We start from the raw sequence: 144,179 nt of genomic DNA, 5'->3' as shown, positions 1-144,179 counted from the left end.
TATACACATACTTATCGAAATAACTGAACTGCGGGGACTCCAGCTGTCTGTGTACGAGGCTTCCAAATCCGTAACAATATATTGTTTTGGCCCTATCTCTCAATGGTGAAGAACCACTTTGAAAAGTTTAGTATCTGCTATCCGGATCTTCACCAAAATCTAATAAATTCGTCCTTATCACACACCCCACCTCTTCAACAAGTTTCGTCCGAATCCATGCACAACTTTTTGAGATATCCTGCGCACAGACAAACAAACAGGGAGAAAAGCGTAACCTCCGTCCACCTTCGGTGGTGAAGGTAATTATGGACAGTGTGATTTGTTTGGGAATGATGGGTAAAATCAAAAAGCTTTAAGTAAAAAAAAAAATGGGTAAAAGCATGCATCTGGTGCAATAATGAAGTTGCTGGGGACCAAGCAGTCTGCACTTCCACACTCAGGACAGATTGGAAGAGCTCGTTTGCAGCCCTTGCCTCATCCTCACTGGGTATTGAGCCCCCAGATTGAGGCAGAACCATAGGTATAATAAAATAACAATATGCATAAAGGGGAAACCGTATCCGTGGGACATTTGGTCCTCTGAAGTATATTCACACATTAACCTCTTCATTATATTTTGTCACAAAATTATTTTAGTATAAAAAATACCTTGTGGAATGCAATGCTAATCATTGGCATTGAACACAAACTTGTATGTCATCTCCTTTCGAGACGAGCCAAAAATATTTCCATGGCCTTCAGAGTTAATGTGCCTGCAGGTGTAAGAACAAAAAAAAGCCTCTGCAAATAAATTAATCATATTCATTTGGGGGGCCTGATGCGTCTAACACATTTAATTAGCATTGAAAAGAGAACTCACCATGAACATTGCATTTTCAGTTTCAGATAAGCAGCAGAGAGGTAAACAGATTAGATCTCATGCAGTTTCTGCAAAATATTGTCAAGTGTGCATGCTGTTTGTTTGCTTTGTTCCCATGGTATTTGTTCTCTGGTTCCTCGAATATTATTGGCATCAAATCACGAGAAAGAATTTCAGCTTTAGGACACCTTAAAATTCTACAAATCACGAACAAGATTCAACTAGCATAGAGAATGAGACAGCAACAGAGAGGAGCTGTCCAATAGCAAAGCTGCAAGAAATGTTTTTGTGACCATGGTGGTATTTCTGTACATCGGTGCTACATTGAGTAGCAGAGAGCATTGTGAACCTTTGCTACATATATGGAAGCAAAATGGCAATGTACAGCAACAAGGGCCAAAGCAAGGTGTGTGTGTGTGTGTGTGTGTGTGTGTGTGTGAGAATGCATGCATGTGCCGTGCTTAACCAGCTACACAGCCCAGATTGAGAAGCTTACCGAGAAGACTTGGCTCGACTACAGGAAATGCCACAAAATTCTGAAAGCTTCACAGAGCACAATTGGGATAACCTGAATGCTTGCATTATTGCAGCAGCAGAACATGCAATTGGCTGCGCAAGAAATAATCAACCAGATTGGTTCCTGAAACTGCTGATATAGTCACACCCTCAATTGAGGTTAAGAAAAATACACTTGATTGAATGTTGCAAACGAACAACACAGCATACCACAAGGGGTTTCACAAGTATTAAAGAAAAGTGAAGGTCAGTTCTCTCTGTCAGTCTGTTGTTGACACTGTCAGTTCTCTCAAACTTCTGTTGACTGTCAGTTGGTGAGACATCTGTTCACACTGTCAGTCAGTTGTTGTGTCGGCCCAGTCAGTTCTCTTGAACAGACCCACGACAAAGAGACAGCCGATAAATCTCTCAGAAGTGACACCGAGATTCCTAACATCCAAAATGATGTTCCCCAGCCTTCGTGATGCCAGGCCCAAAAGACAGAGACAATGATAGAGAGACATAGACAGAGAGAAAGACAGAGAAAAAAAGAGATAAAGAGAGGGAGGGAGAGAGACAGACAGAGAGAGAGAGACAGACAGACAGACAGACAAACAGAGAAGACAGACAGAGAGAGAGCAGAGACCACAGCGAGTGGGCCAGTCTATGGGCACCGATCGGTGCTCTGGCCATGGGCTCACTACCCTGACTGCTCTGAGCAGCAGGAAAGAGTGGGGAAGATTTGGCCGCCAACTTGCATTGGGGAAGGGGGGGTACAACCTCCACTAAGAGACATCCCAGATAGGAGGGATCCCCGATAGTTGTGCTGATTGAGTTGGTGCAGGAAGTATGGGAAGAACAGAAAGTCGTTGGTGAATGCAATAAGGCAAATGTCGAGATTGTTCCTATCCCAAAGAAGTGTGACCTTCAGAACTGGTGTAGCAAGCCTGGTGTTGGCTTAACGATAAAGGGTGGCTACCTTAAGATAATGGGGGCCTTCAGTTTGAGCCCCTGTAGGCTATTAAATAACTCCAGGTGGGTTGACTCAGCCTGTCATCCTTCCAAGGATGGCAAAAACAAAACAAAACCAGCTTACTGGAAATAGGGGGAACTGCATCAGTGGCACAACTGCACTTCCAACAATGATGCAACCAGCAGCCACAGGCTGCTGACAAAATAATAATACCGGTGTGGCATGAGCCTTTCAATGTCGTAAATAAATTCTTTGTCAGAAGCTTGGAAGAACAGCTGCAGACCATTGCAGAGAATATACCTGCCAGATTCCCATTGTGGATTCTGGGAAGGGCAACAGGTGCATCGACATGACTTTTGTTGACAGACATCGGGTGGTAAAAAAACAGAGAGCATGATGACTCCCTGTTCATGCCATTTGTGGATTTAACGAATGCCTATGAGTCAGTGCCCAGATATTCCCAGGTGCACGTGCTCAATAAGTGTGGTGTGGCACCAACTATGTTGCAATCTATCAACTAGAAAGAGCAATCAGAGATTGTAGAAGTTGTTTTTTGTGGTGTTTGTGTACTGGTGTTACATAATTAATAAGACATAATTACAAGTATCATTTAACTAGACATAATTAATTAATAAGACATAATTACAAGTATCATTTAACTAGACATAATTAATTAATAAGACATAATTACAACCCTGACCCATGACGTTTTTATTCATTTTTCAATTGAACAAACAGACCCAAACGCAATACCCTCTCTTTCGGCGAGGGTACTAACAACCAAGAAGGCAGTATACCGTGCTGTGGTATTCACAGTGTGTTTTATGGGGCTGAGACATGGACCGTCAAAGTATAACATGTGAGTTGCTGGAAATCTTTCCATAATCGCTGTATTAGGACCATCCCCTGAGATACTAAGTACCAACAGTGGAAGGAACACATCTCTTCTAACAAAGTAGCTGCTGCCCTTGACATGCAGAAGCGGCGTTGCAATTGCATGGGGCCCCAAGATAACAGGGGGGCCCCCACATGACCAATCATGGTTCACAATCTTTTGAGACTGGGCTCCCGAGGGTGTGAAAGCACCTGTCCTGAGAATGAAACAAAACTACCCCAGCAGTGCTGAAAAGCAGAAAATAGCTCAACAAAAAGCGAAAAGGTTTGAAAATCACCCGGAATTAACTTTTCATTGCACAACTGCAGAACCAGAAAATGGTTCAAGGTCTAGCACATGTGCTGAGGTGTGTTCAGTTACCAAACAGCTAGCTACTTCTTGCCAAGTGGCTTAAGCACTCAAGCAAGCACCAACAAAACGGTTCTAAGGAATTGCTGGCTTGGCAAGTGCTAGCAAGCTGATTGGTAATGGGACACATCCCATGGATCAACTTTTTGTGTTTATAGCTGGCGGTGAGATTAGGGGTTTACTGTTATTCTAATCTCATAAAAAATAATTTGAAATCTGTCTATGGGAGCTGTCACATTATTATCTTCTTTATTACCGCCATTATTGTCCTATGATTATTGTTAATATTATTATGCTATTATCATTCGTCTTGTTATTACTTTTGTCATTTGAAGTGACCTTGGAAAAATGCCATGATAAGGTGGAAGTATGCTCAAGTTGCTATATGTACAGTTTTCCAATGCAGAAAAGGCCATCAAACAGGAATTCCTCCAAAAACTTTTTGCAATCGAGTCGAAAGCAACATCTGTTAAACAAGTGTAAAAATAACATGGAGTCCTCTTACTCGTGATACAATTGAGGGTTCTGAAGCGTCACTCATCATACTCTCCTCCCACCACCAACCGGAGTTACACGGTACACATTAACAAAGATAATTTGCATCACCCCACCTTCAGCACTCCTGGAAAGGGGGGCAAATTAAGTCACTACAACCTTTGCCATATGACCCATATGTCACAGTCACTTTGGCAAGTTTAGTTGGTTGAGATTGCATAAATAATGACCGAATACATCGATGTCAGACAGACGCCAAGTTGCAAATTTTCTGTGATGACATATTGGCATTGACAGGGTTCACAGGGGCCCCACTGAGGCACTGTTTCGTTTTGCATGGGGCCCCCAAATGACTAATGCCACCTCTGTTGACATGGATGGGTCAATATAGCTCTGACACTCACAGGGGACCCACTGTCATATGTTGGCTTGGTCACCTTTGCTGCATGCGGGGAAAATTGGATGTCAAAACAGCTGTTGTTTGGAGAAATGGAGAGAAAGACACCCAGCCATGGCACAAAGAGGAGATGGCGATATGGCATTGCATCTAATTTACATGTTGTTGGGATCAAAAATTAATGGTAAGAGCTCTGACAGAAAAGAGTGGTGTGGCTTCAATCATGCACTGATCACCAAAATGAGTGCCCAGCTAACCTGGCCCAGTAGATTAATGAGTGCCCAGTAGATATGGCAACTACCCCTGCCCCTGTGGCAGGTATTTCCCCCGCAATGAAGACCTCGCAAGGCACAGTCATTTCTGCACCATTGCCCACACAGTTAACCTAGCCATCCCTGTCATTTTTATCCAGGGCATTCACCCAAGGAAAGAGCTAGCATTGCTTTGCAATGGGTGGCCTCAAGGTTCAAGAAGTGTGTTTGTGTGTCATTGGTTGTTATCTCCATATGTGGGTTTCAAAAGGTGAAACGGAGTCCTCCCACGGCTCTAACTATCGGCCTCCGTTTTGTTCAGGGGTCACACTTCATAGACCAAGTTGTTAAGTTTTCTTGTTCTCAAAGTTTAGTTCCAAAGGCTTTCAAGACTGTCACCGAGCGCTGGATAGCTTAAAACTGTAGTTCGTTTGTCGTAATATTCCCAAGGATTGTTTTTAAGATCTTCGTAAGATTCTTCTTTGTCTTCCTGTTGCTTCAGTTGTCGTTCGTATAATTTCAATGCTCTTCAGCTTCCAGGATATTTTCACTTCATTTTTGAGATCTTGCTATTTGGTTATTTTCTTGATTTCTACATTGTTTAGGTCACAATCACTGGATACTGAAACCTCAATTAGCAATGCCATCATATCTTTTTTGTACTTAAATACTATATCCAGTTACAATGCTTTGTTTTTTATGTTCACGCTCAATGGAATCATCAGGTCGTACGTGACCATTACTTCCTTCTTTTCACTTCTCGCTTTTGGTTCATGTTTCCATGAGACATTTTCTAGAACTACGATATTGAATTTTTTTCAGATGTGCCAGTGGATTACTCGACATACTTTGTTGTGCCTTTGCGTGTACAGTGTTCTGACTTGAGTTTATTTTACATCCTATTAGGAGGTAACTCGCGCTTTCTATTTCTAACTTGCAAAACCTGCACTTGTCCGATTGACTCAGTCCTACCATCTTCTTAAAGCCATTGGTATAATGTCCTTGGTTTTAGGCATTTATTATGATTTGTTCTCCATCCCCGCTGAGCGGACCTCTTCTAAGCCATTCCAATGAGCCTTCTTTGTCTATTCCAAATCTGTCCAATACTATTTATACCTCCCTGCTCTTTTATCGTTCTCCCAGTTGTTGGTGTATATCTGTTGATATTGTTGTGGGCCAGAGTTCGGTGGCGATAAACGACCACGAGGTGGAGCAGTGGAGTCATCTCCCACCGGACAGCCGGAATTTAGGTCGTGACTCTCGGACAACTCCGAAACGTCACGGGTCACTTAGAGGACCGTGGTCGCCAATATTTTGACGGCGTGAGGTAGAGTCCACTTGTCTAATTCCAATTTACCTAAGTAACCACGCTATCTAACTACCGGGGAAACCACACCCTCGGCCGACTTTGTCCGAACCGAGTCGCTATCACCGACTCGGATCTGGGGTAACCGAGCAGAAGTTACCAAAGCCGTGCAGGACCCAATGACAACTTACCGACCCAAACGGCCTTACTATTTCTCAATACGCACCTTGCTACGGCAACAAAAGAAAACATGAACAATGAACTGGAACATCTAACACGGGAGTTTATTTATAACAATAATCGGGGAGGGGAACACACAAAGAGCAGAGTTATCCGAATAAAAAATGTAATGTATAATGAAAACAGGGCACTTAGACAGTTTCTACTTTCAGGACGGCGCCACACACACACACACACACACACACACACACACACACACACACACACACACACACACACACACACACACACACACCAAAAAGAACTGGACCACGTCGGGTCTTTATTCAGTAGAGCAGGGCCGGGCTACCTTCCCGCCTCGTGCGGTCACACAGACTCCAAACCACCACGGTGGGACTCGAACCCACGACCCGAAGTCCACGTTCCTGACTGCTCGGCCGCCACTACCACGAGAAGCCACCGCAAAGGGCTGCAGACGACGACTGAGACCAAGCCACCACGACCGCAGACGAAGCCAATCGCCACCAAGACTGCAGACGAAGCCAATCGCCACCAACACTGCAGACGAAGCCAATCGCGACCAAGACTGCAGACCCTCTAACAACGACCAATCCTCCTTCTCTTGAGGTGGAAGCGATCTCTTTTTCCTCTCACTCACCACCTGATTGGACGGTCATCTCGAGGGGTGTGTCGAGGCGTCTCGGAGGCCCACCTCCCATTGGCTGGGGTGCGCGTGCGATGTTCGCCCTTCGCTCATTAGCTGGAGGAAACGTCCAATGCCCTTCCTTGGAGCGGAGCCTCGATCTGAGGCGATGGAGGCTCCGCCCACGCCTTCAGCCAAAACACGTGGGCAATGGCGACCGGGTTGAGTGAGGGATGGTGCCGTTGTTTCTGTTGTTGATGATCTCATAAACCTAACTATAAAATAACGCAGCGCACACACGAAATTCCCATTGGACAGAAGGACGGGACCCGAATTATAAACACATACTTATCGAAATAACTGAACTGCGGGGGCTGCTGTCTGTATGTGTGCAAATTGCTTCCAGATTCGTAACAATATTTCACTTGATATTTTTTTTGCCACTTTTTCAGTCTTTGGGGCTGTATTTGGTGCTGTGTTCTGTTTCAAATGTGACATCTTCTGTTCACACCTGTCTTTAGAAAAATTTTGCAAGGTGGGTTTGGGATACCTCGTCTGGCTTGCTTTCTTCATGTTTGCAAGCAAATTGTATTCGTTAGTCCGTTGAGCTTTTCACGCACTTGGTTTAGCTCCACCAGGCCGATGATTCCTTCTCGTCTCAGTACGTACATTTTCAGGATGGAATGATTTATGTATAACGTTTTGTGGATAGTAAGGAGTTTCCTTGTTTTGTTATCCAGTTTGTTGATTTCTAATTGTGGCCAGTTTATTATTCTGCAGTTTTTTTTTTTTTTGGAATACTGGTTTATAGCTTTGATTTTGTTTCTCGGTGTGAGCTATGTTTTCGGGATCAGCCTTGTTATGTCCTACTTGGTATTCTTTGATAATTGTTTTGCACATTTGTGTGTGACATAATTGGTTGTCCTCTTCTACTCCGAGGTATTTGTATGATGGCTCATTGTCTACATCCTATATTGGTGTGTTTGTGTCGATTTTTATGTTGTCCGTTTTTGTTGGTTTACCTGTTGATTTATGTTTGTTTACCTTTGGGTGTGTGTGTGTGTGTGTGTGTGTGTGTGTGTGTGTGTGTGTGTGTGTGTGTGTGTGTGTGTGTGTGTGTGTGTGTTTTATAAATACAGCATGGAACTTATCAATAGACAGTGGGTCAGAATACTTTAAAACAGGGAACTGCAGATTAAAACAAGTGTTATTGAAAGTCACAAAACATCAAATAAAATGTACACAATTATTGATGAAACATCCAAATAAATGCATTTTAACACATTTTCAGTGGTTACTAGGAGGCACAGTAGTGCATGTGGAAGCCCATTAAAATATAAGTTACGAGAAAAAGATTGAATGGTGAGGTTGTGTTGTATTTATTTATTTTGCATGTTTGAGGCTCATGAATAGAAAGAAAGGTGATGCAGGCTATAAAATGACAGCGGGACAACTGTTGGACACAATAAGCAAGAGAAGGAATGAAGAGGAAAAGAGAAGGGGACTGCAACATGCAAGCAAGAGGATTCGGTGAGGAAGTTACTTTAATATTAACGGTTGTAATAAAGATTGTGGGCAAGGATGGGGGATGACACGAGAAGACAATGCACTGCCAGTTTGAAGCCCTAGAGGGAAGAATGGGAAGAATGGTGCCACCTATGGAAGGTGGCACCATAGACGGCAGAAGCGAATATCACACAGTTGAGTTGTGCAGTCAGCCTAGATTTTGGAAGTTGAATCGGGAGGGGGTTACTGGTGAAGATGTGCATTCTGGAGTTGATGGGGATATTGTGGAGAGAGAGAGAGAGAGAGAGAGAGAGAGAGAGAGAGAGAGAGAGAGAGAGAGAGAGAGAGAGAGAGAGAGAGAGAGAGAGAGAGAGAGAGAGAGAGAGAGAGAGAGAGAGAAAAAAAACAAAAAAAAAACAGGCCACCAAACTTCTTGCGATATGAGATAAACGGAGCTTTTGCTTTGGCCTCATCGTGGGAGATTCCAATAATGTTGAGAGCTTTAGATTCTGCACAATTCAGGAGAGACAATGTGATGCTGCAACACCAGCCTGTAAGAGATGGCAGAACTCCACTGAGCTGTGAACAAAGGCCTATGTGACTGAATACATCTGAATCTACAAGGAAAGAATAGCAACAATGGATATGGCAAGACTATGACTGGCTTTGGAAGCCAGATTTGTTATATGGGCAGGTCAGGAGAGGTCATGGGTGATTGTGAAGCCTAGACATTCAAAAGGCTGTACTTCTTCCAGTGGATGACCATGGAAATAGGTAGGTGGATTTGGTTGACGATCCTTTCATTGTGACATGGTGAGGCCGTGAGATTTTCGAGGATTGAGGGACTTGTTTGATTCATCAGACCAGCATCTAGTCAAGTCCAGATCAGCACAGAGTGAAGCATTTGCCATCTGCCTGTGAATGGGATTGGGTACTTGACGGCACAATATCGAATCATCTGCAAAAAGGCAAATATGGTTTTCAGAGCATTGGAGAGGTTTAGGAAGATTACTAACAAAACTTTGCCCAAGACAATGCTTCAGATAACTCCAGCCTCACTGCAAGAGCAAAGGAGAGCGTTCCACTGATAGCAGCATGTTAACTGCACAAGTGGATGAAAATAGAGCAATAATGGATGGAGTGTCTGCTCTGAGTCTGGGAGGTTGGAGGTTTAAACACGCCCCTGCTGAGTAGTCATACGACATACATCAAAATGGTACATGCTGCTTCCTTACTTGATGCTCAGCATTAAAGGGTAGAGCATAGAGAAGCCCTATCAGTGGGCATTCAATTATGAAATTCCTCCATAAATGCTCCGCTAAGTGCAGAGAGAAAAGTATGTCATAAATTTTGGTGATCCCCATATGATCTTGGATTAACAACTCCAACATATTCCCCACAACTGACATTAAACTAATATACCGTGGGCCGAGCATCCAAAATGTGTCTAGTTTTTGACTTCCGTGACCCACCTCGTGTATCTACCTGAAATTTTGCATAGATTTAGATTTTTTAAAATCACTTAGAAAGAATTCACAACTCGTCCGTGCAAAAAGTTGCACATTAATTAGTTATGCTAATTCGCAAAACCTATAGCACCATCTTGTGTCCATTCTGAGATGGCTGTGTATGACTATGGGAATTCTGAGGTCTGTGTATTCATATAATAGGGAGACTACTCACATTGTGTTTTAATCATTTCATTTTAAAAGTACAAGCAAAACTAGTAGTCTTTCTTTGAAATGTATTCTTTCATGTTTAACACGTTCATGTGCATCAATGTAAAACACTGTGGTATCACACAATGATGACTCGGTCACTGTGTCATGGAGCATCTACTCCTCATCTGATTATTCGTCATCAGAATCTAACTCTTTCGTGGTAATAGAGTTTCTGCAATCGACACACTTGCAAAGCTCCGTACATGACACACCATGCCGTTGACAAGAACATGTTCCTTTGCCTGTACCAGATGGCTTCTCACAGCTCGTTTTCCTGCATGAACAATATGTTAGTTCAAGCAAGCTGCTCGGAGCTGGAGGCAGATAACCCCAGTCGATGTCTAATTCATCATCTACAACTTTCCATCCATGTCCATTTGGACTGGGAATGGGTGGAAATTGTTCCAGACATCTAGTGTGTACTGATAGCATGATTTGCTCTCATGGTAATTTGCCTGGTAATTTGCTCTCATGACATGCTTCTTGAGAGAGTCTGCATTGGGTGGAAGACGTGCCTCTGATTTGGTTAACATAAGGAACAGATTGTATCTGGCTTCATTGACTTTCTTACAGTCCTGTCCATACATTTTGAAAACAAATTTCTCTGCACCTTTCACCAATTAATCACTGACTGTGAATGAACTCCCCAACTCTTGAAAGACAGCATGGAAAGCAGTGTCACTTGCAAACCACTTGAAGGCTTTGGGTTTAGATTTTCCATGAAAAGAGCTGACCGAATCACAACCTGTGAAACAGTGTAGTGATAGCAAGGCGTTGCTAACATCTGGTCCCAGATGTGAGCTTATCTTTGATAGACTCAGGGTCCTTCTATTGTTACCTCTTCCAGTGTGGAACAATACCTCTGCTCCAATATGCTCAGCCATGGTGATTCCAATCACAAAGACGTCTGTGTCAGGACTTTTGATTAAGACCGGGTATGGGGCCCTATCTGTTGAACTTTATGGCTGATGTCCATCAGCATACTGGCAATGAAGGAAAAGATGAGTATCTGCTTCTTCGTGGTTACACTCAAGTTCTGGCACAGAGCGAAGAATCATTTGCTCATTCTCGTCTGTAAACTCATGGCACTCCCCACCATGAGCAACCAACACCCTGACTTTCTTCAAACATTCAGCTGGTTTCTTCCTCCAAGTCTGGAAAAAAAACCTCATCAGCTCTGCTTTGTTCTCACCACATGCCAGAAACTTCTTCCATTGGTGAAGTACCTGCTGATCTGCGCTGTAGATTTTTGTTAGCAAGCTGCCACCCACTGAACGCCTTCCCCTCTCAGCGTTCTTGATGCCGTCTTTCCTGAAAGTATCAACGACAAAGTGGACTTCTTTTGTAAAGGAGTAGATACTTCTTTCCATATCTTGAAAAAATAACATTCAAGGAATGATATACACTCATCACTATATTTTATTAAGTAGTTAGGATGGGAAATGAGCAAGAGTGTATATTGCTAGGAAGAGGATAAATATAAGTGATTGCAGAATTTAGAGCAGAACATCCAGTCGGATTTATGACAGTTAGATTCTATTGTATAGTAATCACTGGGTATCGATTTTGACCATTCTGTCAAAAATTAGTTAATGGAAGAAAGGAGATCCTACCTTCCAGATCCGTCACATTAATCATGATCATCAGCAGGCACAGCATCAGCGGCTACAGCAGCTGCAATCCTCACACCGAGCCTGTGCTGGCTGTGGTGTACTTGTAGTGCCTTGACAGTGACCTTACTTCGGGGCTTCCTTCCACATCAATCCACTTTGCAGCACATTCCTGAAATTTCTTAACGATTTTCTCACTCGATGGAATTACTTTGCTGTGGGTGTTGATGACATGCATAAAACAGAACCCTGAAGAACTGCCTTCAGAATCTTCGGCAGCACGAGCATCAGACAACATGTATGCCACCATGACAGCTTGTGAGTTTACAGCTTGCCTGCAACGAAGCGCGTGATTGGTTGATCGACTTAAATGAAGCGCGTGATTGATTGATGGGCGTGGTGCTGTACGTTATGAGTGCTGCGATTGGATGATGTTTATAAAAAAAATTGTCTTAATTTCGGGTTAGGGTTAGCTGTTAGGGTTAGGGTTAGGGTTATGGTTAGGGTTAGCTGTTAGGGTTAGGGTTAGGGTTGTGAAAAAAATGTGCAAGTTTGGTGCTTGACGGATTTCAGATATGATTTCTATATTATTTTCACACAACATATTATAAATACAGGTAAATACACGAGGTGGGTCACAAAACTAAACAAAACAAGAGCACAGCCCACGGTCGAAAACTGCTCTTTATGGCCTTTATGTATTTAAAGAATGCTGTAAAAAAAAATGTTTAGCATTTGTGGCCATATCTTTCTCATATTCTATTTTAGTTTGCCTAATTATTTTCTCTGGTACTCCTCTATTGATCACTATCTGACTTCAGTCCTGCTGTGTTATACCTTGTAAATACTTTCTGTTTATCCTTTGTATCACTGCTTATCCTTTGAGTATGTTTTCCGCCATCGTAGTTTTACCCAAATTACTTTGACGAACTTCTTGCATAACTTGCTCAGGATAGACAATATTGTTGTGGTTACCAGATTCGCAAACCACCATTCAGGTCCCTTAGGTGAGGTATCTCGGTAAGTACATGTGTAGTTAGGCCCAAACCCGTTGTCTAGTGGGAATACATGTCATTTATGCGAGCTGCGACTCTTCAGGATAGCCGTTTTTCTTTTACTATCTTTATTTTGGACCAACCGCCATGATCACAACCACATCAACCACCGACCACAACCACCGCTTCACCACAACCGCCACGACCTTCACGCACACCTCACAACCGTAGCATCGCCACCGTTCTTGCCCCACTCATGGGCACCGATGCTGGACTCGTGTAGGGCGCACGTTGAACAGCGTGTACAAAATCACGGATTTTCTGCTTCAAAAACGGATCGAAAACGACACACGCCCACTTTTTGCCGTCCAATCGGTGAGCGAGGGGCGATTTGGCCCTGCCCCCAGGGCGATCGATATATGCAAATTTGTGGATCAAAAAGCCTTCACGCCCACTTTTTGTCGGGCCAATGGGGAGCGAGGTGAAAGGTCAAAGGGAGGGGGTCAAAGGCGAAGACGCGGGGGATAAAAGGACGGTGTTCGTCAGTCAAAGAAGTAGTAAAGGTCGGAACGAGTCGTAAAAGTCGGAGCGAAAGAGTCAGCAGAACGGAGGCGAAGGAGTCGGAACGAGGCGAAGGAGTCGGAACAGAGAGTCAAGACTTCGCGGGCGGTGGAGCTGCTCGTCGTGTGCGTTGGAGTCGGAACGGAGGGGACGAGCTGTGGAGAGGCGGCGAGTCGGACGAAGGGTGCTCGCGTCGTGCAAGGAGCTGCGCGCCCGAGGGAGGCCGGCAGCGCGACCTGGCCGAGGTGGAGACGCTCGTCGCGCACATAATAAAGATCCTCTATACCCCGAGCATCAGCAACCCCCTCCTGTTTCCCCCCCGCGCTGAGATAGTGCGACCAAGGGGGCCCCGTTCCCACCCCCTGCCAGGCACTGTCCACGAGGCCCGCGGGTTGCGGGGCCATCGCCGCTCCGCGTCTCATCACCAGACGGGTAGGCCCGACCAGGTCTCGGCCCCAGGCCTACCTCATTCTTGAGGGTATTTCTTTTCCTTGGTTTTGGGTATGTGTTGTCGGCGCCGTCTGTGAAGTAGAATTGTATAAGTGTTGCCGTGTGCTCGGTAGTCGGTATTAGCTCTGCACTGTGTTTTCACTTTTATGTTTGCTTTTTGTGTAAATGGAATTGTGTTTTCTTTTTTGTGTGCATTTGGTGGAATTGTATTTGTGTGCTTTCCGTTCGTCGCGAATAAATGTGCTTTATTGTTGAACTGTTTCCCGCTTCGCTTCGTCTTTTTTCCTCCATTGAATCCCCATCTTGCTTCACGTAAAGGGTTGGTAGTGGGCTGAATACGCCCGATAATTAATCGAACCGTCGAGGTCGACGATAACACCGCTCGGTTATTCTGATAGTACGGAACGGGTCGCTTAAGTGGCCCGTGTCCGAAGTCGACCTGCGGCGAGGTGCGATCGCCCGGTCTACCCTCCGCGTGGGTACTTAGGTAGTTCGAATTTGGCGAGCAACCCTATCCCACGCGGGGGCTGATTGGCTCGATCGCGGTGAGACCGAAAGGTCCACCCGTGACTGGTTCCCGGCGTTAGTCCGAGAGGGTCACGACTGGATTGTCCGTCCGGTGGGCGACGTGCCGCGATTCGAGTTACGTGGCCGTTCGCACGCCGGCGGGCGCGAAAACCGCAACAATATCATTGCACAAAATTTCAGCATCCAGCTATTATTTTAATTATATACTGTTATTCATGGGGGATACGTTCCTGGAAAATGCTGCGAATGTGGAATCCACAAATGGTGTGGCATTGTTTCAATGGGAGAAAGGGGGATATGTTCCCGTCGGTTTGTGATTCACAAGGGAAAATCAAAAATCCTGTGAAAAAAAAACACGAATACATGAAAAATCACGAATATGCCTGCGAAAAAAAACAAAACACGAAACCGCGAATATGCCCGCAAAGAAATGAGAATATGTGAAGCACAGGGCTGCGAATGTAGAAGCATGTCTCATTTTATCAACGGCAAATACGGGGGTCCGCGAATAGTGAATCCGCAAATCACGGATCCGACAACATTCTGAAATAAAAACTTCACATCAACATTGAATCACTTTCTATTATTGCAGAACTTCTTAACTGGGATATTTTGTGTTCAGTTGTCTTACAACTTGATCTTTACTTCATCACAGTTACTTTCTTCCTCGCTGTTAGGGCTGCTGGTTGCATCATTTTCTGGGGACGTAGGTGTGTTGCTGAAGCAGTGCCCTCCATTATCAGTACACAGAACACTGGTACTCATTTCACCAACCTCAGAAGGATGACAGGCTGAGTCAACCCCACCTGGTGCTAATTAAATGTTGAAAATGGGGCTTGAACTCAACACCCTAAGATCTTAATTTAGCCACCTTAACCACACTTTCCTCCTCATTGTCATTGTTTTACCCTGAAAATCTTCCTACGTAACATCGATTATTATCATGGTTTACATGCTGTCTGACTTTCTATCTTTAATTACGAAAGTGAATCATCAATGGCATGCAGGACACATGTCAAATGCCCTTATCGTATATCAGGCATTTTGTATTATTCGTTGATGTTCTAAAAACCCATCGATGCTGCATCGTTGAGCATCACATGACACATTTAAATTGTGCAGGAAGAAGTGAGGTGACTCAGCATCAGTGGGCCCCCATCTCGCTCTTTGTCATCACAGGGGAATTGCTGGCTGATCGCCATGAAGCAGGTACTGTCTGCACTCAGCTCAATGCCAAGGTCTTTGCACGAGTGATTGCTCAAACTACTCACATTGCACATTCGGAGATGCCTTTTCTTAATAAGCAGTTCATCGGGATATTTTAAGATTGTGGAAGGATTTAGTGTGAACGTAAGCGAACAGACAACAACTTTTTTTCTTTTTTTTAAATACAGAAATTGGGTGGGGATGGTTGGCAGCGAGGGAGGCAATGTCAAAAAGGCTCTGCATGAAAAATGCATGGAACTAGCTCATGATAAAACTAAATCCTAATGTGAAAGTCGTTGTGAAAGCCTGGTTTGAAGACATTGGGACTGCAAGGAAGGGCAGTGTGATTGTAAGCTTGGATTAACTGCATTATCGATGTCTATTTATTGCACAACAGACTCGGTAGCATCGTGGTTGGAGCATCCACTGCGAGTCCAGGAAGTCAATGGTTCAAACACTGTCCGAGTCACACCAAAAGACTTTAAAAATGGTTTGGGCTGCTTCCTTGCTTGACACTCAGCATTTAAAAGGATAGAGCATGGACAAACAATTCTGGGAAGGCGATGGCTGGCATCCCATCCAGTATAACCCTGGCCAAGAAACTGCTTCGGTAGCACCAACGTGTTCGGCACATCACATCAAAATTTATTACACAAACGCGGAGGGAGTGGTCGGAGGAGTGAGGGAGTGGAGGGGGGACGAATAAAGGATGATACAATGACAAAAGAGAGTATGGGAGTGTGGAAGGAGTGAGGATAGAAGAAAAATAAGTTTGGAGAAATATGGGCAGAAGAGGAGAAAGAGAAGAGGTGTGTACAGAGCACAGAAGGGGAAGAGTTTGTGGTGGAGGGGTCAATAATTCTGCCATATTTACCAACATAATAAATGGCCCCATAAATATTTTTGTGATCATAGATTAGCTTTGAAAACTGGGATAATTTTATGAGCTGGGGCGGGGGACGAGATAGTGCGAGAACTTCCATCCTCCCCCTACAAGAGTGAGGCTCATGGAAGTGAGGCTAACCCTAACTGTAACCCTAACCCTAATATTATCAACTTAAACCTACTATGTGCATTGACAAGCACCAGATATGACCTTCACATTGGTATTAAGAAGCACGCAAACGGGATATGGCATCTCCATCTGGGAAGTCTGCCTGAATGTTGGGAATGATGGCATCGTCTTTCCAATTACAGACATCCATGAAATAAATCACTAAGCCTGCTATGTTCACACGAGGCAATCCCGCACGGTTCAGTGTCCATTCACTGACGGATTATCGGGGAGGTCAGACAGAACACTTTGTCCATGGGCTGCTCCACAGGCCTTGCAAGGGCCCACATTGTCGGGAGTTCTTGCAGTTCAATCAGCGAGATATCAACTTTTTGGGAGAGTTGATCAGGAAGTTCTCCAAATCTTTCATTGTGCAGAATCGCACCCCTCTCCCACACCTGCTTTTCCAAGTATTTCCGGCTTCTTTTAGGTCACAATCCTTGTCTGGCATGCACGAGATATGTTCCCTGCCCCGATGACCGTTGTGGCGAGGGGTTTCTGCGCATGCACGCCAAACATTTTGGGATTTCGTCATTTCGAAAGTTGAGTATTAGAGATTGACGTTTCTGCCTAACCAAAGTATACACATGGGAAAATGTGGCGTCCCTCTTCACACTATCCTCCCATCTCTACCACAGTCTTCCCCTCTTTATTCAGCCATGCTCTTGCAACGCATCCGCCCTCTTCAGAAGTCTATCTTCCTCTATCTGCATCATGAGAAGCCATGGCCATTTCAGCCGGCTCTTTACCGATCATCCGGTCAAGATCATCTGCATACCGATTTCCTCCCTTTGTTCATCCATCATGCTTATATCCACCCTCTTCACTTCCACAATCCTCCTGTACTGACGGAGTTGTCCTCGCAGATCTGCAGCCTCTGTTGTTGCTTCTCCGTCAGTGCCACAGTCTCCAGACTACATAGGTATGCTGGCATTACACATGACCTCAGGCTCAGGACTTTCCCTTCCAACTTCCTCAATATCTCCATGTCCGCAATCCAGGGGTGGCGTTAGTCATTTGGGGGACCCGTGAAAAACACAATAATGGCCAAGTGGGAAGTCCTGTCAACCTGTCACCACATTAATATGTGCATTTTGACGTCCGTCTGTCTGACGTCGATGTATTCGGTCGTTACTTATACAATCTCAACCATTAAACTTGCCAAGAGGGCTACGGGTCATAAGGCAAAGGTTGTATGAATTTCATTTGTTGTCCTTCACCAGGAATCCCGGGGGTGGGGGACGCAAATTATCATAGTAAATGTGTACCGTGTAGCTCCGCTGTCGGTGGTGGTGGTGGGAGATGGTAATTGTATCATGACTCACGAGTAAGAGGACTTCATGTTCTTTTCGCACTTGCTTAGCCTCGATTCATTGCAAAAAAAATCGGGAGGAATTTCCGTTTTATTGCCTTTTCCTCATTGGAAAGGTGTATATACAACAGCTTGAATGCCGTTCCACCTTATCGTGCCATTTTATTCCATGGATATCACAGAATTATGATAATAGCATATTAATAATAATATTAACATTACAGTATTGCAAAAAAACTCGGGAGGAATTCCCGTTTTACTGCCTTTTCCTCATTGGAAAGGTGTATATACAACAGCTTGTGTGCTGTTCCACCTTATCGTGCCATTTTTCCCATGGATATCACAGAATTATGATAATAGCATATTAATAATAATATTAACATTACAGTATTGCAAAAAAACTCGGGAGGAATTCCCGTTTTACTGCCTTTTCCTCATTGGAAAGGTGTATACATAACAGCTTGAGTGCTGTTCCACCTTATCGTGCCATTTTTCCCATGGATATCACAGAATTATGATAATAGCATATTCATAATAATATTAGCATTACAGTATTGCAAAAAAACTTCGAAGGAATTCCCGTTTTACTGCCTTTTCCTCATTGGAAAGGTGTATATATACAACAGCTTAAGTGCCGTTGCACCTTATCGTGCCATTTTTTTCCATGCATATCACAGAATTATGATAATAGCATATTAATAATAATATTACCATTAGAGTATTGCAAAATAATAATATTAAAAATAATCACAATAGTAAAACTGTTGTGTCGTGTAGAAGATGCTTAGCAGGCAGACACGAGCGGGGGAACAGTCGAGCCGGGCTGTGTTGCACAAGCGCGAGCGCGGGCGTACTTTGCCCGCGGCTCCCCTTTATTACGTATGCAGCACACGCACAAGCCGGGCGACGACAGCATTACTACAACGCCTCAGGCGGCGCGCACTCCTTATATCCCTTGCAGACACGATGACCACTCCGACCACTCCCACACCACCATGCCCTTCCCCGTAGGCCCGCAGACTACACCACACTCCTCCCCCTAAAACTATGATTATTAAATGATCACCATCATAATAAGCACAACCGCACGAAGCACTACGGTATAACAGTAGACAAGGTATAAAAAAAAGAAAACAGCGAAGTATAAAAGCACACCACATCATATAATGTGTCGATGCGAGCGAGTGGAGCAGCAAAGGCCAGGTTCCAAAGACGGAGGTGCACAAAGCACCCACCAAACTCTGACCGCGTTACCGATATGAAGCAGCAAGACGAGAAGCACAGCAGCACTACGCAGCAAAAACGTCCCCAGGTGGCCCACGCTTACACGGCCTTTGCCGAGGTCGCGGCGACCTCCCGAGCAATCCTCCCCCCAGCACCATCAAACGCCTCCGGCCCACAAGGCGGCCCATCTCCCCCAGCCAGACCTGAAGCAGATAACATTCTGAGGTCGGAAGCTCGCTGTCTGGCAGCCGTGGCGCCAGCGCCAGCCCCGAATGACCTTGGATGGGGGCGCTGAACAGCGCCGCTGGCTGGACGCACTCCATGCTCCAAAACAACCCACGCCCCACAATCAGTTGAGACGCCAACGCCCGTCTAAACGGCCTTGAGCGAACACAGAGAGCTGCGCCCGCAACCAGAGGTGGGGGTAACGCCGACCAGCGCACCAGTCCTGGCTCCGAGTCGATCTCCGAGACCCACACGGCAGTTAGACGGTAGCAATTCCATTTAAACCACACTTTAAGTACAGGCTCGTCATAAACCAATAGGAACACCACTGGAATCATTGCAAGCTCATTTTTCCGTACAGCGCGTTTTTTTGATAAAATCCCAGCACCTGATAAAACAACTACCCGTGGCTCGGGGCAATGGAAGGCCAACCAAACCTTTTTATTCGCCACCACCGCTCCCAAAGCCACCACATCACATTGACCATACCGCAAAACCCATCGATTGATCTCCGCCAAACCCACTCTCACACAGGAACTGCTGGCATTTATTTCAACAACGTTAAACTGCATCACTAGAGCAAGGAAAAACAAATATGCAATGAACAGCAACCCATAACCCTCATCACGAGTCCGATTCTTGATTGTTGACTCGATGTTGCGAACCGTGACTCCCGTGCACGCGACGGGCTCGCTGCAACTCGCCGCCGAAGCTGCCCGAACAACACAGGCGCGCATTGCCTCATGAACGCTGCCGAAGCGCGGGAACTCATCGCGAGAGCTGATACGGCTCCTGCCGCTCCCGAACCGCACATTACCATTGCAGGCAGCAACGAACGGCCGCCCCCGTTGCATCGATGCGGCTCCCGCCGCCAGAACCTCGCCCTCGGGTCTCGAAGGAAGCAACGAAGGAAGCACCGGCGCACCTGGAGGTACGAGCTGGAGATCCAGCTCGAGGCGCGTCAACCCGTCCCGACCCAAAAGGACGGGCCCCCTCCCCTCGCACCACAACCACCGTGAGTAGGGCGCTTCGCCCCCGGTAGAGCACCGAGACGTCGGGCGCCGCAAGCGGCACAACCGCTTCGCCGGTGTACGTGCGTGATGCGAGGGCAGCACGAGTGGACTCCATCCGACACCCGATCAGCGCCCCGATCACTTCGACATTCACTGGCATCGGTCCTGTCACCGTAGGACCAACTGAAACCAGGTTCAACATGGGCATCATCAGTGCCCCGGTCACCTCAACTTCTCCTGCCACTGATCTTGTCATCTCCGGATCACCTGCTGCGCACCGACCATCGAGACCCCGGACATTCTTCAGAGCTTGTGCGATGTCCAACGCCGCGTTCGAGCCGAACCGCGTGTCCTCGTTCTTTAGCCGTGGCTTTGCAGAAATCATTCCCCCGATTTGTCGCGCCTCAATAAAACGAACACTGAGCGCGGCCGTTGCCCACTCGACGTGGCCGAAGTCGATTCCGACGAAGGCGGGCACGCGTTCGTGCGCTGTGCTTTGACCTTCTGCCATGCTCGTGCTGGCGAGACCCTTGGCTCCGTAGCCTGGAACCGCACGGGTTATTCGCTGCCGATCCGAGCGCCACCACCCCGCACACGCCGATCCGAAGATCCTCGTCAGCCAACTGTTGTGTCGTGTAGAAGATGCTTAGCATGCAGACACGAGCGGGGGAACAGTCGAGCCGGGCTGTGTTGCACAAGCGCGAGCGCGGGCGTACTTTGCCCGTGGCTCCCCTTTATTACGTATGCAGCACACGCACAAGCCGGGCGACTACAGCATTACTACAACGCCTCAGGCGGCGCGCACTCCTTATATCCCTTGCAGACACGATGACCACTCCGACCACTCCCACACCACCATGCCCTTCCCCGTAGGCCCGCAGACTACACCACAGACAATAATTGGTAGTCATAAAAAGAAGAAAAACGTGCCCCCCCCCCCGGCATCCGTGAGCCCTGCATTGAGATGGATTTCAGTTGTGGCACCATGACCTTCCATTGAGATGGATCTCAATCGTGGCACCATGACCTTCCATTGAGATGGATCTCAGTTGTGGCACCATGAGCTCTGCTTTGAGATGGATGTCAGTCGTGGTACCATGACCCTGTATTGAGATGGATCTCAGTCGTGGCACCATGACCCTGCATTGACATGGATCTTGGCCATGGCACTATGAGCAATGCATTGAGATAGATCTCGGTCTTGGCACCATAACCCTGCTTTGAGATGGATTTCAGTCACCGCACCATGACTGACTGCTCCCGTAGATAAATTTCAAATTATTTTCATGTGATTAGAATAACGGTAACCTCCTTATCTCACTGCGAGCCATAAACACAAACTAACGCAAAAAGCTGATCCATGGGGGTATTCAATTAGCTTGCTCTCACTTTGCAAGCCAGCCATTCCCTTATCAACCGTTTCCTCGGACTGCCTGCATGAGTGCTTAAACCATTTGGCGAGCGCTCTGTATCAGTTGATTGGTAAAGGAACACACCTCAGCACATATACCTGGCCTTGAACCCTTTTCTGGTTCTGCCGTTTGTGTGATGAAAAATGTTAATTTACGGTGATTTTCACCCTTTCCCCCTCTTGTTCTGGTAATTTTCACCCTTTCCCCCTCTTGTTCCGGTGATTTTCACCCTTTCCCCCTCTCGTTCTGGTGGTTTTCACCCTTTCCCCCTCTTGTTCCGGTGATTTTCACCCTTTCCCCCTCTTGTTCCAGTGATTTTTCACCCTTTCCCTCTCTTGTTCCGGTGATTTTCACTTTTGAGTTTTCCTATTTTTAACACCGCTGGGGTAGTTTAGTTTCATCCTCAGGAGAAGGTGCTCTGTCTCTGTCCATATCCAAACACCCTCCTCACCAAGAAACTTGGTGGGGGAGACGGTTTAGTCACCAACAACCCAAACATGGAACAGGTTAGCACAGGTTTACATGATACCTGCAGCAAGTCACAGATGTAACTTGACCTGACCTGACAATAGTGTGATGCTGTAGCTTTAAGATTTCCCTTCACTGGAAGTGGAACACCATCCAAATCCTCGATCTTTTCTACCCCCGTTAATCCATCCCAAACCCACCTCCTTCAAATTCCCTGCTTTCATTATTGAAAGTCCCTGGAATGTCCATCTTGTATTCCCCGTGTTCCCCGCCCCATCCCTCTCCCTTCCACAGATCTCCTAATGTCTCTGTTCCCCGCTGTTTTGCACTTCCTTCTCCCGCCCCTCTTGTCTCATGCCCCCCTTGCTGTGCGTTGTTTGTTAGCTCTCATCCGAGCCTCAACAATGTATACAAAAAAAAAGATCTGAGAGCTATTCCAAAACCTGAGAACAAAGCCAAACTTCAACATTTCATCAGCTTCAGGACATATTTGTCACACTTCATCAAGGGTTTCAGTGTGAAATCTGCTTCTCTCAGAGACCTTCTGAATTCCTATGGAAGCCGCACCATCAAAGTGTATTTTATCATCTAGAGAAGGAAGTGTCGGAAATCTCCTCTTCATTACTATCAGCTGGAGGAGCCTGTCTACCTGCAATGTGATGCCAGTCTTCAGGGCCTTGGGCAGCATTGTTTCAGGTACGTAGAAATCGGTTAAGGCTAATGGCATATGCAAGCAAAACCCCAACTGATACTGAACAATGCTGCACTTGCATTGAACATGAGCTGTTGGCTATCATGTTCAGCATCAAGCATTGCCCTACCTACCTATATGGTCGCAGTTTTATTGTGCTCACAGATCAAAAACCATTTTTCATGATCATTGATAAGCCATTGATCGTTGCCCCACTGAGATCACAACGAATGCTCGTCAGACTTCAATGGTACAACTTTACAATGGAGTGCGGCCATGGGACAGACAATGAGCTTGCCAGTAGCTTATCCCATCAGACTTCAGTGGTACAATACGACTACAATTGATTTGGACTTAAATGTTGATTTGTCCACTTCTCCTCTGAGAAGTTTTCTCAGCTACAACACGAAACTCCTCATGATTCAGACCTGAGTCAACTTCGAGACCTCATCAGTGGATGGCCAGACCATGCGAAGGACCACTCAGAAGCTTTTAAGATGTACTGGAGTTTTCCTGATGAGTTGTCAATGTAAAATGGTGTAACTCTTAAAGGTGAGAGAGTCCTTATCCCTAAGAGCATGAGACACGACATACTGCAGCAACTCTAATCAGGCCATTTTGGGTACGAGAAAACCAAACTGCTGGCTAAGGACACTGCATACTGGCAAAGTACAACATTAATAAGGACATTGCTTGGATTGTCCTACCTGCCAGCGACACCGGAAATTTCAGGTGCCCGAACCACTCTGCACCATGACATTCCACTTAGACCACGGAGAAAAGTTGAGTGTGACCTGTTCTGTTTTGATGCAGCTCAATGGCTTGTCATCACAGATTATTATTCAAATTTTCCCATTGTTCGCAAATTTTCAGATTCTGCCCCCAGCCGCAGGATTATCACGACCCTGGGACAGATCTTCTCTGAGTTCGGAATTCCTGATACGTTGATAAGCGATAACGGTCCTCATTTTGCCAGTATGGAATTTTGTTCTTTCACTGGGAAATGGAATTTTGACCACATCATGTCATTCCTATTGTTTGGAGCTGGTCACCGTCTTCTCCACATGTGAAGGGCCACGCTCATATTTGCTTGTATCACCAAATGGTCAAACGCTCTATTGCAACTAAATTCACATTCAGGAGTTTCCAGCATTTGTTGCGGTGTCCCATCAACCTGTGAGCCAAAAAGAGAATTTTGAACCCATCGTGAACAGGAATGGCGAATCATCTGTGAACCATCTGTCCAGTGTTGAACCTGTGAACCATGACGATGACATCACTCACACTACCAGAGCAAAGATAGTCTGTCAATCTCCCCAGCAGTCTGACACTTGTAATCACATGTTGCCTCCTTCGCAGAGTCTGACTACGGTCCATACCTGCATATACCAAGTCTAGCTGAGCTGTGAAGATGCCATCTCGCCTTCATCTAAAAACATGTTGGTTGTCCGATGTTAATGGTTTCAGTTTGCTATCTGGTGTTGTAATGGTATTACATTCGTTTGCTGTTTTGACTTTTTCATTGGACCGGAAGTGCGAGCATGTGGTTTGGCAAAGAGGAAGAGTGCCGGTGTGCGGTGTATTCTGGGGCTTTGATTTGCTTGATGCACGATGATTCTGCTGCAGCAATAGAGGGATTTCATTAGCCATGATGCAGTGCGTGGGTGCCATATTTGTTGGCAAGCTAAACAAGCGAGAAAAGGTAAGCAAGACTTTGCAAGGCCAAATAATTTGCGTAACCTTCCATTGCAGTGTCAGAAGAACGAGATAAATTTGCTAGATTGTAGAGCTACTGATGCTATTGAGAAGAGAATACAACTCTTTGACCATTGCCTCTCTTTTATAGAAAATTGAGTCATCGACTTGTACTTACCAATAAAGGTTTATGACTTTGTCCAGTCTGAGTGGTTTCAAGTTCCAAAAACACTGCACAAAACGAGTTGGCCAATGGACTTGACGGCCAGACCGTGTCTTCCTCGCCACCGGCATTTGAGGAACAACTGCCGGTGCTGGTGCTGGTTGCAAGTAAGGGATTGTAGGTGATGCATGTGCAGTAGTCAGGTAAAGTTCAACATAAGCAGCCTTCAACCCATCAATGCTGACAGCATTATGATTCGCATTGTAGTTAATAATTAAAAACTTTTCACCATGGTGGATGACTTCAAACGGTGCGTCATACAGGGGTTGAAGTGGCTTCTTCATCACGTCATGTCGCACAAAAACATGAATCCAACTCTGAATGTCTAAATTGGTCTGAATTTGCCTGTGCTGTAGCCTGCTATGTGTCAGCCTGGTGTGTTGGCGCAGTGGTAAGGGCAGCGGCTTGGGATCCAAAAGGTCCTGAGTTCAAGCCCCGTTGGGCCACTGAATTAATACACCAGGGGGTTGACTCAGCCTGTCATCCTTTCGAGGTCGGCGAAATGAGTACCAGTATACTGGGTCGGTGTATACCCCGGTTAAAATAGGTGTACCATATCCCTGTGTCGTAAGAGGCGACCAGGGTTGCGTCAGGAAGGGCATCCGGCGTAAAACATGTGCCAAATCACTATGCGGATCATATGGATGATCCGCTGTGGCGACCCCTTACGGGAGCAGCCGAAAGAAGAAGAAGAAGAAGAAGTAGCCTGCTATGTGTCAGCTTCAAGTTTCTCATGTGCATCTGTCATCTATGTACATAGTTTCTAGGATCCAAGTCGTGAGTAAACTGACTCGGTGCCCAAAACTGTCCTGGCAACTTGAGAGTTGTGAAAAAAACTAACTCAGCAGCACAGCCACCTAGGTCAGACTTAACCACAGTTCGGATACCTAGCAAGACAATAAGAAGACTCTCTGTCCGTCTTGTATTTGCATGGGCCTTCAGAGATGCTTTCAACTGTCTGGAATCATTCCACGAGCCCATTATGTGATGGGTGATGAGCTGTGGTTCGGGTTTTCCAACTGCCAAATATATCAGACAGAGCTTAGAAAAGTGCTGATCCAAACAGATGACCTCAGTCTGTGGTTATTGTTGAGGGTGTACCAAACACAGCAACCCAATGTGGGATCAATGCTTGTGCTACTGTCTCTGCTGTCTGGCCAGGGATGGGTATTCCAACCAGCCAATGAGTAAAACGATCAATGCATCTGAGCAGGTATGTATTGCTGTCTGGTGGAGGTAGAGGTCCAACTAGATCAATGTGAACATGGTCGATTCTGGCGTCTGGTGTAGAAAACGTGCCAAGAGGGGACCTGATATGTCAATGTATTTTGGATCTCTGACATGCTATGCAGGATCTGGATCAGTCTCTGATGTCACAATTTACTTCCTGCCAGACAAAACACCAGGTTGAGTCACTAATTGTTGAGTGGCTCTGATACCAGGGTGAGCCAAATTGTGTAAAGCAGCAAAAACTGCACATAGAGACTCGCTCGGGACTTAAGGGCGAGAATCACTTGTGAAAATGTCACAGACAATCCTACCATCAGAAGTGGGGAGTCATACCTCTTTGAACTGGAGTGACGTTGAATTGGTTCACAGCCTTTGTAGCTCATCATCCTTTTGGGCTTCAGCTTTGGTAGTGAAATCAATGATGTTAGATGCATCCAGAGCATTTACACCAACTCGAGTGAGTGCATCTGCTGCAGAGTTATTTTTGCCACTGATGCGGCTCAAGTCTGTCGTGAACTGGGAGATGAAATGAAGATGTATTTCTCTTGGAGAGTGATGATTGGGTCCTGCCATGAGAGCATAGGTCAATGGCTTGTGGTCCATATAGATAGAGAATGTTTTCCCTTCTAGCATATGCTGAAAGTATTTGACCCCAAGTCGGCTGCTTGAAGCTCTCTCCCAAACGTGCTATATCTGGTCTCTGCAGGTTGAAAACGCTTTGAGAGAAAAAAAGAGTGTTTGCCAGACGTCATCTACGTTTTGCTGCAAAACTCCTCCGACTCACATGTCTGAAGCATAGTGGTGCTTCAGTCTTGGAATGAACAAGAAGTGTGGCCTCAGCCAACCTCACCTTCATACCTATTCGAAGGCAGATGGTTCTTTTTCATTGAGGGTGAAAGGCTGATATTTCTTACTCCTGTTGCATAGTATGTCCGTCAATGGCTGAGATATGTCTGAGCAGTTAGGCATGAAACGCATGTAAAAATTCACAAGGCCCAGAAACTCCCTCAACTTGTGCAGTGATGTGGATGCAGAAAAGGATTGTATGGTCTTGACTTTCTTCTCCAGTAGGCAGATACTGTGTTTGTCTATGACAAGGCCGAGAAAGGTGAGTGATGGCACCCCAAACTGGCACTTGCTGGGATTGATGACATAGCAAGGTGCTCAAAAAGTAATTGGAGGTATGCCTCATGTTTTTCCTCTGTTGGGCTTGCTACAAGGAGATCGTCAAGGTAAGCGTAGACTAAAGGGAGACCACCTATGAAATCATCGATTAACCTCTGAAACGTCTGCGCAGCATTGCGCAAACTGAAAAGCATGTGAACAAACTTGTAGAGCTCAAAAGGTGTTGTGATAGCTATTTTTGTGTATGTCGGTCAGCTTTACTGGTATCTGTTGATATGTTCTGACAAGTTCTGTCTCGGAGATAACGTGTGTACATATTAGAGGGAGGATGAAAAGTCCTGCAAATGGGGAATTGGATAGCAATCAGGAATGGTGCATTCATTAAGTGAACAGTAGTCACCACATGGCTGCCAGTAATATAATGAATCCATTGGTACCACATGCAAGAGCAAAGACCAGTTGCTGTCAGATTGTCGTACGATACTGATTTCAAGCATGTGCTTAAACTCTGACTTAGCGATTTTCAGATGATCTGGGGCAAGTCACCGTGGTTGTGCTGCAACAGGAGTTTTCGAGTTACGATGTGGTAAGTGCATGGCTCGTGCTTGATCTCACAATCCCTGTATACTGGACGAGCAATCTCTGGGTATTCACAAAGGAGGGTGTCATAACGGGAAGGAGATGTAGCTTTCACGAACATGGAGCTGATGGACGGTGTATAATTGATGATTCCTCGCACAGTAAGGGCTGGTCGTGGTGTCAATGAGCTCATGATGTTTGACAGAGCAAGCCAAACTGGTGAAGAAAATCAGCCTTGATGATGGGTGGAGGCAACTCAGCAACAATGAATACCCATTAAAATACTTGTCGCAGTCCAAGATCCAGTGTTAAAGATTCGCTTCAAGTATTTTTTTTTAGATGAGATCCTGTTCTAGGCGGTGTGGTTGTCGTTGTGAAGGTTGTGGTGTCCGAGGTGCAGCGGAACATGGAGGGCGAGAGCGTAGCAGTAACTTCGCTTTATTCCATGTCCGAATGTACATCACTGCCACCCCTAGCGGGCGAGTCATGACATACGAAAACCCAATCACATGATACAGCACACTCCTCCCCACGTAAAATGACAATTCTAATGATGAAATGACAATTATAACATGACCAAACGAAACCAATCAACAATCAAAATCCTCCAAGTACCACGGCCATCTCCTGATCCGCATCGGTTGGGCAGCGACGCCAGACGGCCCAGGCTCAGATGCCTCCCGGCTCGGTCAAGGTGACACCCTCGCCGGACTCGCCCCATCCGCAACAACAACCGCCCCCGGCCGACAAGCTTGCTCGTCGTCCTCGGGCAGGACTGAATCAGGTGAAGACCCCGCGGGTGTCGGTACGTGCGGCCCTGGTGATACAACGTCTGGCCACGGCGACATTACAGGTGGGGGTCCCACATCGCTCGGCACGGGGGGGGGGGGGTGACGCTGAACAGCGATCATGCATTTGGTCCACGTGCCGCTTCCATACCTCCCCACCATCAGTCCGCACCATGCAATTCGCCGGCCCCAGTACCACAGAGACCACAGCCGGCACCCATTTGGACCCGTGGAAATAATTGCGCACCATTACCCGCTGTCCCACATCAAAACCGTGCAGCAGCGTCGGGCGTGACACCGCCCCACTCACCGATCCTCCAGGTCGCAGCAAATCCAGTCTGGACCGCAATGCCCGTCCATAGAGACGAATGGCAGGAGAATCGCCAGTGACAGGATGAATAGCGTTCCTGTATTGGAGCAAAAAAACATCGACCACCGTCTGTACAAGTGCAACACCCCCCCTGCGCATAGCCTGTTTCAACATCTTAACAAATGATTCCGCATGCCCATTCGTTGCAGGATGATACAGTGCGGACCTTAGATGTCGAATACCATTTTGACGCATAAACTCATCAAATACACCTGCGATGAACTGCGGACCGTTATCAGAGACCAGAACCTCGGGTAATCCTTTATTAGCAAAGATCGTCCGCAGTTTTTCTACTGTCATGTTCGCTGATGTATGCTGCATCGTTACAACCTCCGGCCATTTCGAGAATGCATCGATCACAATCAAAAACATTTTGCCATTAACCGGCCCTGCAAAATCTCCATGGACCCTCTGCCAGGCCCTGCCTGGGGTAGACCATAGTCCTGAAGCTCGACGCGGGTTATCAGCATCTGCTTGACACGTGATGCAACGCTTAACCAACTGTTCAATCTCTTTGTCCAACCCCGGCCACCACAACAGGCTACGAGCAAGACTCTTGGTCTTCACGACGCCAAGGTGACTGACATGCAGTTCTTCCAAACACTGCTGCCTGAACTTCGGTGGAATCACCGCCCTCATTCCCCATATAACGCACCGTTGGACCAACGACAGCTCCGATGCGCGCGACGCGAAAGGCTGAAATGCCGGCGTTGAAGGTAGATCGCTCCAATTTCCCGTAGAAATCGCCTGGAAGACACGGGCGAGCACTGGATCATGAGCCGATTCCACCGCGACCTGTTTGGTCGTGATCGGTCCGCTTTGGACCTGGCCCAGCGTGAACACATCAACCCGGTCGGCCAACTCAGACGCAGCTGGACCCTCCGCGCAAGGCAAGCGCGAGAGCCCGTCGCAGTTTGGATGCTTTTCGGTGCTCCGGAACTGAATATCGTAATTGTACGCAGCAAGAAACAGACACCACCGCTGTATTCGCGCGGCCGCTACCACCGGCACCCCGCGTTCGGGTCTCAGGATGAATTGAAGTGGTTTGTGATCCGTCTGCAAAGTGAAATGCCACCCCAGCAGGTATTGATGAAACCTCCGCACACCCCAGACGAGGCTGAGAGCCTCGCGCTCGATCTGAGCATATCCCCGCTCTGCTGCGGACAGGGTCCGGGATGCAAAACAAACAGGCCGCTCGGAACCATCGTCCATCCTGTGGGAGAGCACTGCCCCGATGCCATATGCAGAGCTGTCACATGCCAATAAGAGCGGACGCGCAGGCTCGTAGTGCACGAGGACCGTATCCTCTGTGAGCAGCCGCTTGACGCGGTCGAACACCGCCTGGTGTGCAGGCCCCCAGGCCCAGCGCTCGTCCTTCCTGAGCAACTGCGTTAATGGCGCAAGCTGTGAGCTGAGCCCGCGCACGAACCTCTGGTAATACTGGGCCATACCAATGAACGAGCGCAGCTGCGTCTTGTCGTGAGGCGGTGGCATGTGCTGAATCGTCTCCACCTTCTGAGGGCCTTTCAACAGCCCCTCTGGCGTGATGACGTGCCCGAGGCATTCCAAGCGCTGCTTGAAGAACGCGCACTTGTCTCTGTTCAAGCGCAGGCCGCACACTTCTAGCTTCATCAACACTTGGGCAATGTTCGCAGGGTGCTCGTCCGCCGTTTTCCCCGCAATGAGCATATCGTCCAGTCGGTTTGAGTGGGCAGGCCAATGCAAACCTGATCCATGGCTTTCTGCCACAAGGCCGGGGCTGAAGCAATTCCAAAACAGAGTCGGGTATATCGATAGAGCCCTTGACACGTGTTGATTGTCAAAAGGTCGCTACTCCCGGGATCCATCGACAGGTGAAAATATGCATCACACAGATCAAGCTTCGTGAAGTATTGACTCCCCGCCAATCGCGCATATATTTCATCGATTGACGGCAGTGGATATTGCTCCACGCTGAGCCCCGGGTTAACCGTGGACTTGAAGTCCCCGCACAATCGGACATCTCCATTCCGTTTCAGCACCGTGACGACCGGGGTGGCCCAATCTGAGTACGACACCCGTTCGATCACTCCACAGGCCTCCAGCCTATCCAGTTCACCCTTGACCTTGTCCCGCAGGGCATACGGCACCGGTCGTGGTTTACAAAAACGAGGAACCACCCCCTCCTTCAGGAAGAGCTTTGCCTCCATGCCCTTGAGTTTCCCAAGGTCGTCGCAAAACAAACCTTGATGTCTTTGCAGAATCTTCTTGAACCGATCCTCCCATCGGCTCGGCACGGGTTGCACAATGTGAACGGCGGCCCAGTCTAGCCTGATGCGGGTCAGCCAGTCTCGGCCGAGGAGAGACGGACCCCTCCCTCGCACGACGTACAACGGAAGCGCAGCGACCTGGCCTTGGTACCGCACAGACACGTCTGCCATCCCGACTGGCGTTATCTTCTCGCGGGTGTACGTGAACAGCGTGAGGTCGGACCTGATAAGCTTCAGGTCGTTGAGTCTACGTGCGGTCTGTTCGCCGATGATCGACACCGCTGCACCCGTATCAACCTGAAACATGATCCGCGTGTTGTTCACTTCGACTTCCACCGTCATCGGGCGCGCCGCCACAGGGCCAATTGAAAACAGGCCCATCAACGGCTGCCGGCTTCGCCCCGGGTCGCCTCGCACATCGCCGCCCTTGACCTTAACGGTGGCCAACGCCCCTCGGCACACACGCTTCAGATGACCCACCTTGTGACAACGTAAACACACGGTGCTTTTAAACGGGCACACACGGCGCAGGTGTCGACCTCCGCATCCAAACACGTCCGTGGGGTCACCTCGCCGCTCGTGCGGCCGCGCGGCGACGTCAGGCTCCGACCCGCACCGAAGGTCGTGCATGCGCCCCGGGGCGCTCGCGACACCGCGTGGGCCCCCAGGCCATCTGGCATGCTGTGGCCGGCGAGGGACCGAACATCTCCGAGAGTCTGCTCGACAGCTGTAGCAGTGTCGACTGCCGAGGTAAATGTAATGGCTTCACCCTTCAGCCGTAGAACCGCCGAAACCATTTTCGCATCTTGCAACCCAGAAATAAAACGATCTCTGAGCCGAACCCAGACGTTCCTCTGCCGTGAACTTGCAGGCCACGGAAGAATGCTTCATCCGCACCACAAAATCAGCGACGCGCTCCCCCGTACCTTTCGCGAGGCGATCAAACTGGTGTCGAGCCAGCTGTAATTACTTCTCCGGCGCCATGTGTGCTTTCATCTCCTGCACAATGTCCCGAAACGACAGCCCGTCATCACTGGGCTTGTCTGGCACCACCAAATCACTCAGCAGTCGATTATGCTCCGCCGACAGCGAGGCGAGCAAGATCGACTTCTGTTTGCTCTCGTCAACCACATCATTCGCGTGGAAATAACACCCCAATTGTTCCGAAAACAATTCGAAGTCGTCTCCGACGAAAATGGGCACCTGTCCGTGCGCCGTGACTCGTCGATCAACCATCCTCGTCAGCCAACTGTGGTGTCCGAGGTGCAGCAGAACATGGAGGGCGAGAGCGTAGCAGTAACTTCGCTTTATTCCACGTCCGAATGTACATCACTGCCACCCCTAGCGGGCGAGTCATGATATCCGAAAACCCAATCACGTGATACAGCACAAAGGTAATGTTGAGGTAATATGGAATAGGCAAAGCCAAGAAGAGCACGTAGTATTCTTCTTCCATTCACTTCTGACTTTACCTATAACTTGTTCACAACTGTTTACGCAATTTCCGGTTACTTCGGCCTGGATTCGGGATCAGCGATCAAATAACGTAAATCACGATTAAAAATAATTTTTTGATGATGCGGGAGATATCTTTATTAAAATCAGTGGAGGAAATATACACCATGTCTGATATTTGGGTATTTCATGTCTCCGACGATGCCTTTATCTCCCGGCATGCATCATTCCCCATGACAAAAACCGGAAACAAAAAAAACCAGAAACAAAACAAAAACGGAAGCAAAAGGGTCATAGCCAACGACACGGATTCACAATTGGCAGGGTATTGTGTTGTTTTTGTTGTTTCCTATTTACTCATGTGCACACGTTAAGTAATATTCACAAGATAGAAATAAAACCCCATCGTGTTTATACACCGCACAGTGTTTAAAAACAACCGGAAGCAAAAGGTCATAGCTGACGACACGGATTCCAAATAGCCAAGGGTATTGTGTTGTTGTTGATGTTATTTCCTATTCTTTCACGTGCACACGTTAAGTATGAAACTCGCTGCATTCGCTCATATTTTTTTTTTAGATGACATCCTGTTCTAGGCGGTGTAGTTGTCGTTGTGAAGGTAATGTTGAGGTAATATTTATTTTTTTCGATGAGATCCTGTTCTAGGCGGTGTAGTTGTTGTGAAGGTAATGCTGAGGTAATATTTATTTTTTTTCGATGAGATCCTGTTCTAGGCGGTGTAGTTGTCGTTGTGAAGGTAATGTTGAGGATTTTTTTTTTCAGATGAGATCCTGTTCTTGGCGGTGTGGTTGTTGTGAAGGTAATGTTGAGGTAATTTTAATTTTTTTAGATGAGATCCTGTTCTGGGCGGTGTAGTTGTTGTTGTGAAGGTAATGTTGAGGAATTTTTTTTTTTCAGCTTAGATCCTGTTCTAGGCGGTGTAGTTGTTATTGTGAAGGTAATGTTGAGGTTATATTAATTTTTTTAGATGAGATCCTGTTCTAGGCGGTGTAGTTGTCGTTGTGAAGGTAATGTTGAGGTAATATTTATTTTTTTCGATGAGATCCTGTTCTAGGTGGTGTAGTTGTTGTGAAGGTAATGCTGAGGTAATATTTATTTTTTTCGATGAGATCCTGTTCTAGGTGGTGTAGTTGTTGTGAAGGTAATGCTGAGGTAATATTTATTTTTTTCGATGAGATCCTGTTCTAGGCGGTGTAGTTGTCGTTGTGAAGGTAATGTTGAGGATTTTTTTTTTCAGATGAGATCCTGTTCTAGGTGGTGTAGTTCTTGTTGTGAAGGTAATGCTGAGGTAATATTTATTGTTTTAGATGAGATCCTGTTCTTGGCAGTGTAGTTGTCGTTGTGAAGGTAATGTTGAGGATTTTCTTTTTCAGATGAGATCCTGTTCTCGGCGGTGTAGTTGTTATGAAGTTAATGTTGAGGTCACATTAATTTTTTTAGATGAGATCCTGTTCTAGGCGGTGTAGTTGTTGTTGTGAAGGTAATGTTGAGGTAATATTTATTTTTTAGGTAAAGTCAGAAGCGAATGTAAGAAGAATTCTTCATTCGCTTCTCGGCTATGCCTATTCCATATTATAGTATCTCTATATTTAATATATTCATTTCGTTTGCATTGGGGTGAGAAGCAGGGAGAGGAGGGAAGTTGTTGGAGGCGACATGGATGTGAAAAATAGAGCTTGGACGTAATTAAAATTGTGCCATATTTGCGTCGGTAATAAATATATGAGGAAAAATTGCAAACCTTTTTTTATTGTCTTGTTCATACACGCCAAGGCGGTATTATGAGTGTTAGTGCCTTGACATTTTTTTCTGAGGCATCTTTATAAATTCTCCTCGCTCGGTTAATTTGTGCTTTAGAGGTACTTAAATTTATCTTCGATCTTGGAAAGCGATTTGTCTGAACTCTTCGTGTGTCCGACCGAAATATTTAAGGGAACGAAGAAGTCGAAGTACAAACTTAGCGAAAGTTCCCGATTGAAATCGCGGATACTTTCTCACTTTACAGTTTTCATCTTTTTTTATTTTTTATTTTTTATATTTTTTTTACGTGAACCTTTCCTGGCATTAGATGCCCATTACTGTCTTCCCCACTGCATATGAAGGATATTTATCGGGTTATTGATGAAGCTGACTGATTGGACTGGTAAGGTGAGAGTTCGAGTTCGTTTTCATTCCGGCCTTTCATTGTTGAGGTGATGATGTACCGACCCAGATGGACCTGTCCATTGAACCTGGTTGCGTGTTGTTTTCCGTATCTCCCCGAAATCTGACTGACTGTTTATCTGCCATTCAAACGTGGACGTCCATGAAGGTTCGCAGATTTAACGTTGCCAAGACTGGCAATACTTGTTGGTGCAACACCTTCAACTCCCCGGAACGAGTGTAATTTGGGGTTGGGGGAACGTAACCTCACGTCGGCCTCCTCGGTGTTCGAATCAAACTTGTGGAAGAGCACGGCTCGATTTACAGTGGGAGTCATGGGGTAACGGTTGGGCACAGGTAGCCAGAGGGAGGGAGGGAGTTTGGTTCGGAGGGGTTTATGGGGTCATCCAGGATCGATGATCACCTCCACTCATTTGTTTCTTTTTCTTGTTTTGTCCTGTAGGGAAGCAACTTCCCCCATCCTCTTCAATCTCACTCTTCCTACCAGGTCTTCAAGATGGCTCTTCACCACCATCTCAGATCATTCCCAGCCTAAAACCATGATATTTTCTACCCCCGTTAACCCCCACCCCAAATCCTTCCTCCTCCCCACTTTTCCAGTTTTCCCCCTCTCCTGCCCCCCCCCCACCCCCCAAGAAAGGTCATGGGTCAGGATGGGAGATGATACGAAGTGGTGGTACACTAGATTGCTGGGCTTGAAGACCTGGAGGGAAGCGTGGAAAAGACCGTCCTCGGGAGAAACGATGAACAAAGTAGTTGAGGTGTGCAGTGAGCCTGGATTTTGGAAATTCAACCAGAAGGGGTTTTGCTGAAAGAACGTGTTGTCCATGTTGGACTTGCTGGGAAGGGTCAGAAGACGAGGATCAGAGGGACGGTGTTGGAGAAGAGGAGGTGAAGAAAAACTGCAGAGATCACCAACTTGTCTGCCGTGTAAAAGCAACACACCTGGTGCTTTGGCCTCATCGCAGGAGATTCCAATAATTCTGAGAGCTTGAAGTGCCACACAATCCAAGAAGGACCGATGTGATGCTGCAGTGTCAGATCCTAGTAGGGGAGAGCAGTACTCCATTGAGTTGTGGGCATATGCCTTACAGCAGACTGTGAGTAGCTCTGACTTTCCAAGCACTTAGATCCATAGAGGATGCCCAATGTGCGGCCGGCTTTGGAGGCCAGCTTTGCTGTATGGTCGGTCCAGGGGGAGGTCACGTCTGATGGTGAGGCCGAGAAGTTAGAGACAACCTCTTCCAGTGGTTGAACATGGAAATTGATAGGTGGATTAGTTTGACGATCCTTCCAGACCAACAAGGTGTGATGGTGAGATTATATATGATTGAAATACATTTTCCATTTATCAGACCAGCATCTACTGAGTTCTAGATCAGCACAGAGTAATGCAGCCACACTCTGCACGGCAGTGGGACGAGGTACTGCACAACATAATGTGGAGTAGTCTGCAAATAGGAACGGAGAGCTTTCCAGGGCATCGGAGAGATCATTTATGTCGATAAGGAGCAAGACTGGGCCCAATGCTCTGACTTTGGGAACTGCAACCTCTGCTGGGAAAGGGGAGGATAGTCCACCGATATCAACACTTTGCAGTATCCCACGCATTGCTAAAATCTGTTCTTCAATTTGTCCTCTTATCTGCACAATAATCAAATCCACTCATGCTTAAGCCACAGGACGAACAAAACTTTTGTTCATGCTCTCATCACATCACACTTGAACCACTATAACTCACTGTTTGCATCTTATATTTGTCTCTTCTCCAAACTCATCATATCACTGGTTCAGGCTGGTAAATTTGATTGTAACACTTCACTTGCTCCTGGTACACAAAATTAATGATTGTGAAATGTAGCGAGTAATATTTAAAGGCAAATGAGTTCCTGCCTATATATCTGACATCATTAAACCTTACACCCTTGTAATAATGTTTAATCGTAACAATGGGAATCTCCTTGTTGTTCCTCATCTGGTAGTTGAGGATGAAGACTTTTATTGATTGAGAATTCTTCAGATATGCGCAACTACAGAACTCTGTCTTTCAAAATCCATCAGCCTCTGTAACTCCCTGCTTGGTTGGTGACCTGTGATGACTGATTGGTGGAGAATGACAACAAAATGAATAGTAATAAATAAATATCCATCCATCCATTGGGACCATAATAAATAAATATGTACGACTGTATTTGTAATTTTTAATTACCACATTGGTGAGGAGTGTTAGTTTTAGAAATGAAAGATGTTGATTCTTCCTTTGCAACTTTTTATGTCTCACTTTTCTTTTTCTTTCAGAAATAACACTTCCATTATCTTGATGCTGATTGGGGAGTTTTGACCTTGGTGCAGTCGGGCAAGAAATGCATGCTGGGACCATGCTTTGGTCTTTTTGTTACGGCCATTGTGTGATGCAGTACTGACGGCACAAGTGGTAAGAAGATGGTAAAATATGCATTGTATTGCCGTCGTTTCATAACACTTTTATAATAGTAGTTTCCTCATCACTTACAAATTCCTTGCACATTGTCATACTGAAGGTTGTTGAAATATAGTGCCCATGTCAAATTTGAACATTGTTGGTCAAGTGGCTCCCAAGATACGACCTTTCAAAGATTGTTGCATTGTCTGCTACGGCCTTCCACGCTCCCTGTTCAAATTCTCATTTTCTTGAATATACTTCAATTCCAGAGCCAAATGAGGTGTCATCAGCAGCTATTGAAACCACCTCTTATGACTTGGACATAGCAAACCCTTCGAGTTGACCTCACTTTCGGATGTGCCCAATTTCCAATGAACACCTACCCTACATCCCTGAAAATGTTATGTTGAGTGTTTTTGAAGGTGTGTGTTTGAAAATTAAACGGAAACATCATGGTTCTTGATGCGAGACTGTAAGATTCACTCACCTGGGTATGGAAAATAAAAAGATGAGGTTTCTTCCTATCCAGCCCCTGCAGATAATTTGTCATTGTTGCTAAATTCTGCTTTAACAAAAAAAAAAAAATTGATTTTCAGTGATCATAAAAAGCTTGGCTCTAAATGTTCTCTTTTCCACCATCGTATCCATCTGTGTTTGCAGCCACTGTATTATGTGCTGCCATTAAAGTGGAATGGCAGCATCTGAAGGAGACAACGATGCTGATCCTCAGCCATCTTGGGAAGATATTAACTATGATGAGATTAATGTTGTGCAGGTGAGTAGAAACACGGATGTCGAGGAAGGAGATGGATTGATAAATAGAAGAATTCATGGTGGGGGGAATCATCTTGGATTACCAAGGATAACATCCTTTTAAGAGGGAATTGCAAGCTTGCATTTTAAGCAGCGATCTTGAACGTTAAGACTGAAGGCTTGCTCTCTTTAGAATATAAAACAGCCACCTGCGCATTCAGGGCTTGCCATGAGAAATTTAATAAACGAGCATTGGTGCAAATTTTTTTCGTTGAAAATGCTTCCTTTCTGCCATTTTCCCCTCTTGAATTATGTCAATCACATGACCTGTTCAGAGCTACTTGAAATATTGCATTGTCTTGCGTTTTACTTTGTACATATGTTTTGTAACCTGTCATGCTGGTGTTTCACGTGAATGGCGATTCTCGATGTGTGTGCCGTCCATCGGATGGACGTCAAACTGGGCTTCCCGTTTTGCAAGCATTGGTTGCTGGACGTTAAAGATCCCACGGTGTCCTCGGTGAAGAGTCGACGAGTTATCACCAGCACCCTGGTTAAATTCCAAATTCCTGTCCCCTCAGTCATGTGTCCTGTCGGAGTGGTGACTCATCCATGATTGCAATCCGAGCCAAGAAACTTCTTCGGCAGAACCGACACTGTATGGAGCATTGTGTACGAGTACAAGTACAATTGTATGATTTGAGAGAGAACTGCCTTCATCGGTTGTTTTTTGTATTTTCTTTGTTTGACATTACAGTATTCAGATCATTATAACTTTGCCGCTTTTAAAGCATTTAAAAAAAAGAGTATTTGGAAATGGCACGAACCTTATGTCACATGGAAGTTGAAACAGAATTATTTTTCTAAGACTTCTGTACAATGTAAAGTTTAAACGATAAGTAATGATCACATGTCTAAGCTTAAACGATTGATGAAATTAGTGTTGCACTCGCTTTTTTTTTGGTACAGATCGTTGGTCGTGGTGCCTTCGGGGTTGTATACCGAGGGAAATGGAGAAACACTGATGTGGCAATAAAGGAAATCGACAGCGAGTCTGAGAGGAAAACTTTCCTGATTGAAGTGAGTCATTTTTTTTCATGACGTACATTCTTTGCTTTCTCGCTCTTCCTCTCATTACCTTGGCAAAAATATATTTTTTTGACAAGTATGTTGATCGCCTCCGTTTGTTTGTTGGTTTGTTACTTGGCAAAAATTAATTTTTTGACAAGTATGTTGATTGCCTCCGTTTGTTTGTTTGGGTCGCCGAAATAGGTGACCCTTATTGTCAGTAATTCTGTCTGTTTGTTTGGATGTTTGTTCGTTTGTCATCAGCATAATTGGTAGTAAACGTGGGCGGATTTTGACCAAACTCGGGTGGGAGGTACATCTTATGACCTCATGCTTTGGAAATTGTGATGGTTGCTCAGGATGCTTTGGTTCCCTAGCAACAACTGAAAAACCTTCAAAATCGGTGCCGTTCACGCGAAATCAATTCCGAAAGCCATTATCCCACGTAGGGTTATGAAATTTGGCACGAATGATCTACAGGTGATGCTCCATCAAATGTATTCCGGTTTTTGTGATATATGGAATACTTTACCCGCAGCGCCCCCTACAATTAGGGTATGTGCGAAAATTGGTGAAAATTGAAGGCCCCCTAACGACCAGGTGAGTGCACCGATACGAATGAAACTTTGCAGGTTCATGGTACTCAATGAGTACTACAACTTTGCCTCAGGACATATTGACTGATTTCGCTTAGGTCAGAGGTCAAAGGTCAATTAGTGCAAAAATCGATAATATGCGAGAGCTGGAGGTGCCTTCGCGCCAAATGCTACTCCTCCTAGGGTTATGGTCGGATGGTCATGAAAATTCACACTAATCGTCTGGAATACATTGTACACAAACGATCGGGCCAGATTTTCGATTTATATCTTTGTTCACCCACAGCACCCCCTCAAACTTTGGGGATTTCCAATTTCAAACCGCATTTTCGGTACTTTTCATTCAAATGGATACAGAGTAGTTATCAGTCGATGGAACTGTATGAGCTTTGATATGCATAATCTTAAGGTGATTCCCTATCCACTATATGACATCCATTTTGTTCTATATCTTATCGTTTCCATGCTCGGCGACCCATCGCCGCCTACCGGGTTGTTTGTTTGTTTGTTTATCTATCCGCTCGCCTCCAGCCCAAACTGCTCAATCAACCGCTCTGAAATCTTCAGGGATTAATGTCACCGACCCTGTGACAGTCCCGCATTGAAGTTTCGTAAAATTTGGTCGACCAAAAAGGTATACACAGACCAATCCTCAATTTTAATCCATTTGATTTGAAATTTGAACATTCCACCACCTATTACTTTTGAGGTCAGCATAGGTCAAAAGGTCAATATATGCCATAAGGTCAACCCAACATAGGCAAAATCTTTAATTGTTTCTAAAATTGTTAATTTTCATCCGATTGACTTGAAATTTGAAGACCATTTGCACATCAGGTCTCTGTATTCAAGCACCAATTATTTTGAGGTCAACATAGGCCGAATTTCTAAAATTGTCAATTTTCATCTGATTGACTTGAAATTTGAACAGGATTTTCATATCAGCTCACTGAATACAACCATCAATTATTTTTGAGGTCAGCACATGCCAAAAGGTCAACATAGGCCAAATGGTCAACAACTTCAGATCACTTTCTAAAATCCTCAATTTGCATATGATTGACTTGAAATTTGAACAAGATTTGCATATCAGGTCAATTAATTCAACCTCCAAATAATTTTAAGATCAAAAGGTCAACACAGGCCTAATTTCTAAAATTGATAGATTGGGCCAACATATATATTGTTGCGGTCTTCGCGCCCGCCGGCGTGCGACGGCCACGTAACTCGAATCGCGGCACGTCGCCCACCGGACGGACAATCCAGTCGTGACCCTCTCGGACTAACGCCGGGAACCAGTCACTGAGGTGGGACCTTCGGTCTCACCGCGATCGAGCCAATCAGCCCCCGCGTGGGATAGGGTTGCTCGCCAAATTCGAACTACCTAAGTACCCACGCGGAGGGTAGACCGGGCGATCGCACCTCGCCGCAGGTCGACTTCGGACACGGGCCACTTAAGCGACCCGTTCCGTACTATCAGAATAACCGAGCGGTGTTATCGTCGACCTCGACGGTTCGATTAATTATCGGGCGTATTCAGCCCACTACCAACCCTTTACGTGAAGCAAGATGGGGGTTCAATGGGGAAAAGACGAAGCGAAGCGGGAGAACAGTTCAACAATAAAGCACGTTTATTCTCGGCACACGGGAAGCACACAAATACAATTCCACCAAATGCACACAAAAAAAAGAAAACACAATTCCATTTACACAAAAAGCAAACATAAAAGTGAAAACACAGTGCAGAGCTAATACCGACTACCGAGCACACGGCAACACTTATACAATTCTACTTCACAGACGGCGCCGACAACACATACCCAAAACCAAGGAAAAGAAATACCCTCAAGAATGAGGTAGGCCTGGGGCCGAGACCTGGTCGGGCCTACCCGTCTGGTGATGAGACGCGGAGCGGCGATGGCCCGCAACCCGCGGGCCTCGTGGACAGTGCCTGGCAGGGGTGGGAACGGGGCCCCTTGGTCGCACTATCTCAGCGCGGGGGAAACAGGAGGGGGGGTTGCTGATGCTCGGGGTATAGAGGATCTTATTATGTGCGACGAGCGTCTCCACCTCGGCCAGGTCGCGCTGCCGGCCTCCCTCGGGCGCGCAGCTCCCACACGACGCGAGCACCCTTCGTCCGACTCGCCGCCTCTCCACAGCTCGTCCCCTCCGTTCCGACTTCAACGCACACGACGAGCAGCTCCACCGCCCGCGAAGTCTTGTCCCTCTGTTCCGACTCCTTCGCCTCGTTCCGACTCCTTCGCCTCCGTTCTGCTGACTAACACCGTCCTTTTTTCCCCCCCCCGTAACTCTCGCCTTTGACCCTCCCTTGACCTTTCAACTCGCTCCCCATTGGCCCGAGAAAAAGTGGGCGTGAAGGCTTTTGATCCACAAATTTGCATATATCGATCGCCCTGGGGCGGGGCCAATTCGCCCCTCGCTCACCGATTGGACGGCAAAAAGTGGGCGTGTGTCGTTTTCGATCCGTTTTTGAAGCAGAAAATCCGTGGTTTTGTACACGCTGTTCGACGCGCGTTCTGCATGAGTCCAGCATCGGTGCCCATGAGTGGCGCGAGATGACGGTGATGCGATGGTGGCGAGTTGCGACGGTAAAGGTCATGGCGGTTGTGGTGAAGCGGCGTTGTGGTTGGTGGTTGTTGTTGTGGTTGTGATGGTGGCGATTGGTCCAAAATAAAGATAGTAAAAGAAAAACGGCTATCCTGAAGAGTCGCAGCTCGCATAAATGACATGTATTCCCACTAGACAACGGGTTTGGGCCTAACTACACATGCACTTACCGAGATACCTCACCTAAGGGACCTGAATGGTGGTTTGCGAATCCGGTAACCACAACACTACCCCCTTCCCTTTTTACAGACTCGTCCCGAGTCGTCAAATTTTCGTGTGCCATCATGTGTAGTTTTCCCCTAGTACATTTTACCTACGGATCCCTGAGTGCGACATTCATGGTATTCGTGTCCCCAAAATAAATAACCTGAGGGCTGCGTAACTACCTAAACAAACTCACTCACACGGACGACTTAAATAAAATTGCCGGCGCTAAGACAAACATGCCGGGGGCGCACTCATATGTACAGTACATCTTAACCTTAACTTACAAATCTTACACTAAACCATGGCCCAGGATCATTGAACTCTGCAAAAGAAAGCAGTTAGCAGGGAGCCAGGCTGCCCGCATGCAGTCTCTGGCTCGAAACAATGCAGGTGACAGGGAACGTGGCTGGCTGCTCACACGCAGTCCAAGGCCTTCCCTTTTGAACTGAACTCAGTGAACCACAACGGTGCTTGGGCTGCACAACGCAGTCTCCGTGCCAGCTCAAGTGGCACACGCAATGAACACAACGAATGGATGCATGAACGGTTTGAACTGAATGCAGTGAACCACAACGGTGCATGGGCTGCACAAACACAGTCTCCGTGCCAGCTCAAGTGGCACACGCAATGAGCACAACGAATGGATGCATGAACGCAAACACGGTGCACAGGCCGCCACTGCAGGCCCGTGTTGTAGCTGCCAACAGGGCAGTTCTTGCAGCTTGCAAACTGTTGCTTTTACGATCCTGGCGCACATGGAAATGAACAGGGGGGGGCAAAGCAAAAATTGAACGGGGCTGGTGAACGTGGGCAGTGGGCATGGCATGGCAAAGGTAGCAGGCAAACACAGCCCGCAGAAGAAGGCCGCTGCAGGCAAACATAGCGGGCAGATGAACTGGCCGGCACAGGCCTTGAAGTACCACAGCTGCAGATGATCCGGCCGGCACAGGCCTTGCAGCAAAACAACAGCTGCCGATGAAGTTGGCCGGCCTCTGCCTTGCAGCAAAACACGGCCAGCCGATGAAGTTGGCCAGCCTTTGCCGTTCAGTGGAGGTTGGTGGAGGAGTGCGGTGGTGCTGGCCACTTGGAAGGCGGGCTCGGACCTACCTACCTGTCTCCCTCCCACCTATCGCCTTTGCCTGTCACTGTACATACCCACTCCCTTAATTTGTCAAACCCCAATTTAGCCCCAACTTATTTTTTTATTGTTTTTATTTTTACTTCCCCACTATAAATCGTCCCCTAACCCCTTTATCGTCCTTGTTCGGCTAACCTATTCTGTCACCTAGCCTACTCCCAACCCCTACGTTCCCTTCCCAGAGGGAATAAGGGAGAGCTAACGTCTGTGTCGAGGCCCAACGAAGCCTCAGAATGGCCTCCCAGAGTTCGGCGATCTATAACCAAAGTGGGTCCAGCGGCCCACAACGACAGCGAGGGATGGATGGTGCGGAGGGGTACACTTCCTAATCTACCCTAACCATTTAACTGCTAAACTACCCCGGGGCTTTCAACAAGCGCCTCTCGCTTAAACTATTGGTTCTAACAACCCAGATTCCCGTCGCCTGTGTTGGTGTCCTCACAATTCTCGGGCCTCGCCCCAATTTTCTCTCCGTGCCCTCACACGGTCTCCTGGCTGGGACACGTGGCTCCCTTTGGCAGGCACGACCCTCTGCCGATTCTCCCGCTATGGCACCCCGGGCACTACACTGCCTCCGAGCCTACCAGCTCCTAACACCGGGAGTGCCCCCCATGGCACCTCCCCTGAAACGCACACGTGGCAGGCCGGCCTCCCGGGCCCCTTTCCGAGGGTCACCCGTGCCCACTGCACTGCCCACGCGGCTAATGGCGCCCCCGGGCCCCCGCACCAAGCAGGCGCACCCGTGCCCACTACTCCCATCCCGGCCCCCATGGGCCCATGGCCTACCGCGGCCGACTAGCCTGGTGCCCGGGTACCCACTCAGCGATACTCACCTTTCGCAGCCACGCTCCCCAGCCCGTCAACAGGGCTCCTGCACCCCTCCAAATGGGTCTCGAGCCTACTTTCCCACCAACAACAATACAACCTCCATTTTTCAATTTGACTTACCCCCTAACTCACTTTACTCTGACCCCGGGGTCCCTTGGGCGGAGTCACTCCTCCCCCAATCACTCATCGCACCATGCATTCCCCATTCGCTCCACACACACAGACCCGCTGGCCTCACTCACTCATCATGTACTCACCTCTCAACTCTTCAACACACACACCGCTGAACTCTGCCATCCTTCTAACTACATCCCCTAACTAACTCGTGCTCCCACGTCGTCCCTTAAACTAGTAGCACGTTCCTTTTAACACTACGTAGCTAAACTACGTCCCCTCTACACATTCACAAGTCTGTCACTGTCTCCAAATGTAATCCCATTTTATTTCCCAACCTAAATCTGGCTACAATCCCTCTAACTAATCCATTCCACGGACTCCATGAGGACTTACCCCTGCCCCATGAAGTCGGTCTAACTAAGCTAACCCTTCCCCCTAACTTTTTTTCATCCTGTGTCCAGGTCAAGGAGGTCTTCCACCCCTTGCCCAGGAATCCTGTGTACCCGAAAGTGAGGCTTGTTCCTTTTTTTTTTTTTTTCATGCCCAGCACCTGCGCGGCAACTCAGAGCTCGCGCACTTTGCACCTGCCCGTGACGTCATGCAGCTGCACGTGTTCCTCGTCCCTCCTTGGACGGGACCATCCGGCAGAGATACCCCTCCTGCCGGATTCCAACCCCACGTGCAGCCATGACGTCACCGTGCGCATAAAAAGACACAAGCCCCACGTCTCGAGGGGTTCCCCACGCGAACACATGTGCTTTGCCCGTTGGAGCTTAACACACACGATCGCGTGGAGAACCCGTCCGGTCCAAATCCATTTACCTGCCTAAACTTTGTCCGTCCGCGGGATCGGCAAATCACACCGCGTGCGTTTCCGGACCGGGACTTCACTCGCAAGCGAGCACGTGGCGGTCTCGTCGTTGCACAGCACGAACCGCGTGCTCACTGCTGGGTGAACCCGGCACGGTCCTCGAAACAACTACAGCCGCTACCCGGCTTTCTCTCCTCTGTCGCCGTCTCCGTCGCCATTCCACACACGCATACCTGCGTGTCACGACGCACACAGTCCACACCATCACATTCACACGGGGAGACGCGGCTGCGTGCTCCCGCATGCCAACCGACATCTCCCTCTCATACCGCTCTCTCACACACACGGTCTCCCTGGCACACAGCGACCTTGCACACGGCCGTTCACTCACGCGCGTCTCACTACTCACACAAACCATACTACTCACACGTGGTGCTCTATTCACTCGCGGGGGCACTCACCCGCGGTGCCTCACCCACACACGCGAGGGTACTCAACCGCTGTGCCTCATCCACACACCGTGCCTCACTCATACACGCGGGGGCACTCACCCGCGGTACCTCACTCATACACACGGCGACACTCACACACGCGGTCTCTTCCACACAACGTCCCTCACTCATACACGCGGGGGCACTCAACCGCGGTGCCTCATCCATACTCCGTGCCTCACTCACACACGCGGGGGCACTCACCCACGGTGCCTCACTCACACTGGCCGTTTCACTCACACACACGGCCTCTTCCACACACGGTGCCTCATCCACACACGGCGTGCTGGGAAGCACGCACTCCGGCACCATCGCTACCACACCACTCACACACGGGGTCGCTTCCACACACGGGGACGCACTCACACCTTGCACCACACACACAGGGACAACCACACTGGGGATTTGTGTCCCCACAAGGGTCTCCGGGGCCTCTATACCCCCCAAGCTCTCCGTGCACCCGTCCACAGCACTCGTCCCCTCAACCTCGCAAAACACGACCGAACTCACCTGGTCGTGACTCGCCTCAAGGGGGCATACTCCCTCCCCTCGTTCCTGGAGGAGGCCATCCAGCTGCTCGCACCGGGTCCCTGCACGCTCCGCGAGCTCACCCCCATTGTCCTCCACTACCTCCGTGTGTGCGTGCGCGTCACTTACCCCGTCTTCATCGTGTAGTCTTCCCTCTATCGTTCCCATCTCCCGTGTCTCTGCCAACTCTTCACCCTTTACCTCCCTTGTCTCAACTATTATTTCCGTTGTCGTCACCTCGTGTCTCGTCTCACACGTTTTGGTCTCCCCATTTAATTTTTCCCTTTCGGTCATCGTCACGACCCTCGCCCAACACGTTCCACGAATTATTTTTTCACCCGCCTCCACCGCGGGCCTGTCAGCCGTTGCACCCCCACCCAGCTCGTTTGCTCCCACACGTGGAGTCGCCATTTTAAGCTCCCTGCTCACTGCCTTCATGCCCGCCTGCAGGCATTGGCCCATGTTCTGCATGTCACGCCGCAGCTCTTTCATGTTTGTTTCCATTCCGTTCATTTTTGTATCCATCTTTTCGTTTATTTGTTGTGTATTCGCATCCATCGTCGTTTTCACTTCATTCATTTGCTTGTTCATGTCTTTCATTTCGTTTTTTATTTCATTTGTCATTGCCGCCAGCATGGCTATAGCTGGGCCATGTTGGATGCACTCAGCTGAGCCGTTTCGGCAAGGGTTGGGGAAGGGTCTTGGTGGAGAGGGGGGGAGGTGTCATACACCATGCCGCTGCCGCACCCACTGCGGGCCCTGGGTTCAGTTGGGCGAGTCCGTGTTCCTGCACAATCAACATTTCCTGCTCGCGATTCCCTCCTGGACCATGGATTCTACATTACTACACTTATACATTTCTAATACCCCCGGCTCCCGCTTGCCTTGAGACGCCATCTTGCTTCTCGTGAAGGGTTAATTTGTTCGCTCGTAATTTGGAGGGGAATCGGGGTCGCTTCTCTCACCCCTGGACCGATTCCCGTGAATTTCGCTGGAGACAGGAGAGCCTGTTGTCCCGCTCTCCAATACCAGTGCCCCGCGAGGAGGGCGATGAATTTGCATCCCACTCCTGACACCAGTGTTGCAGTCTTCGCGCCCGCCGGCGTGCGACGGCCACGTAACTCGAATCGCGGCACGTCGCCCACCGGACGGACAATCCAGTCGTGACCCTCTCGGACTAACGCCGGGAACCAGTCACGGGTGGACCTTTCGTCTCACCGCGATCGGAGCCAATCAGCCCCCGCGTGGGATAGGTTGCTGCCAAATTCGAACTACCTAAGTACCCACGCGGAGGGTAGACCGGGCGATCGCACCTCGCCGCAGGTCGACTTCGGACACGGGCCACTTAAGCGACCCGTTCCGTACTATCAGAATAACCGAGCGGTGTTATCGTCGACCTCGGACGGTCTCGATTAATTATCGGGCGTATTCAGCCCACTACCAACCCTTTACGTGAAGCAAGATGGGGGTTCAATGGGGAAAAGACGAAGCGAAGCGGGAGAACAGTTCAACAATAAAGCACGTTTATTCTCGGCACACGGGAAGCACACAAATACAATTCCACCAAATGCACACAAAAAAGAAAACACAATTCCATTTACACAAAAAGCAAACATAAAAGTGAAAACACAGTGCAGAGCTAATACCGACTACCGAGCACACGGCAACACTTATACAATTCTACTTCACAGACGGCGCCGACAACACATACCCAAAACCAAGGAAAAGAAATACCCTCAAGAATGAGGTAGGCCTGGGGCCGAGACCTGGTCGGGCCTACCCGTCTGGTGATGAGACGCGGAGCGGCGATGGCCCCGCAACCCGCGGGCCTCGTGGACAGTGCCTGGCAGGGGGGGTGGGAACGGGGCCCCCTTGGTCGCACTATCTCAGCGCGGGGGGAAACAGGAGGGGGGGTTGCTGATGCTCGGGGTATAGAGGATCTTTATTATGTGCGACGAGCGTCTCCACCTCGGCCAGGTCGCGCTGCCGGCCTCCCTCGGGCGCGCAGCTCCTTACACGACGCGAGCACCCTTCGTCCGACTCGCCGCCTCTCCACAGCTCGTCCCCTCCGTTCCGACTTCAACGCACACGACGAGCAGCTCCACCGCCCGCGAAGTCTTGTCCCTCTGTTCCGACTCCTTCGCCTCGTTCCGACTCCTTCGCCTCCGTTCTGCTGACTAACACCGTCCTTTTATCCCCCCGTAACTTCGCCTTTGACCCCCTCCCTTTGACCTTTCAACTCGCTCCCCATTGGCCCGAGAAAAAGTGGGCGTGAAGGCTTTTTGATCCACAAATTTGCATATATCGATCGCCCTGGGGGCGGGGCCAATTCGCCCCTCGCTCACCGATTGGACGGCAAAAAGTGGGCGTGTGTCGTTTTCGATCCGTTTTTGAAGCAGAAAATCCGTGGTTTTGTACACGCTGTTCGACGCGCGTTCTGCATGAGTCCAGCATCGGTGCCCATGAGTGGCGCGAGATGACGGTGATGCGATGGTGGCGAGTTGCGACGGTAAAGGTCATGGCGGTTGTGGTGAAGCGGCGTTGTGGTTGGTGGTTGTTGTTGTGGTTGTGATGGTGGCGATTGGTCCAAAATAAAGATAGTAAAAGAAAAACGGCTATCCTGAAGAGTCGCAGCTCGCATAAATGACATGTATTCCCACTAGACAACGGGTTTGGGCCTAACTACACATGCACTTACCGAGATACCTCACCTAAGGGACCTGAATGGTGGTTTGCGAATCCGGTAACCACAACAATATATATATATATATATATATATATATATATATATATATATATATATATATATATATATATATATATATATATATATATATATATATCAAAAAGTTGTGGCCAAGTTTTGACAAAACAAGGTGGATGAGTTGGTTCGGTGATGAGAACAAGCGGATTAGATTTTGGTTCGGATCCAGCCCATCAGTGGGATACAAAACGTGAACTGTTCCACCTGGCAGAGGTATGCTCTCTTCTGAGTGCTGTTCTACTTTGTACTGTTTTACCAAGTGTCGCTTCATGAGTGATTTTTTATTTTATGTTTCACCAAGGTACTACCTGGTCGAGTGCATGAAGTGCACCATTGTGATTGTATACCTTTAGCTTTTTATCACTTCAATTCCTGTTCTGAATATTTAAAAATACAGGAGACCCCCATGTGGCTGCCCTCATTTAGAATGTCCCATTACTCTTGTTTCAAAAAATGGTTGGTCATTATTTTTTTTTTTTCTTGTTTTATTTCGCCTTTCGAAAATCCAACAGAAATGATGCATCTATATTATATATCAATACATCTGTTTAGATCGGTGTTCTCCATGAAGCCAATGGGCAGAGGTTTGCATACACCTACTGAACCGGGACCACCTGGCTGTTTTTTGCTAGTTTTTAAAGAAAGTAATATTTCCATTATACTTGGACAAACTAGCATTGAACCCGTCGCTTCACTGATGGTTGTTGAACAACATAACTTATATAAGCTACAGTGCAGTAATGCAATTTATTGACAGTCAATATTTGTGTGTGTGTGTGTTTGTTTTCCTCGCTTTAAAAAAAAAATAGATTTTCACTTTACATTTTTTTATCTCATGTCTGTCTGTCTGTCTGTCTGTCTGTCTGTCTGTCTGTCTGTTTGTTTTTGTGGGGATGGATTCGGATGAAATTTGGTGGAGAGCTTGGATATGTGACATGGACAAAATGATTAGATTTTGGTGAAGATCCGAGAATTTAAATGCTTCTTCACCATTGAGATGACAGGGCTAAAACGATATATTGTTGAAGATTCGGCGTCACTTAACAGCACCGCCGTCTCAGAGGTTATAACGCCGGCTAGTTCGGCACAGGTCTTGGGTCACGCGCCTTGGATCGTGATACCAAAGTACACCTGGGCCGTACCAGTTGAGGATATAGACCCCGGCTACAGACTGGGTTTGTCAGAGACCGAGCGAAGTCTGCCAGTCCGTAGCCCGTTTGGTTTTAAATGCAAATCGAGCGATTGTTCCTCAGCGCGACACGAATAAATTCAAGGCGGCAACTTTCATATGAATCAGCCAGATTTATTGGGGATACATCGGGGAAACACGACACAAGCAAAGCATTCACGAACGTTATCATTCATCTATAACCCGCTCTTAACTAGGGAGCTACGGATACGGGTTTCGAAGGGAGCCCTAGCGAAATAAACCTTAGGCCTGGCCACATGCAGACAAGACACGGAGTACTTGGTGATGCCTCATGGACGAGAGGAAAAGTGTCGAAGACACGAATACGGCTCGTGACAAGCCAATGTCAGCGGATTTGAGCGCCCAAGCTTGAGCATGCAGCGTGGCAAGATGGCGGCGATGGCCTCCTTTTTGTCGACACCGCTCATACACCAGCCTCGGCGCGCCCAGCCCCTATAAGGTCGACAGCACAAGAGAGGAAGATGTATGGTATGTTCCAGCTGGTTTCTCACAAGGTCCAGTATGCGAATCCAGGCCTGGCCTGTACACCAGACTAGGCCAAATCGGGGTGTTGGACTCTGCAGGCAGATTGACGGGATGAAAGGCCTGTCGAGCCGTGTAGGGAGTCAGGACAGTCAGAGGCTCCGTGGTTGGATTCAGGATGAACCTGTGGAGGTCTTGCATGCTGGATCCATGGCCAAGGAGGAACAGCTCGTCGAGTCACTCCTCACAAAGCAGATCCCAGACTGACAAAGCAGTTTCCTCCCTGCCTTTTCGGGGCAGGCCTTTTCGGACCGCCTCCAGGGACACGTGATTGGTCCATCGTTCGAGTTTGCAGCCGCTCTCCGCCAATGGGTTGCTGGCACGTCTTGCTGACTGATTGTCAGGGTGCTGGGTGGGGGCTAGTTAGGGGGGGGGAGAAGAAGAAGGCGCCTCTCGGTACACCACCACTGTATGAACAATGGACAGCCTGCTACACCTCCCGACACACATGTAACGTCTGGTTACCAAACAACCTAGCTAAACATGCATTTAAGGGGGGATATGGGCTAATCCTATATTTAATAACCCACTAAGGCCTTAGTTGTGTTATAACTTGGTTTACAGATCCCCGATGGTATATTTGCCAAAATGAAATATAAATATAAAACACATTTTTAGCCTTTTATATTTGTACATTTTCCACCGAAGGTGCAAAAGTTTCAAAACCCGAAATGTAAACGTCGGCATTTATTTTCAAAATATAATTTTGTGCGCGCGCGCCAAAATGCCGAGTCATCTTTAACCAAACTGCGCAGTAGAACTGCGCAGTCGTCTTCGGTCATGGCGTCTGAGCAGTGGCCAGCGTGGTTCAGATTGACTGTGGTTTCTGGGGCGAAGGTGATTGTTAAGAAGTATGTCGGTGGTATAAATTCGAGTGACTTTATTGGTGATTTAATCACGCAACATCTTGACAATGAATATTCTGGCCGAACGATTGCATCAATTCAGTGCATCAGCAGGGATAATTTGCAGGCTCCCCTCGATCGTGCCGATTTTGTTTCCATCGAAAGTTGTACACCGCTGTTCGTATTGAAAGATTTCGGTGCCAAGTACATCAGTTTCCCTGCGAGATGCTGATATTCAGCCTTTGATGTGCTCATGGGGATTGGGAGACGGTACGATCAGATGCCCGCTGAAAAGTAAGAGCTAGTTATGGCTCTGATTGACCGTTTTGAGCGTGTTGACTCCTAGTAGACACCTTTTTTTTTTTAAATCATATCCAGCACTATGCACTGGTGTGCACGCACACATCTACGACTTGGACAGTAATTTTCTCACCATTGTTTCCATTTGTTTGATGATCCAACAGGTTTCTATAAGAAAAACATGCCAGACTATATTGTAAAAACAAGTTTTAATCCTTCTTTATTGTTTTTCACATCAGATGATACAGTGAACATGGGCATCCTGCATTTGAATTGTCTTCCATCTTCAATGTTTTCTTAGATCCTCCTGGTCTGGGATTTATATTTATTTCCCCCCCACCTACCCTTGTCTTTTCCATGGAACATCCGAAAAAAAATCATAAAAAGATATCATTTCTAAAAATTGAAATAATATTTATATTTATATTTTGACCTACCGACCCTACATTTTAGCTGAAGAACTGTGTAAACCAAGTTATAAAATAACTAAGGCCTAATGGCCCATTTCCACAACAATATAGCACAATATCTGAAAAAGTTATGGACGGATTTGGATGGAATTTGGTGGACGAGTTGTTAGGTGATGAGAACAAGCCGATTAAATTTTATTTCAGGTCCGAATCCAGATTCGGCCTATCGGTGGGATACAAAACGTCAACTAATCAGCTTGATGGAGGTATGCACACTATCGAGTGGCTGTTCTAGTTCTCTCTTTAACCACTTGTCCGATCGATGCGAAACTTTGATCATCGGAGGGACTCTCCATCCATAATTTTATTCATAACTCTGACATCATAGGTCGCATGGTATGGCAGCCAGCCATATTGGATTAAAAGGAAAAAGTTTGGACATCTGCTTCACCGAAACCACTTAATGAAAAAAAATTGAAAAAGCTATCAACTCCCCATGGGGTATAAACAGTGATAACGATGATGTCTTCGGTGAAGTTGTACTCCAGCCATACTCGGATGAATCAAATTCCGAAAAATCTGAAACTTCATATGTCTGATCAACAGCCCAGAGTGAGGAATTAAATTTATGATGCCAGCGGTCATGTCGTCTGGTGGCCATATTAGAATGAAAATAAAAACGCAAAAAAATATTCTTCTCCAGACATATATATATATATATATATATATATATATATATATATATATATATATATATATATATATATATATATATATATATATATATATATATATATATATATATATATATATATATATATATATATATATATGTATTGTACACACAGTCGAGGCTCATATGAGAGCTAATGCACAGAACGTACAAGGGGAGCAGGAGACAAGAGGGTGGGGGCGAGAGGGAAGGAAAAAACAGTGTGTAACAGACATGAGGCGATCTGTGGAAGGGATCGGGGCAGGGTACATGGGGTAAACAAGATGCACATTACAGGGACTTTCAGGAAGGAAAGCAGGGAATTTGAAGGAGGTGGGTTTGGGGTGGATTAACGGGGGTAGAAAGGATCATGGTTTTGAATGGGGGAAGATAAAAGATGGTGGTAAACAGCTGTTTTGAAGACCTGGAGGTAAGAGCAGGATTGAAGAGAGTGTGGGAGTTTGTTCCAAAGGTGGGGAAAAAGAAGAATGAAAGAGTGAAGGTGAGCAGTGATTCTTGATTTTGGTCATCTAACCAAAGGTTTTGGTTATCTAATGTCAAGATTGATGTGAAACTCGATAATATGATCAACTAGCCATAGGGAATATAGTTTGAATTTTTTTTTTTCATATTCATCTTCATTTATGCAATTTAGCCATGATGTGCTAATATAATTAGTTGATAAAACTATGGATAAATAATTTAGCCTTGATGTGCTAAGCAAGGATAAAGGCAATGTGTGTGACCTAATAGAGTACATGGATGATATGGGTCTAGTATATACGATGATATTTTTGTTCAGAATGAGCATGTGAGGTGAGACTATGCACTCTACGAGTGCTGTTCTAGTTTATGTTTTGTGATTGTGAAGAAAAGGGATAATCAGGGAAAAATCTTTTTTTTGGTGTACAGAGTCGAGGCTTGTGGAAGAGTACAAATGTATAAATAAATGGAACAGCAGAGAGTTGGGGGTGGGGTGTGGGGGGGGGCACACCAACAGTAGATTTGAAGGACAAGATAGAGTGAGACAATGACAAACCATGGGTGTGGAGATGAATGGGAGCAGGGAAAGACACATGGGGTGCACAAGGTGGATACAGAGGGAAACTCAGGAAGGGGAAAAAAATGGGAATTTAGAAGGAGGAAGGCTTGGGGTTGGGGGGGGGTGATGAACTTGTGGAGAAAAAATTGAAAGGAAGTTGGGAGTTGGTTCCACAGGTGTGGGAAAACAAGAGGAACGAATGAGTGGAGGTGAGCAGTGTTCCTAGATTTACGGAGTATCATCAGAAGGGGGATTATGGTGGACCGTGTGCACCCTGCAGAAATCTGGAAGGGGTTGGGGGGGGGGTTAGCCTAACCCTAACCCTAACAGCAAAGGAAGAGCAGAAAGGTGGTAGAATACGGAGACCACCGACCTCTCTCTGGTGGGAAAGTGATAGACCCATAGGCTCAGCTTCCATGTGGTAGATTCCATCGATCTTGAAGGCCTTGGTTTCCATTGCGTCAAGCTGTGCAAGGTGTGAGGTCGGGGATCCAGCTCAGATTTGAGAGCAATACTCCATGAAGTTGAAAATGAAGGACTTGTAGGTGGATCGGAGCTCAGGTGTGCCAAAAGAGTATTTGTACGACGGCGGATACCCAGCTTGCAACTGGCTTTGGAAGCCAACTTGTTGTTTATACATCTCACAAAAACAGTGCTGGCAGGATGGCCAAGAGGTATGCACACTTCCCTCTAAGTTGTCTAGCCTAGGTTTGAATCTCAGCCGACCTATAAACTGTCATCCTGGTGTTTCAGAGCAGGGTGATTCATCAATGTATGTGCCATTCCTCGGATGAATGTTAAACAGGCGACCCGTCTGGATGTTTTGGATGAGGCCAGCACGATGGCCAAATCCGAAATTCCTGCCCTCACCAGCAGAGGGCATTGCGTCATTGGCACAGTTGTGCCTTCAGCCAATGATGCTATCCCCTTGCAGCCTTGTACTGTATATGAACGAAGAAGACTAAAACAAACATTACGATTTTTTATTATTATTATTATCTATATATTAATACTGAAGGACCAATTTTGTGCTCCTCCTAGCAGTCGCGTCACGTTTTTCTCGGTACTGTGACCTGGACTGAAAGAAACTTCGTACCTGTAAGAGTGCATCGCACATAGTGGCAATAGTCAACCTTCAACTCTCAAGCAGAATAAACACTTTTCGTTTTACATTCGTTTACATGGCGATGTGTGACATCACCGCTGAGAGGCGTAAGGACGTCATGACATCATCGGTCATTCGCTGACATCATTACGTCTGTCGTCGACAGACCGTTACTGCTGAGAGGTGTAATTCCACTCCTCGAAAATAGCGTCTGCACATGCTGACTACCTCAGAATGTGAATTTGACACAAAAAAATGAAACAAGAAACATTGTATCTTCTATCTATATATTAATATTGAAGGAACAATTTTGTGCTCAGTCTGTGACGGGGTTTCGGTTAGTTATTATTATTATTATTATTATTATTATTATTATTATTATTATTTTTATCATCATGTTTTTGACGATAGCAATATTATTCCGGAATGTAGACTTGCTTGCAGTTATCAGAAGTGGCTTCTGAAATAATACACCACTTCTCATTGATTCGTGAATAATACACTGCCATAAAGGCCTAGCTTAGCACGACGTAATGCAGGAATGACGTCTCAGACGTAACGCCATATTACAAGATCCATCGACCCGACGCGTATTGTCTGACTTTCAGCTCATCACCTACGGACGTCAGATAGTCCGATAGTCTGATAGTCGGGTATATGGGATTATTTTGTGCAATTGCCATTGGTGAAGCAAAGGGTCCGGTTGAGTGCTGGACGCCGGGATGACGTCTGTGGAGGCTTAGCCTATTGGCATGTAGCTCTATTATGACGTCCCAGAGGAAAGAGCGTGACAGACAGACGGATGGAGAAATCCGGCTACTTTCATGTGAAGATTAATTTGATGAACTGTGGAATAGTTCTGTGTTTATGTCACCCCCCCCCCCCAATTAAAACTTTTTCCATTCATTACAAGCTTCTTGTGATATACTAGTGAAATTAAGAACAAGGATTTATCTCTTTGCTGAGAATCGTGTGCCACTTCTATGTCGTCCACAAATCCACCAAAAATAAGTCTGACTCTGCAGCACAATTTGGTTCGATGGTAACCAATAAGCATTCCTTTCACGTCGTGAGGTGCATGGGGTTGCCGAGGTAGTTTCATTTGTCTAAGGAGTACAATCCTGGATGGGTCCACTACTCTGATGCAGGATACTCGAATGGCTTATTTCCCCAGTCAGCTGGTACTCATTTTGCTGACCTCGGAAGAATGACAGGCTAAGTCAACTCACCTGGTGTTATTCCAATGGTACGACTGGGGCTCAAACTCAGGACCGTAAGATCTTAAGCCAGCCATCTTAACCGTTGAACCAACACTAGGCTTTTGGTTCTATGGTGGTGTTGATTTATTTATCTATTATTTATTTGGTGAGGCTTATGCTGTACAAGTTTTGGATGACGATAATGTGAAGCAAGCTATACAAGCGAGGTTAGCGGAAACGATCTTCCCAAATATAGAGTTCACGAGATGGTAAGAATGGAGAGATGTCGAGGGTGAAACCGGATTTGAAGGTTTGCTTCCACTTATTTATCATCCATCGGTACCATTTATTAAAAGTAGAAAAACTTGAGACGAACTACGAAACACATTTGTCTTGCATTGATTGTCATATATTGATGAGAACAAGTTGGAAATGTTAATTAGTTGCTCAATTTGGAATAGATTATTTAGATTGAAATAAACAAAAGTGTACACAAGTTAAAACTTTGACTTTTTATTTGATAACACATTAATTTTTGCAATGACCCTTGGTGTACATAACAGATATATATTTCTGCTATTCGAGTTTTCCTTTTTTTTTGGTATCCTGTCGGACCCTGACATTTTAGGTCCCCATTATTCATGGACCCCATGTATTTGCAGGTCATAAAGTGTGACCTGCTTCATGTATTCGCGTTTTTAGTTCGCAAAGCTAAAAACTGGGTGTCCAGATGCTATCGGTCCTGTATGTACGTTTGTACGTGCATGTCTGCATTTTGTTATTCCCTTTTCTCTGGAACCGCTTGTCAGATTGACACAATTTTCACTATAGGTGTGACTACTCATGTGGAATATTTTAATGATAATTATAATGTCATAGATCACATGGTGTGGCAGCCATGTTGGAAAAAAGGAGAAACGTTGGACCTCTGTATCTCTGAAACCGATCCATGGAAAAAAAATTGAAACTTGGCACATGTGAAGTACTCCACATGGGGAATAAGGGTGATTTTTTTTTTAATGATGTCATAGGTGTCTTCGTTATGACGTCATAATTGCAAACTTAGAACGCCACATCTGCTCAGTTTGAAAATTTCAGGGTCATCTAGGGATAAAATGGTCAACAGAAAACCAAAATTATGACGTCATCGGTCACCTGGTACAGCAGCCATATTCAAAATTTTTTTTTTTTAAACCTTCAAAAATCTTCTTCCATGAAATGGCTGAACTGATTGAGTAGAAACTTTTTACATGTATGACTGCCTGTCCATGAGGAACAAAAAGTTCCCGACTTATGATGTCATCAATCACATGGTTTGGCAGCCATATTGGATTTAGCCGAAAACTTTAAAAAATCTTATCCAGAAGGGCTGGACAGACCGAGGGAAAACTTCACACTCATGTTCACCAAACCTAGGGGATACGAAGGTGTTCGTGAATAATTGATGGGTCACATCGTTTGGCAGCAGCCATACTGGATTGAAGGGAAATATTTTTTTTTAATTCTCTCTTGAACTGCTGCATCAATCGAAGTGAAACTTCAAAAATTAAGATCTAGTAGTAATGGGAATATATGTGTTAAATTTCAACCTGATCAGATGCATGGTCTGGCAGCCAGAATTATTTAATTTTTTGAATCTGTGTTCTTTTTGAGTTTTTTTTTCTTTGGAATAAGACTTACTTGGCTGCGCCTGGATGCATTTGAGGGTAGAGGAATAGCAGTTGAAACCCGAGTCCTATCCAGGTTTCTCCTGATGACTTTATCGTTGCTTTTTGCTTGCTCGGGTTCCTTATGATAACTCCAATGCAGTACCTATTTTATTTGGTCTTCCATTTGATTTTAATTTAATTTTTTTCAATTACATATTTCCTGCCAGAAGAATTAGCTCACACTGAGTCCTTCTCAAGACTGCGTGGGCCAAGTATTCCATGAATATCATCTAGTTTATTTATTTTATTTTATGTTTTTATCCCTCGCTGCGTGGCGGAAGGGGGATATTGTTGTCACCCAGGGCGTCCGGCTGTCCGTCCGTCCGTCCGTACGGGCGTCAACATTTATAGCTGTGAGTGCGATAACTCATAAACTGTTCGGCATATTGATTTGAAATTTGGGTCACACATGAACCACCTGAAAAGGAAGAACCGTATTGATTTTCGGCGTGGCGGGATCCAAGATGGCCGACTGGGGCGGCCATCTTGAAAAAAATGTTTTTTTGTAATAAATGGAAAACCGCTTATCTGATTTCAATTATTTTTGGTTACTACGTTCCTCATCCCTGGGGAACTTTTTCGAGATGATGACCAAAGATGATTCGCCTCCCTCATTATCTGGAATATGTATGACCTTTTTCATTCAATGGTGGGGGATTCCCCATCTCTGGTGGTATATTTACACTTCAGGATTGGTCTCCTATATCCACTGCCACTAATTAATTCAGCCTGGGAATTCTTCCTCAGAAAAAGGCAACCTCAGATCATTCCACAAAGCCTGCATCAAGTGTGTGTCTACCCTCAGGTGAGCCCCAAAACAACATCTGTCCAATCTCAAGAATGAGGTGGTCTCTGTTGTATGCTGCCCTTCTATCCCTCTCCTCATTTCAAATGGCATCACAGCATGAGAAGGCTGAATGCCTCAATTCTGTTCTCGTTAAAATCTTGTCCTTAACCCCTCCCTCTCTGTACCCATACTTTCCAGTCATACCCAATTGCTCTAAATTCTGTCTTGCACCTAAAAATGGGGGAAAGTTTCTGGCAACCCTCGACTTTGACTCAGCACCCGGACCAGATGGTATCAGCTTATGTGTCCTAAAAACCTGCTCTGCTGCTCTTGTGCTTCCTCGCTCTGCCCTTTTCACCCTGTCATTTACAATCGTTCCTCTTCCATCTGCTTGGAAATCAGCCAACATCACAGCATTACTTAAAAAGGTACAAAAACGGATCCCTTTAACTACAATCAAATTGGCTTACTTCAAATCGTCAGCAAGGTCATGAAATCCATTATCGCAGTTAACATTATAATCATTCCTTTTCTCCAACAACCTTATCATCAATTCAGCTTCTCCAACAACCTCATCATCAACTCAGATCATCAATTCAGATTCAGACCTGGTCACTCTACCTTGAACATGCTGCTTCTTCTCTCCCAACCTCAATATCAGACATGAGATCAGGGCCGTTTTTCTGGACATATCTCGAGATTTTGATACAGTCTGGCATCCCACCTTGCTATACAAACTGCCTGCCTATGGAATCCAAGGCCAACTCCACTCTTGGATTACTGACTTCCTCCACTTTCGTAGACAACGGGTGTCTCTCAACAGAACCCTTTCATCTCCTCTCCTTGTCAAGGCTGGAGTACCCCAAGGCAGTGTTCTAGGCCCCATATTATTCCTAATCTTCATCAACAGTCTCACTTAATCTTTGGGAAAATCTCTTTATCGCTTTGCTCATGACTCCATACACTGCCATGATATCTTTCATCCTTCTGACAGACAGGCAGCAGCCTCTTCCCTCTCTTCTAACCTTGACAAAATCACAAATGGGTCAAACACAGTTTTGCTTATGTATCCATATTGTCCACCCTTTGTGTTCTCCCTTACCCCTTATCATTACCTGTATCCCTTTCTCCCTCTGCGATGCTGTTGGCTTTTCCCCTTTCTCTTGCTGTTTCCTTTGTTACGTTATGTCCTGATTTGTTCTGTGCCATTGCTCTTCCACGAGAGAGGGAGAGAGGGAGAGAGGGAGAGAGTTTAAAACACGACCATGTTTAAAACAAACAAACAAACAAAAAATAAACAATGCCCAGACATTTTTGGACACCGACATTTGTGGCATTTTACAGGAACGTATACCCCATGAATGTCAGGGTCTGACAGTATTTATTAATCCAACAGCCAAACATATTGTTGTGGTTAAGGTCTTTAGGGGTTAATAAAACTGTTAATTATAACGACAGTCTTAGCATTTGTTTCGATAAGCATGACATACCATTTGTGCAATGGAAGTGTTGTGTATGTGCAAATAGATGTCTGTTTTCTCCTCCCTTCTTCAAACCTCTAACTCTACATTTTAATGTTATTTTCCTCTGTTTACATGTCTTTACAAAGTGCACATGAGAGCTTTGCAGCTCAAGCCATGAAACTGTGCTGGTGTGGTGAATCTGCATTGACATAGCCAGCCATTAGCCTCACAAAGGGAGATCGCTCACGCGGCTGGGCATGAGGCCAGATTGGTGGTTATCGCATGTGTGTCATCATTTGTCATCATTTGATGATGACATCATTTGATCAAATGTCGTCATTTGATGACAGTTTATGCAAAAAGGGTTGACTAACAACTCTTGAAGAGAGACGTAAAAGCTGTGGGAGCGACTGTTCACGAGAGCAGAGGGAGATATTTTGAGGGTGGCTGCTGTGCATCACAGAAGAGAGCACCTGAGATCGGCAAGAAGTGTTTCTGAGTGTGCCAGAGCTGTGAACTTTTATTTCCTCAAAGCAATGAGGGCTTTGAGGGAGTGACGGTTTCGCCAGATTTCACCAGAGAGCTGCCGACTTGTTGAATTCTGCTCCAGGACTTCTGCACAGCTTACCTCCGGATTTGAAATCGACCTCGGCATTTGAACTGTATTCCCTGTACTGTATTCTTGTCAAGTGCATGAACAGGCCCCAAGATGAGAACTGTTAAGACATCTGTGACGTTTGGTTTGTTCAAGCGCAGTAAGGGAAACTGGATTTATTTACTGATTCATTTACATTTGTTTATTGCATCAGCCTGTCATACTTCTGAGGTCGGCAACATGAGTACCAGCTTACTGGGGTAATGAGCCATTGGGGTAACCTGCGTCGGAGTGGCGACCCGTCCAGGACTGTATTCCTTGCCAATGAAACAGCCTCGGCAGCCCTAATGCGCAGTAAAGCGCGAAAGGAATGGTATTATTTTATTGGTAACGGGCACTGCATCAGCGGCACACCCGTGCTTCCAGAAAATGATACAACCAGCAGCCATAGGCTGCATACGAAACAACAATAACCATAACCTATCCAGCATACAGGAAAACTCCATTGAGGAAGTTTTGTACAGCAGTGGCAAAATTCTGGGCTGCTCCACCATGCTAAATGATTTACCCTCCTTTACACACACTTGACATATTTAAGCTGTGGAAGTAGAATTGTCTCGTATTTTTATAAAGTTTTGTAAAGAACAGTCAGACGATTCATCTCCTGACAAAGCACAGCAACATTGATTTGGGGGAATGTGGATGTCCCTCTCCCTCTCCCTCTCCCTCTCTCCTTCTCCCTCTCTCCCTCTCTCTCCCAAATCCTTCAGTTATGATTGTTCAACTTTCTAAAAAGAAGGAATATAGGCTTGTCAGAATATAGGTGGTGGCCAAGCAATCTGTCATATTATTCATTATTTTCAAACAGGGTGCCATAGCACAAAATATATGTGGTGTAATCTGACTTGCTCTTCTGCTCTCACACTACTTGACTTTAATCTGTGGGGTCACTTTAAAACATTGATGTACTATGGCAGTGCTGCTTATCTCAAATAAATTTCAACAAGAGATCACAGACTCTAGCCAGGTCACTCTCCAGGATCACATCGACAGTGCTATGGATGAATTGATGCATTGCATACGCCGAGTGATCGCAATCGAGGATGGTAATGTGCAATTGTGTCGGAATATGAAATGTGACAACTAAGAGATTCTACAGTCATTAAATTGCCACATACTAAAACACGCAATTTGGAGTCTGTCTGTCATTTTTGACAGCGATACATTCAGTTGTTACTTATCCAATCTCAACCAAGTTTGACAGGAGGACCAAGGTGGTTACACGATGGAGGTTGTAGTGACTTCATTTGCCCACCCCCCCAAACGGGTTTTCCATGTTGGGCAAAATCCGTGTTGAGGTACAGTATATGGAGAGCTTATCGTGGTGTTTTTCCAAGGCCGCATTTAATAACAAAAGTAATAAACCAATGTCACCCGCAGGGTGACCCGTATCTTGCCAAAAGGTGAGCACATGTGACTTCTTTAAGGTCACACTGAGGTGAACAGAGCTGCTATCCACCAGGAGCAACTCCTTGAGGAATATCTGCCTACGAGAGATTCCGATGAGAATCGTTCTACAGAGTAACCATGAAAAATATGCTTTTGCCTCATAACGTCACCAAATGACGTCATAATGTCTCAAGCTTGACATATCTAGAAAGCACTCATCGAGGTGTTCAATTTGAGGTACTACACGATATGGTTCCTAAAACTTGAAAATTTGACCTTGGGGTCAAATATGTTTGACCTGAGGCGCTAACCATGAAGGTCAAGGCCAATCACCACCAAAAATTAATCAGCTGAGCGCCAGACCATGAACTATATTCCCATGAAGTTTGAAGACTATCCGATCAAAAATACTCAAAAAATAAGGGTTTCGTCGACTCCCCTGATTTGCGACAAAGTGACCTTGACCTTTGACCTTGACCTTCAAAATTTTGTGCACTGAAAGGGACCTCTATAGGCCTCTGATATGCGAAGTCACAAAAATTTCCAATGATAACTGTGCTCTGCAGAATTTTTTATACGTGATTACAGACAAAAAAAAACATACAAGCTGACTAACATATCTTGCAAAAACTTCGTTTTGGCAAGATAATAACACTAATTATAATAGCATCATATTGATGTTATTACAAAACAATATTAATACTATACTGACAAGGAAGAGCAATCAGAGATTGCAGACTTTGCCAGGACTTTTTGTATGGCAAATAAAGGGAAGGATGTACTTCATGAAATGGTATTGATTGCAAATGAAAGGTCTAAATGGACTTGTTGTAAAGGTCAAAGGTCTGAAAAGTTCAGAAGGTCTAAACGATGGGAATTGTCTGAAGGGCTTTAAAGGGTCTTAAAATCTATAAAAAGGGTCAAAAGATCAAAGGGGTCTACATTGTATTAAAAGGTCTAAAACGTGTGAAGGTCTAAAGGGTAGCAAGGAGTCTAAGGGTCTTCAGGGATTGAAATGGTGTTCGAGGTCTGAAGGGTTTAACGTGGTATATAGATTATTGGGAGTCTAAATGGTCTTATGGGGTTTAAAGGGGCTTTGGGATCTAAAGGGTATTTTGAGTCTTTGTGGTCTTAATGGGTCCTTGTGGACTTTGTGGGTCTCAGTGTTGTAAAGGATCTAAAGGTTCTTAGGGGTTTTAAAGGGTCTTGTGGTTCTCAAGGATCTCACGTAATTAAAACACATCCTCACGTTATGTGCAAACAAACAAACAAATGGATCTTATTGCAATACCCTCTCCTCTGGCAAGGGTAATAATATATCTCCTCCCCAAGAGGTTTTTCCTCTTTGGACAAACGCCGAGTTAAGATGTTTTAATAGCTTATTGTGGCGTTTTGGGGGGCATCCCTACCGGAAGTAAAAAAATATTATAAACCCCAAACATGTATGATTACCTTTTTAAACAGTCACGACTGCTGTTTAACACGAACGTGAAAGGGAGGAAACCTGTTGTTCTTGATGGATTATGTGCTTATTGCATCTCCCACAGACCAATGGACCCGAGCTGAGATCTAATCTATATATTCAGACACAGAGGATAATAACACCACCCTTCTTGCCTCTCCTATAGGGAATGGTTGCACTATTTCTCTAAATTAGAACAGCACTTGATAGGGCGTAAACCTCTGCGTTTTGTATCCCAATGATAGGCTGGATCTGCATCCAGACCTTAACCAAAATCTAATCAGCTTGTTCTTGTTTCTTACCCAACTCATCCACCAAGTGTTGTCATAATCCGTCCACAACATTTTTAAATATTGTTGTGGGCCGGGGTTCGGCGGCGATAAACGACCACCAGGGGGAGCAGTAGGGTCGTCCCCACCGAACACCCGGAATTGCAGGTCGTAACCTTCGGACAACTCCAAAGGTCACGGGTCACTTAAGGACCGTGCTCGCCAATTCTCTGATGGTGTGGGGTAGGGTTAATAGCCAAATTCAATATACCTAAGTACCCATGTCGTCAAATTACCAAGGAAGTCACACCCTCAACGGACTCTGTCGAATCGGGTCGCTCTGGCGACCTCGGTCCAGTGTAACCGAGCGGAATTACCAAAGTCCGTCGGTCCAAATGAACAATTACAGCATCAAGGCCTCCCTAATTCCCAATATGCACTGTGCTAAACCAATGAAAGAAAGTGACAGATAACGAGCTGGTACATTGAACAATTGGGTGTTTATTTATAATGGGGCAGGGCAGCACGAAAAGAGCAGAGTTAAACCGACTATCAGAAATGCAATTTACAATGTACAAGGCACTTGAACAATTGCTACTTATAGACTGGGCCCACAGATACACACGCACACACCCAAAAGAAATGGTGGCTGCGGCCTTTATTTGACCCTTCAGCGAGCAGAGGGTAAGAATTCGGTTGGGCACCTTTCTGCCTCGTGCGGTCTGTTTCGAGACGAGCTCGTTCGGGGGGGGGAGACTCCAACCCACACCTTCGTCACCGCACCAAGCACCAGGGACCGTGCGCTCCAACCAGCCACGCACCAATGAACCAATACCAAGGAGAGGACCAGAGACGACGATGACCCAGAACCAGACGAACCAGCCAGCACCAAGACCCGCGACCCCCAAGATGACCAACGCTCCCCAGCCAGGCGTTCCTTTATTCCTTTCTCGTCCGGGGTGAGAAAATAGCCATCTGAGGCGATCTCCACCATCATTGGCCTGGGTGTCATGGGAAAGTCCCTTTCTGTCGCAATCTCCACCCTCATTGGCCAGGGTGTCGTGGGAAAGTCGCCCTCTGTGGCAATCTCAACCCTCATTGGCCGGGATGTCGTGGGAAAGTCACCCTCTGTGGCAATCTCAACCCTCATTGGCCGGGGTGTCGTGGGAAAGTCGCCTTCTGTAGCAATCTCAACCCTCATTGGCGGGGTGTCGTGGGAAAGTCGCCCTCTGTGGCAATCTCAACCCTCATTGGCCAGGGTGTCATGGGAAAGTCACCCTCTGTAGCAATCTCAACCCTCATTGGCCGGGGTGTCGTGGGAAAGTCGCCCTCTGTGGCAATCTCAACCCTCATTGGCCGGGGTGTCGTGGGAAAGTCGCCCTCTGTGGCAATCTCAACCCTCATTGACCGGGGTGTCATGGGAAAGTCGCCTTCTGTGGCAATCTCAACCCTCATTGGCGGGGTGTCGTGGGAAAGTCGCCCTCTGTGGCAATCTCAACCCTCATTGGCCAGGGTGTCATGGGAAAGACCCTCTCTGTCGCAATCTCCACCCTCATTGGCCAGGGTGTCGTGGGAAAGTCTCCCTCTGTGGCAATCTCAACCCTCATTGGCCGGGATGTCGTGGGAAAGTCACCCTCTGTGGCAATCTCAACCCTCATTGGCCGGGGTGTCGTGGGAAAGTCGCCCTCTGTAGCAATCTCAACCCTCATTGGCGGGGTGTCGTGGGAAAGTCGCCCTCTGTGGCAATCTCCACCCTCATTGGCCAGGGTGTGGTGGGAAAGTCGCCCTCTGTGGAAATCTCAACCCTCATTGGCCAGGGTGTCGTGGGAAAGTCACCCTCTGTGGCAATCTCAACCCTCATTGGTGGGGTGTCGTGTGAAATTCGCCCTCTGTGGCAATCTCAACTCTCATTGGTCGTGGAGTCGTGGGAAAGTCGCCTTCTGTGGCAATCTCAACCCTCATTGGTCGTGGAGTCGTGGGAAAGTCGCCTTCTGTGGCAATCTCAACCCTCATTGGCCAGGGTGTCATGGGAAAGTCGCCCTCTGTGGCAATCTCAACCCTCATTGGCCGGGGTGTCGTGGGAAAGTTGCCCTCTGTGGCAATCTCAACCCTCATTGGCCGGGGTGTCGTGGGAAAGTCGCCCTCTGGGGCAATCTCAACCCTCATTGGCCGGGGTGTCGTGGGAAAGTCGCCCTCTGTAGCAATCTCAACCCTCATTGGCCGGGGTGTCATGGGAAAGTCGCCCTCTGTCGCAATCTCCACCCTCATTGGCCGGGGTGTCGTGGGGAAGTCGCTCTCTGTCGCAATCTCCACTCTCATTGGCCAGGATGTCTGGGAAAGTCGCCCTCTGTCGCAATCTCCACCCTCATTGGCCGGGGTGTCGTGGGAAATTCGCTCTCTGTCGCAATCTCCACCCTCATTGGCCGGGGTGTCTGGGAAAGTCGCTCTCTGTCGCAATCTCCACCCTCATTGGCCGGGGTGTCTGGGAAAGTCGCCCTCTGTCGCAATCTCCACCCTCATTGGCTGGGGTGTCATGGGAAAGTCGCCCTTGATTTAATACACACCAGGAGGTTGACTCAGCCTGTCATCCTTCCAAGGTCGGTGAAGTGAGTACCAGTGTACTGGGCCCGGTGTATGCCCCGGTTAGAATAGGTGTACCATATCCCTGAGTCGTAAGAGGCCACCAGGGTTACGTCAGGAAGGGCATCCGGCGTAAAACCTGTGCCAAATCATTATGCGGATCATAACGGATGATCCGCTGTGGCAACCCCTATCGGGAGCAGCCGAAAGAAGAAGAAGATACCGGTTATATCTGTATAATTTTTAATATTGATATACTGGTATTGGAAATTTGAATATTTCGGTATACCGAAAAAAATCGGTATATCCACAAAAATATCGGTATATCACCCACAAATCGCAGAAAGGTGTTTACTATCCTTTAAAACCATACATGATTTAATAAGCTTTGATGCACTCGGCTACACCTGTAACAGTGGAATGTATTACTTCAAGACGTACCAGGAAGTAGGTACAGTAGGTTTTAACTTTAACCCTCAGCACCCGAGCACCCAACAAGCAATCGCGTTTTTCTTTACCCTCACAGCATAATGATACCGATATTGGCCTGTGCTGATTACCGACACGGCGATTCGCGATAATGATACCGATATCCGCCTGTGCTGATTACCGACACGGTGATTCGCGATAGTGATACTGATATTGTCCTGTGCCGATTACCAAGACAGCGATAGCGATAGTGATAATGATATTGGTCTGTGCTGATTACCAGAACAGCGATCTGCAATAGCGATCGTGATATCCCTTTTGAAGGTCTTTTTTTTATATATTAAAAAAGGTTAGAAATTCAAACTTTTAAACAGCTTGGGACGTACACCTTGACCCTATTAGTCCGCAGATATGTGAAAAAAATGTGCCTTTAGTGATACAAGCATGAAATTTGGCACACTGCTAGAGCAGTATCTTACAAAGATTTTTGGATATAGGGACATTCCAGATTCTTCCCAGAGCCAAAATGGCGGCCATTTTACAAAATAGCCGATTTTGTGTTGTGCAAGGAGGATACATGTGGATACAACTATATTTAAGAAGCATACCAGTAGTTTTATTTAACTAAATATAGATTCTAGCAAATAAGAAATAGCAAATAAAGGTAACAAAGCGTGAATAAACCATTTATTTGGTCATTTTTTGGTGCATTTTTGCACTTTTGGACGGTTTTCTACAACAAACTCTTCAAATAACTGTTATCAAGCACCATGGAATGACTGTTGTTCATTTAACACTCTTGAACTCAGAGGAAGTGCTTCTGTTTGATCCTAACATCAACTTACAGAGTCAAAATTATACAGTGGAACCTCTAGATCCAGGTAACAGAGTCTACTATGATGCATGGATACATGTGTACATGTTACATAATTATCATCTGTGATCTTTCTTGTCCCAGTTCTACTCTCTTGTACACTCCCCACCACAGTGACATAGAGCTGTGCACTGGAGTGCAGCCTTGACACACTTGCACTGTCCTCTGCATCCCTTTTTGCAGCCACACCTTAGTAGTTGCCGACATGCCTCAGTTGCCTCTGGAAGGGTTGTCCAGTATATGTCCCAGCCATTATCGGTGTGAACCCACCCCCAGTCACTGGGCGATGGGAGCTCTGGTGTGGACACCATCATCTGGCCCCAACAGTAGCCGGCTTGGTAGGTAGCTCTCTTGATGTGCTGTTTCAGGGCTTTACGAGTTGGTGGGAGAGCATCTATTGATCTGCCATTCTTGGTGAACAGATGCTTGCGACACTCATTGACATGTTCCTGGCTACTGGTGCGATCATAGAGCACAACAACAAAACGCTCCAGTGCATCCATGTGGTCATCTACGGCTGAAGGAGTTGGCGTGGCAGCCAAGGCACAGAATGCTGCAGTGACATTAATGACCTCATCACAGGCTTTCCAGGTTTCCCATGCTTTTTTCTTCCCCTTGCCTCTGAAGCTTGAAACGGTGTCGCATCCATTGAGGGCATGGAAGAATGGCAAACCTCGACACTTGTTAGGTCCCAGTGCCACAGACATCTCGTGAGCTGCCAAGAACCTGAAGTTCTTTCCTGTGCCAAAAGCAACCCAGTGCTCATCGATGTCCAGACGTCCAGCTGCTGTCACCGCAAGGACCACGACATCAGTGTCTACTGTACGGATCGACACTTTGCTGTATCCCTGCCTCACAGCGTCTTCAGCATGGAGTAGCATTCTTGTGTCAGCCTCTTCATGGCTACAAGGGGCAAGACCAGCAACATCTCGGCCAGGCTTCTGCTCCTCCATGTCCGGAAAATATGTCATGATCCGGTGCTTGAGTTTGGTCGAGTGAACACATCCAGTCAAGACTGTTCCAAGCTGTTTCAGCCGGTTGTTGTACAGACTTGTTAGGTCTGCCAGCTTGAACACTGGTGCCACAAGAGCGTCCATGCGGGCATCATCGATGTAGGACACCAGTTCTCCGAGAGCTATGCCATGATTGATATCATCCTGGTCATCCAAGGTTCTCTTTGTGTCCCTTGCTTTGTTATAGAGGGAAACCAGACACTTCACATGGTACAGGGCATCTTGCGCCATCATATCTCCAGCACTCAGTTTAGCAATAAGTGGCTTGTCTTCTAGTTTCAGAGCACATTTCCTGACTCGTCTGTCCAGGTCAAAGGTAGAAGCTTTGCACAAAGACTCGTTACCTGCTGGCTTGTCACAAAAGAAACACGTTTCGAGCAGTGACTCTGTGCGGTCCACACTCTGACGGGTATACTTTGGTGTCATGCCTTCGGTATCCCCACTGGTTGTTTTCCTCTTCTCTGCCCGAATCAATTGAGTTTTGTTGTATTGTAGTCTGCACGAATCATGCCACTTAGCCCTGTGGTGCTGGAAGGTGGACTCAATACCCTCACCATCGTCCAAGCGGGACATGTCGAGAGATTTTGGCAAGCAGTCGATCTCACTGAACCTGAAGAGGTTGTCTGCCAGAATCTGGTATCCAGACCCTCCTGTGCTTCGCTTGGAGTCAGCTGGACAATGAAGAGGCTCAGTGGTGTCCATCTGACACAGCACACATAGGTTCCAGTCTGTCTGGTTAATTGATGTAACAGATGTACTTGGCCCTCGCTGCTGGGGGTCTAATAGTTTGAAATGCTTGGCCATTGTCTTGAACCACCACCAATCATTCACTGTAAAATTGGGAAGAACCACGACCAAGCAGGGGATTAGTCTTTGGGTGCACTACAGTGGAGTTATCACCTGAAAACAGAATAGCAGAGTTAAAATGTTTTCAACTACGAACCCCAGCCCAGAGGAGATGCATATATACACAATGGCGATCTTGGGTGATTGTCACTCGATGTCCCCAATAGGCCACCATACATTATTTCTTTGCGCTGGACAGGACCATGTTAAACCCAAATCAATATGAACACACCATTGTAGTTTGAACATTTCTATTATGCAATCATGAAAATTAATACAGTGAGTACATCAATATCGATTTCGCAAATTTATGCATTTAATCGCGACATTGCCAGCTACCAGTATGTAATTAATAATGGAAATATTCATGGAGTCTTCCTTTCACCAAATTTGATTTTTGATCTATTTATATTTCCAGAAACAATATTCAGGTAACATTCACATGCATGATCATATTACAGAGCTCTTGTTCCAGCCATGCATTATTGCGATGGTAAACTGTTATCTGTGTCCCTCATAGACCACCGTAGATGCATTTTTTAGTCAAATATGAAGTAGATAATGAAGCATGTGCATACTAGTTGATAATAATCATATTATGCTCACTACATTGTGTTTTGCACCAAGCACAAATGACTTTGCTGACCTTGTAGGCAGAATTTGTTATTCGTGGCAGCCATTTTGTAAAATGGCCACCATTTTGACCCTAGGGGTAATCTGGAATGTCCCTATATCCAAAATGTTTCCTAAGGGAATGCTATAACTGTGTACCAAATTTCATGCTTGTATCATCAAAGGCACAAAACTACCAGAATATTTCACATATCTGCCGGACTATATGGCTAAAATGCGATCGTGACACCAGCCTGTGCTGATTACCTACACGGCGATCTGCAATAGTGTGCAAATTACTGTGGAATTAAATGGATTTCTTTCTTTTCTTCCCTTCAAAATTTCCCCAATAACAACCATTAGAGGCGAACATTGGCGCAACGATTGTTGTCATCGTGTGAGATGAACAGCTGCTCACTAAGGGGTTGGGGAGGGGGGGGGGGAGTCTGTGCCGATTACCTATATCATGCTGTACATGTCATCATCGCACGTGCGCTGACATTGAGCTAACTTTTTACTGAGGTATATTTATATAGCTTTTTACTGAGCTATAATATTTTCTGAGCTCGCGAGCCGAGAATTCGCCTGCTGTTAGAGCCTGCCTGCTACCTATGATTAAGAGTCATCGACTATCGTCTTTAGAAATTACCTTGCAAGAATAATGTAAGCAAAGGACAAAACTGAACCCCTTTTTACTCTTTATCAACAAAATTTTCAATCGTATGAAAAGAATTGCCATAATTTGTAACGATTAAGTCCATAATGTATACCGTGAATCACCGTGTGTCATTGATGTGTACAATCATATATGAATACGTAATGAACCATTGTAACATTATGTATTTTTGGAACCTACGTAAAAAAAAAAAATTGTTTATTTAAGTATTTATTTTTGATATTGATAAATCAGTCTCCATCCATCATCCATCCATCCATTGGGACCATACTCTGTGCAGAGTGTTTGTGCTGCCTAAGCAGTCTCCTTGGCTATTGGGCACAATCCTGGACAAGTCGCCTCTCCAACTCAGGATACCAGCATGCTGGCACCCATTTTGCTGATCTCGGAAGGATGACAGGCAGAGTCAACCCCACCTGGTATTAAGTCAACAGAAGAGCAGGATTTGAACTCAGAATCCTAGGATCCCAAGCCCACCACCCTAACCATTAAGCCAACACCAGGCATATTTCAGTATAAGCCCACCGATGTATCGATATCAAAAAAAATTGATAGCCTGGAGCCTACCAAGCCGATGGAGCCTACCAACCAGTAAACTGACATCATGTAAATTTATACAGCATGCTACTCTGTCACATCATCTCACCAGGTCTTTATAAAGAGGTTTAAGCTGACCACTGATTTGCTCAATTCTAAAATGCCTAGGTTGTTCAATGTTTATGGTAGTATACTATTTGTGAGACTAATAATGTCTTATCCATGTGTATTTTTATCTTGATAACAGCTACGCCAGTTGTCGAGAGTAAAGCACCGAAACATTGTGAAGCTCTACGGTGCTTGCCGTAACCCGGTGAGTATGCCTACACCCAATGTGTAGATCTTCTCCAGTGATTTTAATGTGATCTGGTTTTGAGGTGCCTGAGGTTTTGTTTGTCTTGTGTTTTCTTGCTCACAATTGACATTAACTCAATAATGCTTCCTAACTGCATTGTCTGCCTTTTGGAAAGTTTTATTTTGATCTAAATCATGGTTGGTATCTGGGATAACTGGGAATCGGTGTAGGCCTTTCCATATTATTAACCACTGTGGTATTGCATGTCCATTTGCCTGCAGGTGTGTCTTGTCATGGAATTTGCTGAAGGAGGTTCTTTGTACAACGGTGAGAGTATAATAGCCATAAGGGGAACATGGGGGGGGGGGGTGGGGTGTACAATCATTTGAATGAGGTGTACAATCAAATAAAGAAAGGTCTCATATTGAGCCAAAGCAATTAGCACTACAAAACAATGCTATAGATTTTGCATAACTTAGAGAGTCTGAGCGAGCCAGCTGCTCGAGGCAGAGAGGTGGTTCGACAGTGTGTGGCAGTGGGTCCAAGCCATAGTACTCATCAGAGGCATCGCTTCCTATCGGGTAAAGGTTTTATACACAACCCTCTCCCCGCCACAAGTCTCAGTCTCCCAAGCTAAACAATTGTGGACCACAAGGGTCTCTGGCCCAAGGAGCCCACCAATCATACCGCTGAGGACTTTGTTATTCTGGGAATCATTGCCTGAAGGCCCCCCACAAGTCTCCGTCCTGCTATTCCCACCAGTCTCAGTAAATGGCCCTCAGGAATTGCCGCCCTGAAGCCTCCACAAGTCTGTGCTTCCCGAGACCAGCCACCAACCCCAGCCTTGGCAATGAGCAATTCCCTGCTCTCGCTTCTACGTGCTGATGGACAGTTGTTGAGGAAGAGCCATCTCCCTCTGTTTATCGGGGAAATGTGATGTGTCGCTCTGATCCTACCCATCTCCACAGAAGAGAACAAATAGACGGGAGATCTTTTACCTCGGTACCTCAGAATCAGACAATGCCCATCCTCTAGAAGGAAACATTTGAATACTCCAAACGTACTCCTTAATAAAGGGGAGAATTTTACAGCTACACAAACATCCGTGTTGGCAACTGTTATTCTAACTATTTCCTCCTTCACTTTAAACATAACAGTATTATCATAATGTTTCGCCTCCCCACCTCCCCCCCCCTCCTCCCCAGTAATGCTGATGTATTTATGTATTTATTGTGATGTAATTTGTTTTGGATGTTGTTTTTGAAATTTGAATGGCATAATGGTTTTGCATTCAGTGTTACATGGCAGTGAACCAGTTGCTTCCTACAAGGCAGCGCATGCCATGTCATGGTGCCTGCAGTGTGCCCTGGGAGTTGCTTACCTTCACAGCATGAAACCAAAAGCACTTATCCACAGGGATCTTAAACCTCCCAAGTACGTATTCTTATGGGCAGATTCTCTATAGAATAGCATTCAAATAGGTCTTTTTTCATCTTTATTAATTGTAAGATTGTCAGAAGGTTGCATAAACGACATGTCATGAAAATTGGTAACTTTTGAGTGCTGATTTGTATGATGTTGCTCATGACTTTTGTGAGAATAATGCTCAAAAGCTTCATGATTAACTCTGTATTCACTATAGCATGCAGAGAAACCCCACATTAATTTTTTTTTTCCGAAAACATTCCGAACAAGGGTTCTCGGCAAATGTGGCATGGACTGAGTATTATGGATTGAACTTGCTTATGCTCTGAGGGCTAGAGCGAGCTCTCAACATTTGATGAAGATGATCGGAGAAGATGAGCGTAATAAAACATCTCGACTTGTCACATAATTTTGCTAAAGTTCAACCTTACAAACCCATGTCTGTTGCATTTCCTGGTGCTATTGTGTGGAAACGTTCTGATCATCTTGTTTGGGAGCTAATGCAAGAGATTATGCCTTGTAGTAACACTGGCTGATGAGTTTGTCATCCTCCACATGGATTTTGTGATTACAAATGTCACTCCCAACTTATTTATTTATTTATTTATTTTATACGAGCAAATATCACCCATCGCTTCGCTGACAGGAATACTAAAGGGAGGAGGGAGAAAAAAAAGGGTGGGTGGGAGAGAGCAGGGAGAGTGAAGAGGTGGAGGGGAAAAGAGTGAGGATGGGTGGGGGAGGGGAAGACAGTGTGAGGTGAGAGGAAGGGAATGCAGACATATGTGGTGGAGCGTTAATTACGATTCATACTGTTTCATCAAAATGATTCTGCAGAGAATAACAGTGAAGATGGAAACAAAATAATGTCTGAATTCCATTTTCTACCGGGAAACAATAAACATGGTCCAGAGACAAACTCCCGTCCGGACATAAACACTGCCCAGACACATCTGGAGACAAACATGCTTCATGAAAAAAAACACACACACACACACACACACACACACACACACACACACACACACACACACACACACACACACACACACACACACACACACACACACACGCTTGGCCGATATCGTTGTCGGAATTGGTTTGATTACCAACAACAGCACTTGCTGTATACAACCCAGAAACTTTGAGTAGCTTTCACCAAAAAACAGCGTTGCATTTATATAGACTTTTCAGGGCCATGTTCACGAACATTATTCTTCATAAACAGCTGCGTATGAGGGGTGGAAAAAAAAAATTGGCTCGGTAATTGAGAAAACGTGTTACTATGGCAAACAGCTCGAAATTGGGTGTTATTTCACAACCACTCGCTCAGGATGACGGAGCACGAACCACTCGCTCGGGATGACTGAGCACGGACTACTGGATCGGGGTAACGGAGCACAGACCACTGGTTTGGGATGATGGACCACTGGCTCGGGATGACAGAGCGTGGACCACTGGCTCGGGGTGATGGAGCGCGGACCACTGGCTCGGGGTGACGGAGCGCGGACCACTGGCTCGGGGTGACGGAGCACGGACCACTCGGTCGGGGTGACTGAGCACGGACCACTCGGTCGGGGTGACTGAGCACGGGCAACTCGGTCGGGGTGACGGAGCACGGGCCACTCGGTCGGGGTGACGGAGCACGGGCCACTCGGTCGGGGTGACGGAGCACGGGCCACTCGGTCGGGGTGACGGAGCACGGGCCACTCGGTCGGGGTGACGGAGCACGGGCCACTCGGTCGGGGTGACGGAGCACAGGCCACTCGGTCGGGGTGACGGAGCACGGGCCACTCAGTCGGGGGTGACTGAGCACGGGCCACTCGGTCGGGGTGACGGAGCACGGGCCACTCGGTCGGGTTGACGGAGCACAGGCCACTCGGTCGGGGTGACGGAGTACGGGCCACTCGGTCGGGGTGACGGAGCACGGGCCACTGGCTTTGAATGACCTGGCATGGCAAAAGCGGCCTCAATGAGTGAACGACTGACGCACACACACACACGCACAGACGCACACGCATAGACGCACACACACACAGACCCACACACACATTGCCTTTTATTAGTATAGATAATTTGACATTGTGGTGTTGTAATATAACCACCATTTCAAAACGTGAGCTGGTTTCATTTGAGTTATTGACTTAGAGTTGATGTGAAGGCATTAATACAACTCGTTTATTCTTCTTTCTAAATGTTACTAGCAAGGTACCCGTCTTTGACGGGTTCTTAGATGTCTCGCCTCGAATGATCAATTTTTTGGATTGTGGATTGGTAGAAAGGGGAATTCAACTTCATGTGATGATGTCGACCGTGACATGTGGCACATAATAATGGCGGTCCGCTCAGAAGAAGAAGAAACATTGTTTGTGATTAAAATTGAGAAAACGCACTGCCATTTCATATCGGATCATTTTGTAAATGGTATCATGCACATCTTCACCATTTCATTGTCAACCTGACACCAGCAATGTAAGTGTTTGTAAAGGTTAAGATGCCCTGTTGATCTCCATAAAATTGCGTGAGAGCGTCCTCACTGGGTATTAAAGTACTGTATAAGATTTTTACGAAATGCCAGTCCAATGAGGGTAAATATACCCCAATTCAGGACGGCATGCCGTTGAAGTCATGGGAACTCACTCCTATGGAGGGGTCCAATTGTATGATCATGCATTCTGGCCTTTCGGGGTTAGGATGTGTGCGTTTGATTGATCATGTGCTTCAGCCTTTCGGCTGAGCGGCATGTGTATGCCATCCTGGGACAATGGTTGTTAAAATGTTGTTACCTTTGGGGTTCTGGCTTAGCATGGCGTGGGAGTGGGTAATAATCTTTTCTTCACTCTCGACTCCGAAGCACTCAAATTGGAGACTAATGCGGATTACATGTTTGGGAGAGACCCAGGTTTCACAATTCTTATCACCTTAAATCAAATAGCAGTTTTTGTTTTTTTTACTTTGTGATATGGCCCGGGCCTAAAGTTTGCTCGTTGTGATGCTAACTGCACGCATTGCCTTTTCAAATTTATCCGTGTTGGGAATGTGCGCACGTTGTGTTCCCAAAGAAATGAAAAAATAAAAAGTTTTTCTATTGTTTGCAAATCTAATTGATAACGATAAATCACAAAAAGAAGACCGAGTTTATTTCATTCGTTTGTTCATATGCAGCATGTAGCTGCTGGTTTTGCATCGGTTCTTACAAGGACGTGGCGGTGCTACTGATGCAGTGCTCCCTGGAGTTTAGAGCAGGAATTTGTAACTTGGCTGGGGTGCCGACAATAGCTCGCATACTCTTTTTTTTGTGAAGGATGCCGTGGGATCTTTAACGTCACCACTACTACGTGAGGGGGAAAAGTGCCAATTTTCTTTGGAAATAATTTGACAGTGTAAGAGAAATGCAGACTGTAGCTTGGTTACTTGTTTTTTTTTATTGTGAAGAATTCAATACAAGTGGTTTTGTAAAACATCGATTGAAAAAAAAAATTATTTATTTTTGTATACCTTGTCGAGGCTCGTATGGGAGCAAGCACAAAACGCACAGCAAGGGGGCGTAAGACAAGAGGGATGGGAGAGGGAAGGACAAAACAGTGGGGAACAGAGACATTAGAGATCTGTGGAAGGGAGAGGGATGGGGCAGGGAACACAGGGTATACAAGATGGACATTCCAGGGACTTTCAGTAAGGAAAGCAGGGAATTTAATGGAGGTGGGTTTGGGGTGGATTAACGGGGGCAGAAAAGATTGAGGTTTTTAATGGGGGAAGACAAGAGGTGGTGGTGAACAACTGTTTTGAAGGCCTGGAGGGAAGAATGGGATTGAACAGAGTGTGGGAGTTTATTCCAAAGGTGGGAAAAAAGAGGACTGAAAGAGTGAAGGTGAGCAGTGATTCGTGGTTTTGGTAGTTTTACCAGAAGGGGGTTGGTGATGGACCTTGAGTGCCCTGTGGAAATATGGTGGGGACAAATAGCAGACAGAGCGGGGGGCGGGGGGGGGATTTCATTGACAGAAAGAAAAAATAATAATCATTCCACATGTCCTTCACATAACATTCAAAGGAACGTCAAACTTTGCATTATTGTTGAATTTTTTTTCTTATCAGGGCAACAATGGTGATGTACCCTATGGATGCAATGTTTACACACTTGTATCTCATTAATACAGGGTCATGTTTACGTCTCTATCGTTTAATTCATGTTGACAAATGAAATGCTTTGATAATTTTTAATTGTAATCCTCTCTGAGTGTGTAATCCCCTTGAGTGTGGTTTTGAATTGTGACAGCCTTCTTCTTGTGGACGATGGTCGCGTGCTCAAGATTTGTGACTTTGGCACAGCCTGTGACATCCAAACTCACATGACCAACAACAAAGGCAGTGCCGCATGGATGGCACCAGAGGTTTTTGAAGGTGTGAATGTCCTTTATTTTTCTTCTTTTAATAATATTCTTTATTAAGGAACATCAATCAATGTGATCAGCAGCTGCAAACTGGGCATTATTCTGAGCCAATGTTGGAGATGAAAATAGTGGAGAATAAACCAGGTTTCTCATATTGGTTAAAAGAGCTGCTTTTGTCCCTTTTCAACTTCTTAGGCAGCAACTACAGTGAGAAATGTGATGTGTTCAGCTGGGGCATCATCCTCTGGGAAGTAATAACTCGGAGGAAACCCTTTGATGAGATTGGGGGTCCAGCCTTTCGTATCATGTGGGCTGTACATAACGGTAAGTGCTCATCATCTCACTGAAGAAACTCATCTTGAGCTTGCGTCACGCTAAAGCATGGATCTACCATTGGGATGTTGAGGATCTTGGGTCGTTGGAGATGGGGAGGAGGTGGTGGGAGGGGGGGGAGGAGCCTCCATGTTGCATTTGTCTAATTGCTACATTAGCACGGACCCCCACCCCAATTCTCACTTTTAAATATTCCATGCAACCAATTATTCCTTCTGTATGGATCACCTAAGGCCAAATTGTCTGGTGTATGCGACACTTGAATTTATGGAAGTTGTCAGTGGAGTGTCGAAAGATGAGAAAGCCTCGTAAATCCAGTATGGCACAACTGACAAAGCCATAGAGAACGCAATGTTCCAACGTCAAAACAAATTGGCATGACATCTTCAACCTTTAACATTTTTTTGAGAATAGCTAAACCTTGAAGTATACTTTCCATTTCTCTTTTATCCCGAGCTCCCTCCCTCATTCTCGCATGGTATACAGATAAATTGGCTGGTATTTCTAACCGTCTTTCTTTACCATTTGTACTTGATCTTTAATATACCGATTTAAATTCAAAAGCCTGATATATTTTTAAAAGGAACTGAGGAGTACAGTTATGTACTATATATATATATATATATATATATATATATATATATATATATATATATATATATATATATATATATATATATATATATATATATATATATATATATATATATATATATATATATATATATATATATATATATATATAGTCATTTTGTTTTTTCATGAGACCTCCACACAGCACTTGGGGGGGGGGGGGGGTCCATAAATTGTCATCCTGGTGTTTCACAGGCAGGGCGATGCATCAATGTGTGCCATCCCTTGGATGGACGTTAAACTTTGTGCCCCGTCTTGCCGGTATTAGTTGGTGGTTGTTAAAGATCCCACGGTGTCTTTTGCGAAGAGTAGGCGAGCTATCGCCAGCACCAGGGAGCAAATTACAAATTCCTGCCCTGACTATTGCTGGGAAGGCAATGGCAAACCTCCCAGTATAACCCTTTCCAAGAAACTGCTTCGGCAGCACCGACGCTCTGCAACAGAGTTTGGTACATCAGAATCAGAATATATTTTGTACAAAAGAATTATGGCCAAATGATTGCTTCCCGCCCACCCCCTTTTCATGTCCCTATTTCCTTTTCCCCTTCCTTCCCTCTTCCTTTTCTCAATTTTCTTGTTTTGCTTTTCTTACCCTCCTATCCCCTTTCTCCTGGTATATTATAGATGTAGATTGTGTGCAACTTTCACAAAAACCTTTTATTTCTCCTGGCTGAGATGTACCAAGTGAAAAGATTCATTTTTGTTTTTGAAGCCTTGCATGTTGAGCATAGGTTTGGTGATGCGGTGTGGTGTGCGCCACGTAGGTACACGGCCGCCACAAGTGCGTAATTTGCCAAGACCATTGGAAAATATAATGACGCGCTGCTGGGACGGAGATCCTTCCAAACGGCCATCAATGGAGGAGATTGTGCGCACAATGAAGCAGCTGATGAAGGTCCTCCGTCACTTCTTTAATTTAGTTGACGACTCGATTTGATGAAATGGCAGATAAACTTTGCCTTCTATTGAGTTGTATTTTTAAATTATTTTCCAATATTACAAGGAAGCATTTTTACAAAGAAGTGAGAAGACTAATCTGATATGATTTTATCACCAATGGGACCGCTGTGGTAATTGCATACCAATAGAGTGAAACTTAGCCATGGCTACTTCCCCCTTCCCCCTTAGTTTCTGCCCCCATGTCACTGTCCTCCTTCTCTTCTTATTTTTATATGCAGGCAGTCCACGGTTTGCGAACACAATGTGTTCTTGAAAATGTGGTTGTAAGCTGGATGTTCGTAAACCGGAACAATAAATCCCCTTTAAATACATGCAACAAGTAATTAATTGGTTCCCAAACACGATTTAAACCGTATGTTTTCCATTAAAACGTTATTAACCGTGCTTTTTAAATCAAAAATGGATAATTTAGAGTAAATCAAATGTGTGTAGTATAAGGGATGACGAGGGATAACGAGCTGGAGGGGTTTATGGTGAAGCAGGGCGAGCATCGATGTCTCTTATGCCGGTAAAGAACTCCGTGGAGAGAATGACGTGTGAAATGGTGGAAGAGTGCTGGAGTGAAGCCGGTGTGAATGAGTAATTAACTCTCGAGGTCTGATTTCCGGCGTTGTGCCCAGCAGGTATGCTCAAAAAAGCTGTGTTCATGTTAATGGATCGAACGTTTGAAACATCGAAACATGATTACCAAGTATAGTGTTCGTATGAATGGGTTTACGGGTTTTCATAAACCGGGGACTACCTGTACTGGTATCAACTCGTAGATGAACAGAATAATGAAGCAAGGGATTAACGGATACAAAATAGGGCACATGGTAAGCAGTATGACAAAATGTACAGATATACAGCAACATGAGATAATATATAAAAAAAAATTGACCATTTTTACAGCCATTTTTCCCTGCTGTGCAGGGGTTTGGCTTTTTCTTGAGGCAGTTTTTTTTTTTTTTTATGGCCGGATGCCCTTCCTGACGCCAACCCTGGTCGCCTCTTACGACACACAGGGATATGGTACACCTATTCTAACCGGGGCATACACCGGGACCAGTACACTGGCACTCATTTCGCCGACCTCGGAAGGATGACAGGCTGAGTCAACGCCCTGGTGTTAATTCAGCAGCCAACGGGGCTTGAACTCAGGACCCTGGGATCCCAAGCCACCATCTTAACCACTAAGCCAACACCAGGCTGCAACCAGATAAGTTGCAGGTAAACGGTGCGAACGGTCTCAGTGGGTGGAGTAAAGCTCAGGAGGCACGAAGATATTGGAGAGAGGCCATGGAGTGGTGGTGGATGCGAGTTTTCAAAATGCTGTAAGAAGGAGCTCAACAAACTTGAGAAGACTTCCACAGGTGAAAGTAAGGGGTGGTAAATGATTGTAGTTGACCATATAGTTCATACTTTGGGAGAGTAACAAGGAAAGGGTTTCTGTTAGAATGCATGCAACCTGGGTGGGTGAGAGTTGACCAGAAAAGTCTTCTTCTTTCATATGCAGCACAAGACTGCAGGGTAGCTTTGTTGGCTGAGGACTCAGATGTGCCACTGATGCAGTGCCCTCTGTAGGTTAGGGCAAGGGGTTTTTTTTGCATACTTTGTTGAGGCTCGTATAAGAGCTAACACACAGAATATGTAACAAAGGGAGCAGGAGACAAGAGGGGGAGAGAGAGAGGGAAGCACAACAATAATAGGGCGTGGGGACATCAATATATCTGTGAAAGGGAGAGGGATGGGGTGGGGTACACGGGATAAACAAGATGGACACTACAGGGACTTTCAGGAAAGAAAATGGGAAAGCAGGGAATTTGAAGGAGAGGTGGGTTTGGGGTGGATTCATGGGGGTAGAAAAGATAATGATTTTGGATGGGGGAAGATGAGAGCTTGTGGTGAACAGCTGTTTTGAAGACCTGCAGGGAGGAGTGGGAATGAAGAGAGTGTGGGAGTTTCTTCCAGAGGTGGGGGAAAAAGAGGAATGAAAGAGTGAAGGTGAACAGTGATTCTTGATTTTGGCAGTTTCACCAGAAGGGGGATGCTGGCAGACTTTGAGCTCCCTGCAGAAATATTACGGGGACAGGGAACAGACAGAGCATGGGGTGCAAGGCATGAGAGGAGTTGGTGGAAGACAGAAAGATCGACGACCTGCCTGCGGTGACAGAGTGAGAGGCCCAAAGACTCAGCCTCACAAGGGGAGATACCAATGATCCTAAATGCCTTGGTTTCCACAACGTGAATCTGAGCTAGGTGTGAGGCAGGAGCACCAGCCCAGAGGGGAGCTTGCAGTACTCCATAAAGCTGTGGATGACAGCTTTGTATGTGGTTGAGAGCTCAGGTGTGCCAAGGAAGGACTTTGCACGATGGAGGATGCCCAGTCGGCAACTGGCTTTGGAGGCCAGCTTGGAAATGTGGCTTTCCCAGGAAAGATCATGGCAGATAGGGAGACCCAAAAACTTGAGTGACAGAACTTCTTCAAGAGGAAATAGCTCACCGACTCTTAGGGCACAGGCAATAGCTCACCTAATCTTCGCGAAGGACTTTAACGTCCACTTGGGAGAGGCCATGGAGACTTGGGATCTTTAACGTCCACTAACTCATGCCGGCAGATGGGACGCCAGTTTAACATCCACCCCAGGGACAGAGCATACATTGATGAATCACCCTGCCCGTGAAACACCAGGATGACAGTTTATAGCTGTGTCAAGATTTGAACCCAGGCTCGACAGCTTGGAGGCGATTGTGCGTACCTCCAGGCCATCCTGTCAGCCACAGCAGAGAAGTGAGATGAGAAGAGGAGCAAAATGAGACTAGTCATTAAACATAATGGTTTTAGATTGTGGCATCAAGGAGAGGGTGGAGAGTGTGAGGGGGCAGGATGGGAAGTCAATAGGTTGGGGAGCTGGGGTGGGAGGAGCCATGTTCCATGACACTTTGGATTATAACTGTGTACCATTTCAACTGTTTTCCCTTTCCTTTCCTCTCAACCTTTCTCCCATTTTCACCTCTTTCTCCTCTTCCTTTCCTTAGAATTTTCTCCCTTCGTTTTCTCCATTTACCCTCATTTTATATTCTGTATTTGGACCCTGGTGGAGCAGGGGGTTCCATTCAACCCATTTGTCGAATTGTAGATTAAGCAAGTGCATTAAGTCCAAAGGTATCCTCCATTTTGTACAGAAATCTAGGCTCATGAAGAGCACAGGGCCACTGTGTTGTGTAGCTCTTGGACTGATGGGATCGAAGGAGAACAGAAAAAGAAATCATTGCTGTCCCCATAAAGAAGGCATTTTATTCCCAAGTATGTACATCAACATTATCATCCCCAGAATCTGATAAGCTTTCACCAAATAAGTGTTAAATTTATTTTTCGAGTCGGATGAAGATATCCGGTAAGCTATTCCACACGGCTGGTATGTAAGTATCCGTATAGTTTGCTGAATTGTTTCTTTGGATGACGTCACCTCCAGAGTGCAAGGTCCTTGTTACCACCTCCAAAAGAAAATCAATTACGAACTTGACCTTTTCACTTGTATGCCTGAAATAATTAAAAAACGCCACACGGTTCCTTGTTTATTACCTTCAGTGCATCTTCATCTTAACAACAAATCAGAATTTTTCAATATTTTCATGACAGCAACGCTTTAATGAACTTCTTTAGAACTGCTGAAGTGGGTGATCTCATAGTCGGCATACGCGCCGTCAACGGGTCTGCGTGCTTTAGGCTTTCAAAGGAGCAGTACCTCTGCAACATATAATGGCCTGCATGGGCCAATCAAAACCGACCATTCTTTGACATTGGAGAGTTGATGGATTTTGATGGCTAAAGCTGGTATAATATAGGCTAAAGCAATTATGATTGGAACATTTATAACCATATCCCCTTGAATCCTTGCTGAGCAACCAAGATGTCATCCATATCAACAGAGACCCTATTTCGACAAGAGAAAAACCAATCATTTTCAAAAATTCTCATTTCAGAAGTGTCCTATGATGCTTTCCTTAGCAATCACAAGGCTAATGCATGTTTTCACAGGACAAACAGGTTTTTGGATTTATGAATTGAAAAATAATAATTCCAAGATCTTCTCCAGGGACCAGTTTGATGAAACCTTCCTTATTGGATGGATTTTCATCGGAAGCCTCACCTTGATGAATAGTCTCACATTGTAGTTATGCCAGTTTCATAAATTCGAAATTTGAAGGTGTCTCATGGTTCCTTCTTATCAATGTTTGTTGTTACTGATAGGAAGCCTTGATAGTTGTTAACAACTGCAGTTATTACCTCCGCCACCGAAGATGAAGGACGTTATGTTTTGACCCCTCTCTGCCTGTTTGCCTATCTGTGTGCAGGATATCGCAAAAAGTTGTTGACGGATCCGGATGAAATTTGGTCGGCAGGTTGGATGTGTGACAAGGACAAACTGATTAGATTTTGGTGAAGATCCGGATCTGGATCCAACTACTAGAATTTTTAAAGTGATTCTTCACCATTGAGAGATTGGGCCAAAAATGGTATATAGCACGATATTTCACAAAGTTGTGGACAGATTCGTACGAAACAGACAGGTTGGGTGTGTGACCACGACAAATTGATTTGATTTTTTTGAAGAGCCAAATCCAGATCTGGATGCAAGAATTATTTAATTTTTAAAGTGATTCTTCACCATTGTGATATCTGGCCAAAACCGATATATAGCATGATATTTCAAAAACGTATTGGGTCTGATATGTTCTCGTGGATCAGGCATTACGTGGCGGAGGTGTGCGCTCTACCGAGTACCCTTCTAGTTATTATTATCATTACTTGTGAAATTGAAGATCCGCAAGTATATTGGTTGGTCTGGTCTGTTATTCTGTCCGTCTATGTTGGTATGTAAATTGCCTGCAGGTCGCAATTCTACACCAATCTTCACAAAACGTAACCACCTGGTTGAGATTGTCAATGGCTAGAAGCCGATTGTTTGTAAGGTCAAAAGGTCAGCGCCATATGGAATTGTCAATTGACTTGAAATTTGAACAGAATTTGCATATTGAGTCATTCAATTGGTTCACCAATCAAAAGCTTGAAGCCTATTATTTTTGAGGTCCAAAGGGCAAGGCCACCGCGACTGATTTCTCCAGTAGTGGTCTATGAACGCTTGTTATCTTTGTGTTATCACAAGTTATCTTTTCAGCGGTGGAGATTTGCTGGTATGTTTGTCGTGTCATCAACTAAATAACCTTATGTTGTTTGTTTCACCCTTGAAGGAATTTATTTTTAAGGGTAAAGGTACTTAAATGTAACCCAAGTGCATGTATAAGTTTATACTCAGACTTTTATGTTATTGCCATTATATGTTGGATTAATGTTTGTTTTTTTCCATTGTTGTTGTTTCACAGTACTTCCCAGGTCATAATGAACCTTTGCAATATCCAACATATGTACCAGATATGAGTCTCAGCAACTCAAGTGCAGGTGAGTAGCGTCTCGCAATGTTCCTCGGTGGAGGGTGTGGATATACTGTCGGACCCCGACATTCGTGGGGCATACGTTCCTGAAAAATGCTGTGAATGTCGAATCTGTGAATGTCGGGCATTGTTTCAATGGGAAAAAGGGGGATCATTTCCTGGCGACTCATGATTCATCAGGGAAAATCAAAAATCCTGTGAAAAACTGCGAATACACGAAGCACAGGGCCGCGAGTATACTCGGGGTCCGCGAATTGAGGAACCGCGAATGTCAGGGTCCGACAGTACTTGCTAGTTCTAAGGTGGTTTACATGATTCCACTTGAAGTGGTGTGAATATTTTGAAAGGGAATTTAGTGTGTTAACCTTTTCTGAGTTTTGGCTGATGGGTATTGAGGAGCTACAAGGACTAAAACGTATGGTGTCATTATACCGTTATAGTTCTACCCTCATTTTGAGCAAAACTTGAAATTGGGGAAATGTTTTGCAAAAGTAACAGAAGATTGGAGTGAGTAACAATTGTACACAGTTTAGACATTGGGATTTGTTGGGTATACAGAGTCGAGGCTCACGGAAGAGCGAGAAGAGCTCTCACGGAAGAGAAGAGCACGGAAGAGCCACAGAATGGATGAGGATGCAACAGAATTCTGAGAGATAGAGAGAGACAGAGACAGAGACTGACACAACAACAGAGTTGAATGACAAAATAGAGGGAGATTTGGACAAACAATGGGTATGAATTAGGAGGAGGGGGGGCAGGAAAGGACACATTGGGTGGTCAGCATGGATATACTGTATCAGGAAATTTTTAGGAAGGAAAGACTGGAAATTTGGAAGGAGGAGGGCTTTGAGGGGTGGTGGGAGGGTAGTTCATGGGTTGGGGGATGGGGTAGTTAATGAGGTTGAAGAAATTTAATAGAATGTGAAAGTCGGTTCCACATGCGGCGAAAAAGGAATGAATGAGTGGAGATGAGCAGTGATCCTGGATTTTTGGAGTTTTACCAGAAGGGAGCTGATGGTGCACCATGTGTTCCCTGGGGGTGACAAAGCATGGAGAGAGCAGAGTGTACAAGACCTTTTTTGGAATGTACTTTGATTGCCTTCAGTCAGATTAGCCTTCCAGAAAGAGAAGGAAGTTGTTTTTGAATAACTACCTCCCACAGCATTCAGTGTGCCAGAGGTGGGAAGAAGGATATGATAACTAAGGGGTAGTTGTAGCCAAAGCTACTCCTGGGGGTTGGAAGTGTGAGATCAGAACATGCACAGTGAGATGTTGAGTTCTTGATGTAAATAGCAACTCCGACGCCAGGGTGGGGTTCAAGCCTATTACATCGGTGGAGACAATTGCCAGGGCAAGACACTAAGGAGTCGGAACGTCCTGTATGGGGGCAGGATTCTGTTAAACAGATGATGTCCGAGCTGTCATCAGCCACCTGGATTGAGACATGTCTGATTGGAGCAGAGACCATGGATGTTTGAGGTCCACACACTGTGCAACAGTGGAGGAGGCATTGAGAGGATGCTATATAGGTGGAAGGTCAAGGGACGGGGGTGAAGAAGCTGGGAAAGTGCAAGATGCGAGGGGACAGAGGGAAAGATGGGAGGCGGCGGGATGGGGAGTAAGCCGAGAGGGGGAGGGCAGGGTGAGAGGGAAGCCTGGAGAGAGTGGGATGAGGGGGGATGCAGAAAGGGGGGACATGAAGGGATGTTGAAGAGGGGGACACGTAGAAGGGGTTGGGTTGGAAGGTTGCGGGGTTATAGGAGATGTTGGGGAGGGTACTAACAAGGAGGGGTTTAACACTAATAGAACGTGAAGGGGATTTGCTTGTTGTGTGCAGACTACCTCTGCAAACTGAGACTTCTCAAGATTCCCATATTTAACATTCTGAGATAAATATCATCGGATAGGTGGCAGGAATTGTTGTTGAAGGTACGGGGAAACGTCATACAGGAGGAACTGGAAGATGAATGACAGACCAAGCGCTTCGGTGAGAGACAGATTTGCAAAATATGCCTTGTGAGGAAGAAGAAGAAGAATAGATCATGATGAAGAAGAACATGTGGGTTGCTGATGCTGGAGAAATAAGGGAAGTGAAGCATTTTAATATTTTAAAAAGCTTTTAAAGGAAGGACATATTCTTCAATGAAGCTATTGAGAAATTGTTGGAGGAACAATGTGCTGATATTCTGGGTGCCCCGCCTTTTGGGTTGTATGAGGAATAGATCTGTGTCATGTGAAAGTTAAATCTGGAGCGTTTTTTGAAATATCGCGAACACAAGCCAAGTTACCGAGATGGTTGCCATGGCAACATAATTCAGCCAATCACAGCTGTGATCTAATCAGATTGAGATAATATCATGAGGAATAGATATCTGCAATTTGAAAGCTAAATATTCAACGGTTTTTTTTTATATCCTGCACATAAAAGTGCATCGACAGATAATTAATCGATTGGTCGGTTGGACGGAGCTCATTTTAATTTCCCCGTCTCTGACCTTGTCGGAGGGCGGGGGAGGGGGGGCAAAAACACAAATGTACAGGAAGTACAGGTAGAAGGCAGAATATGATCGTGTTTTGGAGTGAAACAGTTTTTCGAGTTTTATTTATTTATTTATTTTTTGAAGCGAGGGGAAATAGGTTAATGTTGAAAAGGCAGAAAGGACGAAACATTGGGGAAGGGAGAGGAACTGAATGACAAAACAACCTTCAGACCGAGACGATTTAGCTCCTGTCTATCCGAAAAGGCCTACGCTACACAAAAAAACCTAATTCAACAATATCGACAACAATTTAAAGTCAGGTCAGGTTCGATCTGTGACCTGCTACAGGTACCATGTAAACCTGTACTAACCTGTTCCATGGTCGGGTTGTCGGCGACTAAACCGTCTCCCCCACCAGGTTTTCTGGTGAGGAGGGTGTTTGGATATGGACACCCAGCAGGATTAAAAACAAAACCTGTCAAAGGGCGGAGGAGCTCCTTGTGAGCCAACGGCCATCCATATCTAGTGCCCAACTGTGTCTGCGGACGTCCTCCTGCAGTTGGGTTACTTCTTATTAGGAGGTTGGTGGCAGGATTTGCACTCCAGCCACCGTAAAACGCTTCATTCCGCAAAACGCAAAAACGCAAAAAAATCTGAAAACCCACTCCGTGGGAGTACCTCCTGTGCAGCTTCCCTTCGCAGGGCAGCTCACCGGATGACAGGATTGGGGCAAAGCCTTCGGGACCCCCAATCTTTGATAGGAGGGAAACCACGGGGTAACATCCCTGGGTCAGATTGCGGGAGAGTGTGTCGGAGTGGTGCTGAGGTGTCGTCCACCAGACGGCGGTCTCCTTGGGTTAACCTGAGGCGGTCCCTTCGGGTGGGTGCCTGGAATGTCCTATCCCTAAGAGAGGATGATCACCTGTCTCTGTTATCATCTGAGCTCAAGCGTTTGGACATCGGGATTGCAGCTCTCTCTGAGGTTCGGAGACCGGATTGCGGCGAGATAATGGTGGGTGGTTACACCTACTATTGGTCTGGTCGCTCTGATGGTTACCATACCCAAGGAGTTGCTGTAGCTGTGTCCAATAAGCTGACCCCAATGATAATTGAGGTAACACCGGTCAACGAGCGTAATACGAGATTAAGGATTCGCCACTCCTTAGGTGTCATTTCCCTGGTCTCTATTTTTGCTCCGACTGAGGCGAGTGATCTCACCGTGAAGGACACATTCTACGCCACACTCGAGTCGGTGGTTGATCAGTGCCCCAGACGAGATACACTTCAAGTCTTGGGGGATTTCAATGCATCGACTGGAACTGATAGGGATGGTTATGAGGTGTGTGTTGGTCCCCATGGGTCAGGAACTATGAACCAGAATAGCACTAAGTTCTTTGACTTTGCAAGAAGTCATGGACTTAGGGTGGCTGGTTCATGGTTTCAGCGCCCGCAAGCTCATCGCTGGACTTGGTATTCCAACGCTGGCGGTGTGGCAAAGGAGATTGACCATGTCCTCATTGACGGTCGTTGGAGGATGATCCAGAACTGCAGGGTCTACCGGAGTGCTCAGTTCCTCAATACTGACCACAGGCTTGTTGTAGCAACTCTAAAGCTGCACCTTAAATCCTGGAGAATGGTACCATCCCAGCCTAGGCTGGATGTTGCCAAGCTCAGGGATGAGAGAGTAGCTGAGGAGTTTGCGAACAGGCTGAGTGGACACTTGGGGGGTCTGGGTGCTTTGGGGGTCCTGAAGAGTTGTGGAGCACCTTCAAGACCACCGTCCTTGATGTTGCCGGTGGATGCCTTGGAGTTCACCGCAGGGCAAAGAAGAATTTTGTCTCTCAAGGGACACTGGATACCATTGACCAGAGTCGCAGGGCCAGGCTGAATGGCAGAGCTGAGCTGTACAGGGAGCTGAGGCGTAAAGCTGTACGTGCACTGAGGGTGGACAAGGAGGCCTATGTGCGAGGAATCTGTGAGGGGGTAGAGCATCACCTGTGGACAGGTGATTCTCGTCCCGCTTACAGGGGAATTCACGCATTACGTTCATCCAAGCCCATCCCTCTGAGCACTGCAGTTCGAGCAGAGAGTGGTAGGCTCTTGACAGAGGAGTCTGAAGTGAAGGCCCGCTGGGCCGGTTACTTTGAGCGGTTGTACCAGGCTGATCCCCCAGCTGTCGAGTTGGACGTCAAGGGTGTTACAATCCCTGTTGCTGACCCTCGAATCAACTGTGATCCACCATCGCTTGTGGAAACACGGGCTGCGGTGAACCAGTTGAAACGGGGCAAAGCTCCAGGGATCTGTGGCATCCATGCTGAACTTCTCAAGGCTGGTGGAAATGCTGCACTCGTGTCGTTGCATGCAGTTTTGTGCTCTGCCTGGAACACAGGCATCATCCCAACTGACTGGAAGAGGGGCCTTGTTGTCCGTCTCTGGAAAGGGAAGGGTGATCGCCAAGACTGCAACAACTACCGAGGGGTGACACTGCTCTCAGTGCCGGGCAAGGTCTTTGCTCGGATAATTCTTGATAGGGTTCGCCACCATCTGCTTGAGCACCAGCGTCCAGAGCAGTCAGGCTTTACACCAAAGAGGTCAACGATTGACCGTATCCTTGCACTTCGTGTCCTCACCGAACGCAGACGAGAGTTTCGCAGGGGCTGCTTGCAGCCTATGTTGATCTCTGTAAAGCGTTCGATTCAGTGAATCGGGATGTCCTCTGGAGGATTCTTGGTCTTCGTGGGGTGCCACCGAAACTGATCGATCTGATGTCTGAACTCTCCTCTGGTACTGAGAGTGCTGTGAAGTGTGGTGGTACCATCTCTGACTTATTTCCAGTTGCTACTGGAGTTCGTCAGGGATGTGTACTTGCCCCCACACTTTTCAGCACTTGTATGGACTGGAATTTTGGGAGGATGTCGGAGAGATCAAGTTGCGGTGCATCGTTTGGCAATGTCAAGATCTCGGACCTTGATTTTGCAGATGATGCAGTCATCTTTGCGGAGACTTTAGACATCCTCTTGGGGTCCCTCGAGGTGCTGAATGAGGAGTCGGAGCCGTTGGGATTACGGATTTCTTGGGTCAAAACTAAGATCCAGGCTTTCGGTGACATCATGGATGCTGCTGTCCTGTCTGTGTCTGTTTGTGGTGAGGATGTTGAGGTCATGGATAGATTCACTTACCTTGGCAGTGATATTCATGTTTCCGCAGGTTGTGAGCCGGAGGTCAATAGATGTCTGGGTCGGGTCTGGGGAGTCATGGATTCACTGGATCATGGGGTGTGGTGCTGCCGGTACCTGTGCGGGAGGACGAAAGTCCGAGTCTTCAGGTCCTTGGTACTTCCAGTCTTGCTCTATGGATGCGAGACTTGGACTCTGACCAAGGATCTGAGACGGAGACTTAATTCCTTTGGTACCAGGTCTCTTCGGAGAATCCTTGGCTATCACTGGTCGGATTTTGTGTCCAACGAGCGGTTGCTGAGAGAGACTCGGATGAGATTTGTTACCTGCATAGTCCGTGAGCGTCAGCTGCGGCTGTATGGACATGTGGCTCGTTTTCCTGACGCTGATCCTGCTCACCAGATTCTCTCAGCGAGGGAGTCTCATGAGTGGAGGAGGCCAGTGGGCCGACCACGTGCCTCGTGGTTGCAGCAGGTTGACCATCATCTCAAGGAGATGGGGATGGGCCTGGCATCTGCCTGGGGGATGGCCAGACGGAGGCCCCTGGAGTACCAGCGGAAAGTGGACGCAGCGACGCGCTGTTCTGGCACATGCTCCCATACCTGACCTGACCTGACAACAAGGTACAAGGCATTTTCGATGAAAATCCAAACAGCACACAGACACGAAAATATAACAGAAAAATATTACGGATCCTGTTCAGAAATCTGAACTTTGATTGAGTGAGAAGAAGCAGCTGTAAAACCGACATACATATGGAGCATCTCCGAACCAGAGGTGAAGCCACATCAAACGAGAGCAATCAAATGTTGATAGCCCATTGCATTCACTTCTCTGTGCACCGTGTTTCTGCTGCTTCAAAATAAGTTCTCATTTCAAAATCTCTTGCGTTTTTCCTTTAATAAATGCAAGCCAGCTTCATTTTTCCCTCTTACTTCTCTCTCACCACCTCTCCCCCGACCTCCGCTCCAACCAAAAGTGTACTTGCCCACATGTGTGTGTATGTGCCTGCAAGCTGGTTATCTCAGGGTGGATTTGCATGAATTGTCAGTTTTTAAACAATCACAGTTGTTTATTTAAATTTTTGCTTTGTCATATTTTTCTATGGGCATGTGTAATTCTTTGTTTTCCACTCCCCCACAAATCCTCACTGGCGTGCTTGCATCCCTCTCTAACACATCCAGAGGCATCGAGTGGGGCGAGTAATCGCAGTGACCGGGAAGGACAGACGCCACACCACAGTCTCACTGTGCGGCATCAGGAACTCCCCATCTTGCCTTCTCCATTAAAGGCACAGCCTTTCACACTTCTCCATTTCCATGATCATGCTTTCCAGCATAATTTCGTGCAGGCCTTCACACACTTTCAATAAACCCAGCTTTTATTCATGTTTTTTTTATTTTATACCACTGCATTGTTAACTTTGGGTGTTCTTACAAATTATTTTAAATTGTGTCTTGACAGCACAGTCCTGTTTTTTGTCATAACTCGATGACTTCAGTGATGAGAACATTTAAATACAATTTCAAACGAATATCCAAAGAAATCATTGTTAGGATGACTACTTGTCCTGTTATGGATTATCCCTTCGTTTTTGTCATTTCATTTTCTGTACACAAGGCTCTGTATTGCACTAAATTGATGTTATTCCAAGCTAATTGATGTTTCCCGATTATGTAACACAATATGTTTAATCATAACTTTTTGTATCCTCTTCATGGTTCCTCTTCTCCAACTTAAACCATGTTTGGTTTCCTAATTTGTGGTTGTTTTTGCATGATTACTGCCTGCCGTAAATGGATTGTGTGAGATTGAATAATGGTGAAATTGCCAAATGAGTCACACAAGGGCACTGTTGCTATGCCTGGTGGGTTAAGATACATTAGCTGAGGGTCTGGTTTAGTTCCTAGTTAGCAATCCTTGAGTCTGTTCAGTCCCACTTTTCCTCCAGAACTTCAAATTGGCAGTATTCCACAATGTCGTGCCATCCTCCATCCTTACTGATGATCTTTCCCCCTCCATCCACCCTTCTTACGAACAGGTCACAGTTTCCTTCCCTCTCCACTCTCATATTGATTCATTCCCCTTCTTGTTGAATCCACCTGTTGTCTCACTGCTGCAATATTAGTACATTTCCTTCTTCCATCTGTTATTTTACTCTTCCATGAGCCAAGATTTTGCATCCAAAACTTTTAAGCCATTTTAATATGCTAGGTTCCCATTTTGATAGTCAGGATAAAGTTATTTTTTGCTTTTTTAATTGAGAAAAGAGCAAATGAAATGACTTATATTAAGTTGCATCACAGTACCTCTTTGAACAGAGTGGTCTTTTTATCCCAATGCAGGCAATTGAAATACTGTACATTGCAAATCAAGCTGTTATCATCAAGACTACAGAATTTTTCAAAACTATTATTTAGCAAAAGTATTTTGAAATAACGATTAACGTTTGACCTTGATTTGACCCTTGTCTTCTGCCTTTAGCTTCCTTTTTGTCTGTCTTTGCCCATTAGATTGAGAATACTGAGAAGAACAGGCCCCGCAGCTCGAGTGTGGAGTTTTCAGGTGAATCACGCTTCCGTTCACTCATCAGTTCCTCGCCTTTCAATGAATCCCAAACCTCCTGTGTGTTATTTTTACCATTTCTTAAACACCGTTCCAACTTGGCTGTTTCTGGGCCTTTATAAAACTACACATGTTATCTGTAGTTTATATGAATTGGTATTTGTTGAAATGAGGATGATAAAATATATGGAAGAGGAAAGGAAAGTTTACCTAGCAGGATATTTGCAAAAGGTCATGACTGATTCCTTCAGCATGAAAGTTCACAAGTTTTGCTGACTCACATGGTGACTAAAGAGAAAAAGATTTTATTTGAACACAAAGGTCTGATCCTCAGGTAGGTGTGTGAATAGTTAATAATTTTGAGTTGCATAGCATAACCTCAGTTACATTGCTAGAAGCTTATCATAGACTTTGCAAACACACGGACCGAATGGCCGTGTAACCCACTTGCGCTTCTCCTTTTTTGACGAATCCTAATTGTGGTACAGAAAGGATGTTGATCACCAATCTTCTTTTTTTTTTCAATGGAAATACCTTGTTTGTTCAATTAATTGCTGGACATGCTGGTTCTTTCTGACCTCATGATGACCCATTTATAATGCGAGTCAGGGGAATGGCTCAAACAAACTTGAGAATGATTATCATAATGAAGATTTACGTCTGCCAGGTTTGTGAAAATTCCACCACGTGTTTTAGGAGTTTAAAATATCCAAAGAAGATACAGGTGGACGACTAATGCGACAGGGCATGAGCTCCCAGGAAATATAGTTTGAGGTTCACTGAATGGTGTTTGTTGGTTGGCTGTGTGCAGTTGTACAAGCTTGTGAGCATGTAGGTGGTGGTTGATCTGTTTTGGTTCTTTTGCAGCTCTCGATATGACATGGCCTGCGCCTGGCTCCCACTCTAATCCGGTACATTACGCTGCTAGCTACGAGGTGTGTCGTTTATTTAAGTACATGTGGGAGTGAATATGTGCAACCAAATCTCCATGGGAAAGGGCTTCTAACGTTCAACTCGTAACGAGTTGTTTGTTGCCCTCCCCATAAACAAGACATTGTATTGCCAAATCTGTTTTTTGTTTTTATAAACAAAGCAAAACGTGTATGTATGTGTGTGTCTATATATATATATATATATATATATATATATATATATATATATATATATATATATATATATATATATATATATATGTAAAACACACACACACACACACACACACACACACACACACACACACACAGCTGCCTGCAAAAGTATTCATCCCCGACCAATAATGCCACGTTTGGATAAGTTACGAATTATGGAGAAACAATTTTTCCAAATGAACCTTTTTATTGATAACTGAAAATATCAAACTGAACTCTTTTACCGTTGAAGGAGGTTGGTTACATGTCAGGAATACCTGCAAAAAACATGTACAAATCAAAATTCACTGGTTGTAAAAGTATTCAGCCCTTCAAATCAGTATTTGGTAGAAGCACCTTTTGCAGCAATGACTGCTACGAGTCTTTTTGTGCAGTTCTCTACCAGCTTTTCACAGTGAGATGGTGAAATCTTTGCCCATTCTTCACGTGAAAAATGCCCTAGTTCTGCCAATTTTGATTGGGATCGTCAATGGACTACAATCTTCAAGTCTCGCCATGCATGTTCAATTGGGTTCAATCAGGACTTTGACTGGGCCACTCAAGAACATTTATTTTCTTCTTATTCTGCCACTCCAGTGTGGCTTTAGCTTTGTGCTCCAGATTGTTGTTCTGCTGAAATGTGAATCTCTGATTCAGTTCCAGATTCATGGGTGATTCAAGCAAGTTTTCATCAAGGATTTTCCTGTACTTTGCACCATCCATTTTCCATTTTATCCTGACAAGCTTTCCAGTCCCTGCTGATGAAAAGTGTTCCCACAACATGATGCTGCCACCACCATGCTTAACAGTAGGAATGGTGTTGACTGGCTGTTGTGCAGTGTTAGGTTTGTGCCAGACATAATGCTTTAAATTTAGACCAAAAAGTTCAATTTTTGTCTTATTTGACCACAAAACATTTTGTGACATCATGCTTGCAGTATTATGAAGATGCTTTTTTGGAAACTCCATCTGAGCTTTTAGATGAGTAATTTTCAGTAATGGCTTCTTTTTTGCCACCTGTCCATGGAGGCTAGCTTTGTGAAGGGAACAGGATATTGTTGATTGACTTTGAAAGATCTGCAAGGCTCTCTGCCTGAGGATGAGGGTGAGTGTTCATCATTGTTGGATTTACAGTGATGTCCTGAACCAATTTCCTGCTTCTCTGGCTGCTGAGGTTGATGAACGACCTGATCTAGGTAGAGTTTGGGTGATATGATACGTCTTTCACTTTTAATGATGGATTTAACCATACTGAAAGGGACAATGAGTGACTTTGAAATCTTCTTATAACCCTCTCCTGAATGGTGCTTCTCCACCACTTTATGTCTGACTTCTTTGGAAAGCTTCTTCGTCTTCATGTTTGCCTTTTTGGTTGACCCAAGTGAGTTGCACCTTAAAATTCCTTAGATAATTGGAGGAGCTAAATTTCAAACTTAAACCACTGATTACATGCAGGTGAAACCTATAAGACTTATTTTGTAACCTTTCAAACAAATAATTTGCTTCTGAAGTCAGTTGGGGTTAATTAGGCAAAGGGTTTGAATACTTATGCAACTGAGAATCATCTGCTTTTTCCTATTAATCTAACTTATTCACATTTTATCTGCATTTTTTAGCTTTATCACTTTGTAGTAGTTTGTGAAGACTCTATATATTAAGTTTGATTTGAAAGCATCATGAAACTCGAAAGGCACTCAGTTGAGTTGCCTGATCCAGTAGAACAAATTTGGCCCAATAACATTTTGAAATATCTTGCTTTGTATCGTTTTAGGTCCCATCTCTCAATGGTGAAAGAGCACGTTAAAAATTAAAAAAAAATCTCGTATCCGGATTTGGATCTTCACCAAAATCGAATAAATTTGTTGCTGTCACACACCCAACCTGTCCACCAAGTTTTGGCCAAATCCGGTGACAACTTTTTCAGATATCCTGCTATATATCAGTTTCGCCCTAATCTCAATGGTGAAGAATCACTGAGAAAATTATATACTTTTGCAGGTGTGTGTGTGTGTGTGTGTGTGTGTGTGTGTGTGTGTGTGTGTGTGTGTGTGTGTGTGTGTGTGTGTGTGTGTGTGTGTGTGTGTGTGTGTGTGTGTGTGTGTGTGTGTGTGTGTTATTGGCCGATCATTAAATGAAGGAAGAATGCATTTCTGTTATCTGCCCGTCTCCAATGTTTGATGGGTGTTATTGATTGAAAAGAAATTGGCTCATTTAAGGATGTTGCATCATTCTTTGCAATAGTGTTGCAACCTTGGAACAGAGTGCCATGATCAAATGGACAATGAACAGCAAGGAAGGTTGCTCTGGTGAAAACTTTTAGAGGGAAACCCTGATGCTAGAATCTGACCTGAGGTCAGTTTGATGATGTTTATAAAGCTCAGTTGTTGCATCATGTTCACAGAAGGATACAGGAGGAAAAGATATCAATTTTATTTTGGAGGGGAAGCCAGAAGGGCACCACCTTGTTTCAGAATATTTAAGAGATACCGCCTTTTCTTCTTCCCAAACATTTGAATGTTTTGCATGATTTTGTGATAGAAGAGAGATTTTACAACCTTATTGTTTATTTAATCTTAGGGAAGTCAGGCTAGCAGCCGCTCTGCTAGTCCCACCACACGACTTACAGGAGGTGGATTAACACGTCCAACATCCACAGATGACTACCCAGGTATGGCTAATTGGCTTCCCAGATGAGTACATAGGAAGCCATTTTGGATGCGGTGGAAGATGCCATTGCATTAACCACCTTGCGTGCCTCCCACAGCGGTCTTCCTCCGAGCCATAAATGAGCCAACATATAATCAGGAATTATGACCATCTCTTTGATAAACAAATGGAGATGTTGTCATTGCAATGGCAATGTACATTCTTAAGAATGAGTCAAAGCATCGAGAGCACGTTTTTTTCTCTTTACAAATGATCTGATGGTATTTTAATAAGAATTTTTGAGAAAATGTCAATAAAAAACAACAACATTGATCTGCATGAGCGCATGAAGAGCGCATGATTAGGATTTATTAATACATGAGCGCATGAAGGGACTTCATCAGCAGGGACCCCACATTTGAAGAACATATATATATATATATATATATATATTTATATACATATATATACATATATATATATATATATATATATATATATATATATATATATATATATATATATATATATATAGTTGTGGGACTGGGGTCGGGTGAGAAGACTACCGGCGGGGGAGGGGGAAGCTATCTCGGATTCCCACCAGACTCCCCAGAATTGTAGGCCATCGCACACTGTTAATTCCATGATGCGGCGGGTCGCTAACAGACCGTGAACGCCAACAACTCAACCCCGTGACTTGGGGTCCTCCGTCTAGTTTATCCGGTTACCTAAAAATAACCACATGATCGAATTACTGGGGGACACGCCCTTGGTACGGCTTGTCCAAACCGGATCACTTTAGCAGATCAGATGCAGCCGAGCGACACTGCCAAGGACGTTCCTGCTAAAAGGAGCAGATCGTTGGGAATAAAGTCCTGGCTCGGTTGGGATACGGGTCATGCTGGATCAATGTAAGAAAAGACAAAAACGAGCTGGGAACATTTCTACAAAGGGATTTATTAACAGGCAGGCGAGGAAAGCTATGTGGCACAGTGATTGTTGTTTATTGTTGTCTGTAAGCAGGAATAGGAAGAAATGTGAAAGGTGCGGCAATAATACAAGTGACTTTAAAAAGCAGACACAGAGCAGAGTTATCCCGATGTAATTATTGTACAATCTTAAACAAGGCGAGGACAAGCACCATCACACACACACACACACACACACACACACACACACACACACACACACACACACACACACACACACACACACACACACACACACACACACACACACACACACACACACACACACACACACACACACACACACACCGACGAAGAGGAGTTAATGAAGAGAAAAAGGAGAAGAGGTGAGGCTAACAGTCTCTCAATACCTTGCCCGATCACGCACCAATACGTTTTGGGGGGATGCTCCACTGCGCGATACCTCGCTGACAGCTGGCGCGTCGTCTCTTGCTTCGTGCAGCAAGCGTCAGTCCAGTGATTGAGACGTGACCGTCAGGCGTGGAGGGAGGGAATTGGGTGGAGCCAGCAGCGAGTGGGTGGAGAGAGGTGGAGTCAAAAGCCAGTGGGTGGAGAGAGGAGGAGTCAAAAGCCAGTGTGTGGAGAGAGGCGGAGTCAAAAGCCAGTTGGTGGAGAGAGGCGGAGTCGAAAGCCAGTGGGTGGAGAGAGGCGGAGTCGAAGCCAGTGGGTGGAGAGAGGCGGAGTCGAAAGCCAGTGGGTGGAGAGAGGCGGAGTCGAAAGCCAGTGGGTGGAGAGAGGCGGAGTCGAAAGCCAGTGGGTGGGGAGAGGCGGAGTCGAAAGCCAGTGGGTGGGGAGAGGCGGAGTCGAAAGCCAGTGGGTGGGGAGAGGCGGAGTCGAAAGCCAGTGGGTGGGGAGAGGCGGAGTCGAAAGCCAGTGGGTGGGGAGAGGCGGAGTCGAAAGCCAGTGGGTGGGGAGAGGCGGAGTCGAAAGCCAGTGGGTGAGGAGAGGCGGAGTCGAAAGCCAGTGGGTGGGGAGAGGCGGAGTCGAAAGCCAGTGGGTGGGGAGAGGCGGAGTCGAAAGCCAGTGGGTGGAGAGAGGCGGAGTCGAAAGCCAGTGGGTGGAGAGAGGGGGAGTCGAAAGCCAGTGGGTGGAGAGAGGCGGAGTCGAAAGCCAGTGGGTGGAGAGAGGCGGAGTCGAAAGCCAGTGGGTGGAGAGAGGCGGAGTCGAAAGCCAGTGGGTGGAGAGAGGCGGAGTCGAAAGCCAGTGGGTGGAGAGAGGCGGAGTCGAAAGCCAGTGGGTGGAGAGAGGAGGAGTCGAAAGCCAGTGGGTGGAGAGAGGCGGAGTCGAAAGCCAGTGGGTGGAGAGAGGCGGAGTCGAAAGCCAGTGGGTGGAGAGAGGCGGAGTCGAAAGCCAGTGGGTGGAGAGAGGCGGAGTCGAAAGCCAGTGGGTGGAGAGAGGCGGAGTCGAAAGCCAGTGGGTGGAGAGAGGCGGAGTCGAAAGCCAGTGGGTTGAGAGAGGCGGAGTCGAAAGCCAGTGGGTGGAGAGAGGCGGAGTCGAAAGCCAGTGGGTGGAGAGAGGCGGAGTCGAAAGCCAGTGGGTGGAGAGAGGCGGGGTCGATAGCAAGTGGGTGGAGAGAGGCGGGGTCGAAAGCAAGTGGGTGGAGAAAGACGACGACGAGGTGGTGAAGAAGGCGGAGTCAGCAGGCGAATGGGTAGGTTGACAATCCCAGGCCAGGACAAGCAGACAGGAGTGGTGCGCAGGAAAGATGACAGGAACTGGCACTCGAACTGGAGCTGGAGCTGGAACCAAAATCCACCAGCAGATGGGAACGCAGCGCAGGAAAGACTACCACCAGCCCAGGACGAGCAGACAGGAGTGGCAAGTAGTAACGACGGGCAGGAACGACACTAGCGGCTCTGCGAACCGTCCTTTTATAGACCTCGTGGTGTGGGGTGGGGGCAACGACCCGAAGTGATGTGTCGTCACCCGAATCGGGCACTCTGGCCCCGGCCACTGTGCGGCCTGGCCATGATGGCCGGAAGCTGCTCCACTCCACTTCCGGCAAGATGGTTCCAAGCTGCGGAACCGCCTTGAACCGAAACCTGTGATATGAATCGCCTTGCACCGAACCCCGTGCCGTGCCCCAGCAACCCACGGTTGGCACTGGTCAATGTGCCTGCTCTGTGGTGTGCCATGCGGCCCAAGCCATCCGACCTCACAGCATGCCTCTGCCTGGTAGCAGCTGCATTGAGGCGGAGGTGCGGGTGGATGTCTGCCGTCTGCGGGAGACATTTGTGGCCGTCGTGGTGAGCGAAGATCGACGGTAAGATGTTATTGTAACCCCATGCTTGGACTCAACCAAAGATGAGTTATTCGTGCCTCATTCCATACGATGAAAAAGTATCACAGGCTGCGAGCGAGTCCGCCATTGTACACGTGGTCAGCGCTTGGGTTCGCCCGCCATCGAGCATTCCCCGTACAGTGCACGTGGGTCTGCCATTGTACACGTGGTTCGTGCACGGGTCTGCCCGTCATCGAGCATCGTGTTTGCGGTTATCAGGGGTGGTGGGGTGCACGGTGCCGACCCTGATCCGCTCCATGGATTGAAGGAAAGATTATAGAAAAAGTGGATTGAAGAATGCGCTGCGTGCGTACTGTTATGTTGTTAGGATTTGGTGTGTTGGTTATGCCTCTGATCACCTGAACAGTGGGTGGGGGGTCATCGCTGTGGGGCACGCGCTCAGTGCAGTCTACTGGTTTATAAATCAAAAGAAGTGATATTAACATTGTACAGGAATTTAGTGAGGCCACATCTAGAATATTGTGTGCAGTTCTGGTCACCACAGTTCCAGAAGGACATAGATGCCATCGAGAGGGTTCAGCGCAGGGCTACTAGATCGATTCCGGGCCTAGCTAGACTCAGTTATGAGGAGCGGCTGAAGGAGACGGCTTTATACACTAGAAAGGAGGCGCTTACGAGGAGATATGATAGAGATGTTAAAGATAATGAAAGGTATAGACAAAATATGTGCAGATGAATTATTCAACAGAGTAGACAGTGATAGAACCAGGGGGCCATAGCCTGCGAATATAGAAGAGGGGAGTTAAGATGGTAGTAAGGCAGGGGACTTTCACTCAGAGAGTATATGAATGCATGGAATGGTCTCCCTGGGAAGGTAGTGGCAGCAGAAAATGTAGATAAGTTAAATTTAGAATTAGATAGGTTCCTGGAAGTTATGGAGATGGAGGGGTATGGAGGGATGTTGATAAGACTTAGGTAGTTTGAGCATTGATGGGTGATTGTGTACGGAGTGTTGTTGGTGGGGGTCTTGTCAAGGGGGGTTCTGTGTTTGATGCGTTTTTAACCAAGCCCATTCCCCCTCCCTGAGGGGAAGAAAAGGGGGAAAAAATTACAAAAAAGCTACAAAAAAACCCCCAAAAAAGATAAATATATATTTCATTAATTGAACCCTTTTTTTGCGTTTTCTTCCTTGGATCTTGTGTATGCCTGGTGTTAGCTTAATGGTTAGGGTGGTGGGCTTGGGATCCTAGGATCCTGAGTTCAAATCCCGCTCAGCTGTTGAATTAATACCAGGTGGGGTCAGGCCCGTCGCTAGGGGGGGCATTTGGGTGCAATGCCCCCTCCCCATGGCGCATCTGGTGCCCCCCACTTGTACGCCACCCGTTTATGCCTTGTTGCACCCTGTGAACAACTTAGCATTTAAGGACGAGCGCCCACTGTGAACTCCTTGCTGTTTAAGAGTTCACCTGTGTGAACTAAAACCCTTATTCCAGATGTTCAACGTGGTGAATAATAAGGCCTTCTTGGATAAACTGTTCTTTAATAATATCCTTCTTTGAATAAGAGTCAAGAGATAAGTGTGCGCTTGCCAGCGCATCTCCAAAAGCAATTGGCAAGACAATACAGTCCAAGCCCACAAGATAAAAAATAATAACGCAAGCACCAACGCCAACAGCCAAGACAACAGACAGCCGCAAGACCTCGTGTCGAATGTCAATGCTGTGGGTGGTTATATATATATATATATATATATATATATATATATATATATATATATATATATATATATATATATATATATATATATATATATATATATATATATATATATATATATATATATATATATTGTGACGTCCACGGGACTTGAACAGTCCCGCCAACGTAGAATGAGCCGAAACGATGGAGGCGGTTTATTTTTATAACCCAAAGATGGTGGTTCTAATCGCTCTACCGCAAACGGGATGAGGAAGGTGGCACGAGTCGCTTTTCACTGAGTTGATAACGTTTATTTCTCTAACCAGAAATAACAAGACTCGGCAAGAAGAGAGATCCGGGGCGATTCGACGGGATGGTGGTGTGGGTTCGGGCGTGGGGAAAACACAGACAATTCCAATGAATATACAAATCTCAAACCCTCTAAGGCACCAGGTACACACACACACACACACACACACACACACACACACACACACACACACACACACACACACACACACACACACACACACACACACACACAACGTAGCTGGTCCTGGTGGTCAGGCTGGCCCGTGGTGTAAACGCAACAGTCCCTGGATTGGCGTCGGACGAGCTGGCGTTGCGCTCGTCAGGGGGGCAGGAGAAACCGTGGTGCTTTCGACCTCCTGGTCTTGGCCCAAGTCCGCTCACAGCCGCCAGGGAACCAGTTCTGGCGCCAAGTTGCGAGCAGGAGAGGGAGGCAGGTCCACCCGCCGTTCGACCCCGTACTCCGAGCCAGCAGAACCCCAGAGCCAACCAAGGTGAGGCACGAGGCTCAGGAAGGCCTCGAGACACGATGAAAACCAGGCTCGAATCAGCGCAACAACACAGCACGCTCCCAGCACAACAGCCTCCACCAGAACAGTTTTTCTGTCCCGATCTTCTTCCTCTTTCTTTTCGACCCCGAACAGAACCTTTTTATCCTCCCGTCCTCGTCACTTCCAATTGAGCCGTTTTATTGGCCCTGCGTCGTCGCCTTCCGCCAATCGTGATCACGGGGCGGAGCCATCCGCAGCACTGTCCTGTGATGTCACGGCAAGCCTCCAGAGAATACTAAAAGGGGTTTACGCAGACACACTTACCCTATCCCATATCCCTATCTAATTACGTGACAATTATCATTTCCCCCTTGAAGAAATGGACATTTACTAGACAACTTATCACCACTGAATTGCTACTTATTACATCGAGATCCTGGTACACTCGAACAGCATGGCATACCTAATTAAACATCCTAATTACCCTTTGAATGCATACCCCCCCTCAAACGTAACTATATATATATATATATATATATATATATATATATATATATATGTATATGTGTATATATATATATATATATATATATATATATATATATATATATATATATATATATATATATATGTATATGTATATAGTCAGTCAGTATATTTCTAGTTATGGTCAGTATATTTATATACAAGAATAATTATAAAAAAGTGAAATGTATTGAGGGTAAAATAAAAAAATTATAGCTTTTTTGTCCAAAAATGTCAATTTTTTTTGTCCCCAAAAAAAAAAATATTTACCTGATACTGATTTTGGCTCCTGGACAAAAAAAAAGGAAACGTTGAAGACACAAGATGAAATCAAGTCCATGGCAACACAACATAATTATGGAAATCATTGAAACGTGACAAAATTCACAATTCCACTCGGGGCAATCACATCTGCCTGACGAAGGTTTCGAAATGAAAATGAAAATTCGCATTAAACTCAGAAACTACATCCATTATAAACTTACTATACATGTTGAGAAAAATCAAGGCTCCGAGTTGATGATCATGAGGGCCTTCCACCAGAGGGGCTGATCAAAGGTGATTACTGGAGTGACACCGTGGCGTCGTGCATGTTCACTGACAAACATCAGGGTCGAGTATATGCATGTGCTGTCACTCGAGTTCATGTCTATCATGGGCAGAAACATGATAGCCGCCTTGCCAGGGTGGTCACCCTTGTGTATGAATTGCATCATTCCTGACCATGCACGTCTGGGGGACCCAAACAAGATGGATGTCTTCCACAGAACATCAAGATTTTCAGAGCAGTTCTGGGCTTTTAGGTTGACAAGTTTCTGGTAGGTCACTGCTGTCATCCAGTGACTTTCTTCCTTGTGGTACCATATCTGCACCCTTCCAACCATTGTGACATCACTAGACGTCACCTTCGCCCTGGGTATTGGCTGGCCTGATCTGGTTGCAGGGGTGACGGCGGCAATCATCCCCATGCCATGGAATGTGCCATGGCCATCCAGTGTGCGAATGTTATGGTCCACATTGTCAGCTGCATACTGCACAAACTCTGTTGTCAGGCTAGGGATGTCTGTTCCATGTGACTGAGCAGCATTTCGTTCAAACTGATGCACCTCTTAATATGAACAGCAGAACCCATGATGATGAAGGGAGTCAATGAGAAATTGTTATGCGAAGTGGTGATATAGCTGCACACCCAACCCAACCTGCAGTGGTGCCAGTAAAACTCTGGGTCTAGTTGCCTGCACTATGGCTTGCCCAATTGAAGCCACTTTAACACCATCTTTCTTTCCCACAAACAGTCCATAAAGCAGTACCAGCAGAGTATCTGGTAAGTATTTAATGCCAGCCTCTTGCGATTGCAGGTCATCACCACATGGGTAGACTTCATGGGGTGTTTCAATGGTTTTAATGTCTTCTTTGATGAGTTTGGCAGCGGCCTGTACAAGCTTGATTTTCTCTCCAGTAGTGTATTTTTCCTGCTGCTGGTTGTTGTAATATTCCTGAAGCACTGCCCTGGCTGTTGTCCTGAAGATGACCATGTTCAGCTTGCCGTTGATCGCAGTTTGGATTATCCTGTCACCAGTGTTCCCACAGCCTCGCCTCCATGTGGGTGTAGCTGTATGCCTCGTGGTTAGTGCCTGCCAGTTTCTGTGTCATGAGGTCAATGAGATCATTGATGGTGATCTGCTCATCATCATTTTCCTCAAGATATCTTGCCACTTGCAAGAATGCTGCTGTCTTCTCATCGCCTCGAGGCCATCCAAGCTTTGTCCTCTTGGATTCTTCGGTGTCCGTCATCTGAGCTATTGGTATCTGTTTATTTGTGCGAAAGTTAACACTGCATGTCTGGTGGTAAACTGCATCTGCTGCGTGCAAGTCATGCACATGCAGAATCTGTGCCTTCACAGCATCTGACCAAACATCGGCTCGTTCGCGCCATATTGCCAGGAGCGTGTCCTTCAATTCAATTGTCTTTACTTGAAGCACATCCTGCGTCTTCTGCTTCCTCCCAAACTTGGCTGGTCTACCACAGAAAAGGCAATTAGTGTTGAAAGAAAACCCCTCCTCAGATGACCTAAGTACATGTCTATCACTGCTTGTACTGGCCTTTGACTCTTCTTTCCTGGTATCCTTGGCTATCTGATGTGGGTTGCAGTATATACGCCGGCAGTCTTTGTGCACCCTTTCCCCAGGTACAGTGTGAATGCTGTCTTTCCTTGCGCTGCTGGCCTGGTTGATGGCTGAACACCCCTTTTCTGTTAGAGTTGAAGCTGATAGGCGTCCTCCATCCTGTTTGCAGATGGCACACCGTTCAGGTTCCTCCATGCCTGAAAATAAAAATCCAGAATTAGTATAATTGTTTTAAAGTTTGAACTGACTATGTGATATTAACAAATAAACATAGCTATGGTATTTACAATCGGAATTTGTCTTAATCCTATTAATGTATTAGCTATAGCCAGGCGTTTATCCTTTGTTTGGCCCGAATACGCACAAAGTGCACATATTTCAAATTATGGGGGTAGAGGTAGGCAAATGGAAAGAAATTCAATAAAAATTAATATTGTGTGTTAATTCTTTCACCAGAGGATAGTACTAATGTCCCTGTATCTGGAAATATATAGTATGTATGCCTGGGGATACATATTTTCTTATATGAACAAACTTTCTCAAGTCAAAATTTTTTTAGGGAAAAAATATTGACTTTTTTGGACAAAAAAGCTATAATTTTTTTATTTTACCCTCAATACATTTCACTTTTTTATAATTATTCTTGTATATCAATATACTGACCATAACTAGAAACAATTAGAATGCAGAAAAACATATATTTACAATTTTCTCATTTTCCCCTGAAGCCGGGTGGTGGCCATATTGGATTTGCATTATTTCAGTACTTTCCCCCCGGAGGATCCCTTCGGACTTTTTTTCTGTCACTGAGGACATATTCAGGAACCAAAATCTGTTGAGTTTGCTTTTGTTGCAATTTGTGTGAGGTTGACCAAATATTTCTGCGAAAATGCCTGTACTAAAGGAGACTGCTTCGGCAGCACCAACGCTCTGCACAGAGTATGGTCCCAATGGATGGATCTTGTGTAGATAGATGGGTTGGTGTGGTGTTCGTGCAGGCATGATGGGCTGAATGGCCTCCACCTGTGTTGGATTTCCTTGTTATACATATAATATTGCATGCGTTTTCTTTGATCCACAATTTTATTGGATATACCAAGTATTTGGTGAAACTTCAATTTGGTACTTGTACTGGTATTTTCAAAATAATTATATTTATGATATACATATTTTTTGAGAATCATTTGAAGAAGAACACATATATATATATATATATATATATATATATATATATATATATATATATATATATATATATATATATATATATATATATATTAGCTTAGGCACCTGGCATTGCCAGGCAATGCCGGGTCCCTCCTCCCACCCACCAGCACCGTGACTGCCACCCATGCCCCCTCCCTTCAGACTCCCACCCCACCCTCTCCATCCATACTCCCACCCCACTTCCCTCTGTACTCCCACCTCACCCCTTCCCCTCTCTCCTCCAACCTCTTCCTACCCCACCCCCATCAGTAACGGGAAATGTGAATGGTCATTTCAAGTCCCATCACTACCAACACCCTTCCTTCCCACTTGCCACTCACTTGCGAGGCTTGTTCTCGACCTGCTCATGAGATCCAAAGGCTTGTTTTGACCATCTCTTTTGCCTTCGTGCTGTATTGAACACGTGTTCAAGTTCTTGGATTTTTGGATTTCACGCTCATTTCTCTTGGCTGATGGTAGTGATTCAATATGCACTTTTTGATATTATTAATGCAAGATTTCTGGGTAAATAACATTTTGTATTCTCCCATTTTGAGCCAAAATAGTCAAAGCTTTTGAAGTTCCTATTCGAGAGATGTGAACATGAGAAATATGCACAATAAAAGAATACTGGATGTTTTTGTTGTTTTATACATCATCGAGGCTCAGGAAGAGCAAGGACACAAAATACCCAATGACGTTCACGGGAACAACAAAAGTCGACACAAAAAGTCGAATCTGAATTCATAAAGATTGGCACTCTCTAGGCGGTGTAAAATATAATCAGGCTTACAATGATTACCTTTAAAAAAAATTAATAAATGAATTTTGGAGCAATTTTACCTCGCATCCCACAGAGCCGATTGTTTAATTATATCGGGTTAGAAAAAACTCGCTCTTTCTGAAAAAAAATCTGATTTCACTCTGGATCTCAACATAATTATTTTGGCTACGAGTTCTGATCGTCAAATATGGAAGCAGATTTTGAATATCAGCTTTAAATAAACCTATACGATATATTATTCAATCTTGCCAGGAGCCAATCACATTGCACCTACCCTCACCAGCCAATCAGTGTAAAACAGGTGAATGGACAGCCATCTCTGATATATATATATATATATATATATATATATATATATATATATATATATATATATATATATATATATATATATATATATATATATATATATACACACACACATATATGTTATACTGTATTCCTCTGTCTGATATATCTCCCCTCTCTCTGTGTGTGTTCGTTCTGCAGATTCCATGGGATCTGACAACTCTATTCCAATGGCATACCTTACTCTGGAATGCAACCTCCAGGTATCTATAAAGTAGTTTTAGAACAGCTCTCTGCAGCAATTTCTGTGCTCTTTAACCTCTTGCACAGCTCTTCTGATTTCATTCACCACCCACCCCCAGCCCCTGACCCCATGTAGTACATCTAAGGAGTCCATTGCCGTATTTCACCAACACTGCCGCATGGCCCAGGAGTACCTCAAGGTGCAAACAGAGATTGCTTTACTGCTACAGAGAAAGTGAGTTCCTTGGCTTTGTTTCTTTATTTATTTTCTTCAGACTTCTGTGATCAAGGAAGAGCTAAACAATAGAGGACAGCTGGTTCACATGATCAAAGGGGAACAGGGAGACAGAGTGCTCCCCCCCACCACACACACACACACACACACACACACACACACACACACACACACACACACACACACACACACACACACACACACACACACACACACACACACACACACACACACACACACACAATGTTGTACTGGGGTGTGCCAGAAAATGAATTAATTTCTTAGGACCAGACTGCTGATCATTACCTCCACAACAATTATCTGAAATAGCTGAGGTTCTGAAATAAGACTAGGTCAATGAGTTGGACAAATGACCAGAGCAAGCCAATTAGATTTTGGTTCAAATCCGGATGCAGGTCCAGCCTATTTGTGGGATAGAAAACGTAAACTGTACATCCTGGTGGGGGTATGTGCTCTACCAAGTGCCATTCTAGTTAATTGTGTGGCATCAAGCAAATCTTACTTTGAGCATGAAACGAGCGTCGATGGTTCCTCAAGTAGTGAAATGTGTAGTTTATTTCATTAAAATAACTCTTGGAACTTTATTGGACACCATGAATGTATGTGCAAGATTCTCCATGTGTTTGGAACGCTGGAAAAAAATATATATAGTTGCCCCTATTGTACAGGGAAGAACTGGTGGAAGAGTTGGCACAGGATGAGAAGGAACAACGGAGCGCTTCCCGCTTTGCAGAGGAATACCGTCGCTTGCTTGATGAGGAACGTAGTTTGAGCAGCTACAGGAAAGAGTGCTGTGAGCGCCTTAACAGGGTACGCACTCAGCAGAAGCAAACATCGTCCTGACTTATCTACCAAACCTGGACACGAATGTGTATTGACAAACCCGGTAACTACATACCGAGTCAATTCGCAGCCCACTAACCTGCTGTTTGTGAATTTGTTGAATTTTCAATTCCATGTGTTTATACTATGAGGCTTTGCTGTTTGCAATTTTTATATTGCCCCATGGGTGCCACCCCTTGAGTATGCACTTTGAGTGATAACAGGTGTGGATTATTATTTGGGGGATGAATTTCTGGTTTACATCCTTTGGCTGGAATTGTCCAACTTCCTTTGAGATTTGGGTTTCTTTAAATTTGAGATTTGGCATTTTAATATTTTGGATTAATGTTCAAGTATTTTTAGGGTGTTAAGGAGGCATAATGAGTTTAAACTTTCAAGTACGTACCAATTTCATCGTGTTTTTACATCATAGTAAATTGTGTTTTTTTTTTTTTTAGTTTTTTTTAGTTTTTTTTTTTTAATTGAATGACAATTCAGATTGTGGTTAACAAAGAAAAATAATTAATCCCCTCCATCACTCCATGCATGCTGTTAGTGGTGGTAATATTGCTTGATAATGGACTACTGGAAAGGGGTGGGGGGAGAAGTTGTTGCGCAGAAACACCGAGGTTTTTTTTTTCCTTCTTTCGTATGCAGCACGAGGCTGTGGGGTAGCATCATTGGCTGAGGGCACAGCTGTGCCACTGATGCATTGCCCTCTGTTGGTTAGGGCAGGAATGTGGAATTTCTTCATGGTGCCGACGATAGCTCGCCTATTCTTTGGGAAGGACCCCGTGGGATCTTTAACGTTCAACAACTAATGCTGGCAGATGGGATGCCCAGTTTTAACATCCATCAGAGGGATGGCACACATGGAATCACCCTGTCTGTGAAACACTGGGATGACAGTCTAGCTGGGGCAGCATTCAAACCCAGTCTGGATAGCTTAGAGGTGAGAGTGCGTACTTCTAGGCCATCCTGCGAGCCAGAAATACCAAGTGTTAAAACTGGAAACAGTCCTCAAATTATTGCTGTTTCCTGGGTGGTACTATATTGAGAATTAGAATGTGGTTTGCTGTCACTGGCACGAGTGTATGTACAAAGCATGACTGGACTGCACATGCTGTTAGCTGCCTCCATCTTTTTATATGTAGTGCACCAGTCAAGGCTCGTGAGGAGATGGACAACAGATGGAGCTAGGTATAATGACAAAGAGGTTATGAACAGACAAGCACAGAGAAAACGGGCAGATAAAATAACATCCAAACACGTTGTCGCACTTTGGCATGGCAGGGTGAATGGCAGAGAGGAAGTAAGAGTTCAAGAGATCAGGAGAGGGTTCTCTCTATAGAGTGCAGCCTGTGGCTGCTGGTTGCATCATTGGTTGGGACGCGGCTATGCCGCTGATGCAGTGTCCCCCTTACCAGTACACTGGTACTCATTTTGCCGACCTCGGAAGGATGACAGGCTGAGTCAACCTCCTGGTGTATTTTAATTCAGCGGCCAACGGAGCTTGAACTCAGGACCCTAGGATCCCAAGCCACCACCCTAACCACTAAGCCAACATCAGGCTAACCAGGAGAGGGTTGAGCAGAGTCGTTTCTTGTTTGTATTTCTGGTTACACCTTAATACGAGTTCCCTTGCAAGGAATTTCAATGTAGGAGGAGCGGGGGGGGGGGGGAGGGGGGTTGCAGAAGGCCCATCAATGCCTGTGCTATGGTTGCCAACCCATGGTTTTGTCCGTGCTGTATGCTTTTAAAATGGTAAACGTCAAGCAAGGAAACAGCACGTACCTTTTTTTTTTAAAATAAAGGCTTTGGTATGGCTCGGCAGAGGTTTGAACGACTGATCTCCCAGACTTGGAGCGGATGCTCTAACCTTTATGCCACCATATCTGGTACTTTAATTTGGTATATTTGTCTTGTATACAAATCATGTGCAGTATTCTGCAATAATATATCACCGGCCTGCAAGATGTCGAGTAAACAAATGTATTACAGTAAATTTATTACATGTGCAAAAATGTTAGATCCTCTCCCACTTGCTATGTCTTCTCTTTCCTCCCAGTGCATGAGCATTGAGTATATGACATTAATATTCGTTTATTGAAAGATGTAGAAATCAAACCTGAGCCTTTTTTGACACCATGAATCAATAGTGTACAGTTTAGAATTCTTTTTATTATTATGTTTTTTTTTTTTGCTGCTTGTGGCACTCATTTTAATTAATGATAAGACTATGGGAATGAATGAAGGCATGGGCGGATGATTGGTGGCAGCTTGCTGGAAATGAGAAATGGTTACCATGCTTCACAGCAGCACCGAGTGTGGCAAGTTGAGAGTAACGCATCGGTGGTCCAATCTCTTTGAACCATGCCATGTGCTGCAGAAACCTGTATTGGGGATTTTGTTCTCCTCCATCACATCATTACGTGATAGGTTGTGTTCACAGTTATATCTCTACGGTGTTGAGGTTTTCACGTTTCCAGGGTGTCCGTGGCCACCTAAATTGCTGTACATCGAAGTGCTTCCTTCATCAGAAATTGTGGAACTGCCAGCCTGCCACCCCCCTGGCTTCGACCGGCGAAGTCAACGCAGAACTTTTGTTCACCCGATTTATTTGGCTTGGCTATTAGTAATCTTATTCTTGTCTGTTTGAATTTGTCTTTTTACTTGTGTGAGCCTTATTTTGACAAAGTTTTGCTTTGTAATTTTCAATCATGTGCTGGATTTTAAATCTTAAGTTGCAGTGTTGGTACTGACTTCATAGATCAACTTCTATCTCAGACTCAATAAAAGCGTAAAATGTGAATAAACTTCGAGACTTACGTTATCCCTTCGATCAGCAAACATCTACATGAGACAATGGCCATGTACCATCTACATGATTGTTCAAGCCTTGCAGCATCTCCAGCAGTGGCTTTCAATTGAATCCTGGAATGCCAAACTCTGCATGTGTTATGGATTTAAATTGGAAACGGATGCTCATGTATGTGCTGCTTTCTATGTTTTCTCATGTCTTTGAGCTGAAACGGGCACTTTTGTTTGCTTCTATTTCTGCCCTCTCGCAGTACGTGCTTCCACCGGTTTCTGTCTTTTGCAGCTGGCTTTCAGTCACACTGGTCAATGTCAAACCTTCATAACTCTCTTGCAGGTATTTTTGAATCGCACCATCAGTCGAACAATTGGTCTTTTTTTTTTCTTTTTTCTTTCCTCCTTCTCCCTCCTCCTTCTCCCTTCTTCTCCCTTCTTCTCCCTCCTCCTTCTCCCTTCTTCTCCCTCCTCCTTCCTTCTTCTCTCTCCCTCCTTCTCCCTCCTCCTTCTCCCTCCTTCTCCCTCCTCCCTCTTCCCGGCCAAGCCTAAAATGAAAGAGCTGCATTGATAGAATTGTAAGGAAAGAGAGAATGGCCTAAGAGTTTTTGAGGAAGTAAAAAAATCTGTTTTTTGAAAAGAGGAATGTCATAAGTGTTTGGGAAAACATGAGAAGGTAAAGAGTTTCAGAGTTGGCAGTGGAGGGGATGAAAGAAACATCGTAACGGCCCACCCTTGAGTTGCCAATAGCCACACAATAATCATGTGATGTAGTGACTTGTCGAGTATTCCTGGGTCTTGCTAATGGTGGAGGTACACAAGCAGAAAGTTCTTGTGAGCAGAAACCGAAGCAATATCTGTAGAAAAGAGAAAGAGAGCCGACTATGTGGCGTAATTTGAGCGGGTCGAGTTTTGAGGTCACATTGGTAGAGTTGACAAGTTAAATAACTCTGGATTCAATTCTGTCCAGTAAGTATGTGGAGCTGGAACCTCCCCAGATGTGAGAGCAGTACTCTACACAAGGACGAATCAATCCTTTATATAGTTGGAACAACTGTTCAGAGGAGAAGTGCTACCTACCCAGTACCCAGTGCTACTGGGTAGGAGAAGTACCCAGGACTCCTAATTCCTTTGTGGCAGACTTAGCTATTTATGTAATGTGTGGATTCCAGGATAAATTTGAAGTTAGAGTAATACCTAGTAGGTTTATTGTATGTAATTGTAGAGCTTTCAAATGAGATTAGAGATTGAGTTTTTGAAGCATTAAACTTAACTTGATTACATTTGCCCCACTGGGAGATCTTGTCCAAATCCGAACTTAAAGAGGTGGCTGTGATGAAACAAGATGTAGATCGAGTGAGGGAAGCTGGAGCAGATGGGAAAGACATGGAGGAATGTAATGTTGAGTCATCAGCATACGAGTACATTTGGTTATTTGTGGAAGAAAGAAGGTCATTGATAAAAAGAAGGAAGGGTGTTGGGGACAGAATGGAACCCTGAGGTACACCGCTGTTGATAGTGAAGGGGGTCGATGTTGAACCATCAACAATTACGGAGATAGAGCTGTCGGAGAGAAAGCTCGATATGAGAGAGCAGAGTGAAGGAGGAAAGCCAAAAGAGGGAAGCTTGGATATCAGATCCCGATGCCAAACTCTGTCAAAGGCTTTTGAGAAATCAAGGCCCACAACAAAGGATTCCCCAAAGTTTCTCAAAGAAGAGGCCCAGACATTCGTAATGTAACAAAGGATATCACCTGTAGATCCTGCCTTGCGAAAGCCGTATTGGTGATCAGACAAATGATTGTTAGATTCAAGATGCTTGAGAAAATGGGAATTGAGAAAACATTCAAAGACTTTGGAAACAGTAGAAGTCAGAGCAATAAGATGGTAGTTTGTAGAGTTTGAACAATCACCCTTCATTAAAATAGGTTGTACTAAGGCATGTTTACAGGTAAGAGGAAAAGTTTGGGTTTTTAAACAAAAACGAAACAAGCGAGCAAGCATGGGTGTAAGTTCTGAAGCACATCCCTTTAAGACACCTTGGGCCATCTTGCCTGTAGGCCTTGCTTCTGTCCAGAGAGAGGAGTATTTTTTTGACTGCATGAAAAGAGATTGTAGGGAGGGACATTGGATTAGTGAGGGGAGCATCAGAGGGAGATGGAATGTTAGAGTCATCCAGTGTGGAGTTAGAGGAGAAAAGAGAAACAAAAAGAGTTGCTTTATCGGTTGAAGAGACAGCGATAGTATCATTGGAACGGAAAAGCGAAGGAAAGGTAGAGTTACAGAAGTTGTTGGCGATACTTTTAGCTAAGGACCAGAAAGATCTATTAGTGGACGAAGATGAGAGGTTGTCACATGTGTTTTGAATAAAGGAATGCTTCACCTCACGAATAACATATTTGCAATGATTTCTGGTGGATATGAAAGCTGAATGCGAGTCGGAGGAAGAAGAGTTATTCCATGTCCGATATGTGGCATCTCTTGCACGAATGGCCGCAGAGCAGGAATTATTGAACCAAGAATTGGAGAGATATATTTAAAAGAGAAGGGGATATAAGCCTCCATTCCTTCATCAATAACCTCAGATATACGTTCAGCAGAGATGGAGGCATCGCCCGAGGAGAGGCAGTAGTCTTTCCAGGAAAAGTCAGAAAAGAGGTTTCGTAAACCAGTCCAGTGAGCATTATTGAAATGCCAAGACTGGCATTTCGTCAGAGCAGTCGGATGAGAAGAAGTGGTGGTTAGTAAAATGATGTTCACAAGATTGTGGTCAGAAGAACCAATTGGAGGTGAAATTGTGTAGTTGTAATGCAACGGATTGGAAGTGAAGAATAAATCCAAAGTATTGGTAGTGTGGTCATGACGATCTGGGATATGGGAAGGGTGGGTGATAATTTGTTCCAAATTAAGAATGGAAAATGTAAGAGCTTCAATCCCCCCAGCCATCCGTGTGGGAAGATTTCAATCATTCCCTGTGGTGTACATTGAAGTCTCCGAGATAGAGAAATTCTGCTTTAGGGTGTTTGCATGTCATGGCCTCATGGTAAGAGTTAAGATAGTCAAAGAAAGCTATAAAGTTTGTAGAATTGGGAGAGCAGTAAGTGAAACAGAGGAAGACATTGATGGGCGAGAGACAAATCTTAAGCCAGATGACATCAAAGTTTGGGGATTCGAGGTCCACAAGGTGGACAGCAGGCGTGTTGATGTTGGAGTGGACACAGACTCCTCCTTTGAAGGGGAATCGTGAGTGATGGTTGTAGTTCGAAATGTAAGAATTAACATGAAGGTCATGTGATAATTGGGTCTCTGTGAGAAGCAAGATATTAGAAGAGGAGGGAAATGAGAGGAAAGAGAAATAAAAGAGAAAATGTGAAGTGAGGAGTGAGTAAGAAAAGTGTATATTGTTTGTTTGCAAGAAAGAGATATTAGAGCAAGCCCAGTAGCTATAGGTTGAGTGAGACAGAAAGTAAGACCAGCAATCCTGACAAGTCCGTATGACATGTCCTGACACGGAGAGTGTAAGATGGTTCCGGGCACCACTTTAACACTCCTAAGTCAGAACGATAGTACCAACCTGAGCGGTTGCCGTCAACAACCTCCAACCTAAAAAAACGGTCTAATTGGATGGTGTTTTTTGGAGACACCATCTCCTTACTGGATGGCTGTTGGCTCCCCAAAGGAGCTCATCTGCCCCTTGACAGGTATTGTTTTTAGTCCTGCAGGGTGTCAGTCACCCTCCCCACTGGCAAGCCCGTGAGGGTAGTCTGTTTAGTCACTGACTACCCGACCATGAGGCAGGTAGCACTGGGTACTTTTCGTCTGCCGGTTTCTTCTTTATGCAGCACAAGTGTGTGAGTAGCAGCAATGCCTCAGGGCATGGCAACACCCTCTGTAAGTTAAAGCAGGAATTTGGAAAATTTTTTCATCGTCACCGATAGCTTTCCTCCTCTTTATGAAAGACACCGTGGGATCTTTGCCATCCACCAACTAAGGCCTGCAGAGGGGATGCCCAGTTTAACATCCATCCAAGAGATGGCACAAACAATGATGCTCACCCTGTCTGCAACACAGCAGGATGACAGTTTGTAGCTGTGTCTGGATTCAAACCCAGGCGAGATAGGTTATGGAGATGAGTGTGTATATCTCTCGAGTCAAGACCATCCTGCCAGCTACTTCCCTGTGAAGCTAATCCTTTTGGGAGACAACTGTACCCCATTCTGTGTACATGGCCTAACCCGCAAAGGCGCCTCTGCTTGAGGATGCCTTCGGTGTTTAGCATATTGGCCTTAAGGCCACTAAGTTTACGAACCTTTTCGTTGCAGGTGATTCCAAGAATGGGGTGTATGCAGCGGAGAGGGTAGCTGTTCAGGTTCCTCTCTTGGCAGCTGTATGTTCTGGATGTTTTACTGCCACAAAACAATGTGCTCAGAATGTGAGCTTCAATCCCCCAGCATCCGTGTGCGAAGATTTCAATCACTCCCTGTGGTGTACATTGAAGTCTCCTTCAATGTAAATTGCAAAGAAAAGCCAAGGTGTCAGTGAGTACAGTTTTGGACACCATCAAAAGGCACTTGGAAACTGGAGGAAACTGACAGGAAGAGGTCTGGCAGACCCAAAACCACAACACAATCAGAAGACAAGTTTCTGAGAGTCAACAGTTTGCGTGATCGGCGGCTCACAGGACAGCAGCTTCAAGCACAGCTTAACAATGGTCAAAGTAAGGAAGTCTCAGTTTCAACTGTGAAGAGAAGACTTCGAGCTGCAGGTTTGACAGGTCGAGTGGCAGTAAGAAAGCCATTGCTAAGATGACAAAATAAGAAAAAGAGGCTTGCCTGGGCCACGAAGCACCACCGGTGGACTACTGAAAACTGGAAGAAGGTCTTATGGACCAATGAATCAAAATTTGTAATCTTCGGTTCATCACGCAGGGTTTTTGTACGCCGTCGAGTAGACCAAAAGGATGGTTCCACAGTGTGTGACACCAACTGTCAAACATGGAGGAGGAAACGTGATGATCTGGGGCTCTTTTGGTGGATCCAGTTGGCGACTTGCACAGAGTGACTGGCACCCTGAACCAAAATGGCTACTACAGCATTTTGCAGCGCCATGCAATACCCTCTGGTCTACGCCGAGTTGGTCAGTGGTTCATCCTACAGCAAGATAACGACCCAAAACATACCTCCAGGCTATGTCAGAACTACCTTAGAAGAAAAGAACAAGACGGTAGGCTTCAAATCATGGAATGGCCAGCACAGTCTCCAGACTTAAACCCCATTGAGCTGGTTTGGGATGAACTGGACAGAAGGGTGAAAGCAAAGCAACCTACAAGTGCAACACATTTGTGGGAACTTCTGCAACAGTGTTGGGAAGAACTTTCCGAACAATATTTGATTTCCATTGTAGAAAGAATGCCACGAGTATGTTTGGCTGTTATATCTGTAAAAGGTGGCTACTTTGATGAGTCAGAAATTTTGTTTTAATTTTGTTCAACAAAACGATTCCATGATTTCTTTTTTATTTGCAATTGTTTATTTGTTCTCTGCTTTAATTTGAGAGTACATCGAAACATTAAACTGATCAAATTTCAGTAAAAACTGGAAAAATGGGGGTGTTCTAAAACTTCTGACCGGTAGTGTATATTTTCTACCAATGCCAGAAGTTTAAATAATAAGATGGAAGAGCTTGAAGCTAAAGTAGATAGTGAGGAGCACGATATAGTTGCAATGAGTGAGACATGGTTTCAGGAGGAGAGGAACTGGAGGACAGGATTAGAAGGCTACAAGGTATATCGGTGTGATAGGAAGGAGAGAATTGGAGGAGGAGTAACAACCTGGGTAAAGGACAGCATTACATCAAGAGAAAGGGGGTGACAATAAGGAAGGAATAAATGTTGAGGATTCTGTAGAAGTAGAGATTAGAGATTGTAAAAACAGTAAGATACTGGTGGGATGCTTTTTTTAAGGCTCTGGGTGTGAAGGAAGAGGAGTAGGCCTACATGAAGAATTCAAAAGGGCATGTCGTAAGGGAGGAGTATTGATTATGGGGGGATTTAAACTTGCCAGGGATAGATTTGGTCCATGAACAGGGATTGGTAATGTAACACACCCCTGATCAAGAAAGTAGAAAGGCGGGTTCATTTGACTGTCTTTCCCCAAAGAAAGGGGAGAATGGGAGATCTCCCCTGAAGAGTGACATGTTTCACGTGTTCGACCATAATCTGGTCCTCACAAATGGTTCCCTCCCCCTCCCCACGTGCTTTTCCAATATTATATTATTAAAACAAATACAGGGGAAACTGTCGCCGAATCTTTCCCGTCACATGCCATTCCTGGAATGTGCAACCAATGGAAGAATAATAATAAGAGGAAGAAGAAGAAGAGCGGAAAGAAGAAGAGTATGAAGAAGAAGAACGGAGGAAGAAGAAGTGTTGGACGAAGAAGAAGATCATCTGAATGGTTCCGAGTCAGAAGGGCACCATTTACCACCACCCAGTTTGGAATGGTCGTGTCCCCTTATCAGTGTGTGAGCCAAGAGGACTCTGAAGGGATCACAATCAGATAATCGATGATTTTTCAAACTTTTCCCATTTCACGGATGCGCCGCTCGCATATGGCATGAAGCGGTGTATAAGCTCACAAATAAACGACAGGTTTGTCTTGAACCCGTAGAGTCGGGGCGTGATCTAAAATAATAATAATAAAAAAACAATGGACGCCATCCGAAGGAATTTATCCATATAATCATCAAATGCAGTCTGATTTAAATGCAAAATGTTATAGCAAAGGATTATTAACCGATGTTAAAATAATTTAAAACGTAGTTAATAATTTCCAGGAGAGAGCGAGCTCCTCGATCGTGATTTTGGTTCACTTTTTAGCAATCCTGCAAGGGGTGCAATGTGTGTATCGATGTCGTGCAAAAAAATAAAATAAATGATGACAAAATATGGAGGGGGTTTCGGTACCCATGATGCAGTGCGCGGGCGCCATATTGGTTGGCAAGCTGAACAAGCGAGAGAGGGTAAACGAGGCCAAAGAATTAGCGTAACCTTCCATTGCAGGAAATCATAATAACGAGATAAACGTGCCGGGTGGGAGTGTTACTAATGCTGTCGTTGCCAAGGAAGTGAATCCAACCAACATGGCGGCGCGCACGGCATTATGGGATAGCTCTGAAAACCCTGCACAGGAAACACGAGCTTCATTTAGATAAATATTTCTTCGATTTTTTTTATCTTATAAATGCATCAAGGAGAATACTTTTCGGACCGTGTGAGCAATTCATCCGAATATCTTATTTTTCAGCTCGATGGTTTATAATCGTTTTTTTTTAAACCGCCGTACATTGTACACTACGAGCTCTGATTGGTCAGTTCGTGTGGGATTTCTGCGAGCTCTGATTGGTCAGTTCGTGTGGGACTGCTACAAGCTCTGATTGGTCAGTTCGTGTGGGATTGCTGGCCCTTTTTTTATGTGCGTGTGTGCGTGTGTGCGTGTGTGCGTGTGTGCGTGTGTGCGTGTGTGCGTGTGTGCGTTGAGGTTCAAGTAAAACATTACGTCGAGGAAAGACCAGAAGCAGCGTGAGAGGGTGAAAAGCCGTCGAGTTCGCAAGCTCTGCTAATCAGGTTCGTGTAAAACCTTTTATTTGACATTCTCCTCGTGGATTTAAAAAGAAAATGAAACGATATCGATTGAAGATGAGCGAAAAGGTGTTGAATTTTCATCATCATCATCATCATCATACGGAAGTAAAAGGTAGTCCTGTTCAATCTTCCCATCATTCCATCGATTTGGGATTAACGGTTTATTAAAGGTGACTAGCTTGAGATCTTAGGGTCTTAAATTGGAGCCCCTCCCCCCCTGTCGTTTCGTTGAATTGACACCAAGTAGGTTGATTCAATCTGTCATGGGAACAGGAGGCACTGCATCAGCGGCACAGCTGCGCTTCCAGAAAGAAAGAAAAAAATGATGCAAGCAGCAGCCTCCGGCTGCATACGAATCGACTGCATTCTTATCGACAGGGATGGTATATGTCACAACTACGAGAACATAATTCATTGTGGGGTGTGTATGTTTGTAGGGTAGTCGGTGTAAAATGTTACGAGAGGAGGGAGGACCAATGGTTGTCCAACCTGCCCTTAAATATGTCAAGTGATGGTGCAGGTACCACAAAGTGAGGAAGGCTGTTCCATTTCTCAGTTACTCTTTCACAACTACTACTATCGAGTGCAGGCTGTGGCTGCTGGTTGCATCATTGGTTGGGACGCGACGATGCCGCTGATGCAGTGTCCCCCTTACCAGTACACTGGTGCTCATTTTGCCGACCTCGGAAGGATGACAGGCTGAGTCAACCTCCTGGTGTATTTTAATTCAGCGGCCAAAGGGGCTTGAACTCAGGACCCTAGGATCCCAAGCCGCCACCCTCACCACCAAGCCAACACCAGGCTACTCTTTCACTGAAACAGCTCTTTCGTGGAGCCGCATAACTCCTCTCCATAAACCACTTCAGAGGATGTCCTGTATTTGCATGACATATCTTGGGAACAAAAAAGTGCTCAGGATTCGTGGCTACTACTACTACTACTCATAATAATAACTAGCCGGGAGGCGACGATGGTTCACGGGCATTATTGAACAATGCCACGATAGGTACAGTTGAGTTAGTGGAAGCTTATGAGGAAGCCCTCCCATAAAAACCTATCTCTTCCATCAAAATTGACCAAATCAAATCGGATTTTTTTTATATGTTGTACTTATGGACATTACGCACAGCTTCGAGGAAATGAAATTGCGAGAAAAAAAAATCGAGAAAATACATAGAAATAAATAAAAAGTTAAAGTGGGCGTGGCTCCGCCCATAAGGGGCGTGGGACGCCCCTCATACAAAAAGACGACTAGACCATGATATCTAGCTTGTGTCCATGTTTCATCAAGATCGCATAAAACGTCACGGAGCTATGCTCTGGAGAGAGTCACAAATAGAGAGACACACAGACACAACGAAAATAGTGGTCACTGCTGGCACCCGCAAACCAATTAGTTTATTGTCATATATATATATATATATATATATATATATATATATATATATATATATATATATATATATATATATATATATATATATATATATATATATATATATATACTGTATGTGATGCTTATACAATGAGAAGTACTTTGACAGTACGTGCTTAAACATTACATTGAATAACTAGAAGGGCACTCGGTCGAGCGCATACATCCACCACAAAATGCCTGATCCACGAGAACATATTGGGCCCAATACATTTTTGAAATATTATGCTATACAGTACGACATCATTTTTAGCCCGATCGTTCAATGGTGATGAATCGCTTAAAAAAAATTAAATAATTCTCGTATCTGGGTCTGGATTTGGATTTTCACCAAAAATTGAATCAATTCGTCCTTGCAACACACCCAAACCTGTCCATCAAGTTTCATACAAATCCATCCACAACTTTTGGAGATATCGTGCTATATATCGTTTTAGACCTATTTCTCAATGGTGAAGAATCATTTGAGATATCCTGTTCACAGACAAACAGATAGGGGTGAAAACTTGACTTCTGGCCACCTTTAGTAGCGGAGGTAGTAATGCAAGTGGCAGTGCTGGATTTTGTTACACTGGGGAATCACCTGGAGGTGGTTTGTAGATTCTTGGTTAGGCAGTTGGCACAGTACCAAACAGCAGTGGGAAAAGCCAATGGAGTTTCAAGTTGTGTTCGGAGGACCATCTTGTTGAAGAAAATTTAGTAATTATTACCTCCGTCACCGAAGGTGAAGGAGGTTATGTTTTCACCCGGGCTTTCTGTCTGTCTGTCTGTCTGTCTGTCTGTTTGTCTGTGTATATCTCAAAAAGCTGTCGACGGATCTGGATGAAATTTTGTGGGGAGGTTAGGTGTGTGACAAGAACTAACTGATTAGATTTTGGTGAAGATCCGAATCCGGATCCGACTACGAGAATTCTTTAAGTGATTTTTCACCATTCAGAGATAGGGCCAAAAACGCTATAGTACTGTATAGAATGATATTTCAAAAATGTATTGGGCCCAATATGTTCTCGTGGATCAGGAATTATGTGGTGGAGGTTTGCACTCAATCGAGTGCCCTTGCAGTTGTTAATGTAAAACAGGAATTTAGTTCAGCCTCATCAATTATTCTTTGGATATATACACGAGACGCAACACATGACTATTAGACAAGACAAACACAGCCACTGGGCTTGACGGAAGTGTCACTTCCCAGGCACTCTGGATACCAGAGACGGCACAACAATGGTAATACCTTTCTCACTACACTCAGCGGGGCAGTTCCCACGGATGCCAACCTATGGGGATTGTTCATGCTCTTATCCTTTAAAATGCTGAACGTCAAGCAAGGAAGCAGCATGGACCATTTTTATAGTCTTTGGTTTGACTCTGCTGTGGTTTGAACCACCGAACTCCCAGACCATCATTCCCTCTTCCCATTGAGTGCATCTTTGGTTGGATCTGGTTTGTTTAGTGGATGGTGTTGTTGATGTGGAGGAGTGAGGGTTAGTGTGCTCATGGGTTGAGGAGGTGGGGGTCATGGTGTATGTTCCACAGGCATGATCAGCCTATTTATCTCTGGTTTTGAGATCACCTTGCATTGTGCTTGTACTGTTACCATTGAAGTAGACTTCAAATAACTCTTCGTTCCTGAAACATCTGTGTTTGTGCATATAGATCATTTCATAGAATGTTATTCTGCATTATTTACATTTTGATCCATTGGTAATCAGCAATATGTTCATGAATTCCACTTACTTCTTGTACCATATTTATCTCTGCCACTGAAGGTGAAGCAGGTTGTTTTCAACCCTTTCTCTCTGTCTGTTGGGTAGTTGCTAGACTACCCTTATTTTTAGGTTTTCCGTCTGTCTGTATGTCTGTCTGTTTGTTTGTATGTAATGGACAGCTTTGGAGGCCAGAGGAGTCAACCGATTTTGATGAAACTTGACTGGTAGGTTTATACCAGGATCTAGTTGTATGCCTTTGAGCACCGTTGCTATGGACGCCACCGTTGCCTAGCAACGGGACTTTGAAATTTTTGAAAAAATCCGAAAAAACAAAATTCGAAAATCAAAAATCGGCTTCCGTGCTTTTATGCACACTATAATGAACCTCCTTGTCAAAAAATTTCAGCCCAATCCATCAAAAACTATATGACTAGTATGCAATTATATTACTATATGCTTTCACCACAACGTTCGTGTTTGGATTCCCTAACGTAGGGTTAGGGACTCGAACACAAATGATGAATGGACAGTTGCTCGTCATGTTCCGATATGGAACAACGAACGGCAAAAATGCCATCTGATGTGTTCTCTTATCTACATATTTCAAATTCGCCTTGGTCTAGCGACCACCCATGTCGCCTACCAGCTTGTCTTTGTTTGTCTGTTTGTCTGTGTGCACGATGTCTCAAAAAGCTGTGGATGGATTCAGATGAAATGTGGTGGGCAGGTTGGGTGTGTGACCATGCCAAATTGATTCGATTCTGGTGAAGATCCAAATCCGGATCTGGATACGAGAATTATTTAATTTTGAAAGTGATTCTTCACCATTGAGAGATAGGGCCAAACATGAGAAATATACATATATATATATATATATATATATATATATATATATATATATATATATATATATATATATATATATATATATATATATATATCATGATATTTCAAAAATGTATTGGGCCCAATATATTCTCGTGGATCAGGCATTGCGTGGCGGAGGTATGCGCTCAATCGAGTGCCCTTCTCGTACCCTATGTTTTCATGTTTTATCGATTCGTTTGTGACTTTCAGAATACATTGTAAAATCTAAACTGCCTTCTAACAAAGGTTCCTTGAAATCGCATCCCTCATCGATCTCGAGGATGAAATCATTTGAATGTTGACATTTGGTGTCGCCTTCGCATATTGAAGTTGTGTTGTTCGCACCTGCATTCAGTTCAGCACTGGCAGCCCTAAAAAATACATAAAATAGAGGATTTGAGGAACTATTGTTGTGATGCTCTTTTTGCGACATGCCTTTCATGAATATGTATGATACAAGAGAGCCACTTGGACATGTTTGAAACGGATGCTTCTCGATTATAAATGAATAACTTCAAGGTGTTAGCTGTTTGAAGATTCTCTTTCAAATGCAAGAAGCACAAAAATAAATAACAATTAGGTTTTCATAATCTCGCACTTCACAGAAAAAGAGTATTTGTGTGATGACAGTATATCGATGTCATTTTCTGCTGAAATACATTTTGCACTGTTCTCTAGTTACGGAAGCAAAGTCACTGTGAAGCTGAAATGCTCTGCTGACATGTTGATTGCCATTGTTGATTAAGAAGCATTCAGAAATTGAGGCATTTCTGGGAGGGGAAGAGGGGTGAGGGGGGGAATGGTTGTGGATGTGCTGCTGATGTGGTGCTACCTGTATGTTGAGGCAGGAATTTGTGTAGTTGGGCTTGGGTGCCAGTGATCTTCTGCCTACTCTTCATCGAAAAACACCATGGGGTCTTAATCCATTCATGAGGACCATACTCTCGACAGAGCGTCGGTGCTGCTGAAGCAGTATCCTGGGCTGTTGGGCACAATCCTGGACGGGTCGCCACTCCGACACAGGATACTCGAATGGCTCAATCATCCCAACAAGCTGGTACTCATTTTTATGACCTCAGAAGGATGACAGGCTGAGTCAACCCCACCTGGTATTAATTCAACAGCCAAGCAAGTAATTTTATGGGAAGGGTGGGGGGGGGATTCTCTATATCAGGATCTGGCTATTCACATGAGCCTAGGGTCTGCAGGGCAACCAAATGTGGAGGCCCAATAACGGGTGGTTTGTGATGAAAAAAATTACTTAATAGATTTTTCAATTTAGGGGGCAGGGGCTTGCAATAGGAGGGATCTTCTTGGTAGGGATCGTGTGGGTCCCATTGGTGAGGGGGAAGGGGGGGTGGTTAATGATGAAAAAAAATGAAGTTGTTAGCTTTAATAGGTTTTGAGATTTAAGTGGAGTTGCAATTGGGGAAAGGTGATCTATTTAAACCCTTGAATTGATCTTGACCAAACTTTCCAAGGATAGTGTAGCACCTATGTGGGGTAAAATGAGGGCAGGGCAGGGGAGGGGAGAGGGTGGGGGAGTTGTACTCACTGTCTTGAAAACCTTGGTGCCATAGCACGTGGATCTCCTTAGTACTTGGAATTCTGGGGTTTTTTTTCATTAACTGATAGGACAAAATAAAGACTTTTAAATGCTTGTTTTATCAAGGTGCATCCAGTATATTTTGCCATTAAGTTTACCTGTAAGATTCAGTGGAGCATATCCGTATCATTGCCTCTGCCACCGAAAGTGGACGAAGTTAATGTTATCATGTCTGTCTGTCTTTGTTTGTGCGCAGGATATTTCTAAAAGTTTTGGATGGGCAGGTTGGGTGTGTGACAAGGACGAATTGATCTGATTTTGGTGAAGAACCGGACCCGGATACTAGAATTGTTTTCAGTCATTCTTCACCATTGAGAGATCATGTCATAAATGATATATAGGATGATATCTCAAAGAGTTATGGATGTATTCGGACGAAACTTTGTGGACAGTTTGGGTGTGTGACAAGGAGGAATTGATTCGATTTTTCGTGAAGATCCGGATCGGGGCGGAGGTATACGCTCCACTGAGTGCCCTTCTAGGTTTGATTTTGTGCTCCATATTTCAGATTGTCACCTCTCTCAAAAGATTTGTCACCCTAACAAATCGGAGAATTCACGTACAACAACACACTCAAACAGACTAACACCACACTGCTCAAGATAATTTCAGAATTGGTTTCGGGGGGGGGGGTAGGGTAGGGGGAGGTTACAAAAAAGTCTCTCGGTCGAACCCAAGCTGTACAAAGTCGCATCGCAGGCACTAGAACCCAGACAACGCTAGGGCTGGCAGTGAAGCTTCATCACAGGTATGGGAGTTCAGAGTTGATCAAGCTTCTACATGATCACGGTTTCATAGTGTCCTATGACAAGATCATACGTTTCCGCAAATCAGCTGCAAAATTTGCGGGTGAAAAGAGCAGTGTGCTACATCAGGCCATGGGCTTGGAATGGAGGGTGGGGCCAATCTTTGGGTGGTTCAACAATTTTGACCTCCTGGTTTCAACTCCCAATGGACGCCGAGAGACCCACGTCATGGCTCATGAGTTCCAGCAGAATCCGGCTGACATCATAGAGCTGGGTAATGCTCGACTTGGAGTTATGAACCTTGTGATCCCACGCCTGCGCAAGACAGCAGCTGCAAATAATTTACATTCAGGCAAAATATATACATGTGAAAACTTTTTAAATGTCTTTATCATAATCATTGACCATGAAAATATAGGTCTAGACACCTTGTTTGTGACATTACCATACATAGTTGCAAAGATATTGCAGAAAATAGGTTTTGGGGAAATGGCGGCAATTACTTTACATACAGACAAAATAAATACATGTAATAACTTTTTATATGCCTTTATTGTAATCCTTGACCATGAAAACATAGGTCTCGATAACATTTTTGTGCCATTATCATGCATAGTTGCAAAGATACTGAAGAAAATAGGTTTTTTGGTAATGGTGGCCCTAATTTGCATATTTAAAAAATTGCTCAAAGTTGGTCCGAGGACAACCAAGCTGAATTGCTTCAGGGACCTCATGGGATAGCAAATCCACTTTAAAACTTTTTACTATAGACGATTGCAAGGTCCGCTATTGAACTCATAAGGATGGCAAATGGACTATATGATGTCATATGTGTGGACCTCTTGTTCCTCATGGATAGGCACTCGTACAAGTGTAAAGTTTTTGGTCTTGATTTGTTGTCATATCAGAGATTTATGAAGTTCAAAAAAAATTTTTTTTAAACCAAAAAAACAATATGGCTGCCGAATTACGTGACTGATGACCTCATCAATTTAATTAATTCATTTATTCATTTTTTGTTGTGTGGACCATTTTATCCCGAGATGACCATCAAAAATTTTGATACTGATCGGATGTAGCGTTCTACAAATGCAATTGTGATTTCACAATGAAGGCACCTATGACATCATTTTTAAAAATCGCACTCATTCCCCACGAGGATTCTCCACTATGTGCCAAGTTTAAATTTTTACCTTGGTGCAGTTTCAGAGATGCAGAGTTTCAAAGTTTTTCCATTTTTCCAACGTGGCTGCCACACCACGTGACCTATTACATCATAATTATCGTCAAAACATTCTACATGAGTAGTTGCTCTGATGGTGAAAATTTTGGCTAAATCCGAGAAGTGGTTGTGTTGAAAAACACTTCAGTTTTGTGCGGACAAACAAATGGACCAAAATGCAATACCCTGACCTTTGGCAATGGTAATAAATATTTAATAACATATGCCAATTGGGTTGTACTTGCTACGACCGGGGTGTGCTTCCCCATTGTCTCGGGTTGCTCACCTGCATGTGATTTTTTCCCTCCCACCCCCCCCCCACCAATTTATCTATATTTTTATTTATGGATGTTTTTTGATGGTTCTGTGATTTTTTTTTGATTTTTTTTTTTTTTCCTCTGGTGTATTGGCTTCGATGTCCGTCGGCACACAGAATTACCTTACTTCCCCATTATCTCAGGTCGCTCACCTGCATTTTTTTCATTTTTAAAATTTATCTTTATTTATTCATGTTTTCATTGATGGATGATGGCTGACGATTCTGTGATCCCCCCCCCCTTCCCTGGTCTACTGGCTTTGATGTCCATTGGCACACAAAATTTCTGCTTTCTCCGTCACCCGGAAGGTAGCGATCTTTAATATCAGTCAGTGGTTAGTAGCTTTTTATATTAGATGTATACAGTGTACAGAAAGCCAAATACATTCGCTCAAGTTTTTTTTCCTGTTCACAAATACAACCCATCGCTTCGCTGATGTAGATATTAAGGAGGGGTGGTGGAGAGGGAGAGGGAGAGGAGAGAGGATGGAGGGGTGTGGGGGGGGGGAGGAGAGTGAGAGGAGGGTGAGCAAGAGGGAGGTAGGAGATGGGGGGCTGGTGGGGGAGGGTGACTTCTCACCAAACATTGCTATACAATCTGAGGGGGGGTGGTGGTAGCGAAGGGGATGGAGGTGGAAGTCGGGAGAGGGAGGAGGTTTGGGAGAAGGTAAGCGTGAGGGGAGGGGTTCTCAACTCATGTTTGGTAGTGGGACTTGTGGATAAGGGGTGGGTGTGGGTAGTACAGGATTGAATGAAATTGGGTACGTTAAAACGGCACACAGAGACCACCGAAAGATGTTCATGGGGGAGTGGAGAGGGGAGGGGTAAGTGTGAGGGAAGGCAGCGCGATGGCAAGGGAAGGTAAGACAGCATGAGGGGAAGAGAATGCGGTGTGCGGAGAAGGGAAGGGCATGGAAGGCAGCATGAGGGGAAGGGAATCGAAGGCAGTGTGAGGGGAGGGGAAGGCAAGGGAAGGGCCGATAAAATGTGCCCAGATAGCAACATTTTCTTTTTAACCACCAAGTTTAATATAAAACCAGGCGGAAGCCTTTAAAAGCCACGCTATCGACCTGGCAAAGGCCTGTCTGCTTGCATGCATGCTCACACATGCAGCGACCTTTGCACCTCTCTGGTCAGTTCACTCTGAATCTGATTCGCACATGCTTCGTGATGGGGAAATAGTTTTAAATTCAAAACCAAGCTGTCAGTCCTTAACAGTCCCCTTAACAGAGAGGAAGGGGTGGGGAAGCAGGTGGAGGGGGGGGATGGGTGAGGGAGGGATGGGGAAGCAAGGGGGTGGGGTGAGAGAGATTCAGACAATAGGGGAAACATGGTATAAAGTAAAATTTCATATTTTCAGCTCGCCAGCCACTGCCCGACGCACCATATGACAAACTGCGACCAACGCAGACGAGTGGCCCCTGAACTTTGTTCAACTCAATCAATGCACAGTATTTAGTGAACTGCGAATCTTGTAGAGTGCTCCTCAAGTGGCTTAAGCACTCAAGGAAGCACTCCAACGGAACAGTTGATAAGGAACGGCTGGCTTGGCATGTGATTAGCGATCGCCGATCCGTCATTTAAACACTTTCCAGTCACTCGAAATGTCAAACTATGTCCGAATTCAACAAATTAAAAAAAAAAAAAATTTTTTTAGTCGTCGGAACTGCGGCTAATTGCAATTCTGGAGCTTAAATTTTGTAATTTGGCTCAGTTTAAGAGATTCTAGAGATTATGGCATGTGCAGAAATGAAATAAAGCCACCAATGCTGGCGTCTCACGGCGTTTATCAGGATTGAAATGTAACCAGCTGTCCGTAGGTATGATGATCAGGCATTCCATGATATGAGTGAGGAAAATGAAAAAAAAACAAAAAAACTTTTATCGTAAAGAAATCATTGCGGTCTGTTCTAAGTCGAGGTATTGTTGAGCAGGCCAAAAAATAATAATGGTGAATTAAGACCCCATCAAGGGGGAGCGAGGTGTCCGAGGATACGCATTGGGGTGCATCAAACGCCCCCTTTTTGCGAAAGTTTGAAAAACATAACGGCGATAGGACAGATGTGTTTGAATACATGAAAAAACATTTCTCACTTTTTTCAGAATTTTCGGTCATCATCTTGGGGGTCCACATCAGGGTCAAAGTTCAGGTACGCAGCTCCTGCGCATTTTTCAGAACAAGTGTTATTTTTCACTGTATGGTGATCAAAACTTGTATCTGGTGGTGAAATAATTCTGACATATCGATGTACTGCTCCTTTGGTGATGTTCCAGTGATATAGAGCCAATCAAATTATCCGGGAAATTTGCTGGAGAAGCGGGAAACTGGTGATTTTTTTTTCCCAGAAAAAAAACAACAAAATAGTAACAAATGCCTCGGTTCTGTCAAATTCATGGCTTTATTACCCAGAATTGTGTGTTCATATCAAGGTACTCATAGAATATCATTAATGATCAAGTTTTCAAGTGTTTCCGGAGATTCGGATTCTCTTTCCTGTCATTCTCAGTGACTTGTTGCACATTCTGAAAGTGTTCTTCAGACCTAGCTGCACCGAGACGGTCCGTTCCGAGTTTTATTAGACGTTCAGCCACATCATTAGTTACATTGAGTGCTTTGGTTTTAGATTTTGAATCCACATAGGCTGGAAGTGTTTCCCACTCACTCACTTCATACGTTAAGAATGAATCGTCCAGGTCAAGTTCTCTGAACACAAACCAAGAATCAACCGAGACAAAGTCAGAAAGGCTAGATGTCAAGTGAATGTCCTTGGGGAAGTGAGCCTTTCCGAAGTCTGTACCAAAGCGCCCAATAGGCAATAGTCCAAGTTCCTCTCTATCAGGCTTGACAGAGATGACACGGTCAGCCGTCTCCGTCTTCTTCTTTAAAATATTGTCCTTACATCCGAAACTCGCCACGCGGTCACTCATCATAGATTGTAGGAAGGCTTTATCCTCTTCATTCGTAATCAGTTGCTCTACATTTTTCGGCCATAAAACGAATGTTGTTTTCAAATCTTCTAATTCCTTATCTATCCTTTCTCTATCCTTTCCCGTTCCAGATGAGCGTCTCGATTTTGGTATTTCTCGTAGCTTAGCATTGGTACTAACTAATTTAATTATTTTGTCAGACGCACTTTAGGTGCGAACATTGGGATATGTCCTTTTTCATAAAAAGGTTCTAATTTTCCAAGTACTATTTTCGCGATAGCGGCTTTTGTGTAATTGTGATTGCATGCAAGGTCCTGATGATACTTGAAGCATCGGATGACTTGTTCCTTTGTTGGTAATGTCGTCCCTGTGATATTTGCGTCCTCTGCAGCAATCTTTCCTCCGAGTCCGAAGACTGCGCCGTCTCGCCTAGTTTCCATGTGAGATTCCTTCTGAAAGATCTAATGATTAGTAATAGTGAGGTTTCGCCTATTCATGCCAGTACGAAGGACAAAGTACGAGAGCGTGCCAGCATCACTCTAGTCCTTTCAACTAACCACTAGAACTGATAATGCAGGCAGTGTTTCTGCACTCATCACTCGGTAGTATGCAATAATTATCACCAGAGAAGTCAAATCATCTCGGAAAATCCTCCAAACTTTTACATTCATGATCTGCCACGTGTCAAATTCTCTGGGAAAACACAATTTCCGGGAAAAAAATACTATTTTCCAGGAAACTGCGCCAACAAATTACAAGCCAACCGTGTTACAAACATCACCAAAGGAGCAGTACATTGATATGTCAGAATTATTTCACCACCAGACACAAGTTTTGATCACCATACAGTGAAATATAACACTTGTTCTGAAAAATGTGCAGGAGCTGCGTACCTGAACTTTGACCCCGATGTGGACCCCCAAGATGATGACCGAAAATTCTGAAAAAAATGAGAAATGTTTTTTTCATGTATTCAAACACATAGCTGTCCTATCACCGTTGTGTTTTTCAAACTTTTGCAAAAAAGGGGGCGTTTGATGCACCCTAATACGCATGATAAAGGATATAATTAAATATTACCGTTAATTATCTTCAAAAGGTGTGTTTTAATTAATCTGAACACCCAATTTTTCTCATGCACTCCCTTGGAGTGCTGTTGATATGCATGCAAAGTTTCAGGCTGCGAGGTTTCATGGTTTTGGAGTTATGGAGGAGGCACACAGACGCACTGACTGACTGACACATTGTGACATTTATTAGTTTAGTTTGAAGTATTTCTTAAGGCCCGGTCACACCTTGACGTTTTAGCCAACGTATGCCGATTTTTGAATTTTTTTTTCTAAAACGCTGGCAAACGTTGAATACGTTATGGGTAAGTTTTGATAACATTAAGAGCACGCTGGCATACGTCGTAGTACGTTGCCATAAGTCGTTGTACGTTGGCTTTAAACGTTGTACTTTTCGGTTGTCCTCAAATTTTTTCATGCTTGAAATTTCACGACGTATGCCGGCGTATGACTCACACGTTCCGCTACGCTGTCCACAAGTTGTAGGCACGGTCTGCGATCGTTGACAGACGTCAACACATGCTACTTGTAAGTTAATCATAAGTTGAGACACGCCGAGGTAATGTTTAGCGTACCCGAAACTTATTTCTAACCTATGATTAATGTGTTGTTGGCACGTTACGCGATCGTTGCCACACGTCGACAGACGTTACTTTTAAGTTACTCATAGGCTGAAAGACGTCGGTATAATGGATCGTCCTTGCGTCAGCGTCCACGGCCACGGCCAGGACACTTATTTGCAGCATTCTTCAAACTTTTCTTCGGCATGACGAGGATGTTCACACTTTGATGTCTAGCTTGGCTATGATTCCAATTGTCTATCGGCAGCGTCTATTTAAAATAGTCGAGTTTGAGCGTTTTAACACGTTCAGAAGAAACGCTTCAAATTTCCAAACCCCAGCGTCAAAAAAAACAAAAAAAACAAAAAAAAAAAAAAACAAAGGCGAATGACAGCAATTTAAATCGTTCATTGTAAACAATGAAACTAGCTGAGTGGTACCATTTAAAAGTCGTTGAGTGTAAAAAAATCCAATTGTTGAGCGCAAGCGTCTACTTTCAATAGTGGAGATGCAGCCATTTAAATCGTTGAGTGGCAGCCTATGAACCTACCCGTGGACACGCGGACGCAAGGACGATCCATCATAACCCACACCCTCCCCCTCACACCCACCTACTACTGCCAACATGAACAAACTACTACTAATACTCATACTAACACTGATACTGATACTGATACTGTTACTGCTGACATGGACATCAACTCAAAAAGGAACTCGAAAACACTGTTGGGTTCCCCTTTTATGAACACCATTTTTATATACCAATTCCCAAAACCGCTGGGAACACGTCTTTATATGGCAGTTGTAAGCGAGAAACACATTCATTTTTTTTTTTTTTGTCGACCGGAAGACGTCATTGGAATACGTCTACATACGTCGATGTGTGTTGGGACTACGTAAAGAATTGGTTCAAAGCACGTCAAACATAAGTTAGAAATAAGTTTCGCGTAAAAAAGACATTACCGCGACGTGTTTCGACTTATGAGTAGCTTATAAGTAGCCTTTGTGGACGTGTGTAAGCGTCCACATATCGTGTGTAAAACTTATCCCCATCGCATGCGGAACGTGTGTCATACGCCGAGTACGTCGTAAAATTTTGAACATGTTCAAAATTTCTTGACGTACTCTACTTACTACGACTTATGATAGCGTATTTAGCGTTGTACTCACGTATACCAAACTTACCCATACCGTATTCGAAGTGCCCCCAACGTTTTAGACACACTTTTTCTTAGGTCGGCATACGCTGGCAAGATCGCCAAGGTGTGACCGCGATGTTGTCACTTCCATTTCTACGGCAGTTATGATTCGAATCGTTTTGCGTCAGCCTTTTAATAGGCTACGTCACGACATCGTCGGCGATGCGTGCAACGCGCTATGCCTGAGTTAGACTATCGTTGGGCATCGGTTGTGTAGGCCGACAACAGGTTCAGCATTCGTTGGTATAAGTTATTTATAACACAACAAAACGTTCTGTGTAGTTACCAATGCGTTACACATAAGACCAAGTCGCTATGAATACGTCCGAATCTTTAAAAAAAAACATCAAAAGTTCAACGTAAGCCAGCGTTTTACATAAATTTTAACACGTTGCCATCGCTGGCTAAAACGTCAAGGTGTGACCGGGCCTTTATTGAAGTGCATGCCTATTGAGGAAAAAATGTTAAAATGGGGGAATTGTTTCGTTGACCATATTTTGGCAGTTCGTTTCGAATGAAGTAGATGTAGTCTGTTTTGGGGGGTTCTTTTGCAGAGATGGCGTGCATCAAGTCACCTGTGAAGACTGAATGTGTCCCTGGCAATTTGCCTCGTATGGTGTCCTTTAGGACCATGGACTGAGTAAAACCATTGCAATATATCCGTTGGGCTGTCAGCTCGTACACTTAAATGGACAATTTTCTATGTCCTGTTTGCAACCTCATGGAAAACCTGCTGTCCTTTTGGCTTGTCCACAAGATGATCCAGTTGTTTTTCTTTTTTTTTTAAGTTTTTACAAAAAGAAAAAGAATGAAGGCAGCTTTTAGACACTCTGCTACTTTTTAAGACTAAGACAATGCCTATTTCATTATTTTGTTCTTATCTGACTAGTATTGCAGGACCAACATTGGTAGGACCTGCAACGGTGTTTCCCCATTTTGAATGAGTCCTAAAATTGCAATCGCTGCTGTTGCTCTAATCCTATTTTCTTCCAATCTGGTTGATTAATTACCACTAGGGTTTGCATTTGCATGCACATTATCACATTTTTATCTACATATTACACAGGTGCAAGGAGTGTGTTGTAAATTGAGAATGGGTGAGAATGCCGTACCCTTACAGTGTAGTGTTCCTATTGGATGTATCATCTGCTCAGTCATCTCTTTGAGGCTTTGTGTAACCTCGAAAATGCAACATTTTTGCAAAAAAAAATGTCTTTAAATCTATCTTTGGAGATGCATCGTTTACCAATTCACCCACGTATTTATAATGTACAGAACAAAAAGTTGTTTTGTTTGGCGTCACAGCGATGGGGAGGTATCATTCGCCTTCATCCCGAACGCAGGTTCCCTGCTGTTGTATTCACGCCCTTGCACTTGTTCCTTTGAACATTGAGACGTGACAGAACCGGTTCATTAGTGCCTTTGTGAATGAGAATTGGCCAAACCTCTCCCTGTGTCTTGTGATCAGGGTCGCTCGGTGCTGCGGCAATGAGTCTGGCTGAAATAGATGAGAACGTGAAACTGGCGCGTGAATTTGCCCTACTGGGGGTTTACGACACGGCGCTCGTCTATTACCAGGGTGTCGTGCAGCAGATTTCCACCTACACAGCGAGCCTGCGTGAGCCAGCAAGCTGGAAGTGCATGAATGAGGTTGGTTTACTCTTTTGGAAGCCTCTTAAATTATAACAAATTTCATATTTATTACTTTTATATGTCACAAAATGATATAGAGCATGAACAATGAGCAGCTAAATATAGCAAAATAAGTACTTTTTAATTTTTGGCCCATTGTTACTCCCCTTTGTTCTACCGTTCCTTTATAGCTTTGACCTCCTGTGTTTGAAATTCGCGATTAGTAGCGCCTTTTTGGTGTGTCTGTTGAATGCTTAAATTGTTCATCTCGGGAATGCATTGCGTTGATCTCTCGAATCAAACTGAGGCGACCGCTCGTGGATGATTGAGTGTTCAATACCCCGGAACTAAGATTGCAGCAATCTGAAGGCATGTTTTGGATCATTTGTATATGCCCGATATATATATATATATATATATATATATATATATATATATATATATATATATATATATATATATATATATATATATATATATATATATATAATTGTGGTTGAGGAAATTCGCAAACCACCATTCAGGTCCCGTAGGTGAGATATCTCTGTAAGTATATGTGTAGTTAGCCCCAAACCCGTTGTTTAGAGGGAATAAATGTGATTAATTCGGGCTGCGACCCTTCAAGATAGCTGTTTTTCTGTTCTATCTTTATTTTGAACCAACCACGTCTCAACCGCCATCACACAACAACCACCAACCGCAACGCCGCTTCACAACAACAACAACGCCAACAGCCACGACCTTTACCGTCACAACTCGCTCTCGCAATCATCGCATCACCGCCATTCCAAGCGTCACCGTGGCCAGGGACCGCCACTTTAGACCCTCCACCGCCTTCACCTCTCCTTCTGCGGCCATTCCCGCGCCGCTTGTGAACGCCGAGCGTCGGGCTGTCCTGGCCTCGTACAGGGCGCGCGCTGAGCCGCGGGTACAAAGAGCGGCCTTTCCGAGGGGAAGTCGGATCAGGAATGATTCACGCCCACTTCTGATCCGTCCAATCATTAAGAGCGGGGCGATTTGGCCCCGCCTCCAGGCGCGTCGGAGTAGAATCGGTGTATGCAAATTCGAGGATCAGGAATGATTCACGCCCACTTTTCCTCCGTCCAATGGGCGAGCGTGGCTCCGCCCCCGAGCCGGTCCTGATCCGAAAATCTGCATATGGTTTCTCCTGTCGCACTATAAAGCGCCGAGCATGGGGCGAATTGAGTCAGTTAAGAGGTTCTGTTTCGGGCTCGAGTTGGGAAGAGTTTCTGTTTCGGGCTCGAGTTGGAGAGTTGTGGCGGCGGCGAATTCAGCAGAGAAGAGTTTCTGTTTCGGGCTCGAGTGAGAGAAGAGTTTCTGTTTCGGGCTCGAGAGAGTAAGAGTTTCTGTTTCGGGCTCGAGTTGGAGAAAGTTTCTGTTTCGGGCTCGGGCGATTTGTGGCGGCGGCGAAGTGTGGCAGCAGCAGCCAAGACGGGTCTGGAGCAGAGTCGGTCTGTCGGGGTTCGGAGTCTGTCGGGGAGCTGCAGAGAGGAGAAGCCGGGAACGCGGTCAAGGGTGCAGTGGAGTCGCTCGTCGCGGGACCCAAGCAAGCCAGCTATCCTCTTTCCCCAGAGCATCAACAACCCCCCCTGTTTCCCCCCCGCGCTGAGATAGTGCGAAAAGGGGGGGCCCCGTTCCCACCCCATTCCAGGCAGTGCCAGCGAGGCCCACGGAGGAGCGCGGAGTCGGGGCGCCGCCGCCATTTTGCGGCTCATCACAAGACGGGTAGGCTCGACGCGGTCTCGCCACAGACGACGTCTGCCCCCTTGTAGTTGAGAGTGGCCCTTTTCTTTTGATTTTGAGTATATGTGTTGGCGGCGCCGTCTGTAAAGTAAAACTGTGTAAGTGTTGCCGTGTGCTCGCGTAGTCGGTAGTAGATCTGCATTGTGTTTCTTTTGTTGCATTTGCTTTTGGTGCATAATTGTTGTGTTTCTTTTACATTTGCTTTTGGTGCATAATTGTTGTAATTGTATATGTGTGCTTTCCGTTTGCCGCGGAATAAATGTGCCTCATGTTGAACTGTTTTTCCCGTTTCGCTTCGTCTTTTCTTTAATTGAATCTCCATCTTACTTCACGTAAAGGGTTGGTCGTGGGCTAAATACACCCAATAATTAATCGGAACCGTCGAGGTTGACGATAACACCGCTTGTTATCCCGATAGTACGGAACGGGTCGCTTAAAGTGGCCCGTGTCCGAAGTCGACCTGCGGCGAGGTGCGATCGCCCGGTCTACCCTCCGTGTGGGTACTTAGGTAGGTCGAATTTGGCGAACAACCCTATCCCACGCGGGGGGGGGGGGGCGATTGGCACGATCGTGGTGAGGCCGAAAGGCCCACCCGTGACTAGTTCCCGGCGTTAGTCCGAGAGGGTCACGACGGAATTGTCCGTCCGGTGGGCGACGTGCCGCGATTCGAGTTCCGTGGCCGCTCGCACGCCGGCGGTCGCGAATTCGCAACAATATATATATATATATATATATATATATATATATATATATATATATATATATATATATATATATATATTTATGTATTATGTGATACCGGTCGTCCGTCCGTCTGTCTCTGTCTGTCTGTCCATCTGTTCCTGTCCGCACTCTAACTCCCAAAGTTTTCAACTTTCACGTTTCATATTTGGTGCATAGGTACAGACTATGGAGACGGTGTGTCGTGACATACATTCGTCATCTAAAGTGGTTGCCATGGCAACCAGGATGCTGTTTTCCTTGTAGTCGCACAATTCTGTATATACCTTCTTGTTCGGGCGTATATTGTGCTCACTTGAGCTCTTGTTAAAATTTATGATAGTCACTCTTCATTGGTACAAATGTACCAATCGTTTTTGTTAATTTGTCTCGTTTTTTTTTTGCCTTTCTTCAGGTAATCTTTGTGTGCATCATTATGATTTGGTCACGATTGCCAAAATGGTGGTGGCATCTGAAATGTATGCAAGTACCCTTGAAATCCAAAGGAGAGAGATCGTTAAAGGGGAACCCAAACACAGAAAAGATTTATTCCTCCACTGATGAAGTCGCTGGTGGCATTATGTTTTCAGGTTTTCCGTACGTCCATACGTCCGTCCATGCTAATTTTCCCTGTTTTCTCTGCAAATGCTTACCTGATTGCCACAAATTTTATCACCAAAGATGTGACTACTCATGCAGAATGTTTGAATGATAATTATGTCAGAGGTCACATTGTGGCAGCCATGTTGGAAAAAAAGGAAAAACTTTTGACCTCTGTATTTCCGAAACCCTCCATGGAAAAAATTGAAACTTGGCATGTGTGAACTACTTCTTATGGGAAACAAGTGTTTTTGTTTGTTTGTTTTTTGATGTCATCATTGGCTTCATTATGACTTCATAATTGCATATGTCGAACGCTTTATCTGATCAGTATTAACATTTTTGAGGCTCATCTCGGGCTAAATTGTATGGGGGTTGGGGGTGGGGGGGGGGAGAATGATAACATCAACAGTCATGTAGTTCGGCAGCCATATTGTTTTTAACATAAAAACCTTCAAAAATCTTCTTTAAAACGTCTAAACAGATAGAGGCGAAACTTTCCAGGTATGACCGCCTATCCATGAGAAACAAAAAGTTCTGCACCTATGATGTAGTTCCCATGGTTTGGCAGCTATGTTTTTGTCTTTTCAATAAAACTTTAAAAATCTTCTTCTCCAGAATGGCTCGACAGATTGAGGGGAAACTTCATCCACATGCTCCCCAAGCTTTGGGGGTACCAGGGTGTTCACAAATAATTAATGGTCACATGGTATGGCAGTCATATTGGATTGAACAAAAATCTTTAAAATAATTATTTCTTTTGAACCGCTTCATCAATAGACATGAAGCATCAGTTATGATCGAGTAGTCATGGAGAATATATGTTTTAAATTTAAACCTGATTGGGCACATGGTCTGGCAGGCAGAATTATGTAATATGTTGAATCTGGTTTCAGGCATTTAAATCAAACTCGGTAAAAGTATTATTGTGGGCCGGGGGGGTCGGTGGCGAGAACGACCGTTGGGTGGGGAAGTTTACGTTGTCTCCCACCAAACTCCCCGGAATTTATAGGCTGTCGCTCCGGATAACTCCGAAGCCGGCGGGTCGATTAATCGACCGTGAAACGCCAATATCTCGACCGTGTGGCGTAGGGTTAATTGTCCAGATCCAATATACCTCAGTCACCACGCAGTCTTGGCTCCTGGGGATTCACGCCCTCGGAACGTCTGGCCGAACCGGATCACTCTACCAGTTACGGTAGAGTATCAACTTCCACCTACCAACTCCGGCTCGGATGCAGTCGAGCGGGCCTGCCCAGGACGTTCTGGCTACGATGTACCGATTACCGGGGATGAAACCCCGTCTAAACTCGGATACGAACCATGCTGGACCAATATATGGAGGGACAGAAATGGACTGGGAACATTTCTCATAAATTTATTAACAGCAAATGAAAGACAAGAGAAGCGAGACATAAAGCGAATATTCAATGTAAGTATTTACAATGAATGGGCAAAAAAAAAACCACTAATGCAGTTCTACTTACAAGACGGGCCCAACACACTCAGACACGCACATAAATGAAAAGAAACCCCAAGGTGCTTTATTCAACCCTCCAGCCGATGAGTGAGACGAGCTGGGGGTCAGAGTTTGGCTTGTACCTGGTCGTCGGAGGGAAGGCATGCTCCGCGATGCGGCACCTGACAAAGGTCATTGGTCCGATCCCCAGTCGCACGTGGGGGACTCGAGGCTCATGGCGGAGTTCAGGTGGTGAATAGTCAGGGTCGCTCTGTCCTTCCTTGTAAAGGGCCAGCAGAGACACGTTCGCCGCCTCGATGGCCCTCTGCTCAACCCTCGTGACAGCAAAAACCCTTCGTCCACAGAACTCCTCTTGCACTGAACTCTCTTGCACTGAACTCTTCGTGCCATCGCCAACGACACTGACCACGACACACGAAATTCCGTCCACACCACTCCCGTTTTTCCACCACTCTTCTGGCACTGCACAGGGGCTATATCTCCTCCCACACGGGGTGGGGCCTTGGCAAGAATCACCTCGCTGTCCGTCCTTCATTGGCCTACGACCGCACCATTCCGAGGAGGAGCCGTGGCCCCTGCTCGGTAGCCCCGAATATTTCTCGTGGCTTCTCTCGTGCAGAGAGTAACAGGATCTGCCCTGAGAAAATGGTCGTACCAGAGGAGTTTGTCTGTGGGGATGGAGCGTGATGGGCTGGTTGGGTCGCGCAGATGGGATGGTAGATGGCTGATGTAATAACCTAACAAAAGATTTTTTTCACAACGCACGTTTTCGAGTCTCCCACGAGACAAAAAGGAAAGGGACCTATCTCACACGTACTTAACGGAATAACTGACTTTTGGGACCTGTATGTTGAATACAAATGGTTTCCAGATCTGTAACAGTATGTGTAATGATGCAATAATGTCGGTGGAGGCATATCTGGTGGTGTTGCGATGTAGAAGTGCCCTTCTAGTTTTTTTCTGAAAAAAAATTGAAAATCATTAATCACAGTCTAATTTGAAGGGATTTTTTTTCCCCCAATCTCAAAGTGTCCAAAAAAATCCCTAGATTGTTGATTTTTGATTTCTCCAGTAACATCACACCCTGAAGCCTTTTTCATCCGAACGACAGCTTCACGTGGAGGAATAGTGCAGGTTGAGCGTGGATTCAGATACTGATTCCACTTTAATTACCAACTCTGATGGTTCTCAGAATGTGGAAAGTGATCAGTGAGATTTTGAAGAAACTATTGGACACAAAATTAGTGATGGAAACGCTTTCGGGGGAATTGTGGAGCCATATCATTTTGAGCCTTGTGCGAGTGATTCGGATGAAGGTGGAAGGAAGTGAGGAAGTGAGTGAGGTGTGCAAACGGATCTGTCATCCCTTTCTTTGGAAGTGAGGGTGTGAATCCCAGTGAAATCCATTGCAGAATGAAAATGCAACATGGTGATGCATGCTTATCACTGCAGCAGGTGTATGACTGGGACAGGAAGTTTAAAAGTGGAGTTCTTTCAGTTCTGGTGTGAGTTGTCAAGGCACCCACCTTGCAGACACTTTGCGGAACCCAGCACATTGTGAATGATATGGTGTGCTGAACCGTGGCTAATGTTCAATTGGGAGACCACTTCATCCAGCGTAATGTGATGGTTTTCCCTTGGCACGCGCTCAATTCCTGCAACCATTTCTGGTGTGTCGGCTGTGTGAGGCCGGCCCGAGCGAGCAGCATCATATCATTTACCTGTGCCACACTGGACACTCCACTTTTATTTTTGTGATTCCATGGGACTGAAATCTGAACCTGCAAAAATTAGTTTTGTTGTTTCGTTTCTCTCTCCTTAATTTCCTTCCAAAATTTTGTCCTTTTTGCTTTTTCAGTTATCCTGTTCCCCCTCACTTCAAAAAAAAATAATTTTAAAACCTCAAAAACTTTCACTCCAAAACACTATCTTATTCTGCCTTCTATTTGCACTTCCTGTACATCTCTCCTTTTCCTCTATAATTTTCTCAATATCTTCATTGACAAACTGCTTCTTTCTTTTGCCTTTGAAAGCTTTTGAAAACTATTAAAATGCTTTACTTTCCCTATTTTTCTGGCATCAGCATACCACGTGCTGTTCTTTATCACTATATATTCTTCTTTTTCTTCCCTGCCTCTTTTGTGTCTCTCCCTGGCTATTGTCTCCTCTGATTTCATGGGCTTGAACCCTGCTCTGGTGGCAGAGTTGTTCATTACATCAATAACTCAATTTCTTACTGTCCGTGCACTGATCTGACACCTCCCAAACCAAAGGTATACATTTGGCTGTGACGTCCCCTATGCTCCCACCTCTTGTTCTTCTGTGTGTTGTACCGTCCTCCAAACAGTGACGACTCCATCTACATCTCTCTCAGACAACATGGACCAACTTTTAACCACTCATCCCAACTCTCTCTTCCTCATTTGTGGTGATTTAACTTGCCACCATGCAACTTGGCTGGTTGTTGGTACCTCTCACACCAGCCATGGCACTTCGACGAAGGACTTTTGTGACTCCATGGGACTGACTCGATCTGTGAACCTTCCAACCCAGATTTCTCCCAATAGCAAATCCTCCCTTCTGGACTTGATGATCACAAACTTTCCCAAAAATATCTCCTGCTCTTCCTTTGCTCCAATTTGTGCATCTAATCATATGCTTGTGAGAGCCAACATCTCTATTCTCAGTTGCCTCAATGCCGGCGAGTCTGCCATTTCACTCAGGCAGATTGGCAGGGACTGCAAGCAGCCATCTCTCTTCAAGACTGTTCTCCCATATCTCCTGCTCCTGATGTTAACTCAGGCTGGGAATTCTTCGACAGAAACCTGCTCTCTCTCATGCACTGATTCATCCCAGCTGTCTTCAGTTATCCTACCCTTCTTCCTGCCCCGGTACACTTAATGTTGTGGTGAGGCAGTTGCTCTGAAACAACTTGCTTTCTCTTCCCAAAAGGCAAATCTGACTGAAAGCAATCTCAGTATATTCCAAAAAGCCCACAAGTGTATCTCCACTCGCAGAAGAGCCAGAAAACATCTGTCCAACCTCAAGTTTGAACTATCAAACTTATTTCCCTCCTCTAAAACCCAATGGCACCTTGTTAAGTCTGTCTCTGGTGTATGCTTCCCTTCCATCCCTCCTCCCTATTCAAATGGCACCACAGCTGAATCTGCTTGTGAAAAGGCTGAATGCTTCAATTCTGTTTGTTTCCAAATGTTGTTTCTGTAACCCCTTTGCTCTCTGTGCTCACCTGACTCAGGCATACCCAACTGCTCCTGGACTCTGTGTCTTTTGTACCTGAGAAGGTGGAGAAGTTTCAGGAAATCCTCAACTCTGATTCTGCAACTGAATAGGACATCTTCCTTCTACTTGGGAATCAGCCAACATCACTGCATTACAATAAAAAGGTGCAAAAACAGATTCCCTTGACTACAGGCCTATCAGATTACTTCCAGTCATCAGCAAGGTCATGGAATCCATCATCACCAATGATATGAAATCCTTCCTTTACTCCAACAACCTCATCTCATATCACCAATTTGGATTCAGATGAGGTCACTCCACCTTGGACATGCTGCTCCTACTCACCCAACAATGGATGGATGCCCTCAATGTCAGACGTGATATCAGAGCCGTGTCTCTGGACATATCTCATGGTTTGATATCATCTTGTATCCTGCCTTGCTCTCCAAACTCTCTGCCTGTGGAATGTAATGCCACCTCCACACATGATTTACCGACTTCCTCTCTTCTCGTCGCCAAAATGTGGCAGGCTGGAGTGCCCCAAGGCAATGTTCTGGGTCCAGTCCTTCCTGATCTTCATCAATGATCTCTCTGACCTCTGGAAAATCCCCTTTTTAGCTCGCCTGTTCGAAGAACAGAGAGCTATAGCGATACCCCCGGCGTGAGCGTGAGCGTGAAAATGTTAAATTTTTTGTATTACGGAAAAACTCCTCGACGGATTTCGACGAAACTTGGAGGGGGGGGTTAGGTATGGTCCAAGGATCATGCCATTAGATTTTGGACTTGGTCCCCCCCCCCCCAAAAAAAAAATTTGTTAGAGAAAAAATTTTTTTTTTTGCATTTCTAAATGTTTTAAGTGATTTCCAACCCCCCCAAAAAAATTGTTAGAGAAACTGTTGACTGTTGACATATTTAATGAATTAGGTACATTAAATATGTCAACAAACTGTTGACATATTTAAGGAATAAGATATAAGGTTCACTTGAGTGACCCAGCAGTATTGGCGGCGGAGGTTTTGCACTCTCCCGAGTGATCATATGCCCCGATATATATATATATATATATATATATATATATATATATATATATATATATATATGTATATATATATATATATATATATATATATATATATATATATATATATATATATATATATATATATATATATATATATATATATATATATATATATATATATATATCGGGGCGTATTATGCGATTCCGTCCGTCTGTCTGTCTGTCTGTCTGTCTGTCTGTCTGTCTGTCTGTCTGTCTGTCTGTCTGTCTGTCTGTCTCTGTCTGTCTGTCTCTGTCTGTCTGTCTGTCTGTCTGTCTGTCTGTCTGTCTGTCTGTCTGTCTGTCCGTCCGTCCGTTCCGGTCCGCACTCTAACTCCCAAAGTTTTCAACTTTCACGTTTCATATTTGGTACATAGGTACAGACTGTGGAGATGGTGTGTCATGACATACGTTCGTCA

At 45.2% G+C, this 144,179-nt stretch overlaps 2 protein-coding genes and 2 pseudogenes across 11 annotated transcripts in view; 2 read left to right on the top strand and 2 right to left on the bottom strand.

Moving 5' to 3' along the window:
* Positions 1-10,198: 10,198 nt before the first annotated feature.
* LOC147034454 (uncharacterized) lies at positions 10,199-17,461 on the bottom strand (annotated as a pseudogene).
* A 17,008-nt stretch (positions 17,462-34,469) lies between these two features.
* Positions 34,470-112,318, top strand: MAP3K7 (mitogen-activated protein kinase kinase kinase 7). Of its 10 annotated transcripts, none has more exons than XM_085883590.1 (19): positions 34,470-34,696; positions 37,015-37,150; positions 37,799-37,913; positions 38,861-38,971; positions 71,961-72,026; positions 72,290-72,335; positions 73,304-73,442; positions 77,710-77,834; positions 78,020-78,148; positions 79,555-79,685; positions 85,118-85,193; positions 92,027-92,133; positions 93,356-93,407; positions 94,275-94,342; positions 97,112-97,202; positions 108,041-108,102; positions 108,202-108,317; positions 109,007-109,148; positions 111,650-111,976. In XM_085883590.1, the coding sequence occupies exons 3-19, from the start codon at positions 37,830-37,832 to the stop codon at positions 111,794-111,796; spliced, it is 1,692 nt and encodes a 563-aa protein (XP_085739716.1). In that variant the 5' UTR covers positions 34,470-34,696; positions 37,015-37,150; positions 37,799-37,829; the 3' UTR covers positions 111,797-111,976. The 10 variants fall into 10 exon arrangements, with proteins under 10 accessions (XP_085739716.1, XP_085739728.1, XP_085739726.1 ...); XM_085883602.1 differs by lacking the exon at positions 111,650-111,976 and adding an exon at positions 112,232-112,318 and having other exon boundaries at positions 34,479-34,701; XM_085883600.1 differs by having other exon boundaries at positions 34,479-34,701; positions 94,275-94,318.
* Positions 103,938-105,756, bottom strand: LOC147034453 (uncharacterized; annotated as a pseudogene).
* Positions 112,319-119,411: 7,093 nt separating the features above from the next.
* LOC147034451 (katanin p60 ATPase-containing subunit A-like 1) overlaps positions 119,412-144,179 on the top strand; it is a 68,163-nt gene continuing 43,395 nt past the window's right edge. The window contains exons 1-2 of the mRNA XM_085883579.1: positions 119,412-119,594; positions 134,733-134,914. Coding sequence (XP_085739705.1) covers positions 134,753-134,914 — 162 coding nt within the window. The 5' untranslated portion in view covers positions 119,412-119,594; positions 134,733-134,752. The remainder of the gene's footprint in view (positions 119,595-134,732; positions 134,915-144,179) is intronic.

Source organism: Eptatretus burgeri, chromosome 1 (genome assembly GCF_056783735.1).
Source record: "Eptatretus burgeri isolate ZD-2024b chromosome 1, Ebu_testis_v1, whole genome shotgun sequence".
Taxonomy (NCBI): Eukaryota; Metazoa; Chordata; class Myxini; order Myxiniformes; family Myxinidae; genus Eptatretus; species Eptatretus burgeri.
This window is presented reverse-complemented; position numbering and strand designations above follow the sequence as displayed.

What these genes read in the sequence shown, in the direction of transcription:
- MAP3K7 (XM_085883590.1), top strand. Translation starts at nt 37,830, where the DNA reads ATGGCAGCATCTGAAGGAGACAACGATGCTGATCCTCAGCCATCTTGG. An exon ending in AGGAGGTTCTTTGTACAACG is followed by an intron (nt 72,336 to 73,303) that starts GTGAGAGTATAA and finishes TTTTGCATTCAG; the next exon opens with TGTTACATGGCAGTGAACCA. An exon ending in GCTTTACTGCTACAGAGAAA is followed by an intron (nt 108,318 to 109,006) that starts GTGAGTTCCTTG and finishes CCTATTGTACAG; the next exon opens with GGAAGAACTGGTGGAAGAGT.